Source organism: Amblyomma mixtum, chromosome 6 (assembly GCF_055824585.1).
Source record: "Amblyomma mixtum isolate Tamu chromosome 6, ASM5582458v1, whole genome shotgun sequence".
Classification (NCBI taxonomy): Eukaryota; Metazoa; Arthropoda; class Arachnida; order Ixodida; family Ixodidae; genus Amblyomma; species Amblyomma mixtum.
The window spans coordinates 32757863-32902041 of NC_143017.1; the positions used below are offsets into that span (position 1 = coordinate 32757863).

The 144179-nt window shown below is 47.3% G+C and overlaps 1 protein-coding gene across 1 annotated transcript; it reads left to right on the plus strand.

The window, feature by feature from the left end:
* The first annotated feature begins 18050 nt into the window (after nt 1-18050).
* Nucleotides 18051-107190, plus strand: LOC149338746 (uncharacterized). The gene is made up of 6 exons (XM_089550348.1): nt 18051-18387; nt 80902-80939; nt 89191-89467; nt 90802-91067; nt 101504-101694; nt 105172-107190. The coding sequence occupies exons 1-6, from the start codon at nt 18339-18341 to the stop codon at nt 105410-105412; spliced, it is 1062 nt and encodes a 353-aa protein (XP_089406474.1). The 5' UTR covers nt 18051-18338; the 3' UTR covers nt 105413-107190.
* The last annotated feature ends 36989 nt before the right edge of the window (nt 107191-144179 follow it).

The following is a 144179-nucleotide window of genomic DNA, read 5'->3' on the forward strand; positions in this document are numbered from 1 at the left end:
TCTGGCGACGTCAGTCGCATTCCGATGACGTCACTTCCGGTCTGGTTACTTACCTTTCCTCGAACCAATGATTTTTGTTAACTCTGGTGACGCCCCTGATGACATTACTACCCACCAGCCAATGAGGATTTTTACGCGAGAGCGTTATGGAGCCCGTACATATCGCAGAAAAGCCGGCGTTGTCCGTCGTCGACGTCGGCCTCGTTGGGCGTGGACGAAAAATCCACGTGCAAATACCCTGAGAAGCAACCTAGGTGGGCCTCTTCGGTCACGTGACCGTGAAGCGCCATCACAACCTGCCCACCGGATTGTTAGCAAATTGCCCACGGTGCCATGTGACAGTTAATTTAATTCTTAGTCGCGAAAGGTTGCTGAAGGAGAGCAACGTGGGGTCTCGCGCAGTTGGCGCGACGCTCTTCCGAATTTACCCCAGCTTACATCTAACCTTAGTTTGTAAAGAGCCGCACGCGACTTGCCGCTACCCGCCAGGCGCTGCCATACAAGCCCAATGAGGCTTCGGCAGGGTTGAATCTGTAAAGTGTCTTTTCAGTGCAGAATAAACTGACTGATTGACTGACTGACTGATTGATTACATGTGTTACTATAGCTTATACGTCTTACGTGCAACTGCACAAGATCGTACGTACGTACGGTGAGTGTACGTACGGTGACAAGATTCTTGGTGAGTGTTGGTGAACGTATGAGTGCATTCGTACTAATATACAAAGGCACACTGTAAGTTACACAAGGAAGTCACACATAGGAACTGAGCAAGCTGTATGTTAAAGAAAAATAATCTCACACAGCGAAACAGCTTTACAGGACCTTACTTTTCGCCTAAACGTAGAGCTAAAGCCTTGGTGCGATAAAATTGCGTGCTAAGTACGGATCGTCTACTTAGACTGCTGTTTGATGCATTTGCATCCCATTTAGAGATTCCCTTAATAATAACGTTGGGGCGGTCATTCCAGGTGGCCCGCCTGAGGTTTCCAGAAACCGTTGAAATCCCAATAGAGCCCCTCACGGTTCGGCAAAACGTGGAACACAGAGTTCTCGTGATACAAACAAACAAACAAACAAACAAACAAAAACGAAAGAAAGAAACTAACAAACAAAAACGAACGAAAGAAAGAAAGAAACAAACAAAATGTTCGAAGTCCCTCTCCTCGCGTGGGTTTCCCCCTTTCAATTTCGCTGTCCGCTGACCTTGCCTCTGAAATGCAGCCATTGCTGCCCCACCATCCTGACGCGCTGGAAATTTACGGCGCGCATTTCCTTTCACCGATTCATTAACACCTCGTTTTGGGCTAGTTGGTGCATACTTGCATTAGAGAAAAAAAAATTCAGGGGGCACTTTGAGTGTCTAAAGTGCGTAGAGGCGAAAGCGTTTTCCGCACCACTTTGACTGCTTCTGTGGCACTGGTGACGTCACCACTGGATGACGTTACACATAATTAATTACTGAGTAATGAAGGAATACTAATTAATGACTAATGACTGATTAATGACTAAATAAGAACTTACTGCTAATATTATTACGCTTAAGCCTCGCCTTTAGGAGTGAAACGTGACAGCACCGCGGCCAGGGAGTCCACGGAACGCCACCACCCGTTCGGCGCGATGCCTTGCCCTTCGAACGCAATGCTTTTTGAGGACAGGAAATGGCGCAGTAAGTCTCAGTCATCTCGGTGGACACCTGAACCGCACCGTATAGGAAGGCAGGAAGTGGGAGTGAAAGAAGAAAAAGGGGCCGTAATGAAGGAAATGAAAATTGTATTTGAGGAAATGAAATTACGCAGTAACCGTCGCATATCTCGACGGACAGCCGTCAAAATTCAGGGGGGCACTTTTTTGACCTAAAGTGTGGTCACTGATGTGTGGTTAAGATGTTAAGCTTCGCCTCTAAGAACGGAACGCGACAGCGTCTTGCAACGCTGCCAGGGGGTACATAGAACGCCATCGCCCGTTCGGTTCTACAGTTCGCTCGTCGGTAAATTGGTTTTTGAGGAAAGGAAATGTATCTGTCTCTCATACATCGGTGGACACCTGAACCTCGCCAGGAAGAAAGGGAGGAGGATGGGAGTGAGCGAAGACACCGCATTCCAAACCATCGCGCTGGCATGGCGGAGTCTGCATGCTCGTCTCGCACGCCGAAGACCGGGGTTCGATTCCCGATCTCGACCCATTTCCTACTCGGTTTTATTAATTTATATGGCCTGACTAGAAAAGTTAATTAAGCTAATTGGGTAATTAAGTAATTAAGCAAATAACTAAGCTCAGTTCCACTTGGAGCATCACTATACGATCCCCTCAATTGGTTTCATGGTTACTAGCCAAAGTACAGTTGGCCCCGTTTGAAATTCGCGCACTGTGACGTCACGACCGTTTCGACCAACTGAAAAGCGTGACATTTCTGTCGACAATTGCTGCTTACAACGATGAGACATTAAAGGCTTTCGCCTTAAAATAGCGCAAACCATGCACACCACGAGAAAGGAACAAGGACGAGAACAAGCGCTAACTCAAAACTGAAATTTTATTGAAGTCGGGAAGCACCTTACATGAGGTGAAGTTTCAATGGGAAAGAAGGGTGACAAGGATGAGAAGGTGAACAAACGCAACCATCTCGGAACGCAGAAACAGGCAGGCGGCCCAAAATCACACACACACACACACACACACACGCGCACGCGCACGCACACGCACACGCGCACGCACACGCGCAGGCACATGCGCATGCGCACGCGCACGCACGCGCACGCGCACGCGCACACACACACACACACACACACACACACGCTCGCACGCACGCACGCACGCACGCACGTGCACACACACACACACACACACACACAAACACACACACACACACACACGCGCGCGCGCACACACACACACAGAGACAAAACAGTTGCCTGATAGCAGAATCTAGAAAATTGTACTCGGAGGCAAAAAGCGATAAAAATGGAGTGCTAATACACCTACAGCCAAATTTCTTTATGTAGAAGGCCTCCAGACTAACACGTGCAGTTTTATCCGTGCTCTTGCCAAAAATATTTGTCTCCTTTAACCGAGCCTGGCAACCGTCGCAGCTCATTACGTGCGCAACCAAGTGTGCGTACTTATCTTTCATATCGGTTAAATTTCGAGCATGGTCAAACGCTCGTTGATGCATCGGCCCGTCTGGCCGACATAAAGTTTCCCACATGTTAAGGGGACAGCGTAAACCACTCCTACGGAACACTTCGTGAACGGAGTATCGTGCCTTATCTGGCAACCCCGCTTTCTTGAGCTGCAGATTCGGGGGCACAACTTTTCTAGCTTGTTAGGAGCCGAAAGGGCGACACTCACGCCATACCTGTTGGCCACTTTCGTCAAGTTGTGCAAGGTTTTTTGCACGTAAGGCACAACCAGTGGCTTCTGTGTCCTGTGACGATCCTCTCCTGTATTTCTTCGTGTTCCGTGCTTCAGTTTTTTCAAGGAGGGTCTCGCAAACAGCTACCAACACAGAGCAGGGGAACTCAGCCGCGGAAAGTCGGCTCATCTGATTCTGAAAGGTACCTTGCAACTGGTGCGGACACGATTTCGTGAGAGAAGACTCCAGGCAATGCGATGCAATCGCTCTTTTTACAGTCTTGGAGTGCATGGAATCGTAAGGCAAAAGAACTTTTTTTTGCACGCGGGTAATAATTCCAGCAAACCGAGTGCCCACGGTTGTTGGCGTGTTTGCAGTCGGGAGACTCACGGCAACCAGACATGCTGGCGAATTAGTTCCTTTGGAGCCCATGGCTGCGGCGGGATAGGGGAAGTGGCCGTGAGACGTTGCGAGTCAAGTCGGGGTGCGCCAGATGCAGGCTGGCCAAGCCTTACCCGACCAAGTTTATGAACCCGTTTTCTGTCGAGCATGCATTTCTATACTTTTCTCTTGAGGGATATTGGTAAACTGCCGTTCATACTCTGAGGCAACCTCTCATATAAGCTCTCCCCCCCCCCCCCCCCCCCATTCGTATTCTTCTAGTTATTTCCCTCTCATGATCCGAATCTGCAGTCACTACCTGCCCTAAGTAGACATATTCTCTTACTACTTCCAGCACCTCGCTACCAACTGTGATCTGCTGTTCCCTCTCGAGAGTGTTGAACATTACTTTGGTTTTCTTCATGTTAATTTTTAGAACCACAGAACTGTGAGCTGCTGTTCCCTTGCGAGACTGCTGACCATTAGTTTGACTTCCTGCATGTTAATTTTTAGTCCCACCTGTCTTTTAGCTCTGCCTGTCTATTTCATTAATCATGCTTTGCAGTTCATGTCCTGAGTGACTTAGCAAGGCAACGTCTTCAGCGAATCGGGAGATTACTTATGTATTCTTTATTACCTCTTATCTCGAACTGTTCCCAGTCGAGGCCTTTGCATATCATGTAAACATGCAGCGAGGGAGAGAGAGAGCTCTTTAATAAAAGACAGATATTTTAGCTACTCTACGTAGGGGAGGGATTAGGACAGTAAAGATGGAAGAAGGGTGGCAGGAAAGAGTGCGGTCATTGACGAGAGTTGCAACGTAAGAGTTCACTGCATGATGGCTTCTTTTGATGAGACCGAGTGAATAGCGTTGGAAAGATCATGTCTGCCTGCCTGAATCTCTTTCTTATCGCAATTTTATTGCTGACTTTGTTGAAGACTGTAGTGAGTTTGCAGGCGTTATAGATATCTTTCAGTATTTTTACATACGGCTCTTCTACACCCCTATTCCGTAATGCCCGGATGACTGCTGAGATTTCAACTGAGTTACATGCTTTCGCGTAATCTTAAAAAGATATACATAGGGATTGGTTATATTCGGCGTATTTCTCGGTCATTCGATCATTTGATTGATAGTATGAATGCGGTCAATTATCAAGTAGCATTTACGAAAGCCTGCTTGGTCATTTGGTTAATTGTAGTCTAAGGTGTGTCCTGAATTTTATTAACGATTATCTTGTAGGCAAAGGACAGTTAGCTGATCGGTCTGTAATTTTTCAATTCCTTGACGTCTCCTTTCTTATGAATTAAGATGAAGTTAGCTTTCTTCCAAGCTTGCGTTACATTCGTGGTCATAAGACATTGTATATGCAACGCGGCTGGTCTTCTGCGACAGACTGGCAATGCTTGCATCCTGGTCACTTTCATTCATCACATTCATACAATACGTTCATATTGTATTGTATGAATACAATACTGTATAACAATTGCTTTACTGAATTCGTATGAATACATTATGTTCATATTGCAAGTTCATTTAATACGAACATACAGAGTGGCATGCGCTTAGTGAAGCGAGCACGGTTCAAGCGCTGCGCCCCCTGTGCCTGGCTGCCTCGCCACTGTGTCGCCGCTGTGTCGCAACTTGCTGACAGGATACGTGCTTGCGGCCGAAATTCCCTGACACTTGTGACGACACGAAAGCCAGCAGACGAGACCAAGGTAAGGGGAGGTGGATTCGAGGAAGGGGAGGAAGAAAGGGCGAGGGTTGTCAGAGCGGAGGACATCTCAGTCATGAAACAAGATCGACGAGAATCCAGAACAACGTGCCACACGACGATGTGCTCCGGCCCCGTCCACATTCCAACGACGCGCATCGTAAAGAGATTACACACACATACTAAGCCAGAAGTTCCGGTTTTTCCGACGCGCGGCGGGCGACAGGGTCTCTGTCGGCTACTCCTCCGAGCGGAATGGATAAGCGAGCGCGTCCCACAGAGGATGTGCTCATTTGCATGCGGCCCGCTTCGCTCACGTGCGCCCAAGCTACGGTGGCCTCAGCGGCGAATGCCGTGCTGACTGACCGGCGCCGGTGAGGCTGGACGGGAATCGCGCTCGTGTTTGCGCCGCTCGTTGACGTCTTTACAGCAGTAGCGCAGACTACCAGCGATTTAGCCTTGGTGATCCGAACACAGAGATAGCATGCAGAGGCAATGGGGCTGCTGAAAACCCCGCTTGCAGGCTACTGCGTGCAACAATTTGGCCTTAACGATTTATTGGAGAGTAAAAGATTCTGTTTTCCAGTTCTGACTTTCCTTGTTGGGCAGCTGGAAGAAAAAAATAGTCGAAGGAAGGTTCCTGAAGCAGTAATCCTAGCCGATCGCGAGATTTTTGTATCCTTCAGCAGGACAATTAGACCAAGTGACCAACACAACACTGACTAACATTACAAATATCAAGGCCAGAAGATTGTTAATAGTATGTACGTAAAAAAAGGCTAACGTGCTTTTTTTTTTTAATGAAGACTTCTTCATATATTTCTGACATGCGGAGTGCAAGGCCTGCCCGAGAAATGCAGTGCGTTATCGTTAAGCATAAAGCAAGGTGAGCTAATTACAGGGTCTGCTTTCAATAATGGCAAACTCCTTCATTATTACAGACGGCAAATTGTCATTCCTGAGCGAAAGTCGCACTACCACAATGGCCAATGTGTGACGCAAGGCTTATGAACACCAAAGAAAGAAGGTTTAAGAAGTTTTATTTACATTAATACGTTCACGCGCCATTAAAATTTAGCTCTTAATCAATATTCGCCCCCGTTCATCTCTTTTGTGCTCGTCATATTGTGGCTGTATGTAGATTGTCCCCTGAAGCATTTGTGAGCGTAAACGAAGTGTAAACCAATATTGCTTTCTGTCTACTATGGCACGTCCTTTCCGTGTGCTTTATCCAGCATCCTATTACCATTCCGATAGCGCGTTATTTGCTAATCGCATTTGGCACCTTGTTATCACGACAAGTAGGACCCATCGCCTTCAGACTTTCGATTTCAGGTATGTTTGACTTGATGCTCACTGGCTAGTCTGACCATGACCGTATGTGAGCCACGAAACTTTCAGTACTAAACAACACAACTGGCGAAAGAAGGCACGTAAGGATGCAGGGAAAGAAAATACATGCCACAGGAAACGGAAGCTACTTAACATAAGCATAGAAACGGTTGAAATGCATCGGCATGCATGTGAGAAATGAGGCCAGATTTGAAACTTCGGCTTTGTGCTAACTGCCCCCAGAAAGACTGTTCAGTTTTGGGAAAGAGTTAGTCACAATCTCTCCAAAACCTTGCCGTTACGTGGCGGCCATATTGTTCCCATCTCTGAAGAGGAAGTCCCGCATGTTCTTACTTCTCCTTTCGCCTTAGAACCCGGCACTGAACTACCCGCATTCCCTCAAACTATTACTTACCCGGTGCATGAAATAACATTTCACCCTAGTGGCGCACAAAAACTAACTGATTAAGTTTACTACCTGAGCTGAGATAGGTGGCATTAGTTCAAAAGTATTGAAAAATTGCAGACATAAGACTAGTGTCATTTTATCGCACGTATTTCAGCCGTCGCTTTCGCATGCGTTGCTTCCACTAGAGTAGAGAATGAGCAAGCTATTCCAATAGCCAAGAAAATTTAACCTTTTCTTCCCAGGAACTAAGACCTCGTACCACGCACAAACTTCTGTTCAAAATTACTGCAACACCTAATTCATTCACACAACCAGAAATATCTTCTAGCCGTTGACTTGTTTCTTATAACGAGCACATTTTTTGTAAATGACTTTCATGTGACATTCGCGTTGTTTATTAACTACGCAAGGTGCAGCTTTGATACCGACACCCAGGCCGACGCTTTGTTTCCGGATTTAAAAAAGCATTCGATAAAGTGCTTCACAAACATCTACTTCTAAGACATCCCCCTTCTCCCTCAGCCATCCTGTTCTAGACGATTGGTCATATGTGTCACATGACTTTTTAGCCAACCGTCATGAGTTCATTCTCGCTAAGAATTCCTCCTGCCTCTCATCTCTCTGTATTTCAGGCACGCCACAGGGCGCAATTCTCGGTTCCTGTCAATTATCTATTTTTTTAGCGATCTTCCCTTTAACGAAGCCTCTGGTTATTTGCGGATAACTATAGGATCTGCTCCTCTCTTAAAAACATGACCGATGTTATTGCTCTTCTATCCATCCTTCATTACATTGAAACCTAGAGCAGAAAATGGGTAATGTCTTAACCCCCCCTCCAGTAGCACAAAGCGGGCTACGAAGAGGGGCCCCTTGTGAGGTCCAATGTGGGCAATACAGACGAGCCTGTGGGCTCAATACTTGTTCTGCAAAGGGGGCCCACGTAGGCCTCAAGTGGGCTGGCCACAAACATCCCTATCGTTCCGATTTGAGACTGATGTAAGCAGCCCAAGTGGGGCAGACCTCATTTAGCCTGCATTGCGGAATGCGGGCAGCCCACCCAGCGCCCCTAGTTGTCGTACTCTGGACTCACGTGGGCAGCAACTGAGGGCGTAAAATCGGTTAGCCCCTCCAATACCGCAATGAGACCGATGCCGGTTCTACACGGGCAAGACAATTCGGACTTACCCTCATTTTCCCCATAGGGGGCCGATGTGGATAGTCTGAGGGCAGCCCCAGATCCAGCTCCTCCTATCGGAACCTCAGGCGCGAAGATCAACATTAATTTTTGAAATTTGTATATACCAGACCGATGCAAGTCGCCCAAAATACAAAGGCATGCGGGAAATGCAGGAACACGTGCAAACTACATGTTTGGTATACTGCGTGGGGCTCACGCGTATATCTTTTGAAACGTAATGGTTTGGAGAGTGGCAGGTAGTTCACCGCAATCTAGTAAGCAGGCAGAGTCATTGATTTCATTTCATTTCATTTTATTCCCACTCTTGCCATACAAATTATCAAAACACTGACTGAACCCATAGCCAGAGGCCAGTGTGGGGTTCAGGATGTTCGGGTAATTTTTCACAGTTTACGTGAGTGCAAGAGTCATATTGCAAATAAAGGGAACCAGCGAAAAAAGACGCAACACAAGAACAAAGAAGGCACACACCACAACGCTGGACTTACAACTCTGAGTTGGACTGAGTTGTAAGTCCAGCGTTGTGGTGTGTGCCTTCTTTGTTCTTGTGTTGCGTCTTTTTTCGCTGGTTCCCTTTATTTGCAATATGAACCAACTAGCCCAGCAGTTTGCACTCCTGAGCAAGAGTCATAACCATGTAATTCTTGCAATCTATTAATGGCGCTCAGAAATTTTATACCCATAATTTATAAGAGCAAGTTGGAAGCATGCATAATACAAGTTAACGAAATGAAAGAAGGCATGGATGATAGCATGTAAGCGCGTCGATGTGTGTTGGCTTGCTATGACCAATGTAGAACCCACTGGGGCATTGCATCGACAGCTCCATTTGGACTTTCCTCTTTTTCTCCTTCACAGAGCCCGCATTTATATTTCATCAGCCATCAAATCCCCGACAAGACTTATGTAGGCAGCACGGGAGCGTGCGCCTTTTGCAGCCCCTCCCCGGCCCATATGTGACCTACTGCGGTTTTGTGTGGGCAGCCCCCCTATCGTGCTTGAGGGGGTTTTCTTTGGAGATAGATACATTTATTTTTGCATCTACCTTAAAGTAGTCGACCAGGGGCTGATGTGGACAGCAGGTGGGCACGCCCATTTTCCAGCCCCGCCACGGCCGATGCGGAACCCAGAGCAGTTTAGTGTGGGCAGCCCCATTGTCGCTTTCAGGATGCTTTTATCACATAGAACTTACATTTCTGCTGCATGTGCCCTGAAGTTCCCTACAAGGAACTGATTTGGCAGAATGCAGGAAAGTGGTCTGAGTTAGCCCTAGCAACTCCGGTATGGGAGCCATGTAAAATCAATAGGGGCAACCTCAATATAGGCTTGCCCGATTAATCCCCATCGGGCATCGACGTGGGCATTACGGGGGTTTCCTCAGCCCCACTTGCCCAAGTGAGACCAACAGGGGCCCCTAATCGTGTGCTACCTGGGTGGAGATTCCCAGGCGTTGAGAAAGTCGGACAATGTTTATGAACTTTCAGAATTTCATCCCAATTATAGCCCCCCGAATGCAGGTAGGTAAAAAACTGGAAACTTTATTGAGGATGAAATGACGGTCGATTTGTGTAGTTGGGGTAAATTCGAATTATGTGCTCTAGTAGTGTGTGGCCATTGTTCTGCATTTTTTATCTGAGTTTTGTTTTGTTATTGATGATATTGCTATGCGATTAATGTAGTATAGCAAGTGTATTGTGCAGCGGCCGTGGTGGCTCAGTGGTTATGGAGCTCGGCTGCTGACCCGAAATACGCTGGTTCGATCCTGGCCGCGGCCGTCGAATGTCGATGGAGGCGAAATTCCAGAGGCCGGTGTACTGCGCGATGTCAGTGCACGTTAAAGAACCCCGGGTGGTCGAAATTTCCGGAGCCCTTCACTACGGCGTCCCTCATAGCCCGAGTCGCTTAGGGACGTTACACTCCCCAAAAACCAAGTGTATTCTGAGTGTTGTGTGTGTTTGCATTGCACGGATGAAGCACTGTAGATACAGTGCTTATTGTAGTCGTTCTATGCAAGCATACCAGCCGCGGCTTCCGTTCTGCAGACAATCCGGCGTCGTCGGCGTTGACTCGTTGTCGGCGGCGTTGTGAACGGAAAAACAGGTGGCCCCACATTACCTTGTGAGGCCATCACAACCTTCCAGGTGGATATATACATGAATAAATGAATATGTGCTTATAAATGTCTGTATGCTTACTGTGGACTACTCTTATGGATGTATGCCTTTCTGAATTCTCTGCAAAAATTGCCCACTGCTCTGAGTGCAAGAGTGAAAATGGGGTGACACTTCGCTAGGCACCTTTGTTTGCCTTTCTCTCGCCTTCTCGGCAACCAAAATGTTGTTTGAAAGAAACTCTTGAATTGAATTGAATTATTTATCAGCACACCACCGCTCCGACTGCATCAACAATGACAAGACCGTATGCACACCTTAAGGGCATTAATCCTGTTACCTCCTTTTCCCTCTTTTTGCCTATGAGCATCCAATAAATGGAATGACTTTCCTGCTGCTTCTGTCATCGATCACAATTATGACTTTAAGCACGTCATCGAACTGCTCATTAAAAGCGCCAACCTGTCATGTAAAATTCCTTCAGAGAAGAATTTGAGGTATTGAAAATAAACAAAATAGTACCACACTTGTTTCTGAATGCTGACAGGGCTATCAATGTTCTAGACGTGCTTCCTGTATAGCATGCCATCTCTGCCGCCTCAGTTACCCCATTGGTTGCGCCAACAGCATTTTATGCGAACCACTGCGCACTATTCAAAATTTCAGTCTCTAACCCTAGCGGCAGTGAGTTCGCGCCCTACTAAGGGCCCATTGCTCATATGCAACTCGTGCTCCCATCGTTGGCCCTTTATGCAGTACCCAGTCTTTCCTACACGTAATGTTAGCGAGTATGAACTACAGGGGCGTCATACGTGACCCCTTCCTATGCACTCAGCAAAGCGGTTGCGATATTTTTGTGGTACAACTTACCCTATATCGAAGAATTGGAGCCACCTTAAAAAGTTAATGTTTGCTTGGTTACAGGGTGCTGACAAAGCAAAGGTAAAAGCGGCTTTCCGTCAAATGTTCCTAGCAGCATTAAATGAAATGAACTGCCTTGAGAATGCTATAGATACGCAGTGCCGCGGATTGCATTTGTTACGTGAAATAAGGCAGCATTATGATTCTTTAAGCGAATTAGGAGCATATACTTAGCGGAATTATGAATACCGGTTTCGGAACACGCAAAAGTACCGTTATGTATATTTGAGGATAAAGGAAAAGGAGAAAGAGAAGAAGCATTGTGTAAGGAGGCACATTTACTTACTGTTACCCTATGTGTCTTTTGTGTGAGTGGGCCATCGTATATGTGCATCACAGTACGCGTCCACAATTGCAGAATCATGTAAGATGTGTCACGTGGTCAGGTCCACCGGCACAGCAAGACGAGTGTGCATTGCTAATTGCTTCTTCGTGTCGCGAAAGCCAATGCCACTCGCTCGGTAAGATGACCACGCCAACTAATACGCTGTCTCTCTCTAGTACACGGCTCTTCTATAGGGAGACATCACGGAATGAGAACCTGCACGTCAGGTTTCGTTGCGACAATTCTGTTTTGTTATATTCCACGCTCTGACGAAAAAACAACAGCAAGAAAGAGAACGCGTTATATGGAATCGTTATTGTTCAAGCATGTTCATCCCCCGGTTATGGGAAACTTACGGTTCCCCGAACTGCATCGTACTGGCGGGCGTTAGCGTTGTTTACGTGCAGGCGAGGTTAGCTTTACAGTGGTTTTGTCGGCATCTTCTCCGCCTGTGCCACTTACTGGAATGAAAAGTTTTGTCTGCAACTCTTCCATCAGTTCATTGTCCTCTAAGACCTTCAAGAATGTTTTCTCCACTGCGCCCTGCTCGATTAGTGAACCCTTCGTTCTCAGATGCCTCAAAAGGAGATGTGATCCATTAGTGCAGAAATAAATAAATAAAGAACACCACACCGCCTTTGAGTATGAGTGAGTGAGGATTAAACTTTTATTGAAGGCGCCTTCAGTATGAAATGGTGCCAAAATGGCCCTGAGATTTTTCTAACTGATATAAAAACTAACACTGGTTAGAACTGAGCACTGAACATTTCAGTGCCAAATGGCCGTCATCAGAGGTGAACTGTTGCAGAGGACAGCATAAAGTAGGTATTGGTTTTGGTATGGGGGCTTAATGTACCCAAAAAACACATACGATATGAAAGAGACGCTGTAGTGGAGTACTCCGGAATAATTTAGAACAACATAAAATAACATGGATAGGGTGTGAGTAGAAGAATAATGAAATGGGGTGAAAACTTCAGGCACAAGTTCATAGAAAATTATGGTTGGTAAATAACGTCACTGTTCATAAACGAGACACAAAACATGCACTCGCCAGAAATGACAGCGAGACCATCATCAATATGAGGAAAATTTCTAGTAACGCTGGGAGTTGTACTGATACACTTGAAAAAGTCGAAGTCGTACGCGCAGGCATCCGCTTTGTAATTTGCTCGTGCGGGCAGGAAACCATTCTGGCGAAGCTGTGCTCATGGCACATAACATATGTGTGGTTGCACATGCATGCGTGCATTTAAAGACTGCGTTTCTCAATCACGAGCCCTTGTTTTGGTATTAAAAGCTATTTGCATAAAGCACCGCAGTTCTAGCTTAATAAGGCTTGCAGTGGTACTGTACTGATGATGCCAAAAATGAATTGCCCGTCTGTAATTTAGCAACCTTATCTGGCTTATCCCTGTGATATACTTGAATTCGTTAAAGCAAACCCGCTAAATTAATAGCTGGTTGCCCTAGTGAAAGGGCAAATAGTCCTTCGCTTCGCTTCAAATATAATCTCAAAATTCACCTTGTATACTCAAGAACAAAAGTGGTTAGATATTGTGCTGCATTTTCTCGACACCTGTAAGTGAATTAAACTACTCATAGAAATCGTGTCTACCAGCTAGTGCTCGCGCTTTCCTTGTCAATGCGTTATTTATGCCACTACATCAATAGAACTGCTACTGTTACGTATGCTGTTGCATTGTTCTGCTTTGTTTCTTATTATTTTAGACGGCGTTTTGAGCTGTGCACGGATTCCTGAACCAGTAAATTTTTGTTATGCATACCTAATGTTTGATAGTGCCTTTAGTCAAATAAAAGTAAAGACAGAAGCGCGTAACTGAAACCAACGTCCCCAAGAAACCAAGTTTTTGCGCAAGAAAGCGTTGCGCCATCTTGAAAGCAAAACTAACGCGTTTGACGTCTTCATCGAAAGCAGAGGCAAGCAGTCAGTGTCCTTTTTCTTGTCCCGCCTCGGAAACAAAGAGGCACCAATCCACAATTAAACAAAACCGGCCGAGACAAAAGCGCCACAAAATTATAGGATGCCAACACAGACCTCGGAATTGTTCTGTAAAAAGAGCAGCACTTGGTTTCGTCCTAAAACTATAAGAATTGTTTCTTAGCCAAGTGTGCTGAAAGAAAATGACGTTGTTGGTTTCAGTGCATCATCCTGCGAAGATACAGACTGAAAAAAAAACAGCTGTAAAAGGAAGGAGTGCCCAGAAGAACTTTCTTTATACTTTCTAGCACATCATTTCTTTTTTTGTTTTGAAGTCCGGCGGCTGAAGTTTTCCATCAAGGCAGAAAAAAGAGCGAAGGGAAAAGTAATAAACTGACAGGAATCGTCTCTCTGCTTGCGCTGGCCAGAGGAAGCGAGCAGGTTGGGACACCGGCAACGTCACTGCAGCTGCGAGTCAACAGGAGCGCTAGATGTGCTGAGCCGGCGTTTATCGCGTTGCCGAGGGACCCCCGTCGGTCGATAGGCGTTCCCATTCCGGCGCTGAATTTCGGGCGTCACTCATCCATTGCCGCGGCCTTTGCCACCGCCTTGCACGTACGACTCCAGGTGCCTTCACTCAAAACGGACCGATAAGGAACGGCCGTTCGGAGTGATGCCGATCGATGTCCGGACCTCGGACGCTATGCTTTTCTCGCTTCTTTTTTTACGTTCCCCGCTGTTACACTTTTTTTGTTTTGTTTTTTTTTGCGCGTCACTCCTTCAACTCGACGCTGACTGTCGGGAGAAGCGTGAGACGTTGGACACAGAGAAAGTAACGATTCGGCCATGGACGTCACGTTGGTCCAGTCCGACCTTCTATCTGAGGCCGCCCACCAGCTTTCCGTTCTTTTTGCAATCCCAACCTGCTATCTTCTGGGTGTCTGGTTTCTCCGAGGTCTCTAAGCGCGTCGCTTTCATTTATACTTACACTTCAGCAAGGGTTTGGCGTCATACGTCACTTGGAGTCGAACTTGGCTGTAAAGTAACGCGGGAAATTCTACCTAAGTTCGGGGCAGTTCTGATATTTCAATCCCAGGAGCACCCGACAGTTGAGCGGAACCTGATACGCACCACTTGACACTAATGCCCACCGAAGACGCGCCCCAACAGTCGATGAGAAAAGGGCTAACTTTTCAGAAGCCAAGGCTTCCTCTCAGTTAAGCGAGCGAGTGATTGGTCCAGGGACGGACTCTTCGTGTAATAGCACCGTGTTCTGCAAAAGGCGAAGTTACGATCACGGAGAGGTGACTACGGTAACTAAGGAATGTGTGCAGAACGGTTGCGTCGTCAGAAGCACGGTGTGTTGTCGCGTGCGATTACATCACGGAGATGTTGTTTGTGCCTGCCATCAATATAGTTGAAACGACAATTCTCATCTCTAACCAATGGTGGCTCAGCTGTTGCAAGCCGACGTTTTTTTTCCGGCATGGGCGAGTAAGTAATTTGGTTGGTTGGTTGGTTTGTTTATGGGGTTTAACGTCCCAAAGCGACTAAGGCTATGAGAGACGCCGTAGTGGAGGGCTCCGGAAATTTCGAACACCTGGGGTTCTTTAACGTGCACTGACAACGCACAGCACACGGGCCTCTAGAATTTCTCCTCCAAAGAAATTCAACCGCCGCGGCCGGGATCGAACCCGCTTCTTTCGGGTCAGCAGCCGAGCACCATAACTACTGAGCCACCACGGCGGCTGGTAAGTAATTTCCAAGTAATGAAAAAAGGAATGGTTGTGTATTACGGCTGAGCAAGTTGTGTTTCCCCAAAAATCCTCGAGCTGGGGCGCATCGAAGAATGAATTTTTTTATTGGTTAGGCTGCTGGACGTGAGATGTCTCGTAGCGCAAGGCAGGGAGAGGGGCGGACAGGTAACGGTGTTGTATGTATGACCGATAAAATTTGGACATGGGTGGGACACTGCGTACGTACGGCCTTAACGCCCCAGCAGGAAACTACTTGTACGGCTTCTGCAGTACAGGAAATGGAAGTTATACCCTTGAGCTGTCTAAACCTTTGTGCAGCAGAGTTGCTGGCACCATTTAGGCGAGAAGACGTAGAGCCCGAAGAAAAGTGAAACGAAAGAATAGAATAGCAACTTGGATTAGCTCGCACCTTGAGAGACCACGATTTGGGTGAGCTTCAAAATTATTTCGTGCTAAAAGATGTCACCCCCGCGCGACTACAATCAGCATAAAGCAATGGCTCCCCGCGCTCCTGAGACCATTATAAGAGCGACGCCGCGCTCTTGGATAAGCCCCATTTGCGCGAAAGCAGTCAGATTTTCGTGTTTACACGTGGCGATGAGAATAGAATGCCCTCCCCTATTCAGTAATTCGCACTATTGATTGTGATAAGTTTGTATCAGTAGTAAAATATGGTCTAACAGAGTAGGTGTGCAAGATTTATCTTTCATTGAGTTCGTATTGCATTCTTTGTATTCCTTTAGATTTTCCTTAAACCCTTGAATATGATGTATTACCTTGCTCGTTTCGAAGCTTTTGTATAATATTCCTAATGTTTTCATTTTTAATTTTTTTATCCTTTCATTGTGATGAACTCCTGCATGCTATTTAAATGACGTTATACTGCTACTGTATTTTGTTGATTGTTTTTCTTGCGTGACATCCACCCGTTATGCAATACCCGCATGGGCCTTGTGGTAATTAGTTGAAAAAGAACTTCGTAGAAACAGCTGGCAAGTTATCCTACCCGGTCATATCTTGTGTGTTCCAATAGTATGGTTTGACCAGTCTATTTTTGCTTTCAGTGTATTAGAAGTGGTCGAGAAGCATGTTGGAGATGACATCTATGATTGGCGGTAAAAAGTTCAAAGAAGCCCATGGCCAAGATTGCTACGGCATTTCAGTGAAGAAAGGCCTCCGCTTAGATTGTCAGCTTATCGTGAAAAGACAAGAAATGTTGGACTATTTCTGATTTTTTGGTCAGCGGCGACAGAACGCAAGCCTGCAAAATGTGTAGTGCTCATTTATGCCTCTGTCAATGTTCTTGAACAACCAACTTCTCCCTTTCCTAGTATGCTGGCGCTCTCAAGATGTAGCACAGAAAGCAGCGATTTGTATTGGACGCAATGAAAGTGCGTCTCAATTTGCGTAAACCAGCCGCGATCAAGTCCCACGAAGGTGGCTGAGAGAAATTCGATGGCTATTACACCGAGCTAGAGCAAAACACAGTGTTTACCGCCGTCAAAACCGCAACAATTTAAACATCGACAACCCCCTGCCTAACCATGCCTCTCGGCGGATTGCCGGTAAATCGGCGTGGAACGGTTGCGTTATTTGTGAAGCGTGTTTTGATTTCGCACGACGCACGAAGGCGAGCGCGACACTGCAGGAACGGTGGCACTGCGGGCTGGTCCTGGCGTCACGCTTCCGTTTGGATACAGGTTTTCACCTAAGCAGACTACACCCATGGACGACAGGGCGGACTAGAAGAGCGGCAGGCACACGACTGCAATAGCTGATGGAAGAAGGGGGACGAGTGCTTGCATCCTGTAGGCTTCCAGTATATCAACTTTCTTTGAACTGCAGAGTTCTTCCGGAATCATAGAACTCCAACGTCGTGGTCGTGTTTGCCAATCCTGGAAGCATTAGCGAGTAGCCACGTTCCTAGGACGGGGATAGGCGGAAACGTCCGCATGCTGGGGTTGGCGTTGAGCGGTAACTGGTCTCCTTCAGTTTCTTCGTAGTTTTCAACGGCAGTCCAGGGATCATCCCCACTCTGCTCCGAGTCCGTCGCTCACATGTCTGGTCAACCACCGCTCAGTTATCTGCATCGCGTGGCGCTGTCGCAGTTGAAACTCACGTCGTCTCTTCGCGCCAAGAAGACGGGGTAGCCGGGAGCGGCCAAACGCGCCTCTGGTAGGTCAGGGGAGAGGTCTGGCTGGTCGCGGCGGGTGCCATCCGCGCGAGTAGGGAGCCAGAGTGGTAACAGCAAGAAAACGCGTATCGGCGGCCCCGCTTACGTGCGGCGACTAACGTGCGCCGAGGGCCCTTCTCCAACCGAGGACTGCCGAAGCCGAGTTTCTTTTCCTCCGCGGCGGCCGCCAAAGTACGCTGGTGGGGGGCCCCCTTTCGTTTTACCGGTCCCACGGAAATGGGTCACATTCGGCTGGTCGCGCATGCGCGCACCGCTCCCGTCTGGCGGCCCAGAGTCGTCCCGCAGGGGGGGACGACACAGGAGCACTGCAACCCGCCCGGGCGAAAGCGAACGACGCCGTCATCTGGTCTCGGCGGTTCCGCGCAGCTTTCCTGGACGGGGCCGCGAGGAGTGCATGTCTCAGAACCTTTCCCTCCTCGGCCTCCACTCTCGCCTGGGCCGTTTTCTTTTTCGTTTGGACCGGCTGTGCGTGCGTGTGCGGCAGGCAGGCGAGGGGGAGGGCGGAGAGATTGAGAGTGCGATGCTCTGCGCGACTTGGCAGCAACTGCGATCTCGCCGAACCACCTGTAGCCAGCGAGCGCGTTGTTTGGCCGGCCAGCAGGACAGGCCGCCAGCAGTCAGTCGGCAATAGGGGGGTCCCATCTCGGGCCGCGTGCTGTGTGGTGGTGGATTGCTGCTCCTCGGCCGCTCTCGGGATGAATGTCTGGATAACCCTGCTCGCTCTGGTCGTCACCTTGCAGACCGGTGAGTAGCCGCCGCCTGTACACTCTTTTCCGCTGCACGTCTCGATCGAGGCACGAACGAGATCGAGGCACGTGGACACGAAATGTCCGCCGCAGGACCATATGGTGATCCCTCCCCGCCCGCTCCCCTCACACTCGCGAGGCGTCGCCCGCCGAGGAGGTTCGAATCTGTGTCGGCGGCTTTTGTTTTCTTTGCTTTGTGTGTTCCCCTCCTTGGCACCGTCTGGATTTTTCCCGAGCGGCGAGCCCCGCGGGGGGGCCTCCGACTGTTCTAGTTCTCTCGGGCTGCTTCCGAGATGATGTCATTTCCAGAAGGGAAGGCTTCAATGCATCGGCTCGGTCCGACCGCCGTTAACGATGCCCGGATATGTGTGAAAAACCTGCGAACACGCGGTTGTTTCTTCCCTCGTCGTGCGAAACCGCCAGGCGTTATGGTCCCTCCGTGTGCGCCCAAGGCGTCGGTGTTCCTTCGTGGTCCAGTTTCTTTCCATGAATAGCGGCAGCGACGATCAGTGAACGCCCAGAGTGCCTCGGGCGCACCGGCGGCTGCTGCGGGGAAGTGGACATCTTTTTTTCCGTTCATTAAAGGGCGTGAAGTGCTCGTTATCGCGTTCTTCTGGTTCTCGGGTCTCAGCTGCGTCATTTTCCTCCTGCATGAAGCGGACGCCTTGGATCGGGTTTCAGTCACTGTTCGGCTCCGCAAACTTCGAGGTTGCCCTCTGCGATTTATTGAGTGCAGCACATTGGCAGAGATTCCCAACACAGCACAGGGATGACAGTGTAACGGCGTAATGCAACGTTTAACGATATGTGTAGCTTTCTGAGCAGAATTTTCTTTTGAACTGAAGATTACTTGATACGGTATACGCTGCTTGCAACCATGTCTGCGGTTGTTCAAGAATAGAGAACTTGAGCGCATACTTTCCAGACACCCATCACGTTGTTTTAATGCTGAAGCAGGTCTCTGTTTAAGGCAGTGAAGAAGACTACTAAAACTGATGTGATTATGCGGCCGCTCGTCCGTGGTTCGCCGATTAAGCATTTGTTCAAGAGAGTTCTTTCAAACTGAGTAGGTTTCTCAACTCTGTTGATAAGAGAGCTCGACATCACCCAACGGGCCGGTTGTGGTCAACACGGCTTTCACAGAAATGCGGTAACGTCTCTCTTTCTGACTTAATTTCACAACACTGCCTTCCTTGCCTCACTGGTGAAGTGATTCTGATGGGGAGCCCACTGAAATATGTTCACTGAAGTGTCATTTTTTTTTCGGTTGGCTGTTTAGATTGAGGTATTACTAAAATATCGCGTTTCGGGTCGACTCTCGCCAGCAACGAGTCATATGCACTTCACTGACTGGACGGACGTAACGAGTATAGTCCCCTACAGCTGCCCCTTGCCGGACACGCCCGGTGGTCTCTCGCTGCGAGATGCCTCGACGAGCCTTGACGAGCCGTTACCGCGTCCTTGAACGAGCGAAAGGGGAGGTCCCCTCGATTCCGCGAGGAAAATGTGCCGTTACAGCTTCGGCCGTATAAGACAGCCGTGTGGTGGAAGGGGGGGGGTGCCTGATCGCCGGTTCAGAACGCCAAGGTTACCCAGAACCAGCGCTACCTGTTTGCACCTTGCACATCTTCAGCGCAAAGCCATCCGGTGCCGCGCTGTCCAGGACGCTCTGGCGCCTGTTTTTCGCGACGTTGGCTGCGCGACAGGAAGAAGAAAAAAAGAAAAACTGCCTGTGACTTTTCGTCTTTTTTTTTTCGTTATCTGGCTCCGAGCGTGTCCGTGTTGCCCGCACTACGCGCTTTCATAACGGTTCTTGCCTGGACAACTCGCCGCACTCGACCGGCACTTTTTTCTCCTCTTTTCAGTTTCTCTTTTTCTTTGGCTTTCTTGCTGGACTGCGTAAAGGTGACTCGCGCCAGATGTCTAATGACTCTGCTGGCCTTTCGACCGATGTGCGGCCTCTCTTACGACAACGGACAATTTTCGTACCTGGGGGGTTGCGTCAGTGTGGGTTGTGCCGCTGCCCGGAGGTGGTGGTCTTTGTTGTTGTTTATTCACGCAGTACCACTACCACACACATGCATTCTGGGCCTCTTAGGAACTTCGGTCTTATTCTATTTGGAAACTGCGCACTTGCATTTGTGCACGTTGTGATGCTCTTAACGAGAGAAAACGTGGAATGCCGGATAAATGAATGAGTGGCAAAAGTTATGTTTTTTAGTATCTGCGGATTGCTTGGGTTCAGGATTTTCTTATTCTATTTGCAAACTTCGCACTTGTATTCGTGCACGTTGTGATGGTTTTAACAAGAGAAGAAGTGGAACGCCGGATAACTGAATCAGTCACAAAAGTTTTGGCACGTTAATATCTGTGGATTGTTGGCTTCAGATAGAAAAACAGGCGTGTTGGAAAAGTATAAACAGTATGTTTCGTACAGATGCAACAAATAAAGCCGCCGCGGTGGGTCAGTGGTTATGGCGCTCGGCTGCTGACCCAAAAGACGCGGGTTCGATCCCGGCCGCAGCGCTCGAATTTGGATGGAGGCGAAGTGCTAGACGCGCGCATACTATGCAATGTCAGTGCCCGTTAAAGAACACCAGGTGCTGGAAATTATCCCGAGCCCTCCATTACGGCGTCTCTCATAGTATGAGTCGCTTTTGGATGTTAAACCCCATAAACCCACCTAAAAAACACAGACAAATAAGCTCTGTACGGAGTAGCTGTTGAAGAATGAAGTTCTGCGCTGGTCTGAATTTAGTGCCTGAGAGCGGTGACTAATGTTTGTCCATCGACTCAAGTAGTCGATGACCACCCAGGAAGGCGAACGCTTTTTAAAGCCTTTGTGAAGAAAAGAGGGGTGTTCCGAACAGGATGCGCTTAAAATGGTTATGAACCAAAAGAACATGGTGGATGTCATGGGGGTATGACGTGAAGTTGCCTAATATGCAGCGGTTACCTGACCCGTCACTAAGTGACGTTTGGCTGCTAGAAGGTGCCTATGCGCAGCTTGTGCATTTATTGTTGCCCAGTCGTGAGCGGAGCGAGACTGTAGGCGTAGTGCGAAGAGAGACTGTACTTTGCCTAAACACAGCCCTTCTGCTTGCTGACACATTTCGGCAATAAATCCTGGACAGAAAGGGCACCGTGAAATGGCATTTTGTTTTCGAAAGAAGCAGGAGCCCGTCGTCCTCGGTCATTTTTCTCCACGTAGGAACAATTGGTATCGAGTGCTTTTTTGCGAATCCATTCGTATTGGGCGATACCGGTCCTGACCTGATAACGATTTTCTCAGACAGGCCTTTTATCGATTACTTCGCGATATTTATTTACTTTTTTCCCCGTTTCATCATTCTATACAATGAATGAAGTGGGGTGAGGGCACTATAGAGTGATGAAACTGGTTGAAATGGTAAGCTGGGTAACAGGAAAATCAGTATAGCCACTGTACCTCGTCAACGCAATATTATTAACATTTCCTTAGCTTATACCACTGAGCACATCAGCTGGTTGACTTGAACTATGAAAGGAGCTTGGTGAAAACTACTGGGGCACGTGTCCCACGCAGACCGCTGACTGGAGCGCTAAAGTTCAATTTTATTCCGGCAAAGAAAGCCACCAAAAGCCTCTTTCTAGACGCAGATGCCTCGTGCGCATGCTCCTGAAGCATTCTTTTTTTACATGGCGTATGTTTTGGCGACTGTTGTGTGTGTTGTATGCATCGTTTATTAAGCTGGTTATATACCTTTCCTTTGTTTGCCGTATTTCACGCTGACTGCTGTGCGCGATTATTGCTGTGCTAAGCAGGATTATTTCGCTGTCTGGTTAATTGCAGGGCTTAATGGATTCATGTTTATTTATTTATTTATTTCAGGTTCCTTCATGGCCCTTGGAGGGCATTAGAGAAGGCAGTGAGCAGTTTACAAATACGTACAGAATATATACACAACGGGTTATTTAAAACAATAGCTAACGCGCGTATTTAGCAGCATCATTACACAAGATTTCGATGTTAAGAGAATACAAGTAAACAATATTGCAAAAAAGTATGAAACGCGAAAAAACTTTAGGTTTGATAAACAAAAGTATACAAAGTAGTGTTAAGGCATAAGGTCATTTAGAAATACTCATAACACAAGCTATAATACAAAGCAATGACAACACAGTTAGCAACAGTAAGCGGCAAAAATAACGAAAATGCATGTTTAAAATTGGCGAAATCGCTGTATACAGGATAGCAACGTGAAAATAAATAAAATGACCATTTTATCTAATCTACGACAAAATGATCCCGCAGCCGTTTTTTAAATTCTTCAATGTTGTTAGTAGTAAGTAAGGCTGCAGGTAGGTGGTTCCACTCCGATGAGGTCCTGGGAATGAAAGATGCCAAGCAAGCAGTAGTGCGGCAGAGTGGGATGCCGACCTTCTGCGGATGATCAACGCGTGATGAAATGTATGTAGGTGGAGTGAACAGTGCTCTTTTTAGGTATTCATTCGTGTGAAAAATTTTAAAGAAAAGGCTCAGTCGTGACACTTTTCTGCGCGTCTCAAGGGGTGGTAATGACAATGCATTTTTCATGAGTGTCACGCTATGTGAACGATTATAGTCTGAAAAAATAAAACGGGCTGCTCGATTTTGTACAGCTTCAAGAGCTGTTATCAATGATTTAGTTTGCGGGTCCCAAATTGAAGAAGCATATTCCACCTTAGAACGCACCAAAGATTTATAGAGTGTTAGTTTGACAGAAGAAGAAGCGAGAGAAAAATTTCTTTTTATGTATCCCAGCATGCGATTAGCGTTGGCGACAATGTGGCTGACATGATCATTCCAAGTGAGGTTTGGGGTTAGATACACACCAAGATATTTAAACGATGTAACTGGTGCTAAAGATGTATTGTTAATAGAATAGACTGGAGTATTAGCCATTTTACGACGTGAGAAGCGCATCACTTTGCATTTAGTTTCATTAAGGGTCATTCGCCATTTAGAGCACCAGATAGAGACTGCGTCCAGGTCAGTTTGTAGCAATTCAACGTCGTTAGAATTCTTAATCACATGGTAAACAGCACAGTCATCAGCAAAAAGTTTCATAGAACAGAAAAGGTTGGAAGGTAGATCGTTAATATAAACAAGAAAAAGTAAGGGACCGAGCACCGATCCCTGCGGCACACCAGATGTTACTGCAATTAACGAAGAGTTGTGATTGTTAGCGTGCACGAATTGTGATCGGTTCGTTAGAAAGGATTTAATCCACTCTAGTACGTTAGGGTCAATATTCAGTTTGCTGAGTTTATAAAGAAGCAAGCTATGGGATACTTTGTCGAATGCTTTACAAAAATCTAGAAAGATACAGTCGACTTCACAACCGCGGTCAAGAAAACATTGAATGTCATTAGTTAAAGTGAGAAGCTGTGTTTCGCAAGAAAAAAATTTACGAAAGCCATGTTGCATAGGGGTGAAAAATGAGTTGTTTTCAAGAAACTTTACCAAGTGAGAATATATGACATGCTCCATGATTTTGCAGCAAATGCTGGTTAACGATATTGGGCGGTAGTTAGCTGATGAGTGCTTGTCACCAGATTTGTGGAGTGGAACCACCTTAGCTATCTTCCAGTCTTCTGGTAACCTGCCGAGCTCAATCGACTGTTCGAATATTTTAGATAATATGATAGCGGTGTAAACTTTAGTGTTCTTCAATATTTTAGTGTTAATATTGTCAGGGCCACAAGATGAACTCAGTTTTAGGTTGTCAATGATATTAATGATACCAAAAGAATCAAACCTTAGCGGATCCATTGGAAACTCAATGTGATATTCATAATCAGGGAACGTTGCATTAGAAGTGCATGAAAAGGCTTTACCAAAAGTTTCATTTAGAATATTAGCACAATTAGTAGCTGGAACAGGATTTGATTGGGAGTCGTGAAGTGAAATGTCTGATTGGTCTTGCTTATTTATGATGCTCCAGAATTTTTTGGGATTGCTAGTCAACATTGAAGGCAATATCACATTAAAAAAGTTCTCTTTCGTTTCCTTCAATGTTATTTTGTAGCTTTTGCTAATTTCTTTTAGCTTCGACCAAAGCTCCGGTTTACCGGAGGACTTCGCTTTCCTAAAGATTCGTCTCTTCCTATTATCGATACGTTTTAATTGCCGGTTATACCACGGAGAATGAAGGTTCGTTGTGATGTTTATCTGTGGGATGTGTAAATCTATAAGTTCATGCAGTTTATCCCTAAACAAACACCAATTAATGTCGACTGAACGTTGATCGAAGTTTGTTAGAAAACTGTCGAGAAAATGCTCAAGGGCCTCATTTATAGCTGAGAAATTAGCCTTGCCGTAATTGTATATAACTTTCTTTTTACTTCGCATTTTGAATGACGGTAAGTTCAATTCGACTGCAAGTAGAGAATGGTCACTTATTCCTGGCAAGTAATTAATGTTGGAAACTAAATGTGGCGCATTTGTTAGCAATAGGTCCAATGTATTGGATGCGGAATCTGTCAGTCTTGTTGGCTGAGTAATTACCTGTGTTAAACAAAAGTCGGAGCAGACCGATATAAAATTTGATGATTCTGAAGTACTGGCTCTTGGGCTAAACGTGGTGCATGTCCAGTTAATATCAGGAAAGTTAAAATCGCCAAATAAAAGAATAGGAAGATTGGGAAATGTAGTGGTAATAATGTTTAGGGTGTCGTGAAGATCTTCGCAAAACCCGGAAGGACTCGACGGCGGTCGATAACAAGCACAAAATACTAGCTTTTGAAGACCAACTGTGATTTGAACACAAGTGAATTCGAGCGGAGTGGCAACATCGAACGGCATGTGTGTTATACTGTCTAAATTACATACACTTGTTTCAGTGCTTTTTATTCTGCTTATGTTGCTTGTGTCCATGGTAGAGAGAGGGTGTGGTAGACGTTCCTTGGCGATCGCAAAATGAACAAGGGAGGGGTAAACCTCAGGTTGCTTGAACCAACGTTTCGACAAGAGGACGTGTCTGCGTCTGGGCCAGTTGGGCTTGCGGTTAGTTTTATTTTATGCGTGGTTATCGCATTCGGTATTCCTACGGTTTTCGGTTTGCTTTTTCTCGTTGCGTTATTCCTTACCCATGTAGCGCTTGAGACGTATGGGTCAGTTTGTTGCCGGAAAATAAAGTTTGAAATTAGCGCTCCTTGCCATGTATACGTCTTCGCCTTTTCACCGCGTCCACTTCGAATTAAAGCATGCGATTCCCAATAACCTTAACTTCATGGTCGTTAGCTTGCTAACATTAAAGGCTAGTGCACTTTGGTGCCTAGTACTTCATATTTGTATTATTTGTAACTCGTATTTGCAGCTCATTTGCGAAACACGGCGATTGGTGCGTGTTGAAGCTTTGTTTGCACAGCGCATGCTTTAAGTCGTAAGTGATTTATTGAGGAGCAGGCAAAGTTGTTTGTACCGAATGAGCTTTTCAAGTGTTCGTTTTTGTAGCAGGTTTTAAAATATTTCCAGCTGAATGAACTTCACTTGTCTAAATTCTCACCAGAAAAATCTCTGCCCCGTAGAGGCGAGAGCGAGATGAGCAGCGCCATATAGATGAAAATTCTAAAGAAGCCGGGTGCAAGAAAACCCCCATGAATAGTAAAGAAACTAGAGGAAGCAGAAAGGCTTTACCTCAGCTTTATTACTTTTTTCCTTTTTTAAGGAAAACATTTTTTAAAGAAAATCTCTCTTTCTTTCTTTCTTTCTTTCTTTCTTTCTTTCTTTCTTTCTTTCTTTCTTTCTTTCTTTCTTTCTTTCTTTCTTTCTTTCTTTCTTTCTTTCATTCTTTCATTCTTTCTTTCTTTCCTTATTTCCTTCCTTCCTTTCTTTCTTTCTTTTTCCCTTTCTTCCTTTCCTTCTTTCTTCCTTTCTTTCTTTCTTTCTTTCTTTCTTCCTTTCTTTCCTTCTTACTTTCTTCCTTTCTTTCCTTCTTACTTTCTTTCTTTATTCCTTTCTGTCTTTCTTACTTTCTTTCTCTCTTTCTTTCTTCCTTTCTTTCTTTCTTTCTTCCTTTCTTCCTTTCTTGAAGCAAACATTTTCCAGTACCAACACGTTCCATGCGCACTCATAAGAAATTTTTGTGGCCTCCGGCATATCGTTATCCACAACTAGAGCCGGAGAAGCGTCTTCCAGCCGGGCACCAGCGCGCCGGCAGCCGTCGAAACGAGAAGGCCCGAAGGCCAGCGATGGCGGAATGGTCATGTGACCAATTATGGCGGCGCCCATGCTCCCGCGCTGTAAAGCGTCTATACTGCGAACTCTGGAAAGGCTTCAGTTCGCACTCTATTCAAGAGCGATGTTGTCGGGTTTGAAAATGAAGGCTCAGAAAAATTTCGACCACTTTTTGCTGCCCTCATGAGCAGCGAACGCCTACAGCGCACTCTTTCTTTTTTGGGTACTCGGCGTACTCCGTACTTGAGATTAAGTACAACGCTACGTCAGATTTGTTTATGTTAATTATATGCAACAGCAGTAGGAAGTGTTGTCTTGAGTTAAACCATTCAGCATTCAAGGATTTTACTTTTTTGACGCCGTACCTTGTTGGCAGATGATAGGGCCGTAGTGTAGTGCGGGGTCAAGAGATTCAGCCAGATAAAACGAGCGCAGAGTGATCAAAGCAGACTGGGAGTCGCTTAGAGCTTCAGAAATTTCTCCGGCAAGAAAGACCAGGAAGAGAGCTAACTGCAAGGCCCGAATAGTAAAGCCTGGCTAAGATTTGCGTGCTGCAGTACGGCCGCTACAACCACCGGCACTTGCGCCCGGAGGCGACTATACTACACAGCCTTTTCAACTATTTATTAGCTCTTGCGCTCACAGGAACAAAATCGCTCTCCAATGCGTGCCCTGCGCAATAAGAGTGAAAATACCCGACAGAATACCTTAGACAGCAATTCTGAAGGAAATAAAGTCGGCGGTTTGTGAGTTTCTAAGTCCTTATTTCTGTTCAGAGAAAAATTCTTTGAATTATTTATCTACGTAGGTCTATATTTCTCTTCAATTATTTCCCAAACGTGGCGACCACATTGATTACATTTATTCTTCCAAGCAGCAAAGTCTCGGGAGCTGCAATAAAAGAGTGGAAGTCCGCTGCCTTTATTTCGAATTAGTAGTGGTGACAGCCAGTCTAACGTGTTTTGGCGTCGAGGTTTTTAATGTGCTTTTACTGTGCGTGCATGCATCGGATTTAACACTCAGTGAGTGCGCATATTGCGCTCCTGGGCAAGTGTACTGCAGGAACTTATCCGTGCTTCCTCTCGCCAACACTTCCTCCTCCTGTTGCATCGTATATTACAGATTAACGTCAAGGGACCTAAGTAGCTCTAGGCTTTAAGCAGGAAAAAATGTACTTAAGGAAACACAGATTACCAAGAATTTATGCAATCACATCGTTTTTTCGCTCGAAATTCTGTACTGCGCTTTAAGTTTTTTTTTTTTGTATTTGCCGGCATATGTCAGCTGTCAGTATGCACCGTAATGAACATAATGAATACTGCTCTGCTTTCGTGTGTAAGAGAACTGTAGTTATCTGTACGCTAATGGTTCACCACGTTTATCCAGATCTAATGTAATTCTTTTAATGTGCTCACTCTATTCTTGCGGCTGAGCAAGAAAAAATAAGAGTGCCGCGTACTGTCCGATGTCAGTGTACGTTAAAACCCAAGGTGATCGAAATTTCCGGAGCCCTTCACTACGGCGTCCATCATAGCCTGAGTCACTTTGGGTCGTTAAGCCCAAGTGAACCAATGAGCCAAACGAAGAGAAAATAAGCATCTATGCTACCGAAAATAGGGAATTTTTTCAAGCTGAATATTAAAAAAAAAAATGTTTGCATCCATAGCCATGATCATCTGCGGCATAACAGCGATCTCTTCCTTAGTTGGTCTGTGCGATGCGGCCATAGTGAAAGGAATCACAGTTCATGCAGGTAAGAGCGGCCCGGCTATAACGATGGACAAAGGTTGTCACTGATAAGTGAAATTACATGCTCGCAATGACATATTAAAGCCGAATATTTATCGAAAAATATGCAGTGCGTACAGGCTGCCCATGTGTGTACGCGGTAGTTAAACCATAGAGCTGTAGATGTAATTGCACTGGAGGGATCATACTACAACATCTGCTCCTGCTTTGCAAATCTAACCGAGCAATGGGGTCTTCTTTTCAGCCATGCGCAGAGCTCTTGCGGGACTCTTACGAACCGAATTTTCTTGAAAAGTGAGGACAGGGTATCTCCTTGCCTTAAGCAGATCTAGAGCTTAAGGGCTATGAAGCCCTTACTGCACGGATGAGACGCAAAAACCGTTTATCGAAGAATGAGTAGCGAGAAGACAGAATATAAAGAAAGAGAGAAACAAGTGAAAACATAATAAAAAGCAGAAAGGAAGAAAGCTGTTCTAGAAAGTAGAAGAGGAAGATAAAGCAGAAAGGAAAGGAAAGAAGAGAAGATAAAATAGAAACAATGGATTTTGAGATTGTAAGAAGAAAACAGAAAGAGTAAAATGGTCGATAGAATAGCGCATAATTTGGACGGCGTGCGTGATCGCCTGCGCGCGTTTTGAGACGAGCCGAAGGTCGGGAAAGGGTATCGCAGCCGCGAATGAATACCATGAGTATTGCCCCCAATGGAGCCTCATCTTCGTCCCTGCTTTGTTCTTGTGCGCTCGGCTTGGGTGAGGGTGAGAGCTGGGGTAAATGGGAAGCGGTGGGGGATAGCAGGACTACGAGCTCACGTGTGTGTCAGCTCCCTAGGTCATTACATTACTACGCCCTCCCCGTACAGGCACCCACGCAGCTCTTTCCCTGCTCCCGGCATAGGCCGTCTGCGGCAGCAATCTCCGGGCCGCCGATATTACTTCGTCGGAAGGGAAGTCTTATGACCAAACTGTTTCAATTTTCCCCTCGAGCGAGTTTGCAAAGAGGTAATTATTGGGGAGGCCGTACTTAAGGCTTGCTGTTTCTCTTGCGTCGCCGTCTGGAGCTTTTCATTTGGCTCCACGTGTCCACTTCGTAAGCGGCCCGCGAGAAAGTAAACACTGCGGGAATTTGAAATAAAATGTCTAAAATGACCCGAGGTGGCGCTTTCCACGGCCCAACGAGCGCGGGATCTCTCTCTCTCTCTTTGAAGCTTTTCTAACACCATTATTACAGACCGGGAGAAAGGTCCTCGGGGGATCTTAGAGAGCTCTAGTTAATCATTGAACGCGCTAAGTAGTACGTTACTGCGGAGGTATATCAGCTACGACACGTTTCGCAGAATCCGTTATTTTGCTGCTTGACAGTTTTAAGTACGCCGGCCCGTTCTTCTGATGTAAGGGAAGTTTATACTTTCTCGAGGCTATGATGAAATTTATTCGGAGCAAGGCTCACACGAAGAAGTATGTGGTAATCGCCTGTGAAAAGAGTTCGGAAATTTTTAGACCAGCGCACATTTCAATGTATTACTTGAAATATTTGTACCCGACATCATACCTTCCGTCAGGAATTTGTTATGGCATGTAATCTGGGCTTTCGCAAGTTCGCTTAATTCGCTCGTTTCTAACCACTTCTCCTACCCCATTCAGGATAACTCACCAAAAACGTCTTCCGGTTGACCTTCCAGCCGTTCCTTTGCCTATTTCCTCACTCGAAGGAGAGACTTTAATTTTATTGCTCGTGCACAAAACTTTTTTTTTTTTGCAGAAATTGAACTCTTCAAGTAACTTGTGTAACTTGCTCACATTATACAGTAGTGCTGTTCAAGGCTTAAGCCAACTAACCCCTTCACAGAAGTTTCCTGCTACACTCTAAAAATAAAGTAGTAAACAGGCAGTAAGCACATCGTTTTATAAAAGGGTGTCCCCTAGAGAACATATAGCTTTCTTTTTACAACCAAATAGGCTCATTCGTGCTTCGAGTGTATAATATTTGAGCCGAAGCGAATGCGCCATGCGGACAATGAGAGTTTTCAGAACAGCTGGATTCTTCTTCGCGATGAGAGGCATTGCAAAAGTTTAAACACGGGCCTCTTACTGACATCTTTCCCGCTTAGATATGTTACCAGTGTACTTTCATGGGGACTGCCACCAATTTCCTGCGTCATGTTTTCGTACTGAGACTGATACTTTTCAATTCCAGTCGCAACGCTTTTTAGGCAACATTTTAAAAAGTTTGCACGAGAGAGGGAAGTGTTGTCAGCAGTTTTACCGCGGCGACGACGAGTGCACTTGTATTTCTGGCTTAGTTTTTCTTTATTTCATCTTTTGGTTCTTGATCGGCTTTTCTCAGGACAAAAACAATTACTTTTATAGTGAACATCACCGAAATGCATCAGTATTTGAAGCCATTTGCATGGTATTAAACTCCGCACACAGAGTGCAGGACTAAAACTGCTGGCGGCTTAGCATTGTCAAGCCCGAAATATTGTGCGAAAGCAGTTTAGTGCATGTGGACACCACTGCCACGTACCTAAAGGCGAGATTGACGTGTCCACAGACCTAGGGAGTCAGTTATGCGCCTTTCGTTTCCTTAAAATAAATGGAGTCTACAATGCTGTCTACGCCAACGCTAAAGAACCCAATGAATCAATCGCCGTATTGCTCCAGTACCGCGTTCCTGCCAAAACGTTGGACACGCAAACGCAAGCAGAGCACACCTGTCACTCCACCACGTATACCTCAAAGCGCGATTGAGGTGTCCACTGTCCCAATGAGCCAGTTACGCACGTTTCGTTTTCTTTTGTGACTTTCTGCGCACAGTTGGAAGGGGATGAAGACGACGACGTGCAATGCACAGAGCGAGTGTGTGGCATTTTAACAAGAGGCGTGATCGGTTGCGGCGATAGCATAGCGGTCTCGTGCTGTGGCCAGCGACCTGTTTCCGCCGCCGCCGCGGATTCGAAACACATTGAAGGCAATATTTATTATTGCGAAAGCAATACTACTTGCACTTTCACGCCTATGCCGTGCCGCGGCCGGTGGCCACCATCGTGCCGCGGCCGGTGACCACCATTGACCTTCATTTCACCTTGATTGCATTAGATTGGATTAGATTAGATTAGATTGGATTGGACTGGACTGGATTCGGTTGGATTAGATTATATTGGATTGGATTAGATTGAAATGGATTGGATTGCGTCGGTTTGGATTACATTACATTGAATTGGATTGGAGTGGATTGTGTTGGAGTGGATTGCATTGGAGTGGATTGTATTAGTTTGGACTAGATTACATTGGATTGGATTTGATTTGAGTGGATTGGATTGCAGTGGATTGCATTCGATAGCATTGCATTGGATTGGATTGGTTTGGATTGCATTGTATAGCATTACATTTAATTCGATTGGAGTGGACTGGATTGGATTGGGGTGGATTGGATGGGATGGGATTGGATTGGTTTGAATTGGATAGGATTGGATTGTATAACTGTCGTGTCCGGTCGCTGTGTTGAATGCAGCGAAAGACGCACACGGTACTTTAAGACTTCGTTTATTTAAAGCCGATGAGGGTGCGACCAGCGTCGACCGAGGCAGCAGCCGAACTGGCCGCCCGAAGAAAGGAGGGAGCTGAGAAGCGTCCACGGGAGGGAGTGGCTTCCCAGAACAGGAGGAGGGTGCGGGGGCGCACCGTGGGGGGGCATCCGGCGACAGCGTGCGACGAGGGGCAAGCGGTCGTTAGGAGGAGGATTGAGTGGTCGTTAGGAGGAGGATGCGACTGTCGTTAGGAGGGGAATGCGAGTGGTCGTTAGGAGGGGGCGCACACACACAAAAGCAATAAGGGGACACAACACTTCCTTCCCCCTTAGAAAGTTGCCTGGTATCGTGCAGGGGGTCGGCGCTCACGCGTGGAGGCGCGCTGGCTTTGTGCGCTCGGGGGAGAAACACTTGTAGGCTGGCTGTTGTTCGCTGTGTCTCCTAGGTCTGTCCTGGGCGAAGTCTCTTCTTCCTGGAAGAGGTGCCAGGCTATGTGGGAAGATGGTGCACGTGTTCTCTCCGCTGGCGGACAGCTCTCAGACGGCGTCGTAAATCTACGCAGCTGGTTGAGATGTCGGCGTGCTACTGTGCCATGTATGTTGACGAGCCAAGAGCGCAGGCCTATGCGTCTGACAATTGTAGCTTCCTCCCAGCGTGGCTTTTTCAGAAACTGTCGGGCGAGGACGCGCTGCCCCTCATTAAGCGTGCCGCAGCGCGGAATTGCTTTTTCTTCCCGGAACGTCTCTGCCTTTGGCTCGGGGAGGATGGCTGTGAGCTGGGTTCGCATTTCACGCTCGAACATCATTTTCGAGGGGGTCTCGCCTGTTGTGCTCTGAACCGTCGTGTGCTGCTTGAAGAGAAAGCGCGCAAGGCGGCGCTGCAGCGAGCCTGTCTGATCTCTTTCAAGGGCGCGTTTTAGCTCGGCTACGTAGCGCTCGGCTTGTCCGTTTGTCGCTGGGTGGTAGGGGGCCGATGTAACTGATGAGATCCCGTTGTCGCGATAAAACTTGAGGATCTCCGCAGACACAAACGGTGTTCCGTTGTCCGACACTACCTTGCGCGGCAGGCCGAACGTTGCAAATAGTGATCGGAGGTTGTCAATGACTGCTGCCGAAGTCGTCTGTCCCATTTGCCTTATCTCAAGCCACTTTGTGTAGGCGTCTACGACCACAAGGAAAGTGCAGCCCTCAATTGGTCCTGCAAAATCAATGTGCAGTGTGTGCCATGGTGTGTCTGGCTTTTCCCATTCTGGGACAGGAGCTTTCGGCGGGGCGCTCCGGCTGCTCTGGCAAGGCTTGCATTCTCGCACCACTGTTTCGATGTCGTTGTCAATGCCAGGCCACCACATGTAGCTTCTGGCACACTTTTTCATTGCAACGATGCCCCGATGTCCGGCGTGGATGAGAGACATAGCTTGTGCGCGTAGTTCTCTCGGCATCACAACTCGGGACCCAAATATGATGCAGCCGCGATGGGTGCTCAACTCTGTAGCTCGCCTGCGGTAAGCGTCGAAGTTGTCCCCTTTGAGTTTATGCATGTTGCCTTGTTGAACAGCTGTGTAAACTAGCCGGAGAGCTGCGCACTTCTGCGTAGATGCTGCAACTGTGCCTGCTGTAAGCGGAGGTTCTGGCAGTGCTTCGAACATCAGAACGTCTCCTGGTGGAAATGGTTCGTCAACAGTTGCGTCTAGTGGCAGACGGCTTAGCGCATCGGCGTTTTGATGTTTACCGCATATCATCACGCCTAGTGGAGAAAACCAGTTTCTCCCTAGAAGGCTTGATCCTGTGCCCTTCACAACAAGCAGAGGTAGCGTATGGGTCTGGCCGTTGTAGTTAACCTGCACGTTGGCAGAGCCCAATAGTGGCAGATTCTGTCCTGACCACGTTCGCAGGTGCGTGTCGTCTTGTTGCAGGGCGGGTGCGTCAGATGGCCATGAAGTTCGGAACGTGTCCTCACTGATCAGAGTACAGGCTGCGCCGGAGTCCACCTCGAACTTAATCAGCTGGTGATGTACGCTTACTTCTGTAAAAATCTTCGGTCGCGTGCCGAGATTCATGGTGTTCAGGTCGTACAACACAGATGGTGTTGCTGATGTTGTTCCATGGAGATCAGATAGCGGCGTATTCTCTGAGGCGTTGACGCTGTGATTAGGCTGGGAAGGTGACTTTATCTTGGCAAGTCTCCGTTTCGTAATGCATGCTCTTTCGATATGCCCTCGCTTGTGGCAAAAATTACACGTGGCTGACTGGAATCGACATCCCTGGGGGTTGTGTTGGTCGTCACACCGCCAGCAGCGTTGTGCCTTTTTGACCGATTTTACAACAACAGAAGGCTTGCGCACCTGGTTGCTTGTCTGGTGTACCGGCTCGGTGTTCCGGCGAATCCCTCTCTGCTGGTGACCGGCGCTCTCCGCTCGAACGGCGATGTCGTAAGCTTTGCTGAATGTGAGGTCCTTCTCAGCGAACAGGCGCTGCTGCAGTGACTCGTCACTCAGTCCGCACACAAATCTGTCGCGTAACATCACGTCCAAGGGAAGCATGGTGGTGTTAGCAGAAGAAGCTGCGTCTCCCTCCTGCCCGGTAGCTGTTGTCGACAGCGTTCCAAAATTGCAGTCGGCAGCGAGCTTCTTGAGCGCAGCTACGTAGGCGCTCACAGTTTCTGCTCCCAGTTGATCTCGTCGTTGGAAGCGAGCCCGGCTGTAGACCTCGGATGGCCTTGGGTCGTAGTGCTTTTGCAGCGCTTTTACGATGTCGTCGTAAGACACTGCCGCTGGTGTGCTTGGCTGAATAAGGGCGCAGACAGTATCGTAGGTCTGCTCCCCGCACAGCGTCAGCAGGTTGGCCCTCTTCAAGGCTGGGTCTGTGATGTTGTTAGCTTCAAAGTAGAACTGAAGGCGTCCAACCCACGATGACCACGATGAGCCGTTGAACTCTGGTATCTGATTGGGAAACCCTCGCGTAGCCATGGCTTGTCAATAGCGTTGCGTAGCGCGGGTCGAATCCACTTTCTCGTCGCCACTGTCGTGTCCGGTCGCTGTGTTGAATGCAGCGAAAGACGCACACGGTACTTTAAGACTTCGTTTATTTAAAGCCGATGAGGGTGCGACCAGCGTCGACCGAGGCAGCAGCCGAACTGGCCGCCCGAAGAAAGGAGGGAGCTGAGAAGCGTCCACGGGAGGGAGTGGCTTCCCAGAACAGGAGGAGGGTGCGGGGGCGCACCGTGGGGGGGCATCCGGCGACAGCGTGCGACGAGGGGCAAGCGGTCGTTAGGAGGAGGATTGAGTGGTCGTTAGGAGGAGGATGCGACTGTCGTTAGGAGGGGAATGCGAGTGGTCGTTAGGAGGGGGCGCACACACACAAAAGCAATAAGGGGACACAACAATAACCGATACATCACTACAAGTCTAACCACAAGCACCACCACCAGCTACACTACCATCTGTACCATGGCGTAGGTACGGATATTGCTTTCGCAATTACCGGGCTTAACCAAGCTAAGCCACCGCGATTTTTTTATTTCTGAAGGCATCTGAAGGGCTCCAGAAAAACAGATTTTTAAAGGACTGAAGTACCACTTTCGCACTAAAAGAAGTGTCCGAAGTCGCTCCATAATAGCCCGTTGAGAGAAAAAGAATGTCATTTAACTCCTAGCGTGTACGTCTCTCAACAAAGGGTATACCATTGAACTTCTAGACCTGATATCGACAACAGCCGGCCGTTACGCCATATGACCACAGCAACCAGCAACCAGCTTGTGAGAAATTTATGTCGCGAAAGGCAATGGATTTAGTGCTTTTGTCGGAACTAGACGTGTCAAGTTAGCCACTTGTGACGGAGAACGGTGCTTCGGGTGGCATTTATTCCCTGAGAAAGTGAATACTGAGCGCACGAATAAAACCGCAGGGGTCGTACTGAATGTGCACCCTTATGGTGCGCATTACTGGAGTTCAGGTAAGAGCTACTGACTTTCAACAACAAGAAAGAAGTGTTGGTGTACTGATTGCTCGAGGATAATTCTTTAAATACACTTTGTGCAAGCGAATCTGTAGTTTGATGGAAGTTTGTCATCGAGCATGGGTACTACACTAGCTTCGTCCATCCCATTAACCAGTATCGCCCATGTACTATTCTCTCGGTCGTTTTGTGCACTTCTCCCGCTTCTTCTTAGAGCAGCAGAGAACCAGAAGGAAGGCCCTAACTAAAGTAAACGTGGGTCGCACGCTGTAGATGGTAAAAAGGACGGGATCTTAGCCAGTCAAACGATATCCTACACTCGAACGGCCTTGCGGAGTGCGGTAATATTCGTTCTGTAACGTGGTTGTTGCGGTGGCCTTGAAAGTATCGTTGACACGTATTTGAAGGTTTAATGCAGAAGATGATTCGTTTGTTGTTGATGTCCTGTTGAAAGTAGCACTATGGAGGGTGAGGGCTTGCTTTTTTTAAATACACGCCTCAGTTGCGAGCCTTCATGCCTGTTTCAACTCCAAGATACCTCGGGTAACTGGAAGCATCGACAACTCTCACTTATTTTCACTAGTATCTAAGACTAATCGGAGTTCTGAAATTTTTGTCTTGTGACTTTAAATGAAAGCGGAATCATTTAAAGCTAGATCTCTGGAATGACTTCAAAAACGCGAGTAGAGGGGCGATTTCAATATGGGCAAAGATGAAATATGTTCTTTTTTTGCACGAAACTGCACAATGAATTTCAAAAAGTGCACAGAGCTGACAAGAGCACGCGGCCATTCGTTGTACCAAGAAAATGGCATAAAGTAAAAAAAGAAACAGTGAGACGGGCACCTTTCAGGATTCAGTACGGACAACCACCCTTTCGACTAGCGCCATGGTGAGCGTAAAAGGTTAGCTTTGGCACAAGTTCCACCTCTGTAGCTCAGCGGAATATTTAGTTACCAGCTTGCTTTTAGTTGTGCTCTCTGTGTAAACAGGTTTCTATTTTGCTTGTTTGCTTTATAGCTCAGAACGCAATGCAGGGTACCATCGCAACGGCAGGGGCTCATGCAGAGTAAGCAAATCTACGCTAGAGCCGAAGGCCATACGCAGACTCAACTATCAAAAACCTGCAGATGCGTGTTTGGGCATATTCGCATTTGCCTCCGCGGGCAATGCATCATCGGGATCAGAAATCGATTAATCTATATGACCCACAAGCAATGAGACCAAAGCATGTATGCAGGGATAGGGGATTCCGGATTAGAGTAGTTCGACTACTGTCTGAGGCTGAACGCTCGGAGATTTATGCCAAATAGTGCTGGAAACTCCGTCTGGATGGCTGACGGCCTTCGGTTACTGCGGCTAAGGTTTAACAGGGTGTCGCTGAACCTAATGAAATATCAGTGCAGTGTGAACAGTCTTTGCTGAACGAGTTTTGGGGGATAATTTGCTCATAAATCACTCTCAGTAAGCGAATATTCACTTCTGACTCGCCTTGCGGCGTTTCAATAGTCAAGCCACGATGGTTCTCTCTTAGAGCTGTATTCCAACCATCCTTCATTTTGGTTGATAGCGCGTTAAGAGTGATTAAACTGGGTTAAAGAAAAATAGTTAATCACCAACTTGTTCTGTTAGAAAATCTGCGACGTTTTTTGCGAACATGATCAGTGAAATATTAGTGTGAAAACGCCTCCATTATATTGCACTGAACATAACTTATGCCGATGATGTTTAAGCGATTTGAATGAGTAAACACTTGTATGCACTTGCAGCCTCAGATGGCCATAAACGAAACTCATTGAAATGCAATGCACCGATTTTCCTTGTTACGTGATGCGCACACGCGCGCAAATGGCACTTCAGGTACTTCTGGCAAGAAAATATACAATGAGTAGCAGATTATTTGCTGCCCAACAGAATGCAATCATTCTGTAGCTTTGTTAGTAGTCGCGCCATATCACCGACCCTCTCTCAGGTAAGGCGTCTAGTCATAGTTATCCATGCTGGTTCCTCTAACGAAGTAAATAACGCAACAAAGTAGCTTTAGCAACAAACTGCTGGTTTTTTGTGGTAGTGGCTGGTCCAGAAACCGTTGCGCTTAACGTCCCACTCGTTAGCCCACCCCACAACAACGCTACGACGTTTAGCTTAAATGCGCCTAACTGAACCGAAAGATATCGGGGAGAGCTGCTACCCAGGCTGGTGACGGGCTTCGGAAGCTGAACCTTTTCGGTCTTACCGGCACCTAGAGCATCCCTGTGTCTTATTCCCATCATGCTTCATGCGTTAGACTTGCGGACCAGCCAAATGTTTATGGTCTACAAGGTTCTTCGCTAAGAGAAGAACACATGCGCATCTATGGGGGTGTGGGCGATAGTGTCGATGTCAATAGCGAGCTTGCCCTGCGGACTGTCAAACGTGTCGTGTGAGAAGAAGGGGTCTAGTGGTAAGCTCTTCGGCGGAAAGACATCAAGTTTCGTGTTTGTTTTTTCTCGCTTTTATTTACCAAACCACCGACACAGACCTCACACAGAAGGTGACAGTAATGCAGTCAAGTAGAACATAACTACATGCTTTGAAAATGACATATTTCTATCATAAAATATAAAATAAATAGAAAAAAATTACAACCAAAAGTGCAAACATATTGGTTGTACGTTTTACGTAAGTTAGAGGAATATTGAAAGAAATAGATTTAGGTTCGTACAAAAAGTGAAACAAAAAGAACAACACCATGTGAGGAAACAAAAAAAAAGCATGGATGTGCAGTAAAATTCACGCGGTACATTTGAGTGGAATCAACCAAAAGAAGATTACAACCATCTTAGCGACTGAAGCTCTCCCGCGGTGCGATTAAAATAATTTTGGACTTAGTTAAGAATTCATTTTACGTTCACTGCGAATACAAGGTTGTGTCAAGCATTGCTTGAACGGAAGGAATGTTAGCTCGAAGGCAGGGTCAGAAAAGGCGAAGGTTGAAGAAGGCACAGAGGACGAATCTCAGGAATACCGAACACACCAGGATGTATTTCGAAGGCGAGTCACATGCACTCGGGCAGGTTCTTAGCACGTGTCGCGCGTGGCAGAACTAGACCACCTGTTTGTTCGACGCGGCATCAAAACTGCTATGTTCCTTGTGCGACACGGGTGGTTTATAAGATACCGCTGACATGCGAAAAAGTTTACATCGGTCAAACTGGCCGGTGTATAAATGAAAGGCTACGAGAGCACCATAACTCTCTGACTCCGGCTGACGGAGCAAACTTGCCTCGCCATTGCCGCGATTGCGGGTGCTACCCGTTGTTTTCCAATGTTACCTTTCTTGGTAGAGGCAAGGATAAGGTTGAGCGGGAAATCCTCGAAGCATTTCACATTAGCAATCATGGAGATAACTGTGTTAGCACGGCTTCTATCACGTTGATGCAGAAAGAATTAGGTTACTTGTCCCGTTGACACCGCAGTTTGACTATCTTAGGAGATCGCGTTTCTTGATTTTTTGGGCTGGTTTTGCGGTGCCGTTGAGTTGCGCATGCTCTGTTGGGTTTTCTTGGAGACTGGCTGTTTTTTCAATAAAGCACAGTTGATAGTAACCAGTCGTTGTGTGTGCCTCGTCTCTCCTTTGTCCCTGTCTTTTTGGCTGGTTTTTCTTAAGTATAATGTACCAACTAACCCAGATTTCAACTCTTCTGCAGGTTCTTAGCAGCATCGGGAGACAGCTTGGTGGCGGGCTGCACGAAGATTTGAAATTCCGGTTATCACATGAGCCCCAGATATATTTACAGCGTGTATTCCAGACTAGTTGGCAAGGCTGCCACCCGTGGTGATGTCGGTGTGAATACAGATTAAATGCTGATCTGAAGCAGTGAACAAGTTCCCGGTTTTACGACGCGGCTTCACGGTTGCAGGTTGCTTCAAATGATCCTGAAGGCCACAAAAATGCCCTAGTTTCTTTTTTTAACTTAGGAGGAGGGTATATTCCTGGCGAATCTGCCAGTTGCTTACTTTTGAGCAACTAATATCTAAACGCGGAAAGATGCTTGGAATGCAAACATGAACACGTTTTTGGCATTCGGAAACCATTGTTGCTACGCAGTTTTCAGCTTTGTCCGCGCTTAGGTGTGCGATCTCGGCAGAGTAATGAGAGAGGATCATCTGCCTAAGGCTGAATAAAGAAGTGCATAGTTATCTTGCTAATTAAATTATATATATTCAACACTGTTACAACGTTGACGGGTTTTAAGTGCATGGCTGCGCTGACATGAGTTTTATATCATAATTTGCGTCTAGGAGAATGTTCTTATTTATTTGATCATTAATTTATTTACTTATCTGTTGAGACGGCAATCCCTTTTACGAGATTTTTGAAAGGTTCTAGGAAGAAACGACGGAAACATAAATGAAAAAAATTACGCTTAAAATATTTAAGCAGAAACAAGCTCAAGGACTTGACTGAACGCGCTGTCAAAAGACGTTTGTTCAAAATGAGCTTCATCGAATGACAGGTCTGCAAAACCCCTCACCTGCCAAAGCAGCAATCTAAAGATTTTGGAAACTAAAGAAAAGTAACAGAGCTGGCCCAGACTCTCTAACGGGCAATCGGAAATGAAGATCGCTAGGCAGTTCGAAGTTTCACCGTCAACAAGAACTTTGCAAGCAAAACGCAGTTTACGAAATCCTCAAGTTTGTGTGTGTGCATGCCAGTCACGCAGTTAGTCCAGCGAAAGAAGTCGTTCCACAGAACAAAACAGTAAAGGAGAAAAAACAAGCGTTTCAGTTTGAACCCGAGGGCAAGTCCTGAAATCGTTAGCGGCTGCGTATAAATCACTGCACGACGAATCGACAAGCAGTCGATATCGGTGTAATTCAATGCTATCTAGCCTTTACTGCGCACACTAAGCGAGCCTCGGGTGCCGACTATGTTTAGTAACGCCCTGCTCAAACCGATGATTTCTGCAATGAGACGAGCCCCGGGTGCCGCCGGTGTTTAGTAGCGTCTTGCTCAAACCGATGATTTCTGCAATGTTGCGTGAAAACGGAACAAAATCGTGCTGCGTCGGGTAAACCGATCCCTAACGAGTCGGCAGCATCAGCTACTTCACACGCAGTGAGAGAACGACATTAATGAAATAACGCGCGAAATAAAGCTCCTGTCCCCGCAAAAGTGTCGTTGTGAGCAGCCAACGTACGGTTCGAAACAAAGCCGGAGGACCGAGCATGACGTATACGCAACACGATGCTTCGGCCGCTGAAACGCTTTGCGCCTTGTCGAGCGCCGGAATTGAAATCACAAACAAGGGAGACGGAGAGTGCAGAGCGACTGTGACGTCATTCGCGGGCTTCGACGGAAGCGCAGCACGCTAAGCAGTCGCTTAGGGCCTTTATGAAAGGGAAAGGAGACGAAAAAGTAAAAAGAAAGAAAAAGCGAGTTGAAAAGGGGAACGCGGGCGCTTGCTTCTAAGGCAATTAGACCATTAGCAGACGAAATAGCGGAGTGTCTTAACAGCGTTCGTCGCGCCTGTTTCCATCAGCGGATGGCTGCGCTCGGCAAGACGAGATTTCTTTCGCAAATAGCAGCGTGGTGGCGTCGCACTTGGCCAAATAGGGCGCGCCACTCTTCGACGGCGAGCACTGCGTTAGCCGGGGCACAGTTTGCCCCGCGAATTAGCCGGTCTCCCTCCTTTCGTCGCTTTGTTTGCGACATTCTCAGTCGTTCGCCGAGTTCGCCCCTTTCGGTTACTCTTTTTTTTCTTTCCTTCGCTCGTTCCACTTATGGTTCGTGTGCACTAGTTTCGGCCGGGACGTTCGGAATGTCGCTATGTTAAACAAGACCCGGCGCGTTCTAAAACTGGGAGGGTTAAGGATAGAGAGGCCTAGGAGTGCGATTACTAAGGTAAGAAAAGAAGAAAGTTGGCTCTGTTGCCAAGGTACGGAGGCGGTAGCTGCCGCTCTGTGGCCAGCCATACTTCGTGCTTTCTGAAATGCCTGTGCAGGCTTGTTTCATGCCTTTATTATTTTCTTGTTCTGTTCCAGTTAATACATTCGCCATTTTCATGCTAATCGCGTGCAGTCTGATCGGCAGGTAAGAGCGCATGGGTACTCCCCACTATTTCGCGATCAGTTTGCATCTTCTTCTCCACCTCGGGGGATTCCCCTAAACATTTCACCAACACTGTTCCAACTTCGAGTTATTGATCAATTCGCTCTCGCCCTACCATAAGGTTGCCGTCCCGGTTAGCTCAGCTAGCAGAGCGAGTGCTCCGTTGACGCGGCGGTCCCGTGTTCGAACCCCGGCCCAGGACGAATTTTTCTTTCACAACGAAGTTTCTGAGAAAGCTGTTTAGATTTCCTTTGTAGCCGTATGGCTGCGCTCGGGTGGACGTCAATGAGTAATTACTCCCTTGCCTCAAATCTTGTTCACCATGGGGTATTCTCTTAAACATTGGACAAGTGTGCATCAGCTTGTACTCTACGAAGAAGACGGAGATATTGCGGCAGGAGCAAAAAACAGTGCGTATTCGCTAGTACGGATGGCACTGCGCCGTGCTGCTCGGCATTTTTTCTCGGAAAAGTGAAGTACTGTGAATTTCTAACATAGGTGTCGCAACTGAGGACGGCATGCTACCAGTTAAAATTTGAACACCCGACGGACGACATTAGCTCTTGTTGTATGCAGGAGAGGGAAAGTTACAGGACATATGCTTAACCAATGCAACCATCTCCAGCGCATAGTGAAGGGAACCAGTACCCCTAGCCTCGATTGAACAGACTATAGATCATTCCTCTAATCTCCTCCAATCTATTTTCATAAGAGGAACCACTGCCAGGATGTAGTTAATTCCAACGCGTTATGGACACAGATGTCCGCAAAACATTGCAATTATGAGCAGCTAGGTTGTCGTAACTTTTAACAAAGTAGAAATAAATAAAACGAAAACAGAGGCTGGTGGGCGAAAACTAGAAAGTACCTTGGTCAGAGAGAGAGAAAGAAACTGGCTTAACAGTTTTGAGGAAGGCACGTTAGGATTTGCCTTCGTCAGTTTAGTATAAACTCTTTCTGTGGCCTGATAAAAGGGGCACGTTGCTAACCACCCATTTGCAGGCACGCAGTAGACTCGGCTGCCCTGTGAGTGTTGCAACGAAACTGCCACGCGCTAAGTGAACCTGCTCTTTATTATCCTTCACAGCTGTCTGAATAGACGGCTGCCATTCGACCTCTTACATTTACCTCTTACATGTCTACAGGAATCCTTCCGAACCCAGTTAGTTTTCTTCGTCGCAGCTGTCGTCAAGCATGTTCTACCGACACTTTCGCATAACTACAGGCAATTTAGTTTTAGGATGTAGGGTGTCGATTCAGTTTGGTGTGACAAAATAAGCGCTGCGGATGCAATTAAGGTCATTTTAGGTGACGCTGTGCCGAAACGCTTATAAGAGGAAACGGAGGCGACGGGCGCGCTTTTTTAGTCACTGTGGCGCAAGAACTGGTTCCACTCGCGGAATAACCGCGGAAACAGTGTGTGGGTAGCCACATCCTGGAAAAGCGGACTGACTGCCTCGAAAGTGATGCCCACTCGCTCCCCGAGCTTGTCTCCACAAATGAGCTTGCGAGCGACTCGCCGCGATGTCAGCGTCAGTCACGAGGCGGCTGGCGTTAGAAGAAGGTTAACCACGTGAAACGAGGCTCATTGGTATTCAGGCGCGCGCGACAAAACCGGTCGCCAACGCGGCTGATGCGATGCAGCGAGCGCTGACGTTCCTCCGAACCGATAAAGGTTTTTTTTTTTATCCCGCTTTATATTTAATTTATTCAATCATATGTGCGGTCTCCAGAGTTCACTGGAGTCAAGAACAAGAATCTCGGTATAACCCCCCGAACCGGCTTTCCAATGGAGGATTCTCAATGCAATGCCAGTGCATGCGATTGAAATAATCTTGAGGTGGAGACAAGCAGGAGGAATTTTATTCCCTGAAGCGGCCCTGGGCGAGCACTGATTCTTCTTACTTTATTTCTTGTTTTTCTTGAAGCTCTGTTCGCCGAAAGCTCGTTTATTGCAGTAGCCAGAACAAAAATTATGTAAAGAAAAGCGCGACTTGTATGAAAAACCTTGGAAAGGACATTCACACTACTTAGAAACACCCCACTTAAGAAAGCGCTAGTTCTAGTTCTTGCACTTGCCGAATATAGAGCCTAGCTAGAGGCTTTGGGAAAAACGATCGGCACTTTAGATTGCGGTTTAAATGCATTTTACATAACGCTGTCCACAGTGGGATTCACCTAAACGTGGCGCAGTAAGGCCAAAGTACGTAAGCGTTACTCCCTACTTTTCATTTGAAGATAAAAAAAAATTGGAACCGGATTTCTTCGTATGGGTTATAAATAACCGCAGCTGCAGTTACTGGACATTCTTACTTAGGGGAAACGAAATTAGTGCCACAGAACAAGCAACCAGACGGCCCTCAAGTAATGATAAATCGCCAGTAAACAGCATTCAAGGAAGCAGCTTTCAGATGTGAACGTGTCTACAGCATCTACCGTAACTTCATCGCGCCCACGTTGAAGCCGCTCTGAACCGTAACGGTTCAGTCTGGAATGTGGCGGAATCATGTTTCAAGGACGCCGTCATCCCGATTAACTACGAGCCTGACCTTGCCGCCCCGAGGCCAAGGACTTGGCTCGCCTGCGTGTTGTTTACGGAGCACGTCGGTGGATAAGGCTTTGAGTGGCTTGTTATATTCGAGCGCCTCGATACCCGGGTGCTACTCGTGCTACCGCCTTCCATAATTGCATTTCCTTCGGCCATTGCGGTCTTGGAAACTGGTAAAACGAGTGATTAAAGCATTGGGCAACATTTTAGCTTTAAGTTGATGCTTTTATGGCACCTTGGCCTCGTCTATTCTCGGCACGTGATCGCTGGAAAAAAAAGATGCTTGTAAACAAGCGTAGCGTATATAGCGGTCTGATCACCGCAGCGTGGGGCGGTGAAGAAGCGGCTGTCTGCTAGGGAAGCGGCGAAAAAGGCATCGATGGAGTAACTCTCAGAACGTCGGGGACACTTTTCAGCCTAAGGCTTTATGAAAACGAATTACTTCGCTGGCGACACTTCATGCTACAGAACAAATCGGACTATGGGCAGCAGTAAGCATCCGCCCGACAGTTAACATTTCGACATGAGGCACTGTCGTTTCGTGGGCTTATCTTTATCTTCACTACGAAGCCTGCAGTGTACTCTGAGTCGTACCTGTATTTCACTCTCCTTTACATCAGAAGCGACGCAAACGAATAAAGGTCGGATAGGAGAAAAAAGGATATGACTACCCTGAAATACTCTCCGAACAGCTGTAATACTACAGTGCGCATATAGCGCTCACCAGAACGAAATATTCCTGTGGCGTAGCGTTTTTCAATGTTTTAAACGGATAATGGGATTTTTTCTTTCCGCAGACATAAAAGACATGAACATGAACACCGCAGCTGAATGATGGTTGGCAGATTGAAACGCGCTGTATTTACTTGTGCCTCCTCAAGGGCGGTACTTGACTCACTCGTGGCTAGTAAACATCTGCTCGCTCACTCACTCGCTCGCTCGCTCGCTCGCTCGCTCACTCACTCACTCACTCACTCACTCACTCACTCACTCACTCACTCACTCACTCACTCACTCACTCACTCACTCACTCACTCACTCACTCGCTCGCTCGCTCGCTCGCTCGCTCACTCACTCACTCACTCACTCACTCACTCACTCACTCACTCACTCTCACTCACTCACTCACTCACTCACTCACTCACTCGCTCGCTCGCTCACTCACTCACTCACTCACTCTCACTCACTCACTCACTCACTCTCACTCACTCACTCACTCACTCACTCGCTCGCTCGCTCGCTCGCTCACTCACTCACTCACTCACTCTCACTCACTCACTCACTCACTCACTCACTCACTCACTCGCTCGCTCGCTCACTCACTCACTCACTCACTCACTCACTCACTCGCTCGCTCGCTCACTCACTCACTCACTCACTCACTCACTCACTCACTCACTCACTCTCACTCACTCACTCACTCTCACTCACTCCCTCACTCACTCACTCCCTCACTCACTCACTCACTCACTCACTCACTCGCTCGCTCGCTCACTCACTCACTCACTCACTCTCACTCACTCACTCACTCACCTGCATGCTGATGCAGGTGAGTGAGTGCATGCTGCATGCTCACCTGCATGGTTGAAGAGAATAACACGGGTTCAGGCTGTGCATAACCACTGAATTCCACATGCGTCGTATGCCAAAGATAAGAACATTCCAGCACGATGTGCGCGAAAAGGAGGAAAGTTTGCTGGTCAAATTGTGATTACAGAAGGAATACATAAATGAAACTTAAATACTAATAGCAACAACATAAAACGATCGAGGAACAAACGGAACGAGATGAACGAGGGGGCACTGAGGTCATGGTCTACGTCCGATTGTTTTCGCTTCCGTTGTTAAAATTTACTTCCCCTCATACCGTGCATTGTGCTGTGAGCCCAAAAATCTAATCAAGCACTTCTAGTCGACTCGGCTGCCACGATTTGCTGTATGGCACTAAATATCAAAAGTTTCCACTGGTATTTCGAATATATGGTGCAACGGGTGATTTCACACAAACACGTGAGAACTAGCCGGTGGGAGCGCAGGTCGCATTTAACATCGGATTTTGCAGCGTGTAGGAAGAGCAGGCTACCTTTGTTAAAATCTTCGCGTGCCATCCCACCGAACTCCTCAGTTTTCTCTCAATTACAAATTAAATTTATTCCTATTCAGCTACGCTGCGTACGGCACTGGCGGTTTTGAGATGTCACTAGTTGGTGATATCCACAAAAACCACGCATGGTATATTTGGTAAAGCCAAATAATCATGCACGATGTAGGGTTAGTTTAGGTTGTGGCGTGGGGCGTCTAATGGCGCTGCCATATTAGCTAGAAACACAATAACGCTGAACGAAAGTTAATTTTTGTCTGGCTTTCAGGAATACTTCCGGTCAAAGAGTCCCACGGATGGGAGCCCACCGCGGAGTCATAAATCGATGCGTTAGACATGTAGTCCTGGTGCAATTGGTGGGCAGACATCCTTACGGAAGAGCCGAATGTCAGGGGACTGAATCCCGAGCGCGAAGGCTCCGTTTCTATGGGGGCGAGGTGCAAAATGAATGTCAAGCTCTGGGATGTCAGAGCATGTTAAAGAACCCCCATATCTTTCTTCCTTTCTTCTTTCCCTCCATTCTTTATCCCTTTTCTTACGGTGCGGTTCGGGTGTCCGCCGAGATATGTGAGACCGTTACTGCGTCATTTCTTTTTTTCGAAACCAATTTTCAATTTTCCAAGTGGTTGAAACTAATCCGAATACTTCCGCTACGGTTTCCATTATAGCACATGCGCAGCTTCCGAACATTAAACACCATAAATTACTAACTAAATGCCTTTACGCTCTTAAAGAAATACTTGAATTGTACCTGAAGTTTACAAATCTGCTAATAATGCCAGCAGGGAGGAAAGGAGGGCCTTCTAAGGGGATCGTTGAAGTGGCACTGTACTTAATTAATTCTTAAGCTTTGGCCTTGCACTGAATGAAAAGTGTACAAAAAAAAAGTTCTTGCTTGAAGTTAGCGTAATCAGAAAGCTGAGAACGCAGGTTGGTGCGCCTGTTAGGTCGAAATTGTTTATAACTGCACTAAAAAAAAAGAGCTAAATAAGGTTTGGTTCATGGTTTATGGCATTTTAACGTCCCAAAGCAACTCTGGCTATGAGGGACGCAGGTCTGCGGAAATTTCGACCACCGGGGGTTCTTTAACGGGCACTGACATCGCACAGCACACGGGCCTCTGGAATTTTGCCTCCATCGAAATACGACCGCCGCAGCCGGCATCGAACCCGCGTCCTTCGGCTCAGGAGCCGAGCGCCATAACCACTGAACCACCACGGCAGCTAAAATAAAGAAGAGGAAATAATATGTACCTGAAAAAATCGTGACCGAGAGCAAGTCTAGTTACCTTCCTGTACGCGTGTCGAAGAAAAAGATAGGTAGACAAAAAAACGAATGGGCATTTTCAGTATGACACAATGTAAAAAAAAACGTGGTTTTTATGCTTAAACCACAAAATGGATGCGTTTTCTGCATTTTCGTGCGCCCTTCATGCCACAATGCTACTGCTGCTTTTCAAACAAGGCTGCACGTAATGCATATGAAAGACTTCAGCCCCGCCGCGGTGGCTCAGTGGTTACGGCGCTCGGCTGCTGAACCTAAAGACGCGGGTTCGATCCCGGCCGCGGCGGCCGAATAGACCTTTCCACAAATTCCGCCGCGCCACCAAGCGGCCGCGCAAAGCACTCTGGGAAAACGAAGCGCCGCGGCGCCCGCGGCGCCGCGCTCGCGTCTTTTCGTACCGTCTCTCCGACTGCGCCTGATCACCGGAAAGCCTTCCTCTGCCATCTCGTCGCCATCGCTGTTTCTTATACCTGTGCTACACGGGAACGTTCGAATGACATCTGAGTCGAATGACATTCGAAAACTGGAATGACATTCGGACTCGACGGACGCGCGCGGTGCTACACGAAACCTTCCAAGCGCATTAGAAAGCCTCAGCTCGTTTTCAGTGTACAACGATGACGACGGCGGTGGTCACACTGCTCCGACAACGACACTATCACGGTCAACAGCAGCATGTGATTATAGTGAAATATCTAGTTGACTATAATATCATTGCAGTGGGACATATTTTTCAGGCCAACGACACCGACGAATCCAATCGGCGGACGGTCAGCCTTGTCGGCGGCTGAGCGAAAGCACGGTGATGAGGCGGCGGTGCAAATATGTTCGCGCTTCTGAATGAGCGAAACGAACGGCCATATTTCACATGTGCACACCTGAACAGTCACCAGCGATAAGCGCTTGCCAAATTAATTTCAGTCGACGACGACTCCCTTCCCTTCCGCGACGACTAGGCCTAGCGGGTCCGTGGGATATTATCTGTGATTGCGGCGGTTGTGATGAGCGAATCACTAGCTTTAGCGAATGAAAATGGTCACCGAGTGTAGTTTTGGCAATAGTCACCTGAAATTAATTATTGCTTACATCGCTGGGCACGCATATGATGAACGTGAAACGCCGGTGTGACCCAGACTGCCGAGCCGTGCTTTACGGCCAGCAGCAGTCGTCGCCATCGCTAGCTTGTGGATGACAAGTTAGGCCGTTTCAGTTAAAGCGAACGGTCTCCAAACATACTTCTGGATAAAGTAGTTTAAAATAAAGTACTGGTCACGTCGGAGGAAGCCGGGACAAAAAACGAGGAGCGCCGGTCCTGCGCGATGTCAACAGCCCGCGGTTGTTAAGTGTTTCTCAGGCGTGCGATCGCACCATCGCTTCCCACACATTATCGCACTGCGTAAACAAGCACGGCTACAGCTGGTAAAAAAGAAAACAGGTTGATTAATAGAACGAAAGCGCCGATTGCGTTTTATGCCATAAAAACGAGTACTAACTGTTCGTACGCAGCGATGTAAACAACAGTATGAGTGCAGTCCTCATCGGCGCCCTCCTGGGGAAATTTCATGCTGACGCGGTAAATTTTCACTGCTGTAATATATAATCTTCAAGCACTCCCTTAGACAGAACACGAGCTATTTGCTAAACATGACACAGTTGGTTGACACAGTAAGCGTGACACAGTCGGATGTTGCGTTCCGCGGCCACGGATCACCAGCCGAGCACCAGCAGGCGCTCCAAATGCATGTATATACACAGAGCCCTCGTCGCTCATGTGCCCATGGTGGTGGTGAATAACTTTATTCATAAAAGCCCCCCCCCCAAAAAAAAAAAAAAAAAACGAAAATTATGCAGCAGCATTGCGGACGGCCTTCAGGCTGCCGGTTGTGGCGTCCTGGCCGTACCTAGTCGCGACGCGCTCTGGCCCGGTCACCAGCCGAAGTTGGAGATTCGCATGTGCCCATTGCTCTGCGTAATCACAGCAGGCGTCCGTTCCGCATACACTCGGTGTGGAAACATCGTGGAGAGACGATCCATGTATCCCTTGCGCCCGCTAGTGTTGAAATGCGTAGCATATATTTTGTGGTGTTTCGAATGCTTTCACAGGGTAAATCGCCCTTGTGAACCTTGCCGATTTATCCTGCGCACCCATTCTAGCTTCAGCTTCTTGTCCTTGGGGAATACGTGGTATGAAATGTTGATGTCCTTTCTCGTGTTGTTACTACAGCCGGGCACGCAGCACCTTTGACCGCCACCGCGATTATAATCTGCCGACATGTCGAATGTCTAAAAAAATCCCCACATAAATGCAGAAAGACTAAGAGACAACCACCACAGCACTGCGCTGCAACATTTACAACGCGCACGAGAAGACGCACAACGCCTGAACACGGCGGCACAACACAGCAACACGCTTGACAGCAGACGACGCGGGCGGCGACCGCTCCTTTCTCCCATCATGCTTTGCGCGGATCCGCTAGGGGATGGCGCGGCGCTGCAATTTGTGGAAAGGTCTATTTCGATGAAGGCGGAATTCTAGAGGCCCGTGTGCTGTGCGATGTCAGTGCACGTTAAAGAACCCCAGGTGGTCGAAATTTCCGGAGCCCTCCACTACGGGACGTTAAACCCCAATAAACCAATAAACCAAACCAAAGACTTCAGACTGTGCTTTGAGGCATTGCTTTGTCCACGGCGTTTTCGCAAAATCTGACTGCAGCGGAACATCTGCTATCGATTGAGCGCAATTGTCATTAGGCAAATTACATGACAGGCGCATAAAGAGGGATGTCCGAATATATTTCCCATTACCTTAACCTCCAACCAGTGTTGTGTTTCCTGAGGCCAACTGTGCTGACGAGCCAAGTCTATACGCGTTCATCCTGGACTCTTTCCAAAGGAAAGGAAAGCTCGGCAAATTCTATCTTACTGCCGATGCTGTTACGAAGGACTTGCGGTAGCTGGGGGAAACACTGCATGCCTCGTCCCGTTACGTGTCAGGCGGGGCAGAACAGCGAAGCTTCGGCAGCCGACTTCTCCGCTGGCCCAGATTCCACGCGTTCCCCAGGGACCGAGCCGCGACACGCTCGGTTCATGGCTCTCTCTACGCCACTTAGTGCGGTGACGGGAGGAGAGGGGGAGCGGGCGTTGCGCAGCACAGAGGCGCGTTTCCCCCCCGCTGACGCGAGATTGAAAGATCAGCGCCCCTCGGTGATCTGGAACGACCGAGACCGGTGTTTGTGTGGCACAGAGCAACACTTCACCCCCATCCCCCTCCCTTTCTTTCGCGTTCACTCGTCTCGTCCACGAACGAAAACAGAGGAAAGAGCATCTATTACTTTCGTTCTTGGGGTTGGTGAAATGAAAAAAAAAAGCACGAAAATGCTCTCTGATTCCTGCAGAGTGAAGTGGCAAAGATATCTCTATAAGGTCGCTTTTATTATCTGATGTACGTTAATGACTCTCGGCAATGAAGTTGACTACCCTCTGGCGATACCTTCGCCTATACCCTACATGTCTGAATCAGAAGACTTTAGCCCCAAGAGGCGGTGACAGCGCAAGAGTCGGAAGTTTACCGACGGTAAGGTCGTGTAAGGTCTGCCCGGAGTTGTGTGCCTACGAAGCCCGCGCAACCATGTCCCAATGGTAAAGGGTGCGTAAATACAGAACTTCAACCACACGAAAGGCGTGTTTGGCGTGAGTTTACCGTGGTTCAGTTGCGTCGTTTACCGAGCGGCAGTTCGTCTCACTTCGTCTTCCAAGCTCCTCGGAGAGTACCGAGATCGAACACGGAAGCGGTCGGTGGCGCCCATGCCACGGAGTAACTGCGGCGAACGTCGAGCCTTGCGCGGTCGGCGAAAGTGGGGAAATTGGGCAAGCCGCATCGGTAGCGGGCATCGCTTTCTAGCACCCGCCGTGCCGCAGCGGTTGTTGTTTTGGCGCGCCGACAAACCTGCCCAGCTTGAGAGAGAGAGTGCCCATAGTGAGAGAGAGAGAGTGAGCTGGTTGAAACCAGGCGGCCGCTGCGCTTATTCGCCTAATTGGCGAGTCGGTGTTTCGGCCGACGAGGAAGCAGTAATGCTCCTCGCCACCCCTAAGGCGCGCCCTCGAAACGCAAAGTCGGCGAAGGCCCATTATTTACGCGCGCGTAATCGCGCAGTGCGTCGGCCTTCGGCGAGCGCCCCCTTGTTTCTCCTCCGCGTCCTCTAAAGTTGCACCCCTCTAGAATCACTTCTTGATTAACGTGGCTCGTGAGGAGAACGTTACCGGCAGCCTGGTAACGTTTAGATACAAGTCATCTTGCAGTGATCAGTAGGTGAACCGAACGTGCATGATGCTTCTTTTTTGTTTTGATTTTGTTGATCTCTGTCCCTTGTAACAACGTTTCTTGCTGCGTTGAGGACGGCAAATTGCGACCAACGGCCCATCGACACTTAGAATAGCTGGGTCCAATCATTCTGAAAGTTATTCATGTGCGTGCAAATAGCACCCTCACGGCGCTAGAGAAGAACTGTAGCAGAGTGAAAAAGTGAGTCATTTGGTTCGACTTCATTGTGCTTTTTTTTTATGGCATACTGCAGGCCGTGAGGCCCAAGCAGGAGTGGATGCAGAACAGAACACAAATTGAGCAATAATAGCAAAGCGCAAGCAGAAAACGAGCAGCGCGAAATGACATGGAAGAGAAAAAGAAACTAACGAAACAAACTAGCAATGGTCACTTATCCGGTCAAGAGACCGTACACACGAAGCTGGTAAGGTGTTCCAGTCACTGATGGTTTGTGGAAAGAAAGAGTGCTGAAATAAGTTAGTCTTTGCAAAGTACGGGGTCAGAGAAAGGGGGTGGAAGTGTCGGGTTTGTCTGGTGTTCTGGTGATTAAGATACGGCGAAGAATTAACTCCAAGTTTATGGTTAAATAACGAAAATAAGAATTTCAACCGAAGAAACTTGCGCCGGGACTGAAGGGTTGGCATGGAATTCGACTGCATTAATGCAGAGACGGAAGCAGTTCTATTGCATTGCGAAAACATGAATCGCACAGCTTTCCTTTGGATCCGCTCAAGTGTTTTTATGTTAGTGAGAGTATATGGGTCCCATACAATGCACGCATATTCCAATTTAGTCCTTATAAAGGTTTCATATGCTAGTCTCTTAAGCTGAAGTGGTGGATCTTTTAGTTAGTTTTGGGGACAGTAGCAACAGGACCCGACGCACCAACGTCTTCTATGCACACCGGCTATGTCACACATAATTCCGCCTTAAAGCGCGAAGAAAAAGTGAAAGCTCAGCCGAAAAGCAAATTACTGCAAGAAATGTCTGGATGCCCATCCCGGCAGCACAAAGAGTACCCACTGCGCTCAGTGTTAAGCGTTTTATTCTCACGATGCCATCGTCACGAACTTCGTTAAGTTCTTCACCTACTCGCCTCCTCCTTTCTCAACGCTCCATCATAACCCATCGATCCGATCGTTAATGCTTAAGCTACGGGAGTGAGAAGTTTACAATCAACGGCTTTCTAAATGCATGATCAGTACCCTCGGCCACTGACCGAAGCAGATATTTCGTCACAATTAGGCCACAGTGAAACTCCTCGTTGGTGCCCTGTTGTAATCTCGAGTGTTCTTCGACTGCCCAGGCTACCTTGCGGACAGCGGACAGTGGGAAACGAGTTGCCGCTGTAGATATCGCATGAGAGCACACGAAAGCCTGCAAGAGCCATAACTGCCTTCGATCTAGTGCCTTCAACTGCTCGTAATGCAAGGAGAACTTCCCTTTACAGCACTAGCTGCAGAAATCACAAAAAGTGCCCCTGTACTCGGTTTCGCAAGAAGTTGGCACTGCTACGAAACTTGGCCCAAAGTCAAGGATCTATTATTGAAAACTTCTCTCGCGTTATAACTGCGTACGATCCATTTCTAGGCACAACCGCAATCATGCGTAGCTGCTATGGTGATTCTCACAGTGATTGTCATAACACCGTCAGGGAGCGCTAGTGTGTAGGAGAGGCTTAAGTATTCGGCTAGTAATTTGCTGAAGCAAGCTGTCAGCCGATACTTCGGTTGGTACAGTTTATTCAGTTACTGTCACTCCTTAAGTTATAACTAACTGTAAAGTGCAGTACGAGGCTCTAGGACGTTGCAATGAAATAGTAAAAGTTTTCCTGCAATGTGCTGACAGATAATGCAGTCATATCACCGCGATGTGTATGGGTTATTAGTGATTTACAAAATTAATGTAGCTCCTTTGCATTGAGCACACACCAACTTTTGATTACGCTGTATCACACCCTGCCTTCGTAGTCGTTAGCAAAGAGGGGCACAAGGACGGATATGCATGTTATTGTGAGTCTTCTAGAAAACGTACCGCTAACAAACGGCAAAAATCTGATGGCACAAAAATTTCTTGGAAGAAGAATTTTTAAACACGGTATGTCAGCGCACTAGACTCCCGATGGGAAGAAACCTTCCAAACCATAAGCTACACTAAATCACTATGAATGGTGTCAATAACCAACCAAACAAGCTAGAGCGCCTGTTCTTCAAGCAACCTAAGCGCTCCCGGTGGAGAACCACAAAGCGCTTAAGGGCTTGCATGCAATGGGAACACACAGCCAGCTAGTTTTATAAGCTCTCCGCGCCTCCTTCGTTATCTTTGTTGCTAGATGTGAATTTGTCCAGGTAAACTGGCCTCGGCCGACGTTTCGCCAAAAAATGTGATCATTCCAAAGGCCCATTTGTTCAGATGGCAGGTGACGTGATGTGCACAAGATGTGCACACTTCACGACTTACCCCACCGGTTGCATAATAACAAGCGCTTGCAGGCTAACCAGTGCTTCACCTGGATTTCCTTAATGAATGAAATGCTGTAGTGCCCTCTTTAATCCAATGTGTCCCTTCTCTTTGGTTTCGCTCGTAGTAGCTCCATTGCAGGCCCATGTATTTTTCGAGATATCGTTTACGCTTGAAAGTGTTTAGGTGCTCCTCTGCTATTAGGTCGAAGTCTGTACTGATTAAGTGGCCTAACATCAAAGCCGACGTATGTCACAGCGCTTGCTGCATGAAAAGAGTTGGCGCGTTTCATGAGGTTAGGTGACCGCACAGGTGCATTCGTGCTCAGAATCGGCGCTGGTGCATTTGTGCGCAAAATCAGCACAGGTGGATCTGTGCAAAGGATCACCAAAGGTGTCGAGAATAGACAGACTGACTGTTCCACAGGTATATACGTGCGTCTGCATCAGTGGATGGACGCAGAAATAAAAATTGGAAGGGACACTTAAGCTCCACTTTAAGGCTATGACGCGATAGCGAATGGGTTGATTGATACTCAAAGGCCATTCTCGACTTTAGATTCATAGATCCCGGGGAGTCCTCACACCCCTACTGGCGCAGTGGCGCAGCGGTTAAGTGATGCGCCACTGCCCTGTCATCCATGGCAGGTGCACCCAGCGATGGGCCTTGTGCGGTCCAGGTTGCTCTTCCCGAACGGACAGTCGTTAATTTAACTGCCACCTGCCACTGTGGTCAGTCTGTTCACGGTGGGCAGGTTGTGATGACGTCGAAAGGTCACGTGACCTAGGCAGCCCACCTGCCTCCTATAGGTTGCTCTCTGGGGACCACCTGCAAGAATCATGCTAGTGATTTTTCGCTCACAACGCCGACGCTAGATTTTTCTGCGTAGCGGGGTCTGTAAACGCTATAGCGTTGAAAATGAGCGGACACGAGAGACCTCGGGCTGTCAACCCAAAAAGTAACGTTAAATGCGTTCCATGCAATAAAAGCTGCTGTGACAAATTTCCTACTCTCTCGAGGCATGTATCGTGCCAAGGCCCTAGACTAGCGCCCCGATACATAGATGGCGCAGCCGACGAAGGTCATCGAAAAGCTTGGAAACTATCTTTCACAGGAAAAATCATTGCTACAGTAACAATGCTATGAAGCTTGTTTTTCTCATTGATGCATGTGGCGATGCATATTAACAGTGCGGTGCACGAGGTTCCGCTGAAGTCCAACAAATGCAACGGAAGCGACCTCACATGTGAATCTTCAGTATGAAATTCAGTCACTGAACAACTCCCAAGTAAACCGGGCACTTCCCCTCTCGTCTGAGCCTACCCCCTCGTTATTCGAACGGTAGTATGTAGTACAGTTCGTTTAAAGGTAGAAGAAAGAGGTAGCTTGGTTTAAGTCTCGTAGCAGTGACCAAGTACTTTTTTTGTGAAATTTTCGATTTGCTTTCGTAATAAGATTATTTATCCTCCACTAATCAAATACCCTTCTAGCCATAGTAAGATTCATGCCAAACATTCTCGGATAAAAATTTCGAAACTTAGAAAATTGTTAGATACTGTTATGGAAATATTGCGGATAATGGTCCATCCTTCTGATGCGAAGCAAAATAATTCTTTTAAAATGTTTCCATCGATCGCATCGAACAGTTAAGACAGCCACAAAAAACAAACGGAAAACGGCTTTGACGATACCAAAAACGTTAATAGAAAAAAAAATCATGACTGCCGTCGGGTGATCTGCGTATGTATTGATTGTTATAGTGAAATGTTACATTACAGGAAAAAATTGTATTCATAAAGGGTTACCCGCTCAAAAATGGTTTTGTCCAGAATTGTTGGGCATGTGGAGAGTCTTGCACCACGATGACGATTATATAGAGCTGTGTCATAACACACTTCCTTGCTCAAAGCTGCTCCATGCAACCCTCCGGTGACCTGCTGGGATCCACGTCTGTGCCGAACGCTTTCTGTGCCTAAGGCGCTCGGGGTCACTTCCGAGGTCGCCATGGCGTCACGCGAAGAGGAAACACTCCAGAGGCCATCAAGGAAAAGACGGTCCACCAGTTTCGTGCCATCGCCGTTTTGCTCTTTGCGCGGAAAATATCCGAAAGTGATTTAACGGGATGCCGAGTCAGCCCAAACTGCATAACAGTTATGTTCAGTAGTGATATTAAGTGAAAGTAATAACGGCGCTGGGAGAGCTATGTGTTGGCCGCCGTGAAGAATTCTTTGAACTCCTGGCTATAGCTCCTTCTTGTAACTCGCGAAAGAGGTCGAAGCATGGTTTGGAGGCAAAATGATAAAGGAACCTAAGCAAATCGAGGAAATAGCCAGTAACCGATGCCAAAAGAGCGTCTTTGAAAGCTATTTTATATTATGATGTTGGATTATGTACCATCGATGCGGAGGATACTAGAACGAATTCAGCGGCGTTTTGGCGAGACAAGCATTTACCTTATGTGCGAAGTCATGAGAAGTGCCTACAATAAAAGAATACGCAACAAAACTATTATGCGTGTATTACCTGCGCTGTACACCGCGAAACGGCAAGTTACCGCTGTGATCACTCTGCAGTACTTTTTTTTCTCCTTAGCGCTTTTGTTCAGGGACCTAACAATGTCGCACAGCTCAAGAGCCAGCTGTAAAGCTTTCCCCTTTTAAAATCCCGCCAAATGAAGCACCGAATCCCCATGAAAGTAACAGGCTGAAGTTCTTAGCGAATGTAATCGACGCTTCGTTATTTGGAAACAATCAGCAGGCTTTAAAAGGTGAAAATAATATATGGATGGTTGTAGCTTGTTTCAAAATGAACTGGCTTCGGAGCGTACAGTCTTTACGAACACATCTATCGTCCCATCTAGGTTCCTCTAATTCAAGCGACCACTCATATTTCCCAGGCCGTTGTGGGAGACATTTCGTTCCTGTCAAAAGCAGTCGTCTGCGAGTTTCTCAGTCAGCCCGCGCCATTCAAGGGCGGCGTCACCTTTCGTACCGTCTCGTCCCAAGCAGAACATCTAGGTCCCCCGCTCTGTTGACCTCCTCCTGCCTTCCTCCTTTTTGTTTTTCTTTGATCCGCTTTCTTCTCCACTCGCACCCCTCTTTCTTCAGGCGAGGGTAAAAAAGTAAACGTAAACAAGGGCGAACGAAGAACCTTGTCGTGTCAACTCAAGCGTGAGGACGAAGGAGCCTGCACGTCGTGGGCCGAACCTTCCAGGGGGATTAGCGGGAGCACCAAAGAGCCCGTTATTCATCCTTGTGCACGACGGTTAGTCCTTGATATTGCTCAGAGAATATCCGATGACGGTAAGCAGAAAGGAGGAAAAACTACAGATCTTGGAAGCTGTAGGAGTCTGGTCGTCCACCAGCGTTGCTAGAGAGTTTGGTATCGCGTGCAGATGGATAGCGTTCAAGCACTGTGCCAATATGTGCGTGCGTGCTATATAGGTGCTTAGTATAGGTATTTACCATCGTGCAATTAGGCCTCCAGCGCCTAATCCGATGAGGATAGCTCGGCATGAACCAGCTAGAAAGCTGCGACTAGCTAAATGCACAACATCTGCCGCAGCCTTCAGTAACCGGGCCACTGAGCACGGATGATAGATCTTTACCGGCTCTAACTATAACTACTTCTCAGTCTACTTCTCAGTTCATTCGCGACATATTTCAAAAGCAGCCAGCGCCGGGGTTGGTGAGATCCAGGTTACTCTTCCGTACGTACTTCTTTGTAACACTTGCATACTGCAAGGAATGCGACCCAGCAAGCCGGCAAGAATGAAGCGGACATTTGAAGGCAGAACATAACCAACAGTGTTTGCGTTGAATGAACTATCCTCCTTCCTAATTCACGTAAGCGGAAAGTGGCAGCACCCAGGGGCCTTTTTGCTTCCGACCTCTCAATATTCGTTCGCAGAAAACTCTGCCTAGCTACGCAGATAAAAATCTAGTCTGCTGCCCCCGCGCTAAGGTCAAGTGGTTTCAGAAGAACCTCGCCTTTGTATAAAAATAGCATTTAAGTTTCTTGGGCGTGTAGTAAACTTTGTGACAGAATAAGTAGTGCGTGCAGTTCGGCAAAACAGCCTATAGTTCAGCACAGTGCCGTTCTAAAGTGAAAGGTTAAAGGGAAATTGTAGTACCGAAAAACTAAGACTCGAAGTACAGTTTTAGTTTACTATATGGGAGCCGCAGGCGAAACTCCGCTAATGCGTTTAGACAGGGGGGTAGCATGTAGTTGCCGCGTGGATTGCAAGAGGAAAATGACGTCAAAAAGTGAAGGCATGGAGAAAATGTAGTACAAATTCACAGTGGAAGAAAGCAACTCACAAGCCCGACACCTCACTATGCGCATTCGTATAGCGTGCCCATTGCCTTTATCGTCGCTCCTCGCTAAGATAATCGAGGATGGCTTAAAGAAGTTAAGATCACCCAACTTTGAGAACCCAGGACGGCTAGCAGATGTCAGGGTGAGGTTGAATGGATCAACCCAATTCGTGGTAGAGCAATGTGTTTAAGGTATTCCCCCGGCGTGAAGAAGATTTCAGTTATGGCGCAGTTGCTCATGAGTATCCACCCGAGCATCCACCATCGAGGCGCATAAATTTTTTTTGCGTTTTTACCTGGTAACCGGTCGTGAGTAAGATCTAAACGAGGCTTTGGTACAGGATAGCAGCAACACGCACAAACGCCTTCTGCCCCCCCCCCCCACCCCCCCCCCCCCCCCAAAAAAAAAAAATTCAGCAACAAGTGCGCGGCCAGCAAGTTGAGCTGGCAACGCGTAGTTTCGCAACCATTCTGACATTTCCCGTGGTGGCTTTTCGAGGCAGTAAAGTGAGCACGAAGAGTGGTCGTTCCAGAGTGCAAACGCTTGTCAAAGTGGCGGCGCTTGTCGGCTGGCTACACCTCCTTGATAGCTTTTTTTTTTGCAACGTTACTTCTATAGCCAAGCGCCCTACCGATCTCTTCGTCGTCCTGAGCATGAAGTGACGTCATCGCATAGGAAATTCGCATAACGTATTGTGATTCGTCACAAGACCTTCTTAAAAGGGGAACATAATCATGTTACGCTGTGGTCATGTTCTTTAGTCACATGACCTATTAACTGCTAAGTGATTCACTAATGATCGAAGCTGTGCGATGTCAGTGCCTGTTAAAGAACCCCAGGTGGTCGAAATTTCCGGAGCCCTTTACTGCGGTGTCCCTCACAGCCTGAGTCGCTTTGGGACGTTAAACCCCCATAAACCATAAATAATTAATTATGGAAGCATCATGGGACCCATTTAACCCGTTACACAAGGATGACCGCCACAGCCTCCAAACCTATGACGGTAAATGTCGTGTCACATTAGATGAACGCCGTTTCAACATTTTTTATTTTTGTTTGTTGTGAAGGAAAGCTATGCGTGGTGACAGTTAAAGAAAGCAGAACAAGTACCAATCTTGACAACTGGTGCTCCGCTAGTAACGTTCCTCCCATTCCTCAGTAATTGGCGAAAATATGCTAATCAGTTTGGCACGTCTGTCCCGAAAGTTGATATACGGGCGCGCCTGGTACCAACGACGAAACAACACGCAATATGACTTTTTTTTTTTTCCGATTGCTCAAGACGAGTGTTAACAAGATGAAAGGACGAATTAACGGCGTTCTCATTTCTCCTCCTCGTTCGACGGAGAATCCGGAACGCATTGTTATAGTTCCACGGTGGGCTCGCATAAATCAAGCCGATTGTGAACGTTTCTCCGAAGACGCTGAACTTTAGCGGAATTTGTCTTTGTTAGCGCGGCCCGACTTCGAACTCCGTCGAAGCCTGGCAGCAGCGCTGACGCAGGCCGTCCTGTTTCGCCGAGATTGGGACTACCGAGCAAAAAAACAAAAATGCTCATTGCGTGCTAGGCGCTTCGTATCAGCTTCGCACTCCGTCATCGTAAAGCGATTTTCATCCCCACTTTTGAAAGACAACAAAGGACCCGGTTATTAATGTCAAGAGATTCCTATTTGCGATGAGATACTACTACGCATTGCGAACACATTTTGAGAAAGTAAAAACGCCAGGCCGAACGCAGTAAGCCAGTATCTTTCCGAGCCTGTGCGAATGAGTTATGCGTATGTGTGTTTGTGGCGCACGTATACGGCACAAAAGAAAGGGTGCAGATGTTCTCTTTTTTCAATTATATTATTTTATGAGCACTTGGCGAGCACTGGATAGCGGCGCGCTTCTTACTTTCGCATTTGTTCGAGCAATCCAATTTATGCAGACGCCATAGCCGTGTGCCAACGCAGATATATTTCACTTCGCAACTTAGCGGCTTTTTGGAATTGCGGGGTATTTTGTGTAAGGTCTGCCAGCCGTTTGCCGCAGAAAAAAAAAGGGTGGCAACAGCAGTTGAGAGGCAAGAAAGAGAAGAGAATGAAAACAGCTCTCGAACCGCGCGAGAAAAGACGAGACCATGAAGAGGCAGGCATAAAGAGAGAGGAGGAAGAAGAGAAGAGAGAATGAGGAGGAATAGGGCTAAATTCAATTGTGATTTTTCTTTTTATGTTATTCCCACTTTCAACTCGCGTTCTTGGCGTATGTAGGCCCGAAAGTGGGGAAACAGATAGTCGCACCCTTGTGCGCTGTTGCTGCTCGAACACATACAAGAGACGGGACCCTGGCCCGTACGAAGAGCAGCCGTGGCTTCTTCGATTTCTGTTCAGTTTAGTATTCTCTTTTTTTTTCATTTTGTAGCGCTCTCCGTCCGTCGAAGGGGCTGAAAGAGAATCTGAAAGGGCGCCAAACTTCTCTGCAGACTGATTTCACACTTTCTTGGCTTCAGTGTGTGCGGCGCTGGCTTTTCTGAAAGGCGGGAAGAGGATTCCCGGGGTCCGACCCGACTATCGCCGCCGCTCAGATCCTCGACCCTTCCCGGGAATCCCCTCTACCGTCGCCACCCGGTCTATATCTTCTCTTTCCTATTGCCGACTCTATGCCGAGCCGCTGAAAAAAAAAAATTACGGAGATAAAATTTGGTGGTGAAAAAAGATGGCACGGTGAACTTAACACGAAAGAGTTGGTGCTCGAGAGCACATGCGCACTGTACTGGTGATGCAACGTCGAAATAGCGTGGGCCCGTTCTTCTTCTGCCGGTTATCTTTTATATGCAGCGAGTATATAGAGTTTGCGAAGACACACAATGTGTAGTGTCTGTTGTGCCATTTTGCGACAACTGGAAATGATGCTGCTTCAGACTGTTCGCCTATCGCAGAGCTAGCTTTTCTGCTGCGTTCCATTTTGTGCGCATTATCGCCGAAAAATTCGCATAAGGTCATGTTGTCGTTTCTCGAAGGAATGAGGCGGTGCGCCCCATGAAGCGTACCGATCGAAAACCTCAGGACTGGGAAAAATGACCTCGGCCACGGTCGTTTGTTCGAAGTGTTTCGCTCGGGACCACTTCATCCTTTATCCTATGGACAAAAGTCTACTAAAAGTGTATGGCCATCAATCAATAGACTGTCCATTGCATTTATATTGACTATAGACTAGTCTATAGGATTTGTGTATAGAAAGTCCATTGAATTTATAGACAGTCTATGGACTGCGCAAAGAAATTTTTTAAGGGATCCTTTTTAGTAAGTGTAAACATGGACTGCATAACTATCCATTAAATGTCGCATGACTGTGCTATGATAGCAGTTTCCTTTTGTGGGAACGACGTATTCAACAACTGAACTTGCCCTCAAGCTTTCGGTGTTATCTCCAACTTTGCTTGCGTTGCTATAATTGATCCTTGCCTTGGACGAATGAGCCACAAGGCCAACGGTCAGTGTCCTCGTGTAGCCGACAGCGCCTGGCTCTGCATGGCCGCACGTCAAAGCGGCGGTATATCCAAAACAAGATTGACGGAACTACAGACAAGTAGGCGATGACCCAATTAAAGCGGTGGGCGTAAATAGTGGACTACTACAGGTGATGTTGTTGTTGTTAATCTCGTACAATGGCGCCTACCCACACAGGGGGATCGGCCAGGAAATGGGGTGCATAGACAGTTTTTGCGATGAATTTTTCCATGGATGTTTCCAGGCTTTATCTTCGTCTTGTCTTCGCAACCACCTTCCTCCACTTAGTCTTGAGCGCCGTCTTAAAAATTCGCGCTCTATCTAGTAGTGCCAGTAGGTGCAAGCAAGAAATGCTTTGCTGCGAAGGCTTCGCGCATTTTCGGACGTTTCACAGATGGCGCTAGCTGTACTCAAGTATGGGCCAGGTTTACAAGCTCTCAACATGCCCTGTTTTCCTCCGATTCTATTCTTCGAGCTAGGCAGTGCGTATGGCCCTCCTCGCTGCGTTCGCTGCTTGAGGAGCCTCCGGGATCAGCCCCTTTTCTTGGGTGCACAACGCCCTTGCCTTCCTTTGACCCTTTTCGTGCTTAGCGTGGCACCGGTGATGGTGAAAAACATTTATTGTCTATTAATTCTTTCTTTTACAGAGAGGTGATAGGAGTAGGGCCCTATTGGCCCCTCACCCTCACAATACTAGGTGGAGCCCCTATTTCAGGGCCCCATTGACAAGCAACGCCGCCCGCGTCCGTTCAACCAAGGCCTTTTGGGTCTTTAGGTCTTGACAGCCGAGCAGGGTCGCCTGCCAGTCCTCTCTGGTGGGGTTGGGGTTGAGGGTGATAGATGGGTTTGATTGACACGTCCAAACCATGTGGAAGGTGTCAGCCACCTCCCCACAGAACTGGCACGTGCCATCAAAGGATGCGTTGAAATGTTTAAGCACCGCCGGGCACAGTACAGTATTGGTGAGAATTTTGATTAGGAGGCGCTCGTCAGCGCGATCCAGTCCCTTACAAGGGGCCGGGTAGCGCCGGTGCTCCTCCTTGTAGTAATCGGTGATTTGTTTGAATGTAAGGGCCAGATTGCGTGATTGGGAATAGGCTTTCAAGGACAGGAAGATAGCCCCGGGAGAGGGTGCGCGGGCGGCCTGATCGGCCTGTTTGTTTCCCTGGAGTCCCTGGTGACCGGGCGCCGCGTCCAGTCACGTCTGCTTTTCATGCTGTACAGGGGTCTCTTCACCTTTCGCTGCTTTCACTGTTTTATACGCACCATAACGGCCGCCCACTCTCCTTCGGCCTTAGCGACGAGTTAGGCCGCCTTCTCGCATTCGTCTGCGACAACGTTTAGCCGCGTCTGGCTGCATAGGCGACCCTTTCTATCGTCTGACTCTACCGGCTCAGTTTTACGGCCTCGGTGGCAGCCTGAAGAATGGGCATTAGGAAGCGCAGAAAGAAACTATAAATTGTGACAGAGATGACGATTTGCAACTCACAGCACGCTATGCACCCTGGCAAAACCTCGGCCGAGGGTATGTGTCATTAACCATCAGGACATCGTCATCATCATCATCACGAGAGGATAAGCCAGTGGCCCCGTGGTCAGCTATCTTCCCACCGCCACTGACTCCAATCTCACTCGTCGCTTGTTAAGGCGAACGCCTTTAATGGTTCATACTGTCGTCCGTTAACAAAGCGTGTGACACGCGTTTAACTCGGGAACTGAACAAGTTGGAAGAAAACCAATGGTTGCTTCAGATAGAGAAGGAACAAATGAAGGTATAAGCCATGTTTGCGGACTGCAGATTGATTAGTTGATTAATTATAGGCGAAAATGTCGAAATTGAGTCAAAATAGCGCGAAATCGATATAGACTCGGGAACGGTGTGACGTCACATCCACCGGGAGTCGTCACGGCCTAGTGTCCTCGGCTTTCGCCTCTCAACACTTTATTTGCCGAAGTGTCCTCGCAATTTTTGCTTACTGTTCTGACGAAAAGTGCGGAATGTTTCGGATGGCTTCGCCTTCATGTTCTTCATCACGTTCGGCTTCATGCTGGTCTCCAGGATCGGATGATGTTCGTCTGAGTTTGCCGAGAATGGGGCTGAAAGCGTTTCAGCGCATAAAATGGGCCCGCAAAAGCCCATTTTGGCGAGTCGCAGTGCCAACTGTTGTGAACTTCAGACTCACTTGCCGCAACACGCGCAACATGCGTACGTGGCAACATGCGTCACATTAGAACGCAGTAAGCTGAAACTGTCACGCCTCAGAATGTGAATGCGCAGTTGCGCTGGATCGCAATTTTGGCGGATGAAGGTTCTGATTCATGAGCCTCTTTGGAGTACATTCTTCAACTAATCGGCTGCGTTTAAATTTTGATCGCGATAACACAGGACGTATTGGCAAGAATTAGGTGTGTGTATGCAGTTTATTACATTAAAGCGCAGTCGTTGACAGCGTTGCTTATACCTAAATGTTTTCTTTTAATATTGCCATCCCGTACAGGCTCTTCTAAATGAATTTTCGAAATCGTATCCTAGAACAGTGCGCAAACATCACAGTAGAGTAAGATAAAAAAAGAATACTTCTGCACTCTTATATCGTCCCTACTTTCTACAGCCAATGCGAGGAAAAAGTAATATTGAAATCAACTAGAAATAAATTAACTGGGGAAGCCGGCAGTGAAGAAGAAAGTGCAAAGAAGCTGGGTCTTCTTTAAATAAGACGTTTGTGCGTAATGATTGTTCGTGAGCGGCAAGGTACCTGCGTTTCGTCTGGATTTTTATGACTAGGAGGAGGCGACAGTGTGCGCTGAAAAAATAAAAACAAAGACACTTCTAATGTGCAGACTAGTTGATAATTGCAGTTCACGATTTATGTATGATTTAGATTTGATAATTTTGGCCCTTGAATGGTTGTGTGAGATTTACTATTTTTTCCCCTGTCGTTTCATGTTCCTGCATTCCTGTTCGCACGCTTACAATTATTCTTTGGAGTCACATGACATTTTGACACATTCAGCAGCTGCGAATTTGTTATAATGGCTGTATTTGCTTTTATGCGTGGCTGTTAAGCTAGGCAACTTGATGCAGACTGCAGACCGGAAAAGTATATCGGGAAATTATTACACTATGGAAGTCTAGAAGTGAGGTATGTGTAGTGGAAGCATTTAGGAATTTTACGGCAGCAGCGAACTTCTAAAAGAGACTCAGAACCAAACAAACCAAAGAAAACTGTTTTAGAGAAGAAAACTCACAAAGGACAGTTCGCATAAGCTATACTGAAACTTCAAACTCCTCAAAGCATGAATTTTCAACTGTCTTGACCACCCTCTTGGTTGAAAACATTGAGAAATTATGTAGTTCCCCTTCTGATCGCCTTTTTTAGCAATGTACCGCACTTGTTAAAAGCACGGGCGCATCACACCCAACTTCTGCGCAGGTTAAAGGATTGCAGGGTGCTATAGTTCATTCAGAGCCTTCGCCTCGGCATGTTTGAAAGCTCTTAGTGCTGTTTTGTAACGAAAACTACATTGGCCATGAGCTTGCGATTTCGCTGCTGTGGCGGTGCTCCGAGGAGGCACAGAGACCGACCTCGAGCCGTTGCCTAGCAGCCGCCGCAGCTGGTGGACGCCGCGAGCTCACCACGCCATCTGGCATGACGTCACACCGTGCGCCTCACCGCGGAGTCGCCGTTGCGGCTTTGTATGACGTCACACCGCTTGCCTCGTCATTGCGCTCGCTTTCGCTACGTATATCCTGGGAAAGCCGAGCTAAGCCACTGCGAATTTTTTTGCGTAAAAATCAATCAATCAATCAATCAATCAATCAATCAATCAATCAACGATCGATCAATGATCAATCAATCAATCAATCGGTTGGTCGGTCGGCTAGCCGTGTGTTCCGACACATCGTTTCTTGTGTGCTTCGCAACGTTTATACGAAAACCAAAACCAGGCAGCGTCTGGATAATGGTCCTGCGGCTCTCTTATTTAAATGTAGCGCCATTCATACTTCTTTCCAAGCTTGGAATAGAGTACCGTCGGTCGGGGCTGAGCGCCGGTTTTTTTTTTTCTCCAGTGGCTGCTGGGTCAAGTTTCCTGAGCAAAACTCGGGAGTTCAGTAGCTGATTTTTTTTTTATATCAGTATCAAACTAAAAACGCACTAGACGTCTACCCTGGTGGTGATGCGAATTCTGTTAACAGATACGATGGTATAAAATGTTCATGCCACTCGGAGTATTCGGTCAATGTGAGTAGGTGGATTGGATATCTGCCATGTTTATGGAGCCGCCATACAGAGGAATTCTGGTAAACTGCATGTTTACTGGGAAATTGTTTATTTACGCATTTTTTCGCATATCGTAAAACTGCACCATAAGAATAATATATCCGCAGATCCCTTTTCGGGACGCTTCTATTTTCCTGCTATTTACCACCCAAAACGCAACCCATTGGATTTCTATGACAGCCTCAACTACTCGGTTCGAGCACAGGACAAACATTGAAAGCGATATTTTGCTAAGCACAAGGGGACTGGATCATTTCCATCAATATGTTGATAATATTATCCTATAATATTTCCCAGTTCCCTCATCATAAGGCGTCATGTCCAGGAAAGCTGCACTTGATTCGTTAGAAATTTGGAACAGCCATGTGATGATACCAGTTGTGGAGCATGGAAGTTATGGCTGTACAGTAAGCGTGGATCACGACTGTACTCGGCATGGTAGGAGTTGTCCATGGTTGCTCCCCGTTAGTGACAAGGCAGGCGTCCGGCGATCCAGGCGCAGCAAGAGAAGCGGGTGAGGGTAGAAGGAGAGGGTATGGTTGGATGGATTAAATTGTCCCCAAAGGGTGCCATAATATGCTCGTGACGTCACAGCGTCTTAACCAATGAACGTACTGCGTTGAGCCTGCTTTCTCTCTCTCCCTCTCCCGTTTTCTCCTCGCACTCCTTTGTGTTACACCAACGCCGCAGAGCCGGAAAACATACCTTTAACAGTTGTCGCTGTAAAATGGTCCTTTCAAGTACCAAAATGTCCAAGCACGCTTGCAGAGACAAAGAGACGTAGAGAGCGAGAATTGTTTCTTTGCGAGGAAAGGTTGCAGGAAGGTAGGCTTGAGTCGCGATTCTCTGACCTTCTAGTAGTCAGTGATGAAGGTGTAGGGGACAATATGGGTGATGATGGGGTCAGAAGTGCGAATATATGCAAGCATATTGCCGGTTTTGCATCTTAAAAAGCGAAAAAACAACCAAACTAAGGGCAGAGGTTTGCAAACATGCAGCCAAGTCCCCCAGCTCTGGGTGTGCGGTTAGGGGCCTGGTGTCAAGACGGCCCACGTAAGAAGCTCAGCAGCTTGCGGCAGCGCCCGAAAGCCAGTTTATAATTATGGCTGAGGCCCTCAGGGAATTTAATCATCCTGAAAAGACTGCCGGCGAATAGTATGCTGAAATTTAGTTACAAAAAGAGAACCCTAAACCAAAACCCACTTCAAGCGGCGCCTCCCCCCTCCTTTAAAAACACAAGAAAAATTTTATAAAGAAACAAAATGGGGTGAAAGGAAGCAAAGCTAAAATTCCCTTATCGGCGCACCACAATATGCCTTCCAAAGAGGCCCGCGTTTGCACAGAAGTACAGTATTTAGGAGTCCTGAACATGCAGGAGTTGGCGACTTTGGTCTGAGATGCATAGTCCTTGTTGCATGAAGAGTCTGCAAGTGAGTAAACATCCGTACAGGTCTTTCCTGGTTTCCACAGAACAAAACAGTAGAGGCGAGCCGAGGCGGCAGTATGGGGGTGCGTCAACTGCAATACGCCGAGCTGCACATTTTGTATCCATGAGCAACCTGGGTTCACGGCGACGATGTTCTCGGAAGTGCCTCGATGAAGAATGAAAGGCCTTCCTTTTTGTTTCTTCCCCGCGGGGCACTCGAGGGATCCTCGGCTTGCCGCTTCGCAAACCGAGGGATCGAACGCAGTCGGGCAACTCGCGCAATTTGCGGGGCCGCCGATGAAAGCCGCCCGGCGGGATTCCGCTTTGAAGCTGCCTCCCTGTTTACCACGGAGAAAGGATGCGGGCGGCGGCGGAGCCCTTCTGTTTCAGCTGAACCCCGTCGTGCTTCCGGTGGTGGAGTGCTGCGGCGAAGCGAGCTAAAAGCTTTGTCGTCTCCCGTGTGGCGCGGTAGCTCTGTCGCTGTCTATCCGATCTTCTTTCTAAAGTGCCCGAGTGAGTTCGGCGACGCTAGAAGGATGAGAACCGTGATTCCGGTTAGGAGCTAGTGTTTGGTTACATACCGTTGCTCGGCACCGCCAGAATCCTTGTTTTGATACTTTTGACCTTTATGGTTGTAGGCTTCCGTTTTTGTGTGTGTCTGTGTTTCCTTCGGTGCTATCGGTTTACATCTTTATTCGTCGATGTATTGTTTGCGTGTCACGCCAACACTATACTCGTATCAGGCAATCCGTAGTGTAGCGCTCCGGTATAATTTCGATCACTCTGTGTTCTTATAGGCGAAAAAAAATTCTTGCTACAGAGGCGTTTTTGTATTATTTCTATATCGAAATGTGGCCCTTCGAATTACAGTAGGGGTTTTATAAGAAGCTTTCTGCTATGTTATTGGGCTATGTAGGTAGTGTAAGCAGAGTTAAAAATTGAAGAAATACGTACAGTGCAATCCGCCAAAGTATTCTTGTGGAAACAGCGTAGCTTGGAGGAAAAAACAGCGTTTAGATAACATGACACGCCGGATACTTGCAAAACTCACCCAATGCTCTTCCCCTTATGCAGCGAATATCAGCGCTAGCTGGTTGTGCGAAATGCTTAACCGATTGTATTCGTTGCAGAAAGATGAAAACAGGAGAGACTAGTTCGTGGTGGGTTCTTGTTCTTGAAACTCAGCAATATTAAGACGACTAGCACCAAGAAGGGATGCACACCTTGTGTGCAGATGCACACAGATGAAACAGATGCACACCTTGTGTGCATCTGTTTCTAGGTCCTCGTTATTTTCGTGGTGTTAAGACTCAATAATTGTTGGATCCCCTTCCCCGGGTCTGCATAGAGGCCATCTCACCCGCCTCACCTCTGAGCCGCACTATGCGGGAGCGTACTTCCACGTCTTGATGAGCCTCGTGTTTGAGGTAGTCGCCGCGCTTTTGTCTTGCATGTTTTTAATGCTGCAAAGCAAGAAAGCGGGAACGGATATTCATCACGCTACAGGTTGCAGACACAGCACGTCTCATAGCTTGGTGCGTATCGCCTACGCGCCGCGTCCCGAGCACATGTTTCTTCACGAGCACGACGCCGTTCCATCTAGCACATGGCACTGCCCTCACTGCGACTGACCTGCTATGTCGGTGCACCCGACATCTGCGTTCACTTCGATTGAACTTACGAGTCGGCATGTCGCAGCCTGTCTGTGATTGGCCATCGACACATTTGGAGTGCGTGTGCTACGCCATGACATCTCGCCCTGTTGCTCCGCATGCCATGCTCGCCTTCGGAACTCCTCCGTCTCCTCCTTTTCTCCTGCTTCACTCATGGGATGGTAGTCACGTGATCGGAGACACACCATGGAAGACGCGGGCACCTCGAGACTGAGGAAACACCCTTTTAAAACGTAATGCAGCCATTTAGACGATAGCACGTAGTACACTAATACATGACTGCATTTACTGTCTATACCGGAACGGTGACTCAGCGGCTGTAGCGTTTGCCTCCCGACCCTAACGCCGCGGGAGCGAGTCCCTGCCGTGGCCGCCGCATTTCAACGGAGGCGAAGTACAAAAATTACGGAGGGCAGTTATGACTGCTTACGTGGTTTGAATACGAAAGCATTGCCTCATCGTGAGCTCTGAAGCGAGGTTGCCCTGTTGAAAAATTGCCGAAGACACTTTGGAAATTCTAAAGTGTGCTTGGCAAAGCCTTGTGGTCAACCCACTGCATATTCGCTCCTTTTTCTTCTGGCATTTGATGCTAGGGGAATCCGGCGTCCGCTGCCGCTTCCCCGAACCGCTTGACGCGGATCACTGGGCAGCTTCGGAGCAATGCATCTCACTCACTCGACTGCAACGAGACGTCTGGCGAAGGAGCGGTGGTGTAGCTGCCACCGCCGACGCGCGCGCGCACGTTCTACCGCTACTGTGTGACGTCACGGTTGCTATGCACAGCTGCGCCCCCCACCGGCGCGCCGGTTGCTAAGGGGGGGAGCAGGTTGCGCCGCTGCACGGAGGAGAGGCCACAGTTGGCACGATTCCAGCGAACGGATGGATGCGACCGCGAGCATGAGCCATTAAAGGCTTTCGCCTTAAAATGTGTAGGCTATAGGTTTGAATCGGTCAGCAAATGTTGTTATGGCACATTTGATTTGGCTTTATAGGATTAGTGTCCCAAAGCGACTCAGGTTATGACGGACGCCTAGTGGAGGGCTGATGGTAATTTCGACCACTTTGGGTTGACAAAGTACACTGACATCGCAGTGTACACGATCTTCTAGCATTTCGCCTCCATCAAAATGCAACCGCTGCGGATGGGATCGAACTCGCGACTTTCTCATACAGTGTGATATCAGTTCACGATAACGAATCACAGGTGGCCAAAATTATCCTGAGCGCTACACTACGGCGTTCCTGATAGTCTATAGTCGCATTGGGACGTTAATCCTATAAAGCCAAACCAAATGTTTGGTTTATTGGTTTATTGAGGTTTAACGTTCCAAAGCGACTCAGGCTATGAGATACGCCGTAGTGAAGGGCTTCGGAATACACCAAGATGCTGACGTGCATTATGATTACGAACGAAAAGATGAAATCAAAGACTGAAAGCTCCGCTCTCTTTGTAGTTGTGAAGGTGCTAAACTACAAATACTCACGATGTACAACCTGTCATCCTAGCCTCTTATGTCACTGGCGCCTGCGAAATTAACGAGGCACGTATCTGAATAGCGGTATCTGCATGAATTAAGACACATTTATTTCGGTGCAGCTTCTTAGAACCATATATAAACCAAAGCCGAGTGATACAGGGAGGTAGAATGAACTGAAATAAGGAAGAAAAAGAAAACACAGACGACAAAAGTCCACTGAAACCTACAAGGGAGGCCCAATGAATACCACATTATCAAAGCGTCACGGACGAGGGAAAGACGAAGAACACGGCTCGTCTGTGCGCGGACAAGGTCAACGCCTCTGGGAACACGCTGTATTGGCTGTGCTGCAGCAGCCGTTGACGAAGAGCCAGGCGTCCTCCGACCAGTGGTGTAACAGCTCGTCTCGCGAATGACACCGCGGGATGCGGGCGAGCCTTTCGGAGCACAAAAGTGGGCGAGAACCGAGAGGAGGCAGGGAGCTGGAAATGGGCTGCCAAAAAAGACGCAGGAGGGTAAGAAAAGGGGTTCCCGGTGCCCGCCCGTCCGTCCCGTGGCGATTCTCCAATCGATGCCGTGATCAAGACGCCAACGGTGGCGACGCGCGATGCGTCCCTCCTTCGCCTTCCTCTGCGTCCTGCTTCCCATCCCCTCTTTGAGCCAAGCCGTCGTGGCAAGACACGCGGGAAGCCCGCTGCGTTGCGTTATCCCCGGCCGCCTGGCTATGAGCGGCCGGCGGGTGTTGACTTAATCACAGAGGAGGCAAGGGGGAGTTGGGGAGCCCGTCGGGCTCCATCGTCCCTGCGTGTGAATGCTTTGCACCTCCTTCGGTTAGGCCTAGCTGGCGGCCACAAAGTCGCGGCTGAGGTGACTGGCTCAATGCGGTCGAGGACGAGGCGACAGCGGGCGCGGCCCGTCGCGCGCGTGAATGCATGAAAGCAGCTACACGGCGCAAGGACAGTCAATACGATGTCTCGTCTCTCCGAGCAGCCGATGCAATGCTGGGGAGAGAAGCGCAGGAGACACTCAAGAGCGCGGAGTAAGATGTAGCGAGCAAGTCCGCGCGTGTGGCGACATCTGGCGACGCGTTTACAGCGATGCGGTACACTGCAGGGCTCCAACTACGGCGCTCCTCTGTTGCGTGCAGTGCACGAAAGGTGTGAGACATGCACATATGCGTTGTCTTCCTTTCCAGAGTAGGTCGGGATACGAGGAGCCCCGTACTCATAAATGCAGGCACGCCTTTACCTCATATTTTCTAGAAAAAGAAATGAAAGGGGTAAAAACGCGCTTCGAGGACATTAGGAAGTTCTTGATTTACTCTATAAACTTTTCAGGAGCTGAAATATGCAACGCCGATCGTTCAGAAAAGTGCCGGAGAGTTACACATGTATCCGAAGGAAGTTCAGACACCATCTGGCACTTTGTCAGGTTTTTCATTCCATTGAGCTTCCATTCAGCCACTTCTTAACTTGTACTGCATTAGGTGCCTATATTTTTCACATCTGAAGCTGGTTTAGAGTACTGCATTCCAAGCTATGTGTTCCCCTCACTAACATCACTGCAAAAAAAAAAAATAATAAGACGTCGATGGCTCAGATGCAGACTCCTTATCTTTGTATTGAGTGTCTAATGTGTTCTTTGCCTTCTTATGGTTGGGATGTTTCCTATTGAGCGACGGGCTCCTACGCTACGATGTACATAAATCTGGCAGCGGATCTGATGCCGCTGTATCGGCGTGCTTTGTCGTAGTCGCTTCTGAAGGACCGTTCTTGACGTTACGCGATCGATCGATTGATTGAACTGGTCGAAAGAGAAGAAAGGAAGAAGGAAAACTGAAGGCCGACCGATTGTTTCGAAGATACGATCTTATGCTGCACTTGCCTCTCCACCTTCCCAGCATTCTCGCTGCGTTGTTCACGGACCGAAGCTGAGATGTTTTCATCTGATTCAAGTATGTCTAGGCGGAACTCTTATTCCTTCAGGTTTCTTCGAGGTCGCTGATAGAATCAGTGCTGCTTTTCTTGATCGAAAGGAAACTAGAGCCAGATCGCTGTAATAACATGGAATGTCTGTTTGACTCTTGCGCTGGCTCATACGGCGTGGAAGAAGGAAAATGTTTTTATCTCTTTGCAATTTCGCAGTTCCTGCTGGATCAAAATACAATCACGCGCAGATTTTATGCTCTCAACCACGTTGTATTTGCACAGCACTCTTCCTTGTTACTAAGTAGCGCTACCCTGCTTCACTACTTCCGCGTTCGTGTTTACACGGGGTCAACTTTCTAACCCAAACTTGCAGCGCGCCTGTTCGTCTTCCTTGCCAAAACACGCCTGCATGTTATGGTCTGGTTTTCGCGACTGCGTAGCGCACATGAGAGACGAGGGATAAGAGCACAAAATGCAAACAAGGTCGCCCCTAAAAAAGAGTCTTCAAAGTGTGTAGGCATCTGTAACGCAGAATCGGTGACCAGTGCGCAGTTGGAGTTAAAGGTGTTTGCTGTGCACTGCGCTGGATAGAGTGTATCTTGCTTGAAAAAGGAGCAACAATACTATATCTGCCCGCTGTACAAAGCCAATAGAACGATGTTCGAAAGGGTACATATTGAGATGGGCTTGTATAGGGTCGGCCAGAAGCTCCTAGGCCACAAGGGTCTGCTTTCGAGCGCTTTAGTCGGGCGGTTTCGGCACGCCCAATAACAGAAGAGTCATTCTCACTTTGGGAAAAATGATACCTTTATTGCAATCATAAGTGGCAGGATATGCCCCTGAAAGGCAGGTACTGTGGCCTGCGATGCGAATGTTTGACCAATCATGCACATGGCGTCTAAACATAAATAGCAGCTGTTGTGATACAGCTACTGCGAGCATTCACAGACAGAGAGCTCAACAGAGCTATCCAGAAAAGTCAGATTTAAAGGTCGAAAATGACCGCCTAATTATTACGGATGTTGACCGCGACTTCTTACGCGTCAAAGCTGACCTTAGGCCACGAGGCATACGCAGGTGGGGGCCTACAGGTAAACTCTGGCCAACTTGATATCTTTAATGCATTGAAAATCTCTGTACGCGAGCGTTTCCAGCTTCCAGTTCCATCAAAATGCGGTTGTCATGCTCATGGGCACGAACACGGGACCTCGTCTGAAAATTTATTCATAGTCAGATGGGGTGATGTCGTTGGGACATCTTTTTTTTTTCTCGTTACAACATTGGAGAGCTTGGCTTTCTACATATAATTTTGTTCTCTGCTGTGTTGCAGCATCTTTATGACGCTAGTTGAAAGCGTTTTATCATTGGCGGTTGACAGGTTCTATACTAATAGTTTCATTTTTGATTCTTAGCTCTCTTACTCGAAAATGGTGCGGGGCAAGGAAGCGTAGCGCTCATTTAACACACAAACTACGGGTGTTCATGACACAATAGCGGAAATGGTAGAGAATACAGCGAGGGTACCTCAGCAACCCTTTCTGTACCACTTCAGCAATTATGCGAGGAAACAACGAAAGCCGACACAAGTTTGAGTCCTAATGCTCAACGTTCTTGAATACGAATATTAGAAAACTGCAGTATAGTTGTACAGAAATAATGAAGGCAATGGTCCATTTCTCTGCTATTTTGCAAAAAAGTTTCTTTGATAATTTTTCCGTCGCTCGCATCGAGCAGTTAAGACTGCCATAGAAAGCCAAGGGGGGACGCTTTTGACGATAGCAAAAGCATTAATAACAAAAAATCCTAGCCTGCGGAGGGAGATGTGCGGATATATTTATTACTAGAGTAAAATCGTACACTACATAAAAAATTACGCTCATAAACTCTTTCTCGTTCAAAAATGCCGTTGTCGAGAATTGTTGGGTAGGTAGAGTGACCAATGATGAACAGTGTGAACAGTCTGAACAGGACGGTGAGTGCTCAGTGGAGAGAGAAAAAAAACTATTTATGTTGAAGTCTCCAGCAATGTTACAGGCCAGCTTTTCTGAGAAGGGCGATGATGATGATGATGATGATGAGGAGGAGGAGGCTAAGCAATTGTACGGGGTGTGGCGCCAGCCAGCCTTGCGCCCTGTAGCCGTGGCGTTTGAAATTAAAGAAAGAACACACCAAAAGACAAAAACAAAGCAAAAAAATATTAAGCAGGGAGATGCCAAGGACATGTAGGAGTAAGCGACTTCGATCCTGGCCTTTAGTGTTCATATTCAAGAGTCGTGCTTTACATCACCAACTGGCGCCATCTGTCGTGCGCCAGCGGCGAGGACTGCGTAACTCAGTGCGTATATTTTCACTGGCAATTCTTCGAATCTACAGAATTCAGTGAGGTGCTGCGGGAACATGTTGAATGTGATGGGCAACTCTTGCATGTCGTTACTTCCTGCAATGACACCAACGGGCTACGCCAGTCGAAGAAATACCCGCGTTAATTTTGAATGCTCAGAGCCATGTGTGCCTCAGCACTTTCCTCTGCTTCCTTTCCTGTGAACTCTAACGCTCTTTGAAGTGCCATTGAATTTCAGTGCGAACTTGATGCTCCCTCTCATGTTGCTGATACGTTTACAAACCGAGAGTAGACAGCGTGGTGCATAGGCGCGTTTTCTATTGCCATTGCCAAGCACGGCCGCTTCGCAGAATAAGAAGAGCGCATCGCCACGCACGCCCGCGCACGAAACTGAAGCAAAAACATAAACGGCGATATGGAACCAAAGAGGAGTCGGCGTGCGGCGCAGCCGAGCGTTTAGGAGGAGCCAACAGGTGCGGGGGAGTGGGCGTCACGCTCTAGAAAGGGACCGCCAACACGCACGCACACAGAGCGACGACGGCGTTTTCAGGGGCGCGCGTTGAAGGGGGCAGAACGGTCGCGTGACTCACCAAGCGTGTCGCGCAGCGCGGCATCTCTGTCACGCTGAGCCTACCGAGGAGGTTCGCGCATTTCTGTACGCCCACGAACGCCGACGCTGCTCTTGGGGCAGAAGAGGGGGTGGGGATGGGGAAGGGGTAGGTAGACAGGTTGGCGTTTAGTCTGGGGTTCTTGCATTCATCTACGTATCTTCAACGACGTGTTCAGGGAGCAATAGGTGTTGAGAACTAAAGTAACACCTACAGTGGTTGCTGCTTCAGTCGCTAGAGGAGATAGTGCAACGCACAGAAAAGTTATCTGGCCCTCTTCAACATTCCCGCCGCGGTGGCTCAGTGGTTAAGGTGCTCGTCTAGCGAGCCTGAGTGCCCGGGTTCGAACCCGACCGCGGCGGCCCCATTTCGATAGAGGCGAACCGCGGTGGCTCGTATACCGAGCCGGAATACCCGGGTTCGAACCCAACCGCGGCGGCTGCGTCTCGATGGAGACGAAACGCAAGAGGCGGCCGGGTGCTGTGCGATGCCAGTGCACGTTAAAGATCCCCAGGTGGTCGAAATTATTCCGGAGACCTTCACTACGGTACCTCTTTCTTCTTTCACTCCAACTTTCCTTCCTTCCCTTACGGCGCGGTTCAGGTGTCCGCCGAGATATGTGAGAGGGATACTGCGCCATTTCCTTTCCTCAAAAACCAATTTACCAAACGCAAAAAGGTGCCCGTGTGCTGTGCGATGCCAGTGCATGTTAAAGATCCTCAGGTGGTCGAATTTATTCCGCAGACCTCCACTACGGAACCTCTTCCTTCCTTTTTTCTTTCACTCCCTCCTTTATCCCATCCCTCACAGCGCGGTTCAGGTGTCCACCAAGATCTGAGACAGATACTGAGCCGTTTCTTTTCCTCAAAAATAAATTTATCTGTTTTATTTCGGTTGACTGGTGACGCAACACAACCAGAAATTGACGTTTTGAAATAAAAAAAAACCTGAAAACTGCTCTCGTACCGGAGAAGTTCAATGAATTTCGAAGGCATTGACGAAACAAATTCTGAAACCTTAACATGACAATAGTAAGAAAAACGGTTTGTGATGTTCATTCGGCAACTCTAAACTATAGAGAAAGGAAAATTTTTGGACAGTGGAACTTCTGATAATTTGTTTTGTTTTCATATTTTTTAAGACTTTTGCCGGCGTCCTCTGCTCGAACAAAAAACGCGGAGCCATTACTTTGATGCGGGCTAAAAAATCTCCTCTGCTAATCGTATTTCGTATTCATCGCCGTCTTTCCCAAGGCCTGGCCGTTAGTGACTGGGTGGTCAGGAGGCGTGAGCACTCACTCACTCACTCACTCACTCACTCACTCACTCACTCACTCACTCACTCACTCACTCACTCACTCACTCACTCACTCACTCACTCACTCACTCACTCAATCAATCACTCAATCAATCAATCAATCAATCAATCAATCAATCAATCAATCAATCAATCAATCAATCAATCACAAGGCCTGCTCGTTAGTGACTGGGCGGTCAGGAGGCGTGAGCACTCTCACCCACTGATCTCAACCAATCAATCAGATCCGGCGGTCGACTTTCTGGCCGTTGATCAGAGACGTTGCTCTTAACATATCATCATCATCATCATCATCAGCCTGACTACGCCCACTGCAGGGCAGAGGCCTCTCCCATGTCTCTCCAATTAACCCTGTCCTTTGTCAGCTGCGGCCAACGTATTCCCGCAAATTTCTTAATCCCATCCGCACACCTAGCTTTCCGTCGCCCCGTTCTACAGTTGACTTCTCTTAGAACCCACTAAGTTACTCTTAAGGAACAGCGCTTATCTTGCCTTCGCATTAGATGCCCTGCCCAAGCCCATTTCTTCGTCTTGATTCTGACTACAATGTCATTAACCCGCGTCTGTTCCCTCCCCCACTCTGCCCGCTTTCGGTCTCTTAACGTTACGCCTATTATTTTCCTTTTCATAGCTCGCTGCGTTGTGCTTAATTTAAGGTGAACCCTTTTCGTTAGCTTCCATGATTATAGCTGACAAATTATATTTCCTTACATATGAATATGTTTCACAGATTATAGGTGAACGTTACGGTTGATGGCAGGTCGTTGCCTAACGCAAATTTTCGGTGCATGTGCCGTCGCTGTTTCATTCAGTCCAAACTAAAGAGATACTTTGCAGGCACAAATAGCTTAACCCATGCCTGACCACGCGTCCCTGCGGACCCCTTGGTGAGGGAGAGAGATACCAGCGTGGGCGTGCTTTGCGTTCGCAAAGCAATGATATCCCGAAGAGTGGCGGCACGTAGACCGATGTATGTGGAGTGAAATGTGGACTAAACTCATGGATTACGCAAAAAGGAGATCACGCTTTTGACAGGGATATGACTTCTCTGTTGTGGTGACCAAGATCTGTCCATGCGCTGCTGAAAAACAAAGAACAAAAACAGAGTCGGTTAGAATGCTCAGGAAGGACAAAAGATAGCGTATCGTATTTCACGTTTTGATCATTTCTTTTGGGATAAAGTTAAATAGAGTGAGTGGATTGTTTCCTGCTGTTTAGGTCTGTTGACGAGAACGGGACAAGCTGAAATGCGTTGAATGAGGACAAAGTTTTCCAACAATCTTTTTTTTTTAATTATACAGAGGGATGCAAAAAGACGAACAACACTCGATATTAGAGTAAAAAAGGCTGATCATGAGCATTTTGGTTCGAACTCTGCACATTCCAGGAATGTGCAGTTCGATAACCGTCCTTGTCTGACAGCGGCGCTCATAAATTGTGTTTTGGATGTCTTGCGAATTTCCCGATTTATATTAGTTTTGTTTTGTTTTTAGTTTTCTCCTTTTTAGGCGGAATGAATATTAAGGTCAGAAACGCAGTCAAGTAGCGCGAAGCAATAATGTGCAGCAGAAGCCGTTTTGGCACGTACACCAGTTTCACTTTTTTTTTTAATGTTAGCGCTGTGCCGGTGCTGCAGTTTAGACGTATGAAATAGTCTATGCCGGTTGCATACTTACTCAGTCCTGTCTCCAGTGTCTGCGATCCTTGCTCGTCCGTCCACTCAGTTGCGTAGGTGCGCAGCTGTGTAAAGATCGATCCTCTGTACCAGTGTCCTTACCCAGCGTACAGGTGCAGTTGTGCGGATGCTCAACATCACGAAATTAGCGAGCGTCCTAAAATTTTCTAGCGAAGTAATACAAGGGCTTGAGCGAAAGCCTGCCTCGCAAATATCTGAGCTCACCTGGACAAAACAGGAGCCCCATGCATTTACAAGCGCAACTGACAGCCTGAATGATTAGATGGGCCTCTATGAGAAATCTGTTAATGTAAGGTGACGAAAAGGTGTACCCTGCATAAAGGTATAGAAACTTCATGCAGAATAGTCAGCAAAGCTAATTCAAAGCCGCTGCGGTAGCTCAGTGGTTATAGAGCCCGGCTGCTGACCCGAAAGACATGGGTTCGATCCCGGTCGTGGCGGTCGAATTTCGATGGAGGCGAAATTCTATAGGCCCGTGTACTGTGCGATGTTAGTGGACGCTAAAGAACCCCAGGTGTCGAAATTGCCAGAGACCTTCACTACGGCGTTCCTCCTAGCCTGAGTCGCTTTGGAACGTTAAACCCCCATAAATCCATAAACCCATAAAGCTAAATCACTGCAATCTGTGCCCAGCAGCTTATAAGAAGTATGATCACATAGCAGAAGGCAATGCTAGTATGGTCTAGACGTGGCTACCAAGTGGTCCACACCGAGAAGACGCGGTCGCCACCTTTTCCTCGTCTCCTCAACACGTGGTGATCGGCTCTTCTCCGGCTGGTAAAAATGGCCGCCGTACCTGGCAGAATCTGCGTTTAGTTCTGGCGAAGAGAAACCTTTCAGGCGGGTGTATCGCTTCGCGACATCAGTTCTGCAAAGACGAAACGTCCGAAATCGTTGAAGTAACTGTTCATTTTGTAGATAGAACCACCGCAGCGGTGGCCTCGTGGTTTGAGCATCCACCTCGCATACGGAAGGTGCAGGGTTCGATCTCCAGTGCTGCCAGGTGTTACAATATGTACAAGTTTTCCCCTGGCCAGGGGATCAGCTTCTTTCGGGTGAACTGCTCTAAAAATGGGCATTTGACTCCCACCTTATAAAGACCAAGATACCTCGTCCTATGGCGCTTTCTGGCAGCAAAGCTGCCCTTGAGCGTTAAGAATGCATCATTTCGCTGAAAATCTACGAATGAAGCTTGTCAGCTCGGTAGAATTTATCGTAAAAGGAGCATTTCTTTTGTGCACATGCGTGTTGCTTGTATTTCGCTATAGTGAACTCAAGCTTGTCTTTCGCTATAGTGAGCGCTATAGTGAACGCAAAAATGCGGAGTCTGTTCTGCGACCGCATTCGAGATGTTTGAAGAGAGGAACCTATTTTCTGGCATTTTTGTGATTTTGTCCGAAAATTAATACAGTCATTGCTGCCCCAGTTAGACGAAATATTTGTAATGAGACATCTCCTAGTGATATGCGTACCGAATTTTGAATAATAGCGAATTTTTACATAATAGGTTTACCGCTCTCTACCAATAAGGTGGTTGTGGAATGCACGGGGTCCACTTACCGGCTGAGTTTCACAGAGTACGCTAGTTTATGTGCCGCAATTCCAAAACAACTTTTACTGTCTGCGTAATTGCTTGCGTGCACAGGACAAAGAATTCCCCGTTTTGACGTAAAATTCCTCTAACGTTAATTAATGACGAACATCTTCTCCCTTTCAGGAATTCCACAGAATGCCTCCGGAGCACAACACAAGTTGGTGAGTTCCAACATCCTTTACTTCGTAAAATAACTGAATGCTCTTGCAACAATGCCCACTGAAAAGTAAGCAAGAAATAGTCGGACGGAAGAATGACTCTAAAAGCTTAGTATAGCTTTTTGCATGCCCGACTTTTGTGCCATCAGTTGACATTCACACGATGTAACTCTTCAGGTTTCATACCGCAGACCAGAGATGTTGTTAGAGAAATTTGCCATTGTGAACTTTAGGAAAAAAATGGCGGAGGCTTAGCTTTGGTTAAGCCTAGTAGGTTGCGAAAGCAAAAGCGCAGCGCCTCCAACAGAAAGAACGCCGTGCGCCGCGTCTACAGGTTACGCGTGGCTACCGGCCGCCGCTGCGCGACGACTCGACTTGGTAGCCCTTCTCTCACCCTGGTATAAAGTCATGCTATGACGTCACTAGGCATGACATGATGTCAGAGGTCATTCTAAATGTCACGCGTGGCTACCGGCCGCCGCTGCGCGACGACTCGACTTGGTAGCCCATCTCTCACCCTGGTATGACTTCAGAGGTCATTCTAAAAGTCAAACGTGGCTACCGGCCGCCGCTACGCGAAAGGCCGTTCATGAGCGTAGTATTGCTTTCGGAATAAAAGTGGGTGGCTGCTCCGATGGCTAGCTCCCGACATAACTGGAGCTGGAGTGAACCAGGCTTTCCATCGAAGGCCACGGGGCAAGTCCTACAGAAGAATTTTGTCTAATGCAGGATCTATTGCGTATATAGCTTTTCAGGAATGATGGGCTGCATTCATTTCGAATTAAGTATGACCCGTACCATGCTGAGGTCCACGTTCCTCTGTGTATTATAATCATACTGTAAACTGCCAGTGCACTTTCATTGATGTGTTTGCACACAACAGGGTGCTTCATGCGCACTCTTACATATATAGCGTACATAAGCACAATGCGTTGAAATGCATTGTGATTTTAACAGGTAATATGTACTTGACATGCCAGTAGAATGTTATTTCTTCAGGTCTTAGATCATATCAGCAATCTTCTTGAGGTGCTAATTGCCAGGTACTTATGTGCTGGAGCTTTTCTGGCGTATGCTTCAAAGGCATCTGAAAAGCATAACCCGCAAAGAGAGATTGAATCGTAATATGTTTGATTTGACATTATCATGAACAATGCGAGCGCCATGGGCAGATTTAAACATAAAAGTCTTGAAAACAAATGTCCACAAACTATGAACACTATTTCACAATTGCCTAGAATCTACTTACCTCAATAAGACCACAAAAAATTAGGTGGGTGTTGTGCATTTCGCTCGAATAAGTGAATAAAGGCAAACTCATGATGTAGCGCCACATGCATGGACACGACTTGGACGATATAGCTAACCTTTAACTTTGCTTACATAGCAAGGCTATAGCTGTATACTCAAAATCAAATCCTCTTCATCTCACAAAAGAAGTTTTTTTATGAATGCCAAAAATAAACCCAAAATAGTTCATAAAACATCAGCCAATGTGATCCCAGCAAGTATACTTACATTAGGAAACTGGACTCATCCGCTTCAATAATGGTATTGATGAAAACTTATTTGCTCTTAACCGACGTAAGAAGACAGAAAGTTGAAGAGATACAAAAAGAAAGAAAAACGGCGCCATTCCCTCGCGTAGCAAAACCAACACATCAACCGCACAGTTTTCTACGTCTTAGACCCATGAGCAGTGACAGATATATCGTTATATCGTCGTGCCCTTCCACGTTGCATGGTTCACTGGTAAGAAGTTACGGGGCGCGGATCTCCACACTGAACCCCACACAGCCAGGGAACCTCACACAGCCAGCACACAACCACTAGCTTCCGTGAATCACAAGAATACGCGATCGGCGTAGCAGCTTTCAGTCGTATTATCCCACCTGAGGCTGCGACTGCGGCCCATTTTTTTTTTTTTTTTGCGAAAAAGTCGTTCGCGCGACTGTGTCTTGCATGAATAAACTTTGCTAGATTTTACTTCTTGCCGCCGTCTCAGAAATTAAATTTACGCTAGACATTAGCGTCGTCGATAGTTTTTTACTTTGGTGTGCTTACTCGATGTTTTCTCAAGATATGTTCAAGCAGAGAAATATTCCACGCTAAGCTTTGTTGTTTAAATTCAAACATTCATAAGTTCAGGCAGCACAAAAGCAACTAAACTATAGAACGAGTAGTAACTCGGCCAAAATAAATCGATATCGACCGTAACATTTTGGTATCGGTGAAAAGTTTAGGTTAACTGTTTAACTTTGAAACTAGGGATAGTGGTTTGTAAGGAATATGCGATCGCAGATGGGAAAATAAAGAAAAGAAAACAACAACAGCGAGGCAGAATAACATGACAAATACCGCTTGTCGATGTGACGCAACTTTGCTTGGCCACGTCGGAACGATCGAGTTCCACTGATCGATCTGCTCGCTAGTTCCGCTGGTCGTTTCGGAGAAACTCGCCTTAGGGGGCAGTGCTCTATAGATTTCCCGAGTAGAGGCGAACTTCGCTGGAACGGCAAGACTGTGATGCCCTGAAATAAAAAAGTGCCTGTATTTACTCAATATGCCTATTTTTAGAGTGGTTTCAGATGTCAGTGTATAACCTGGAGCGTTTATTTACATTTGTGACATGGCGTCGTCGACTAACTTTGCTTGCAGCCACGATCAATTCGCTAAGCGACTGGATTAGGTCAAACAGAAACAAGAGCAGTGATGCCGAAACATGTAGCTTTTATCAAAAAACTATACCGCAAGGGACTCTTTTCATATCGTGTAGAGGGGTTGTTGAAACAGCCAGCGCCCATAGAACTGCTAAGCTTCGGAGAGGTGACAGCGAGAGCGGCTTTCAATTTCAAGAGAGTGTGAATGTTGGAGGTGCGAAGTGGGCAACACTGGCTGGCCTAGAAATCAGCTCGCTCGTTTGTGCATTTTCGAAAATAGCTCTGTCGCCTCTGTGAGTTGCTTGTTGGAATGATATTTCCTGAACCGCGTTTGCAAATACTCGAAAATTACAAGCCTGAGCCAATTTGTACCAAATTGTCTGAAATAAAAAAGAAAGAAAGAAAGGAAGAAAGAAAGAAAGAAAGAGAGAAAGAAAGGAAGAAAGGAAGAGAGAAAGAAAGAAAGAAAGAAAGAGAGAAAGAAAGAAAGAAAGAAAGAGAGAAAGAAAGAAAGAAAGAAAGAAAGGAAGAAAGAAAGAAAGAAAGAAAGAAAGAAAGGAAGAAAGAAAGAAAGAAAGAAAGAAAGAAAGAAAGAAAGAAAGAAAGAAAGAAAGAAAGAAAGAAAGAAAGAAAGAAAGAAAGAAAGAAAGAAAGAAATCCACGCTGCACCGCACGAGTTCTTCGGACGAGTGGGTAAGCATATTACGTGGGCATACCTTGTTGATGAAATGCTTGTTGTAGTTGGCCATAATGTCCTGCGAAATGGTGGTTATCTCACGAGTTAACATCAGGTTACGATTAGTGCCTATTATCTCAAAGCGCTGCTAGAAGAGGAAATGCAGCAGGAGGATGCCTTAACCACTTGAGCATTACAACTGAGCATTACAAGCCTGTTCTGCTGGCGATTCTGTCACCCTGGCATGAATTCGAGACGTCACTTCTAATCCACCAGTGGAATTCTTCATAACACAAGGCAACCCCTCGTTTAGAAACAGAAACCCTTGCGAGCTTCTCTCTTCGTGCCTGGCATTTTATCAGTATCTGGAATCTAATCACCATAGCATCTGTTTTCCTAGACAAAGGATGCAGCTAGGCGATACATTTTTTTGGCACGTTCTTTTTATCGCTCAAACGACTAAGATACAAAATAGAAAAAGAATGCAGAAACGCACGTATACAAGAAGAAATGGTTATAAAACGTTATTATTCGCTGAAATACGGACAAGATGCGAAATTTAAGGGGCTCCATTTGGAGCATCGGCGAATGTCAGCTTCGTTTGCCTGCGACGATATTGGCTTTAGAACCCGGGACTCCAATGAGTGCCGCTCAAAAGCGGCTGCAACTAGGCTCACATGCTTGTAAGATACATAGAGAGACGAAAGTGCTCTTCCTATGGATGCGAACATAAGAAGCAACCCGCCTGCAGCACGCTTGCGTGGATGCCATGGCACCCAGTTTTGTGTGTGCGTAACGCGAGGGAGATGTCGACCGCAGGAAGGCTGCGTTGGAAGAGTTTGCGTTAAGTAGATGTTCGCTGTACGGCCTCGTTCGTCAAACTTGACGCTTCCGGTAGTGTGTACGAGGGAGGCTGGATGAGGAGGATCAGGTTTCCGAGTCGTGGGTGCTCTCGGCTCGTTGCCTGATAAGGGCCACTGCAGGTGCTTTTATTTACTTTCAAAAGTTCGTCTCTATCAACCACGCTGCAGCATGAAATTAAGGATGAAGGAAATTCAAATGACTAAAGTTCTGATACAGGCTGTTTCACCGAAGGTGAGCGATAATTTTTAGAAATAGGCTTTTCCAGGTGCAAATATGGCGTCTGCTGCCTAATAATACCAGTGCTGACGACATCAAAAGACAGATAACGCCTGTGATTTTACTAGTTTACAGGAGTTACCAGTTTTCTAATGTCCAGTGGTTAACTAAATTTTATTATTTAACTTTTTAGCATTTGCATTTGCTCGCATGATTGCAACCTGAGAAATGTGGCTGGCCGTTAGTAGAAGCCATACCACTTTTCAAAAATCCGAAACCGCAGTTACCTTCGGCGCTGTAGCTGAATAATTTCGTCCTTCGCGTGCGCGCTTGAAGCATCGCGAGTCTTTGGCGCGCGCACTGCAACTTCCGCTGGTTCGCGTCACTACCAAATCGCACATTCACGTGACGCATGGAGCAGCAAACAGCGGCGAGCCTCACGAGGAAGGTCACGTGGCACGGGTGCCATGGAGTGACATGAACTGGTGGGCATTAGAATGTGCATGCATATTTAGTCAGAGCTGCCGTTTCGTTGAAGGCATGTTGTGGGGATATAAATGGATGCAAAAAAAGAAAACATTGCTGGATGAAGATGCTCTGTCGCTGCTATAATGCGTCGCCAAGACAAAGGTTAACGGAGCCATTCAGCACTTATTCGAGCTCAACTTAGCGAGTGCTTAACGTAGTGCGCGCGTATTTATAAATGCGTCCAATTGTTTTTAACAAATCAAGGAAGCGAACAGTCATTGAAACCAAGAAGAGCAAAAGGGAATCTTTATTGTGTCGGAATTGTGGGGTTCATCAATCGGAATTTAGCAGTGCAATAATTTTTGACGTTGTACTTTTGAGTGCATTTACGTCGCGTGCTTCTTAACGTTGAGTGTGTTCACTAGTGCTATCCTGGACAAAAGTGGCGTACGTGGAACCACCTCCTGTAATACCGCGAGTGCCATGTCCATCGTTACAGTTGCACAGGGCGCTGGCTAACGATCTTAATATTAGGCTGCATGTAACGCAAGTCCAGTTGAAGTTAGAAGGGGAGAAAGCTGCCGCTGTAGCTCAGCTGGAAGTGCACCGCACGAGACACGTCTAGGCCGTGGGTATGAATCTCACCGACAACGTTGTTTTCTTCTACATTCTACAAAATTATTGTATACGTAAGCAATTACGCGACTAATTTAACGTCCCTCATAGCCTGAGTCACTTTGGGACGTTAAAAATTATAAACAAAATGAAACGAAACAACTTCTCATCTAATCAACGCCAGACTAAAAAAAAAGTTACATTTCCCGACGCTTTGCTTGGTTTCAATGAGAGTTGACTTCTTTTTTATGTTATTCTGGGGATCCCGTCATAACTTACCCTTGTCCGCTAGAGGAGATGTGGGAAAATCAGGTTTTTTTTTCCAGAAAATTCTTTTCTTGGACCGCACTGTTACTGTAATCAATGGTAGACCTGCTCGGTTTATGATAAAGCGAATGAGATTGTTTGACACGTGCTCATGCTATGTGCGCGGTGAGAAAGGGTGCGCTATGAACAAGCATTTGCATGCGCACTTTTCTTGCCCGTAGTATTAGTTTCATGCAGTATTAATTTTAGTAATTATGACCTTATGATTGGCCTTAGTTTTAACGCTCGCCGGTCTATTGCGCACCCAATCTCCTATAGGCTGGCCCAAAGCGTCAGAGAACCAACTCAGGCTGCAAAGTTCCTTCTCTTCAAAGAAGCCGTCCGTGAGCTCGCCAGCACAGAGCGGGCAATCGCCGCGTTCTGTTGGGTCAATATTTTCTCTCTCAAGCTAAAACCGCCAATGGTATTCCCCTTTTCTCGCATTTCCTGCTGCTCCGGAATCGTTAGGTTTTAGAGAGCGCACCCAGTCATCACGGTTGGCTGCGGCAGAGGCCCTTTGAACAAACAAATAAAGCATATTGAAGGCGATGGGCGAATAATACGCGTGCATGGAAAGAAAACGAAGTTTCAAGCCCGCAGAATGAGCTCGAGCTGCGCGTTACTGAAAACTAGCAACGTCAACATGCCATCTCCCTTGAAGCCAAAGGGCTTTAACCCGGGCCGCGGAGGCGGTGCTAAAAGGAAAGTGGGCGGAAGGTTGGAGGTGGGGGAAGGGAGGAGGAAACTTCGTTGAAGATGGTCAAAGGTTAGCAAAGTGAAAAGAGGGGGCTCAGACTATTGCTCCGGGCAAACACAAGCGCCCTCGGCCGATCAGTGTTTGTACCGCGAAACGCGAAAGATCAAAGGCTGCTGCAGATGGGATCGTCGCCAGGTGCCGCTTTGACCGGTGCGGTCCTCGTCCCTCGTTGTATGTGGGCGAACGCAGGCAAATTTCGGGAAGGGGACGGCAGAGAACGGAACAGGAAGGTTAAGTACACCCCTCTATTGACACTCGAAGTTTTGCTTAAGTAAACGAAGAGGTTGCGAAGGAGGCGCTAGAGCGTGTTGATTTACTCAGACGCGGAAGTTGTTTAACTTTGAAGACGATCGAGCATGGTGTCGCGTTATTTCGACCTTAAGGCAGCGGGTGCCCAGAGGCATCCAGTAAGGTTGGGAATTTAAACCGCCTCCTTTCTGAGTTTGCTCGGGAAGGAGGCAAGGAAAAGTTTGAGGTGATCAGTTCACTAGGAGCGAAACGAGTGAGCGTACGGTTTGTACGCGGGGGGGGGGGGGGGGGGGGAGGGGGGGGGGGGGGAGGGGGGGGGTCGGCTTGATGCTTTTAGCCGAACAAAATGCGAGCCTTTGTCGGTTACCGTCCTTAGAGTTCGCAAAAAAACACGTGCTACGCGTTCTGTTTTATCGGCCACTATTAGCGTTACACGGACTATGATCGTGCTACATCTTCGGACATGGAGTGTAACATCGTTTCCAAAAGTAACCAATCAACGCGGTTTGTTTTTTAGGTTTGTAACAAAGTACTTACGACATGTATTAAAATATAGGTCTGTGTAAGGTAAGGAGAACAGTTGTATTCATTTTTCGAGACCTTTTGGTTTTTAGGGGTCCCGTGCTCCTATCCTGTGTACCTCAGCTGACATAGAGGATGATTCCGCTTTTCGTGGCGCTCTAACCACGTCGGTCCCGGTTCAACAACAAAGAGATGACCCCGTGCTGCAACCCTTCATAGAGTTCCTTGCAGGCCGTGCATGGAACACGGAACATAGAACAAGTAGGGGGACACCACCAGCGTTGGTTGTATCATCCTTCTTGTTCTACACACTGTTCCTCTTCTGTTCGAGTTACTATGTAGGCTGGTACATTGAAACCGCTTGACAAAACCGCGTCATTTAACAAGTGAAACCCATTAAACATTGTTCCTTTCAAACCACATATAGATTGCTTTAAATTTTCTTTCTTCCCTCTAACTGTTGAAATTTGGAATGGATTGGACGGCTTACTTCGCTTATTGCCAATTGGAGAGTTCGTTGTTCAGTTGCCTGGCAATTTGATCTGTTGATCTGTTTTTAATACTTCTATATTATCTATTTCTATGCTGCCCATGTTATTTGTTTTTACTAATGTATGTACCCACTCCTGCTATTTCTCTCCTCCGAGACAGCAGAATTTCTAAATAAAAATAAAAAAACTTGACTAGTGAATATGAACATGAATGTGACCAGTATGCTGTTCCTCTTCTGCAGAAACCGTGTGCAGGCATTTTCCACACGTGACTCCATTTACTATTCTATTGGGTAACCTGTGGCAAATTTCGGCAAATTTCCCCATCCAGCGAATGAAACTCCCCCATAACAATGAGCGAAGGAAATATTTTGTTCAACTGTCCTCATCGTGCCGGTGGGGTACAAAGGAGAACCGCGATGTGGTGCAGGCACGGCGGCAAGCGGTGAGACAACCGCGGCCGGGCTTCCGCCTGGTGCGGGCCCGCGTGAGGTCGACCACGTCGACCACTGCTGCCCCCGACGACTACTACTACTACGAGGTGCCCGAGGAGAACCACACGCAGCCGCCTCCGCGCCCTCCGCCCAGGGGCCGAGGCCGAGTGGTGGGCCGCTTCAGGGGCCGAGCCCCACCCAAGCCGGCGCCGAGCCCCATACCACCGCCGCCCTCGTATGAAGAGGAACTGGCCCACTACGGATACAGCTTCGGTGAGCCTTCTTCTGGCCTAATGGGGTAGCAAGTGTTATAAGAAAGAGTTGGATGATGATGATGATCCTAGGTTTTTTGGCGCAAAGGCATCTAAGGCCAAGAGTGCCAGACACAAGGTTTATTGGTCGGCTCAGACTAAAATCAACCCCTGTTGTATAGTGCCTAAAAGTAGTGAGCATGTGCATGATTATAGCGCGTCAAGAGGATGTATAAGTCAGGTGGAGTGGCCTGAAGGGGTGAATAGCGCCTAAAAATACTGAAACAGCAAGACAGCTGGAGCAGCTAGACTCGCGCTGTGTGTCATAAGGGGGTGAAATAAAATGGCGCTGGGATATTGGCGTAAGGACGGGACTGTCGTCCATCCCTCCTGAGCGAGAAGTTTTGCTCTTAACGAACACCGCGTTTCAACTGTCTTTTTTTTTTCCGGAAATCGGCATCACAAAATGTTTTCCGTGCATGCATTGTACGGATGACAGAATTCGGTATCTATCGGATCACCTTTGAATTAAGGTGACTTATTTAGAATTCTCGATGCGATTTTCTGAAAGCTGACAGAGAAGTGTCCGGGTTAGACGAACCATTTAGATCCTACTAAGCGCTCCTTTCCCACCATGTGAAGGGCGCAAAACCTTCCACTGGTTTTCCCGTGATTCAGGCTTGTGTTGGGTTTCTTTAAGTCCGAAAGCACGGCGCGTCACTCAGGGCCCCACGCTATACCGGACTTACTGAGCTTCATTTCCTGGTCGCCTCTGAACGTGTGTTGAAGTAGTCGATGCACTGCGAGAGCGGCTTGGAAGCTATGAGCCGAAGCATTTCTACAAGGGCAAAAAAATAAGACACTCCTTTTAAGCAAAGACCACGGCCGCGCGGCAAGAAATGTCAGAATTGTTTCGTTCACTTTCTTTCAGTGCCTGTGAAATTTTGTTGACTCGCATACACGATTTAGTGCTAGGGGCTCAAAGCTCAGGTCAGCCAGGAGGGCTTGGTGACATTACGTTTGTTTTATGCTTCTTCCTTTAATGCATGTGAAAGGAGCTGCTGGAACCCTTTTGCCGTAGTCGGCCAGTGACATCATCTATGCATTGGAGCTAGTAAGGGTAGAAACACGCAGAATAATGACATAGCTGCGCAAGCTGTCAAGAATTGCAATTTACGCTGCCACACTGTCTACACTGAGCAGAAAAAGAACGTTTGCCTGTAAACATAGAAACAGTTATTTAAAAGCAGCACAGTAAACTACAGCGCTTCTTTTAGCTGGTTAGTCGATCAAATGACGTAATAGTTTCTCAGAGTTCAGGTACACGTGCACTGAGATTCTTGCTTGGCATCGCAGGGCCGCCCAAGCAGACTTCTTCGACGACGACTACGACGACGACGACGCCCGCGCCGACGGACCCGCCCAAGACGCTGTCGCCCAACTATAGGGAACGCGCCGACGGCCGCATCATCGACTTCCGCGCCGACCCGAACTTCCCGCGAGAGCTGAAGAACGCCGACCTGACCGACTACCCGTTCTACGAGAACGTGCCCGAGGACATCAACTTCGACTGCAACAAGTGGCACGACGGCTTCTACGCCAGCATACCGCACAAGTGCCAGGTGAGCAGTGCTGAGGCTCAGCCACGTCCTTGTGTGACTGTCTTGGGTTAGATGAATGAATGAATGAATGAATGAATGAATGAATGAATGAATGAATGAACGAAACAATGAATGAAACAATGAATGAATGAATGAATGAATGAATGAATGAATGAATGAATGAATGAATGAATGAATGAATGAATGAAGTTGTGTGCGTAAACCCAATTGCCCATTTGCAGAAAACCACGAAAGTACGTGGGCCTGGGAATGAGCAGTGCATAATAAATCTCTGAGGCTGACGAACGTGCATCAAGGCTCCGTGCTTAAATATAGACAACCGGTATGTTGAAAGCCTAAGAAAACCTATACTCGGCGGCGAAACAGGCGGCCAGCTGAGTTCCGGTATGTTTGGTGCTTCACGGCTGTGTACTTGGCGTGCCCGCATGGTTTCATTTTTGAGGCGCCTCGATTTGCAAGTGCGAAGCAGCAGAGGGAGTCTAGGTTCCCCTCTGAGTGGTCCTCGGACGAAGTTCATGTAGCGGCACGCACCTGCGAGGAGGAAAACCTGTGGATATCTAATGTTGCACGGCCCCCGCATTAGCAAAGACATCTTTCGGTATGTCTGCTTCGTGAAGTATCAGAACGCTGGGCCGCATAACCAGTCCTACGGGGACTGTTATTCCAGAATTTAAATATATCCGTACGTACCAGTGTTTACTCATCAGTCGTGAGTGTGGCTCGGCGCTGTCAGCTACCGCACCTGTAGCTCGGTTTGCTGCCGACGCTGCCGACTCCTAGGCGCTCAGACTATGCTGCCAGACCCACCACCTCAGACCTCAAATGTATCGCACGCTGTGTGGGGTTGAAGTCGCGGACGTGCAGGCTGCAGTTCTTTCAGAGAACTTCGTAGTCGGGATCGGGAACGGAAACCGTAGTAACGCTGGTGCAAACGTTAAACGAAGCGACGGTAGCGACGACTGATAGAGGCCTTCAAAGTCCGGCCGGTGTTAGTTTCAATATCGGCTGCTCGCGGCCAGTAATCAAGGCGTCCACGTTTACGTCAGTATACACCACTTCCGGGTATTTCGTCATCAAAGTGACCTGAGTTTGAATCCTTTCTTTTTATTTCGCGCACTTGCCATAAAGGTTAGTTTGGTTTGGTTTACGGGGATTAATGAGACTTAAATGAAGACTTATACATATATGTTTATAGACTCCTGTCTATAATGTCTGTAGACATTCTATTGAAAAGATTACAGGCAATATAAATCCTATCGACAGTCTATAGACAGTCTACAGATTTATGGCCACACACTTTAAGCAGCCTTTTTTCTATAGACAGTCTAGAGACGACGGATCGACAGAAGGAAATATCTATAAGGCAATGGAGTCTATAAGAAGTCGAGAGACAGTCTATAGAACATTTATATGAAAGATTATGTGACGCCCTTCAAGGATCGGCAATACAAGAATCCCAGAGTAGAAAGACTACGAGAGCGACTTTAGAGTTTATTCAATTTACGTAACTCACACGCAAGCAACTGGCAAATTTAAGGGCAGCTCTTCGGCATTCACTTAACTGTGGAGCGTTGCCTCCCCTCCTTTACACAAAGAAAACAAGCTGCAGAAAAGCAGCGACCACTGAATTCTTCGATACAGTAGAAAGCTTCCCCGAACCTTTTTAATCTTCAGAGTTCCGCAATCATGTTTTCGTGAGCATGTATCGATATTTCAGTGGTTGCACTCCTTGAACAGACTTTGTCGTAGAAGCATTGTTTTGTCAAGATTAGTTCATTTGTAGATAACGGGGCCATTAATCTTGAACATTTTTTGTGCATCGTATTAAAAGAAAATAATTGATCCATTGTACAAGGAAGTAACGCTGTAACGAACTTAAAATTCTTGGAAAGCCTTGTTCACATAAATACCAAGGAAATTCATGAAACTGCAATTGTAGTACGGAAGCGCTTTGGTCGATGCAGAGGGTGCGGAAGCCGGAGGCCTTGGAGATTTTTTTGTTAGAATTGCCTTTGCATCACGGTCCATAATTTCCTCCCTCCTTTACCTGCAATTTTTGTTTGCGGTAAACGATGTAACTCAGTATTAGTGACGCATTATAAAAAGCACTTCACTGTAATACCTTTTAGCAATTAAAAACTACGCACCCCGGCAACCATCTTTACACCCACTGCCCTTTATTTAGATTTTTTTTTTTGCATCGTGCCTTTTTTAAAATCGAATACAGGTCCTCTCAACGGTGCTTCTCAGATTGGTTCTATCTTGTAACGTACGCAGTTATTCCTTTTTCGCAAGAGTAGCCGATTAACTGCCGCATTTTGCATACTGCTGCTCAAGAACATGTTTTGCTCATTTTCTGGGCAGAATGGAAAGTTTAGGTTCTGAAAAAAGCGCGAAACTTTCGTTCGGTTGAGCTGGCTCGGACATTATTCATTAAAATCAGCCGGTACGGCCTGTCACTTTGAGCATACTCAAAGGCTATTTGCGGTGAAATCGGCCGCTGTCTATATATAACAGCGCTAATTTTTTGTAAGGCTGGTCACGCTAGAAGTGCCTTAGATTGCGTAGACGCCTTTAGAATACCGTATGCCATCTTACCGCTACCGGAGTACAGGGAGCCCGCGCGACGTCAGTGCGCATGCGCCGAATGCCTTTACGGCGAACTGGTGGTGCGCGCTGGTGGTGGACGGGCTACCCGGTATTCCGGTAAAGGGGACGGTAACACCGGACATGGTATGGTAATGGAGTGTAGTAAACGCTGTATGTTTTGCGTTTCTCGCCGCTTCTGGGGTGGTGCTCGAATAGACAGTGAGTTTTTGATGTCACGCCCACATACACCGGCGTATGCACAAGAGGGCTGTAAACATTAAAGAAATTCGAGATTGTTGCAAACTCACTGTTTCTTACATAGCTCCTCTCGTTCATTATTAAAAGGCGTAACAAGGGGCTGAGCAGTAACATTCATTAAATTATAAAGAAAAGGCAAAACGTTTGCCTAAGCTGGTAATGCCTGAAAGACATTACAGAGAGTTGAGTTGGGCGTTTTTAGCTCTACTGTTTCTGGGCGTCCAGGCATTAGTGCATCTGTTCTGAGTGATGGAGCTCAAGCACGCGAGTGGAAATAACGTCACAGAACCTCCACAGCTCCTTACTTTGTATGATTTCTTTCGACAGTTTGCGCATTGCTATGACTTCTTACCGTGCATAATTTATGTGATCATAATTTTATCAACTAGTACTCTCTTTTGGGTGGTGAGTCAGGGCGAATTTTTTCATTGGGTTTTTGCAGGCCACTTTCTACGAAAAACAATGTATCGGAATATTATGGTTACAGGGAAGAATATCTTATCTTTAAACGATCGCGAAGGATCTCAATAGACAGGCATAAATGGCTAATTCACATCTCCGTCATCGTCAGGAACTGTTTCACATTTAAGGCATAATAAACACCGAAAGAAGCGACCAAAAAATGGGTTACCGATTCCAGTGACAAAGTTCTGGCTAGGTGAGCAGCGTGCACAGCTTCCAACTTAATAATACATGTTTTCCCGACATCGCATTGTTCAAATGTTCCGCCTGTGGGACGGTTAAGTTAACCACCACTTTAATGCCCAGCTTAACGAACACAATGTAGCTTACGGTATTTGCCCTCCTTTTAACGGATTGAAACTTTAACGAAGTAAACACCCAAAAAGCGGCGTTCTCGAGTGCTCAAATCGAGTTAAGGCCGTCGGCCAATGTGGAAGTCAAACAGAGACTTCGTCGGCCCAATGCAGGGAAGAGCCAGCTTCAAGCTGAGTCTCAGTCCGGATTTTCGAGCCGCGCTTCTCTCTTTCTTGCCGCAACCATCGCGCTCTTAGTTGGCTTCCAAAGGTGGAAATCGAAGAGAGCCACACATCTGGATGCTGACCTGCTGCTCAAGAAGTCTACCCTCGTCGCTGCAATCCGAGCGAGCGTTGAACTCCGTTGTATGCCACCGTTTCATCTTACTCTTGCAAGGCAGTCGCCCTCGGACATGTTCTTACCGATCGGTTTGATTAGATGACGCACGCGGAGCAAAGAACAACAGTTCGTGACTCGCACTAACTGCTGAAAACGCTGATCATGAGTCAGTCACAGGCAGCAGGCACAGCCTTCGTCGAAACTTTCCAGGTCACAGGGTTCGGATTTCAGCCGTGCAATGGACAACTTATGGCATCACTGAAGCTGTAAGTCATTGTAAGCTGAAGAGAACCACTGTCACACATTTCAAGTCCTTTTGTTATCAAATCACTGCCCTAAGCGCTGAAGTGTACGCCTCAAACGAAAACAATGAGGTCCAAAGACTTTTGAGCTGTGCTGTATTCGCTCCCTGTCGGACAAGTGGAAGGGAGAGCGCACTACACTTATGTGGCCAGTAAGCTGCCATGTGTTTGATCACAAGGGACAAAAGAAAATACATACGTACCGGTACGCGTTAGGAGCTCTTAGAGTTTCAAGGTGCGCTGAAGAGGAATCTGAACTCGTATTTTTACCGCAGAAACTCGATCTACACGTCCCGAGCGAAACTTCAAATTATTGCCTGCGCAGCCGATTTCTCTAAATTAAACTGGATTAACATCGGGCTCCCGCTTTTTTCTTTTTAATTCCGCGCAAACAGTGGGAGGAGTCGACCAACCTTTCACCCAGTCCCGTGGCGGCTTGCCGCTTTGCCATCGGCGGAGTGATACGTAGTGAACGGCGAAAGCAAAGAGTCTACGCGTATTTTTATTTGCGCGGGCCTAATTTGCAGCTATGTAGTCTCTAACTAGACTTATTTATTCATGGAAACCTAAAAGAAACAAAATAAAAGTGAAGGCAAAGCCGCCACGCGACTGCTTGAAAAGCCCTCCATGCGTTGGTCGACTCCTCCCTCCATATACGAGGAATTACAAAAAATATTGCGCCTCTCCCGTAACCGAGAGTAGAGTAAGCATGAAATGTTTACGGGCCTAACACAGGCTCTATTGCTCGGCTTAAGCAGCTGTGATGGTGGCGGCATTGAAATCCAGGACGATGCAGAAGCGTACGCGGGCACGACGAGACGCAGGCCTGACAAGAATGTACAGGGTGGTCCACTGTAAGTGCGAACACAGCTCCACGTGGCCGCGCTCCGCGGAGCGCCAGCGGATCCGGCGCGTTCGCGCATCGAAGCAAAGCCGCGCAGGCGCACAGGGGCCCGGGGCAGGAGCTTCGTGTCGTCTGCTACAGCGCTGCGCCTGCGCGCACCTCAAGCGAGGTGCTACAGCGCTGCGCCTGCGCGCACCTCAAGCGAGGTGCAAGCGAGGTGCGCGCCAGCGCGGTAGCAGACGACACGAAGCTCCTCCCCCGGGCCCCTGTGCGCCTGCGCGGCTTTGCTTCGATGCGCGAAGCCCCTAAGAGATCACGTATGACAACGAAGTGTATCGTGGCATTTATGTGCTTTTCGCACGCGTTATTAGAAATCGGAAATTATAATTCCGTGCAATCAAATGCACAGCTCGAGTGATATCTTGATGAACATTGAGAAGACACTTGCAGCAGTTATTTTTTGTGACTCGTTTGGAGAGCAACCGGCGCTTGTATGCCGGTTCCGTAGGAGGGCTTAGAGAGTCTCGTTTAAACTCGTGAAGTCTCGCACGGTGCCCGGATGTTCTCGTTTCAGAGCCCGGATGAGTGGATTTCAGTGCCCGGATGTTGGCTCTTGATCTCGGCGTAACGTCACCACACTACCGACAACGGGAGCTAAAAGCATTTCATGCTTAAAAAAGGCCGGAGCCGGACGTTAACCTGATAAAATTAGGGAAATCGGCCGCGCAGGGCAATAAATCGAAGTTTCTAAGAATGCTGGGAACGTGTAGATCATGTTTCCGCGGCAGAAAGACGAGTTCAGATTCCTCTTCAGTGCACCTTTAATCGTTCAGAGCATGGCCGTATCTCTAAGGTCGGGGAGTGGGTGTTCCGAAGGCGAAATGGCTTCTCCTCCTCTTCGTTCCCTTTCATATTTCCGCAGACGCTTACAGTCTGACTACGTCCCTAAGTCAATAATTCTCAGCTCATTACAGTGCTTCAGGAACCCACGCCGCTCCTCAGGAATTAGGCGGGTGGTGCTTCCCACCGCATGTCTTGTCTCGCTCGGTGCAAAGCTTGCTACCAGCCATTATGTCGCCGCCGCTGAGAGATTGTCGTAGACTCCACAGTTTAGTGGGACGAGCAGCATACCAACGCACAGTTCAATGGAATATATTTCTCTTAATTCATTGAAAAAGGCGAACGAGCATACCTTTGTCGAAGGTGTCGACGTCTAAGTGCTTCTGCTCCCCTCCCACGCTCCGAATCAAATCAAATTTATTTCAACATCACAACGTACATTGCAACGCTGCGGGTGTAGACAAAAAGCTTTCAGGAGGCTTGACGAGACCTACACCCTACTAACAAGCATTTGGCAGAAACAGCTATGGTGATCACTGTATTAGGAATGAGCACAAAACAACAGAAAAAATTTGGAACAACACAAAAAGAAACAAAAGAAAAAACGAATGACGTACAATCTTCTTTCAGAGTGAGGAGATACATTCCGAGTTAAGAGCAGTTGGCAAACAGTATATTAACATTTGACGCCCGTAATTTGTTCGGGTGCGAGGAAGTGCCCTTTTTATGGCGCTCGTTAAATATTTAGGCGAGCGCTTCTGGTGGACGCGTGTTTGTCGTCGTCGTCAAAAAGCGTCCGTGAGGCCGAGGGTGACCCCTAGGGGAAGAGCAGGGAGGTAGGGAGCAGGCGGGGTTGTTGGGCGGCGGAGTGCCACTTCACAGGGGGCCTGAAAGGTGCGTGGTATACTGTATACTGCATATACCAACTGGAGCATGGTAGGTGTAGCTTGGCGCACGCTATAAGAACCGACACTGCGGAAGTGGGAGTGTGCTTCGCGGGCCTTCGGCGGCTCTGCAATCGCTTGTAAGTTGGAGTTGTCGGCGGCAGCCCATATCACCGTGTTCTACAGCAATTCCATTTCCTCATCATTCGCAAGCCACGACATCGGCTGGCGTGGAAGCCACGGAGATGTGAAGGTTGCGTTTGTGTTCGCCACAGTTTGAGGCTAGATAACAGACACCACAGACGTAATTATTAGGCTGGGAACGTTTGGGAACGGTAGCCTTCCAAATCCGGTAGCGGTGGTGGTGGTGAAAAACATTTATGGGAAATTAAGTTCTTTACAGAAAGGTGATTGGGGTAGGACCCTATTGGCCCTTTCTCCTTACAATACTGGGTGGAGCCCCTATTCCGGTGCCCCATTGGCAAGCAGCGCCGCCCGCGTCCGTTGAACCAAAGCCTTTTGGCTCTTTAGGTCTTGACAGCCGAGCAGGGCCGCCTCCCAGTCCTCTATGGTGGGGTTAGGGTTGGGGGGGATAGATGGGTTTGATTGACACGCCCAAACCATGTGGAAGGTGTCAGCCACCTCCCCACAGAACTGGCACGCGCCATCAAATGATGTATTGAAATGTTTAAGCACCGCCGGGCACAGCACAGTGTTAGTAAGAATTTTGATGAGGAGGCGCTCGTCAGCGCGATCCAGACCCTTACAAGGGGCCGGGTAGCGCCGGTGCTCCTACTTGTAGTAATCGGTGATTTGTTTGAATGTAAGGGCCAGATTGTCTGATTGGGAGTACCCTTCCAAGGACAGGGAGATAGCCCGGGGAGAGAGTGCGCGAGCGGCCTGATCGGCCTGTTCGTTTCCCTGGAGTCCCTGGTGACCGGGGGCCCAAATCAGGTTGCGTGGAGTTGGATCTTCGCATCGACAGCTATATTCCAGTATGCGCCAGGCAAGCGGGGGAGAGAAGGACTGAGTACTCTGAGCATTTTTCCACTGACTGCTCAGGCCACCGGTTTGGATGGGTCCGAATCTCGCTTCCGTCGAACCGCACGTCATGTGCTATGCGAGACGCTTGTAAGCGCCACTTGCGTTTTCTCTGGAGTGTGAAAACATTCCTGCAATCTTCCCTTCCACACCAGCTATTATAATTTTCTCTCCAGACATACTCTGGGCAATTGTCTTTACTGCACGAATGAAGAATATAAGATAAGCGCAGCTGGAATGCTACCTGTTTCGTTTACACAACTAAAGACACAGAAAGGATGCATTCAACTCGGCGCGCACGCGGGCTCTGCACGAGGAACGAAGGAAGCGCCATTGGTGGCAACGGATGAAAGAAGTGGAAGGAAGCGGCTGACACTGCATTAAGACGAGGGAATAGCGGGCGCCTGGTTTCCCTGCCGCAATCACGGGAGTGACTGGCCTCTTCTGGAGTGGCCGAACCATTTCGACGAGCGGTTGAAAAAAGGAGAGGACTTTCTGCGAAGAGAAAATGCGAGAAGGAGAGAACGTGGAGTCACGGTCGGAAATTGAGGGGAATAAAGAGGCTTGGAAGAATCACATTCTCCTTTCCTTAGCTCGCCACCTGCCGCCCCCTTCAGCTGCACAAAGCGCAGACGACGGTGCCACCTCGTCTTGCAGCGTTCCGTCTTCGAGTTCTTCTCCTTGCGACACTAATAGGATTGAGAAAATACTAATGTAATTGCGAAGCGCCGCCCGCGAGGGCATCCGGTTCGCTTTCTGGTTTTGTGGTGCGATTCCAGTTCTGGCCACACTTTGCTAGTGTAAGCGGCTCGTTCCCTTATTTCTCGTCGGCAATGGAAAGCTTTCGCTTGAAAACGTCCCGAGCTCGCGAACTGCATAGAATGCAAGGGGAACCAGAAGAAATAAAACCGCGAAAAACGCGTGGCGAAATGGCAGTTGCTTTACTCCACACGCCAAAGTGGTTTGGCGTCGCGAGAACGTTTCTTTGCGCTTTAAGAGGCTCTTTCGCGAAGAAGCTTTTAGGTGGCGCGCCAAGTTGACGAAAGGCTGTACTCGAAACCAAGCCTATGGTGCAACGCTGTTGCGATGCCAGGGGTGAGGAAAAAAAAAAGGTAGCTTGCATCGACTTGGAGAAGGAACCTCAGCAATGCCTTAGCGTATTTACGTTTTCTTGTCAAGGCTCTTTCTTACGGACTAAGCGGTCGCTTCTGGCCTTTAGCTGGGGTTAATAGCAACCGCTACGTCAGTGGCACTCAGTGTTGGGGACTTCGTGCATTACACGTTACGAGCTAAATTGGAAAAGCTAAGAGTGAAAAATTTTGCTGTTCACATATTCTGTTCGCAATATTTTTGCCTCTCACATATATAGAAAACATAAGCAACATTCCAACGCCATAAAACGACTGCGCATAATCTTTGTTCGGGCCCCCGAAACAGACGAACTTTAATACGTCCCCAGTGTCACTTTCAAGCGGAAGGCAAACGGGTTCTGTCTGTGCCGTGGAATGACGTGGGATTCAGTCCTCCTAGCGGAATAAGTTTTTTTCTAGTCTGACTGGCTGTTTATTTAGTTTATTGGCAGTAGTATGGACGGATACAGAAGTCTGTAAATATCACAAGTGCTACATCACTGCAGACCTGTCGCCACTCGGAGGTAAAATGTCAATATGTTGACGTACAATGCGAACATGTATAAAAACGTTTTGTAGCGAGAGCTACAGCGGCCGCATTCTCGTCGTTTCCCTGTGGCCGGTGGCCACACCGCGAGCTGAGCCGTTGCCTAGCAACCGCCGCAGCTGGCAGCACCGCTCGCCGGGCCATCTGGCGTGTCGTCAGAGGAGAAGCCATTGAAACCGCGCTGCAACAACAGAGGAGGAGCCGGCGTTGCATCTTATACATAGTAGGGGCGGCTCGATGGGATTCGCAGGCACATATGGAAAGTGATTCGGAAAGACTGAAAGAAGCCAGGCTGGAAACCTCCATCGTGCTTTAAGCTGCGTGGCGTAGCGAGAAATGTGCGCTGTATGTATTCGCATTGACAACGTTGTGGCAGAAACGTGGCACTGAAGCCATAAGCCGTCGGCGTTCACTGTGTTCATTGGCGTTGGCATCTAAACTTTTTTTACACTGCGATGATTTTAAGGAAAGGAAGTGCGCATAACTGGCTTCTTGGGTCAGAGGACGCCTGAACCGCGTTTATGGGCATGTGGGTGATATGAGAGAGATCTAGATGTGGGCTGCATGCATTCGCGCTGCCAACGTTGTGGCAAACAGGCGGCACTGCTGCAGTTGGCCGCAGCGTTTATTGGGTGAGCAAACTCTCTCGATCAACTATTAACTGTCACATGGCAGCGTGGCAGGGTGGGTGCGCTGCCCATCCAGTGTCTGGAACGAACTCAACGTTACAGACGCCAAGCCGCTTATAGGTGCCCAATGCGCCATAGCTTTCGCTCTCTGACCAGGTTCAAGAGTAGTTGTAGCGCAGCTAATTTTAGCACGAGAAATAGTTATTAACAAGTAAATGGATGGCACCCCGCCCCTCCTGTATACTTCGCCGCCTAAGCTGTCCACTTTCTTGCGCAGCTCTTCCACTACTGCTACGGTGGGCTCCGCTACGACTTCCTGTGTCCCAACTACACGTTGTACGACCAGACCACCTTCACGTGCCGCTTCATCAACACGGTGGAGTGCGAAAAGTCGGAGAAACACTACGACCGCAACGAGGCGCTCTACAAGGAGACCACCACGGTGCCGCCCTCTACGGTGCCTCCCAGGTATGGACGACGACAAACACCTTCTCGCGGCTACTGAGGGATGCTGCAGGGAGAGCGCTCAAAAAGTACAGCCCTTCTTGGGTTAATGTTCACGATGTCAGAAAGATACTGCAAAAGCAAGCTTGTTTTCGCTAAAATTTTTATTCATATTTGATTTCTCCCCGTCTGAATCATCATCATCATCGGCCTGACTACGCCCACTGCAGGGCAAAGGCCTCTCCCATGTCTCTCCAATTAACCCTGTCCTTCGCCAGCCGCGGCCACCGTATTCCCGCAGATTTCTTAATCTCATCCGCCCACCTAACTTTTTGCTGCCCCCTGCTACGTTTGCCTTCCCTTGGAATCCACTCCGTTACCCTTAAGGACCAGTGGTTATCTTGCCTTCGCATTACATGCCCTGCCCATGCAATGTAATGTAATGGATAGGTGGAACAAATATCTGTACTAGTAAAGACAGAAATTACTGATTTCGGTTTTACTTGGTTAAGATAAATGCAAGTTAGTTGCTCTAGGACGTGCAATCTTGTTTAGCTTTGTCTATATTTGTTTGCCCACTTTCGCGCATCACTTCGCCTTGGCTCCCCCTACATTCCTATATAAGCGCAATTCACCGTTCCCTACGTTCATCGATTCCTGGGAGTCCTCATACTGCACCTGGCGCAGTGGTGCAGCGATTAAGCAATGCGCCACTACCCCGGAAAGTGTCTGCTTCAAACACAGCCACTGGGGATGTAGTGAGGCCCAGTTCGCTCTTGCCGATCAACACCTCGCGACCAGTCATTAATTTAACTGGCACCTGTCGTAGTGGCGGTGGCAGGGTGCCACCTACCATGGCAGGTAGGTTGAGGTAACGTGACCTATGTGGCAGGTGGGCGACCTGCTTGCTCCTTAGGTTCAACCGCGAGGCGTTTAGGACTAGTGCACTAAGACAGCACAAATACACTCTTCATGCAACGCAAAGTGATTTTAAATTACAAGGAGTCGCAACCTCTGCCGACTGTCGGCCAAGATTGTGAACTGTATACCATATTGCGTATTTTTGATTGTGCAGTATTGTATGTCCCTGCGTTAATAAAACGTCACAGCCATTTAGAGGCTGCATTTCTCCTCAGTTTGCCTTTTTTGTTGCCAACATTGAGCTATATGTACACAAGCAGTGAAGGAAAAGCGGCACGCAGGTGACAGAGGAGGAGGGAGGTAGAAATGAATTCCTTGGGGCCATTCTGTGTAATCGGAAATGATCCCCATGTCATGCATGGTTATCATCATTATGACCATCAGCCCTTATTACGTGCAATACAGAACAAAGGTATCCACCACTGATCTCGAATTAGCTTTTTACTACGTTAACCGCGTCAACTTTACATTATTAATTTTTTTTTGTTTATCTACACCAACCCGCCGGCCTATACCCTCCCCAGCTATCTTACCCTTCATTTAAATTAGCCTCGGTTTTCACCAGACCCTGCTGGTTTTCTCTTCGCAATTCTTGCAGGCGTAAGTCTATTTCATACTCTTAATTTCGGCTAAGATATCGATAAATTGACTTCTCTAATCCATGCATTCTCTCTCTCTCTCTCAACGTCAACGCTGTCGTTTTCTCTTTGATATCTCTGCGCTGTCCTCAATTTAATTTCTACCATTTTGATCAGCCTACTGGTTTAAGCCCCACAAATCACCACTAAGAAATCATAATTTATATAATTTCTTTTTGAGTGATATCGGTAACTTTCTATGCATAACTAACTGCTCGTCAACAGCGCCAACAAAGACGAGACTTCAGGCCACCCAAAATTCAGCATAAATTTCTGTACCTAACTTGAGAACGCTTTGCAAATGTGCTTCATGGTAATCCTATTCTTCTCAATATGTATTTCTGATGTTCTAGATCCATCTGACACATCGTGACCTAGAAGACATACCCTCTGACTACTTCCGGCAGCTCACTACCAATCAGAAATTGCAGTTTTCTTTCCTTGCTGTTCATCATCTCTTTATTCCTCTTTATGGTAATTTCTAAGCCTGCCTTGGTACTCACACATTTAGGATGTGCTGGAATTTGTTACCCCTAGTACTCAGCAATGGACTGTCACCAACAAATCACAGGTTACTAATGTATTCTCATTAAATCTTAAATCTAGATCATGGGACGCACTCTCCGTATAAAGTTTGTAAATATGCACTGATACTCTTTTTCATTGGCTTTGTATTCCAAGTGTTCTTGCGTATATTTCCTAGCCCATTTGTGTAGGCTTGCTCCATGTCCTGTTTAAGCAGTGCCTGCTTCACTGCTGATCTTTCAACTGAATCAAATTCTTTGGCGCAGTGAGTGATTATGATACGCGGTGATTTGCTACATCCAGCTCAATTTCCTACGACCCGAATGATGGCATGAATTATATATGGACACTGGTGAAATGCGGAACGGAATGAAAGTAGATCAGTGGAAACCCAAGCGATACTTCCCTTCTGGCTTTGTTTCTTATATGACGCCATCTGTACCGCTGCGCCACCCTTAAAAGACCAGAAGACTGCATCTCAAAGGCTTGAGCGTCTATGAATGACAACTTACGTTTCATTTCAATTTTCTTTCTTTCTTTTCCTATGCTGAGCGAACTGTCGTACATAAGGCTCAAGGACGTTAGAAAACATTCGACGAAGCTGCATTTGTTCTCAGGGGCTTTCTGCAAATTTAATATAGAAATCGTTCTTGTGACGCTGCAAGCGACGTGTGGTCATTGTCCGTATACGCTTTTAGCTAGTGTTTAGAAACGGTACATGCTGACACACTCCCCTCAATGATGAAACTTGACCGTTGGTTGCCACCATTTTCTTCAAGGACTGTAGTCCCACAGTAGTTCCATAAATGATTAGGATACTCCAGCCTTCAGAGAACATTATCCTTGTTTTAGGACTGGCCTTCACAGCGGTTTTTTATGGCGTGCAGTGATGAAATTTCCTACGATTTTTCTCTCTCTCGGCAGCCACACCTCGTTGACAAGAGTTTACGGGAAGTGCAGTCGGTAAGAAAATTGGCCGCAGCGCTGCGTCGCGACTAGGCCACCTGGCATTCATACCAGCGGAGAGAGAGTGCTCGTCTCCTGGCACTTTCACATAGCATTTCAGCTAGCTGGCTTACCAGATTACGTCCAAACACTTTTCCCGCACAGCAGTATCTCGTTAACTTTTGCTACTGCTACTAACAGTATCTCAATACAATGTAATTTACGAACGCTTTCCACAGGTGTTGTCCTTCTATAAAGCCGTCTTGACATGCACAGGGCGGACCAAACCGGTTTGAAATAAAAAGCCCAGTGAAATTTCGCCAACGCCTTTCGCAAGCGAAACAGCAATCTTCATAGAAAACGTTTTGACTATTGTTTGCATTTAGTGTGTGTCATAATCTTAGAAGAGAGCAATATATCCCTTGTTGTTTGCATTAAGCGAATTTTCTAACACGGTCGTTTGTACCTTCAGGCCTCCGCCACCGCCGCGCAAGAAGCCCTCTCCGTCCAAGAAGAAGACCTCGACGACAAGCACGACCACCACGGAAGCCCCGGAAGAATATGACGAGTACGAGTACGAAGATGAGGAGACCACCACGACGGCGACGACAACGACGACGACGACGACTGCTAGGCCTAAGCGGCGAAGACTCAGGCCCCGTCTCAGGCTCTCCGGGAGCAGGGGCCCCCAGGGCGCCGCCTCGAAGAAGTAGGCTTCGAGTGCGGCACGGCGCCATTTTCGTCTTCGAGAGTATCGTCATCCAAGAATCGCTGCTGCCGTCTGGCGCAGCTGCGAAAGCTGTGCAATGCCTTACGCTGCCTGGCGAGCACCTGTGCCGACGATGACGAGCACATGACGTCATGCTTAGGTTTCCTCTTCGTACTCGGCTTCAAATTCGGGAGCGTGACGTAGGAAGTGGTGCTCCTTTTTTCTAGCGTCCTTCTTATGTCCTCTCCAGAGACTTGAGTTTGAAGTTGAGTGGTTAAGCTCGTCAGTGTTTCGCTGCATCGCGTCAGAAAAGTTCATTCTCGCCCAGTAGCGGTGACTTAAGCAATATAACTGCAGATCAAACAATCTTTTAATTAGCTAGATTTGCAGATATCTGGGCTGCCGCGACTGATATCTGTAGAGTGCATTATCTCATGTACACAGCGGTCCAGAGACGTCTGGCATCGGCGAAGAACAGTGCAACTATTTTTTAGTTTCTGGCTTGCATCGCAAAAGAAGCCTATCATTGGGTGCACTTCGACCTTTTTCTCTAGAGGAAACAAGCCCACCAAGCAGTCTCTATTTTACAGTCAACAAAACGCTGGCATTCTTGCATTTCAACTAACGCAAGCCAAGAATCAGCAGCATACAAACTTAACTGGCTTGCCATCTTCATAGAGAACTCACTAATAAAAGCTTCTTCTGGCATAAAACATTGGCCTGGGAGAGTAAGGGACTGAAAGTTTTTAACCAAGCGCGTCTGCGTACTGCAAGCGTGTGTCACGTGAGTGAAGGTAGTGATTTCACCGACGTCAGACAAACTTGAATATGTTCAAGCTTCCCACATCGGTGTTCTTTGGAGTTAAGCACCACACTATACAGCAGCTGAATCATCGCAGCTGCACTCCACGAGGCACGCTATATTAGTAGCACAGAAGGTGAAGCAGGGAACGTGAAAATCTGTACTTCGTGTGTTTGTCTCATTAAAGCGCGTGTTTAGGGGACAGAGAACTCTTCATACTGTCGCACGTTATGAAGCAGGAAGAGAGTTGTCTGCAAAACATTTCTTTAGCAAAAACTTTATTCTCTCCGCCCCAGCTGCCTAATCGCGGCAAAACTCGTGTTCTACAATATTGATAAACTCTTTATGTAAACGCTGAGGATATGAATAATATGCGCAGGATGACGAAAGTGAAAGCTGGAATTCAAAATGATGAAAAATAGGCGCAACTTAAGAAACAAGACACAACTGGACAAAACGCCACACACCACAACCGTCTACTTGTCTCCTAAGAAATACATTTTGACCATGATAAACCATGTGACTCCTTTATTAGCCCTATTAAAAGAGAGAACGCTTGTTGCTACGGCCGAAGTGGCTCAACTTCTGTGCAAACTGGTGTGCGAGTTTACTCATCTATTGTACAAGCTCAAAAAAATGCGCGGAGTAAGTTTTGTTGTTCTCTGTGCGTGTTATTTGCGAAAGAGGCCGACACGTAAGATGGAGTGATCAAGAAGACTACGCGGTTTGCGCGTAAATGCGTCGATTTTCGGCTGTACATTCGCAATACCTGTCGCATGTAAGGACACCGCTGTGTCTACGTAGTAGTTAGGGTATATTTTTCTGCCTACGCAGATAATGTGTTGGACAGCGGCTGTACTTCCCAAACCGAGCATGTTCGAGTTGTATTCAGGAGTAATGGCCTGCTGGTACACGTGGACAAAATGGCGGTTGTACGCATGCACATTGTACGTGGAGAGGAGAGCCGTTCATAGCGTGGGGAAAAGGCGAGTGTGACGGAGGAGGGGGGGCGGGGGCGGGTGTGACGTACGTTGATATCCCAAGGCAAGGTAATAATGGGGCTAATGCTAATGATAATAACTAGACAATAACTAGACATAAAATCGGAAAGTATTCAAAAACATTTAGGCTGTATGAACAGTCATTTAAAACAATCAAACCAACAACCAGATGTTCATGTACCGGCGCTTAACAAAACACAAATTACGAAAGAGATAAGGCTAGCCCGTTTATGGCGGCAGAGGTACTTTAAGCTTACGTAACAATGAATGATTAGAGCCTAGTCAAAGGCACAGTTTTACATAAGGGGTTTAAAAGCGATGGCATTTAGATTTGGCTGAGCATTGTCAGCTTCGCAGTTACAAGTGCGCCCATTTTACGAATGCTTGTCTTTGCGTGAATGCAAGCCGGAAAAATAAGTGAAACTTAAGCGTTCCTTAGAACAAAAAAGTTGTTTTGATCCGCTTAAACAATCCTCCGAGGCCAGAAGAGTGAGCATCTAGCTGCTGCAATAAAACCTTTCAAAACTTTTGCACGCAACATTGGAGTGGTGAACAAGCACAATTTAGCGCATTATCTTTCCCTGAGGCGTAGTTTCAGTGTTATTTAGAGTATTTTTTAAGCCTCAAAACTTTGGAAATTAATGGAGAACTCCTTCCGTCGTCATACGAGAAGCCGCGAGATTTTTACATTGAAAAGAGTCGGTTCTTGTGAATCGTTCAAATGCCGGCGTCCAACATTGTGAGTTCATGTTTTGTTGAAGCTGCGTGTACGTGAAAGGAATACTTCTAGTTGTCATTATTCTTCTTTTTTTGTTTGTCGCCCGAGTGATGCTAGTGTATTTCGCAGAACACCACACCGGTAGTGAAAGCTTCGCTTGTGGTTTTTTGTGGAACAAATGTAATAAAAGATGTTTGTTTGCTTGTTCTTTTACAAAAGATGCTTTCTTCGTTTTTTTAGTCAGCATTAACCAGAGTCCACGCAGGAAAACTGACTGCCTCAGGACGAACCTCCCATGATCGCGATTTTGGTAGTATACATTTATACGAGCTTCCTTCACTTGCATTTATGTCGTACCATATGAATAGTTTTTCACAGGCAGGTGCGCGCTGAATATTATTATTTGTAATTATTTTTACAAATACAGTTGTCCGTGGAACCGATGCAGGGGTTGCACGTGACACGTAAGGAATGACATGTTCATTTGCAATTACACAAAAAATATATCTTTCACCTTCACCTATACAGTCACATTTTCTGCAACGCAATGTTTTATTTTGGGGATGCCGCACCCAACAATTCTGGACAAAGGCACTTTTCAGCAGGCAACCTCTTATGGCTCAATAAAACTTGTTGCGGGGCTATTTGGTGACACATAAGTGAATAAAAAGGTAGCGCAAAAAAAAAGAGGGCCACAGGAGGAAGACGCCACAAACACGAACGCTTTCGTGTTTGTGGTGTCTTCCTCCTGCGGTCGTCTTTTTTTCGCGCTACCTTTTTATTCATTTATTAACCATTTATGAATACAACTTTTTCATATAATGTAATATTTCGCTATAACAGCCACTATACCTGCAGGTCACCCGACGGCAGTCTTGTAGTCTTTTATCCGGTCAACGTTCTTGCATTTCATCACAAGCGTTCCCCACTGGTTTTCTGGGGCAGTCTTAACTGTTCAATGCTATCGATGGAAACTCATTAAAGGAAAGATTTCGCTACATATCAGAACAACAGACCATTACCTTAAATATTTACATTCGCGCAATGTAAATCATAAGTAAACAGTATTTACAAATAGTGCCTTACAATTTTCCAATTTTAAAAATTTTTGTCGAAGAATGCTAGAAATTGTGTTAATAAATATTCGCTTTGAGATGAGTTAAATCACAAAGAAAGAAAAAAGAAGAGATTGCTACATTTCTGGTGATCACCTCAGGCGAGACACAATCATTAAGCGGAAAGGCGTAGGTATGGCATTGACAAAGCATTCTAGTGTGAAGTGGAAATAGCTTTTCTAAATGTTGTTAACGCAATGGATTGCAAGAGAGATGCAACTAAATCATTGCATTCTGCTATCGTTCTCGGAAAATAAGGATATCTCTATTCTGTCACAGTAAGTGTACTTTTATCTGCATAGAAAACTTTGAGCACAGGTATTGTGCACTTTCTAGAGAACTGCTTTGCTGTACACAAGTCAAAAGTTGCCGACCTAGCGACACGATCATGAGGAAACGAAATGGCGCAGTAACCGTGTCACTACCGAGTCGACACAACAAATCCATCGTGAGGAAGGTATGAAGGTGAAAGTGAAAGAAAAAGGAGAGAAAGAAGTACAGTAGTGGAGGTTTCTGGAATAATTCTACCATCTGGGGATCTTTAACGTGCACTCACATGGGACATCCCTGGTAGTCCTCACGATACTCCTGGCGCAGTGTTGCAGCGGTTAGGCGATCCGCCACATCACTGCGATGGCAAGTACTCCCACCAATGGGGACCCGAGCAATCTCTTTCATAAATCGATAATTTCACTTCCACCTTCCATTTTCAGCAGTTTGCTCACAATCCGGTGGAGAAGTTTCGACGACGCCACAAGGTAATTACGTCTTCGGTTGCTTCTCTGGGAATTTTCCTTGCATTTCTTGTTAACCGCCAAAGACTACGACGAAGCCGGATGTTCAGCGACACGACCTCCTTAATGCCATCACGTTGAAAGCTAGGCGACAGCATTTTAGATGTGTGGTGGTAATGCCCGCATCTTTTATTGCGTATAGGAAACGAAGAAAGCTACGATCTAATACTCCTTGCTCACAAGAAGTAGTTTCTATGAGGGTCCGACCGGTCGTGCAAAATTAAGAGCTTCCAGCAGCATCCTACTAAAGGCTCATTCCCAGAAGAAGGTGTGACGCACCTGTGCGACTTAGAGGCCAACGCAACAAATAGCTCGTTTTTCTACGTGGCTAAAAATTTTTTTCTTCATCAAAGTTGGAAACTGAATTCGCTAGTTTCTAAGGTATTTCGAGTGTTTGTTATATTCATTTTCGAGACGCATGTGGCTCTTCTTTCTTATATTTATTGCTTGCTATAAAAGATTTTGTCCCAAAGAAGCTTAACAGTATCGCGCTCTGATACAATAGCGATCGTGTTGGGAATCGGTGTCCACGTTTACAGCTCATTATATACTTGTATGGTCAGCTACACTCACAACTTGCTTAGCTTTCAGCTGCACAGGACACGCGCATGACAGCCAGCCCACGGATATTTATTCAACAAAGTTTGAGTCAAACAATCATGGATTCGGTACTTGTTTGAAAGCACCAGTTAGTAATACCCCTCTATCATTTCTGTTGTTCGACTCTTTGGCTCATTATGATGTTAATGTGTAATAACTCACAGCACCACCGGCAAAGCTTGATATGTGCTGAAAACATCTGGCACAGGGGAGCGAGGAAAAACCAGCATCATCATCACCAGCTTGACTAGGTCTACTGGAGGGCAAAGGCCTCTCCAATGTCTTTCCTGTTCTGTGCAATCTGCCACCCAACTGAGATCTACGAACTACCTGATCTCATACAACCACTTGAATTTCTTTCGCCGCCTGCTATGTTTGCCTTCTCTTGAAATCCAGTCCGTTACCATTAACGACCGTCAGTTATCTTCCCTTCGAATTACATGCCCTACCCAAGCCCATTTCTTCTTTTCGATTATGACTAGAAAGTTACTGACACGAATTTTTTTCCATACCCACTCTGCTCCCTTCCAGTCTTAACATTACACCTATCAGTGTAGCTCGCTGCGTTGTCTTCAATTAAATTTCTACCCTTATCGTCAGCCTCCACGTTTCTGCCCCATAAGTGAGTATCGGTAAGATACAGCTGTTATATTCTTTTCTCTTGAGAGATATTGGTAAACTGCCATTCATGATCTGAGAGTACCTACCAAATGGGCTCCACTTCATCAGTTTTTCCTTAATTATTACGCTCTCATGATCCGCATCTGATGTCACTACCGGCCTTAAGTATCGGCGTTCCCTTACCCCTTCCAACGCTTCGCTGTCAATCATAAACAGCTGTTTCCTTCCTAGACTGCTGTACATTACTTTTTTAATGTTAATTTTTGAGCCCATCTTTTGCTTTTCTTGTCTAGGTCCTCGATCATGCTTTGCAGTTTGTTCCCTTACTAGTGAAGTAAGTCAATGTCATCAGCGAATGCGAGATTACTAAGGTATTTCTAAGGTACTACTACTAAGTACTACTTAGTAGTACTACTACTTAGTACTGCTAAGGTGCTAAAGTATCCTCAAATCTTCCGCACGTGGTTCTCTGAATACCGCCTGTGAACACGAGCTTAAACGCGCCGGAAGTATTTTTCCTTGCGCGAAGGCTTTCCTGTCGGCATTTTATCACATTTTCAGTCAAGGAATACGGTCGCTGTGCAGCGGTTATAGATATTTTCCACGACCTTCACATAAGACTCTTCTATAAGCTCTTTATGAAATGCCAGCGTGACTGCTGATGTCTCCACTGAGCGAAATGCTTCCCCAAAGCCTGTGAAGGCTATATATAGAGGTTGGTTATGGTATGCGCATGTTTCTGTCACCTGATTGATGTTATGATTATGGTCAACTGTCGAATAGCCTCTCCGAAAAGCCAGCCTAGTTGTTGTCTCCTGAACTCTAAGCCTGGCATAATTTGATTAGCGATTACCTAGTGAATACCTTGTAAACAACGGACAGTAAGCTAACCGGCCCGCAATTTTTCACGTCCTCGAAATACATGCGCGGGAGATCACACTTGCCTCATGAAACTCCGGCCAGTTTTCGAACCCACCTCTACAATCCCTGGACCGTGACCTCAGGCTCGGGCTTCCGCCCGGCCCACCAGGAGATGAGGCAACTTTGCTTTGTCGCGTGTTGCTTAATGTCGCATTCACGAACCACTACTCAGTTGCTGTCGACATGGCTGGTTAGCCTGCATGTGCTCTCTCCAGGTGTTAAGAGATCACAGCACACAGTCATTGTGTACGCCCTGCTAACACTGCCGAAATGGAGTCACTCTGCCGCGCGCTCGAACATGCTGATCCACGCCCGCTGACGGAGTTGAAGACACTCGGACAGTGGCCATGGCGATTGTAGGCGGTGAAGGCCTGCCAGGCACTGCTCAGATTCCTGAGAGCGTCGGACCTGCACGATCGATTGTGACTTTACTGCACGCTTTTCGCTTACCGGTTTCCTACTTGCTATTTCCTATTACTCCCTTTTTTGCTCCACTTTTATATTCCCTCATGCCTTTCGTCTAGTCTAGAGTAGGGAATCAGTTTATTCTCCCGGTTAACCTTGTCGCTATCTTTGCTTCTCCTCCCTTGCCATCCCCCTTCTTATCAATTGAAATGAAAATAGCATTCTTCTAAAATTCTGGTGAACTCAGGGTGTAGAGGAACTGCGTGTACAGGATGGAAAGTCTTTCTAGCACAACGCCCTCACCGGCCTTCAACAAGTCCGCACTTACCTGATCCTCAGCAGTCTCTTCCACGCTTTGGATTGCATTTAAAGCTTTCTTTAATCCCTCTTTTGTCATCGACGGGATTACCAATTCTTCCACAACACTGGCTTCATCATCAGCATCTCTGACTATTTCGGCTACTCTATATATCTGTGTAGAATTCTTCGGCTATTTTAACTACCTTCATTTTCCGTATTGGTAATGCCGCTGCCCTCCCTGTCTTTGAGGGCATAAGTCTGATTCTTTGGAGTGAATAATTTCCTCATTGCGCTTTTAGGCTGCCTTCCTTGTTTAGAGGCTGCTTGATTATATCCACTTTGCATTGTCTTATCTCGTTTCATTCGTGCTCACTGATTAAGTTCAACTGTTCTGCCAGTCCTGTCCTACCTATGGCGTCAGAGGCTTTCATGCATTGGCAGGTCTTAATGAGGTCTTTCTTCGAGAGAGCTTGCCAGTATCCTGTATAGATACTCTACTCTATACTTGTAATGCGCACTTCCTAATGATATTTGTGAGATGTTCATTAATTACCTTACCATTAAGGTAGTCGTCCTCCTTTAAAACGGAAGATCTGCTCCTGCAAGGTCCTGAATTCTTCCACTTCTAATGCTGCCACTAAGTCGTTGATGGGCTTCTTCCTTTTTTCTCTTCTGCGTTCCTTGTTCAAATCTTGGCTAATCTCAGAGCTCAGCATCCTACGCTGAAAACATTATAACTTGTCAAGCACCTCCATATCCTGCACTATGCCAAGACGCGCGCGAAATATGCAGTCGATTTCATTTTAGTACCGACAATCAGGCTCCTCGAATTGCACTTGAGCCTCTCCTATTTATGTAATAAGGTATTCACGAACCATAAAATATTTTGTACTGCGAACTCTACTAATAAATCCAGCCTCTATGACTTGTCGACGCAGCAGGTTTTAGGGAGGTTTAGCAAACCCCACCTTGATGTCCGGTCTTTGAGACCACAGGTCATAGCTCCTCTCACCTACGTAGATGTGCGGCTTATTCGCTCATTTTGTCAGCAGCAAAATACAAATTTCCTATGCGAATGATATGACGGGCCTAGATTAAACTACTGAATATGTGTTGCGTGCTCCTAGGGGAGACTGAGCCGACGCAGTGGCTGAGTGGTTATGGTGCTCGGCTGCTAGCCTGAGAGACGCGGGCTCAGTACCGTCTGCGGATGTCTAATTAGGACGGAGCGAAATGATAGTGGCCCGTGTACAGTGAGGTGCCAGTGCATGGTAAAGAACCCCAAGGGGGTCAAAGCTATTCGGAGTCCTCAACTGCGGCGTTTATCATAGCCTGGGTCTCTTTGGGACGCTGCACCCAATAAGTCAACAAATCTAGGGCAGATCATTGCATTTTCTTCACAGTTGTAGCTATAACTGCAAGTTGTAGCTATATGAGCGCCGTGGCTTGGGCTTCATTGTTTCACGTGAATGTTTGTTTTGTACTGCTGTTCGCTCAAGTATAAAATATTCATTTAATATTTTATTTATTTATTTATTTATTTATTTATTTATTTATTTATTTATTTTTTATTCTTAAGAGGTCCCCAAGGGACATCATATGAGTGGTGGGTTCACAAAATGGTATTTTTTAAAGGTATAGATGATGTGCGACAGCAGATTGGAAGTGATCGCGGTTGACCATGGTCGCCACTTCGGATGGAAGGTCATTCCAGTCCCTAACTGTTCTAAGGAAAAAGACTACTGATATGTTACAGTGCGAGATTGGTCGGATTGGCGGGTTCGCATTCGGCTCGTTTTTTTTCGTAATGACTAGTATTAGATTCGGTGCCAAAGCTGTACTTTTTATATGGAATTCGGCTTCAAAACGTACTGTTCGCACTCTCAAAATATTATTTAAAAAAATTACCAAATATGATCGAAGAATGGCGAAAAAATCGATTCGAAGAGTTGGAGAAAATACTTCGAGCTTGTTGAAAAAGAACAAGATGCAGCTCGTTTATGGAACCAGAACTGCAAACTGTATAACCAGCGGCCGCCGCAAAAGAGGTTTATGCTCGGCTGTAAAAATTTTGTTGCTTGGGAAAGGAGATTTAGCAAGGCGCTTGAGGAGAGAAAATTAAAGTTACACGTGTAGATACGAAGGTCATGGAAAGATTACTAATCTTCCCATTGCAGCAGTCCACATACGTCTGCCGGACGCTCGCTCGGATGCGATCGAATCAGTGTTTTCTTGAAAAATGTCTTTGAAACGTGTTCGTTGCCCTAGCTTTCCGTAAGTACTCCCGTGACCAACGGGTATTGTGCTGCGGTGGTCTTTACGTTCATCTCTGTCGCTCCATTATGGTTGATCCATCAACCGCTCTGTTTGGAAATATTGACAAGTAAGAGAGAAAGGATTCTGCTGTTGAGCAGTACTTATCGTCGAAGATATGCCACGCCTGAACAACGTAGTAAACGCTGAACCTCGCAAGGTAAACTTAGTGCCTGCGCACCACTGCGTTACACAGGAATAATTTTTTTCCATTTAAGGTAGGACATGCCGAATTGCCGATATATCATCTACGAAGAATTCGGCAAAAATGTACGGCCCTAATATACTTATTGAAGAGAGGGGATGACTATTAACGCCACAAAATATCAGATGAATGATTATATGCCAATGCCCGAATGGAGCTTTTGTGAATACGGAGTGTATTAGTCATGTCATGGGTAACAATGCCTGCAAAAAAAAAAAGACGTCTCGTGCATTCAAGGAGTGCTCTTTGTTCGATGCAGCGCTCAAAACCAGCCGCCGCTCTGGAATCACGCCCCGACTCCGACCGCACTCTGCGACGGGCTTTGTTCTTTCCTTCTGGGGCGCACAATGGCGTGAAAATGGAGACAGGAGCGAAAAGCGAGTAAGAGAAACCCCTCCCGGCCACGCGCCACACGGAGGAGCCGAGTCGGAATCAAAGCCAGATTTTCTCCTCAAGCCGCTGTTTCTTGGCGTTTCACTTCGTTTCCCAGAATGCGAGAGTGGAGGGGGGTACTTCGGCTTGAAAACGATTGCCGACGGCAGCCATTTTATTCAGATCAGACCATCCCTCCTTGTTCGTTCTTTCGACGAAAACGGCACCTACTTTTTTTTTTCGTCTCTCTTGGTCTCCCTCTCTCTTTCTCAAGCCGTCTTGCTCTCTGACTCGCTCCTAAGATTAAATGCGAGACGAAAAGATGGAGATGGTACTCAAAGTCAACGCTCAGCCAGAGCAGTCGCTGATTCCAGGAAGTAGTAGAGCTAGCAGGCCGAAGAGGTTGTGCACTTTTCCGTCACATCGGGCCGAACTGATGCCACATCCTTCCGACAAAAAGATACATGTCACCATGGCGAGGTCAGGCTGTGAATTCCGGGAAACGTGCAGACCTTAAGTTTTACGTATATGGGCATGGCGGCGGCACCAGCGTACGAATAGGGAGCGTGAAGGGAGGAAAGGTAGAGAGGGAGGCGACGGTAAATGCATAACTGTTAAGCCTATTAAATACAGGTTGAGCTGAAGTGGTACGGTTCAGTTCAAGACTGGCAGCAACTCGTGCTGCCAGTCTTGAAGAGGTTTCTATTTTTATCCCGCAACGCTAGACAGCTGAGGCTAGAATCATTCCGGAGGATGCTGTTCCACTAAGCTTAGGCGGCGAACAGAACTGCTAAATTTCAAACATGTTTCCGTGCATGGCTCCTGCCTGACTGCGATGGCGCTGCAATAGCGCACCGCGCCGACCATACTTTTTAAATACACCTCAGAACTGCTCACTGAAAGGCTCGCCCAGCGTGCGTAGGGGATGGTACATTGAGTCTTCCTGGTGACCCCTTAGCAGCCGCCTCTTACGCATATTCTTTCATTTGCCTGTCCGATATCCTCTGCATTTTTTAGCTGCAAGAAAAAAAAACGGCGTTGAAAGAAGCAGAAAAAACAAAAGAGTCGGCTAGTCAGCGCACCCATGAACGCCAGCAAAACAAAAGAGATCCAATCCGGTTTTGTTCTCAAGCCTCTTAGGTGGCCCAAAACGTTTCCACTGGAATGCCGCCGGGATCCACGATTTTCTTCGTCGTAGTTCGTTTTTCCTCCTGCAGTCGTTTAAGACGATAAGCCTGCGCGAACTTTAAAGCAGCACGCCGACATTGCTCAAGTTCTTTCCTTCTGTCCATTCGTTTAAAAGGGCTCGCGATAGTATTTAGGATATTTACCTCTGTGTTCATTCTTTAAAAAAAAAGATAGATTTCTCGAGGTTTTCCAGAGCTTTGGTGCCAAGAACGAAAAGAAAACGCCTTATACATTGGTCTAATAATTGCCATGAGCGTTGGCCATGACCGTTTCGCTTGAAGTTTCCGGCAAAATGTCACACAGCCACAGTGGAACGAGCGAATGTTTTGCCTTTAAAGCGCCACTCTTACCGCGATAGAGTTAAGTGTCCCGGTCGGCAGAAAACGCGGCGGCGTCGTCGACACCGCTAGCGTGTGTGAAAAATCCCCAGAGAAATCATCAGACGTCACCTTGTTCCGTCATGACAACCTGTTAAGCCAATTGTGAACAAATTGCCCAACGTGGCAGGTGGCATTTAAATTTATGATTGCTAGAAAGAGGTTGTTCGGGAAGAGGAACCCGGGTCGCACAAACTGTATACTAGTGGCGTGTTTGAAAGAGCCACTGGCCTGGGCAGTGGAGAATCGCTGAACCACCGCACCACTGTGTCAGGAGTGGTATGAGGACTTCCAGCGATCTACGAATGTTAAGCAGAGTATGACCGATTCCGCATATACGCGCATTAGCTCATTAACGATATCACCTCATGCCCTTAAGGCGGAGCTGAAGTATCCCCTCCAGTGGTCCTTCGTTCATATCCCCCGTCCATGTTACACCCGGACAAGATATGCTGTCCTCTGTAGGTAACCGCGAACGCCTGTAAAAATGGGAAGCTCTACAGGGGACAACCGGGTCACAATTGGCGCTAAAAATAGTTAAACGCTATGAAGGTGTTGATGGCGACCGAGATCTGCACGGGCTTTCTGGATACTTTGCAAGGCTGCGCTCCACATCAGGAAACAGTGAAAAGGTGGGTATCGGCGTCGAAAAGAAAGGACCACGGTCAATCATCAATGCACGTCGTTCTGATAGTTACGATGGCGTCAGGCACGATGGAAGACGCGTCTGCAACGCCTTTACGCAAGACCATCCAGTGGCCTTGCAATAAATGGGAAAGAACGTGAGACTGACACCTTAACGTCGGTATCTCGCTATACACAGTGAGTCACACTTGAAAAAAAGTTTCCGCATGGTGGGAGCGGGCGCCGCAAAACCTAGCAGTCGAAGAGGAAGAGGAAAACAAAGCTTTATCATTGAAGTTGTCATCTGAACAGCCTCTCCGCCAACCAGGAGATCAGTCGATGTCCCAAGACAAAATGGGGGGGGGGGGGGGGCACAGTTTGCTCTGAAAAATGAAAAAAAGAATCAACGGTCAACACAGCGAAAGTGTTGCAGGAATCCACAAATGTTCCGACAGCCGAGACGTACTATCGGGACAAAAGTGGTATACTCCACACGGCGGGAGCCGCAGCAGCGGAAAACTGCGGCATTTTGGCGAGCTAAAGCGCGAAACATTGAAACGAGCCAAGCGACATGCCTGCTCATAATAAAGGTCACGCATTGGCTGTCTCGATTCCAGATGCCGCCTGTAGATGGCACAGCAACGCAGGTTTGCTTTTCTCCGGCTCCCACCGCGTGGAGCATACCACTTTTGTCCCCGATGGTACATCTTCATAGATTTTAAAGAAAAAGCGTATTGTGGATTGCCTCAGAAAAAAATTGGAGAGGACACTTACGCTCCGCCTTAAATGTATGACGGGACGCGTACTACCAAAACATATCTCAGACGCTCACCGCTGTGGTAATGCTTGGTTTGGTTTGGTTTATGGGGTTTAACGTCCCAAAGCGACTAAGGCTATGAGAGACGCCGTAGTGGAGGGCTCCGGAACCACTGACCATAACCATAACCATAACCATAACCACCATAACCACTGAGCCAGCGCGGCGGCGGTAATACTTCTATAACAGGTAAAGGCAGGCTAGTTGTCGGTTCGTACTTGCACGCATCTTGTAACCGCCCTAACGACCAGGGAACAAGAATCATCTTCGTCCCTCATCGTTCCCGCGGTTACAAGTTGCATTCAGGTAATTGGAGTGCCAGTGGTAGCTGAACTGGTAGCCAAGTGCCGTTTCCAGAGGGAATGTTTAGCAACCGTGGCTAGGGTTGTGCAATGCGTGTTGCATTTATGCCGCTATTACGCGCAGTGGACGTCGTCATGAATATGAATGCTTTCCGCACAGAGTGTGGGAGCAGCCGGATAATGTTACGAGCCGGCTCGGGGGAGGGGAGGGGGGTGCTGTGCGTTGTGCGTGCGTCCGTTCGTCCCGTACGGTCATACACTGTCGCTTGTCCGCGCGTGATTTGCGCCATCGTCAATATGCAGTCACCACTTCGTGTGTTTGGAGTGCATCGTGCCGTGCATGTGACGAAACTCGTGACGTCGCTCGTGACGTTCCTTTCGTGACGTTCATATTTTTCGTGACGCAGCAGATAAATAAAGCATGGCCTAAACAGCTATCACTGGAACAGAAAAAGACGCTCCCCAGAGTCGTTCGTAAAGACGGCTGCGAGCAGTGTTGGTATCAACCGTTTACAGCGCGCAGTTCTTCCGTTTGAGACCAGATGGCGCCACAGGTGCGCTCAGAACATTGCGCCATTATGGGCCTCATAAGTCGCCGTCGTTACCGGCGTGTATGCCTCGACGCAGCAGTGGAAATGTGCGGGTGGCTGCTGAATGTGCTCTTCCTTCAAAGATGTGAAAATGCAGAGAAAATGCGTGCTGTGCTGTGCATTGCAAGAATTGCGACAGAGAGTTAAAGGTGCAGGACGCGATCATTTGCAAGCTTCATAAAACCGAACTGCACAAGGACGCACTACCCCTGTTCGTTCGCCATCCACCCTTTCCGAACGGGCGAACGCACCAAACATGTTCTCCAACGCTAGACAGCCAAAAAGAAAGTTTTCGTTTTGGCTTATTGGAGTTTAACGTCCCGAAGCGACTCAGGCTATGAGGGACGCCGTAGTGAAGGACTCCGGAATAATTTCGACCACCTGGGGTTCTTTAACGTGCACTGACATCACACAGTATACAGGCTTCTAAAATTTAGCCTCCGTCGAAATTCGGCCGCCGCGGTCGGGATGGAATCCGCGTCTTTGGGGCCAGCAGCCGAGCGCCGTAACCAGTGAGCCACCGCGGCGGGGCACAAAGTTTTCTATGTTGGAATATCTGCGAGGGTAAGTGTTGTGTGCGCGCGAAACCAAGCACGCGTTTTGTTATTGCGTACTGCCTGCGCATGCTCCCTGCCCGGCTATCTCTTATCGGGTAGCCCGTGCTGGCTGTAAAAGACCGCTCGCACGGGCCCACCGCGCTCAGTATGTAACCTGTTGGCTTCCTGCCAAGTAGCAGGAACAAACGTTCTTTCGATGCTACGTCTACGCCGCCCAATTCTTGGATGCCAAGCATGACAGTAAGTGCACAATATAGCCGCATGAACACGCGGTTCCGCCACCGAAACCGTCACTTCGTGCTTTCATTTACTGTGAAGTGTGCTGAGACCCCATTGCTCATGAGTTAAGGTGTGCGGCCATTCATAAAAGGAGCACCCGAGGTCGGGTTACGAATGAAAAAAAAAACACCTACGCTCCTGCATACCGCTACTACATATTGTGTAGTGCATAGCAGTGCGAGCGGAGAACGCTTACCGTCAGTACGTGTATTACTCGCGGTCTTGGTGCTACTGTTAAACTTCGCTTCGAGTAGTGCGGTTTTCGTGGACCACAATCGGAATAAAGCATTTGCGTTACGGCTGTTCTGCTCGGTGGTTGTCACTTCCTCGCAGTCCATGCGAGACAGTCACAACGAGTGACTCCGGATGATTACTTGCAACCACGAGACCTCAAGCATTTTCATGCCCGCATATTGAGCATGGAGCAAACCATAATTTTATGTGAGGCTGACAAAATTGCGAAATTCGTGTGGTATTTGCCATGCGCGCGTTATAACAATTATATCGCGGAATCCTTGGAAACGATTGCATGCCAGCTTGTGAAGGCTGCTTGATGCATGGTACTGCTTACATGATTACGTACCGGGCCGCCGCGGTGGCTCAGTGGCTATGGTGCTCGGCTGCTGTCCCGAAAGACGCGGGTTCGATCCCGACCGCGGCGGTTGAATTTCTTTGGAGGAGAAATTCGAGGCCCGTGTACTGTGCGATGTCAGTGCACGTTAAAGAACCCCAGGTGGTCGAAATTTCCGGAGCCCTCCACTACGGCGTCTCTCATAGCCTTAGTCGCTTTGGGACGTTAAACCCCATAAAACCAAAACCAAACCATGATTACGTACCATTTGTGTGTCTTATTTTTCTCGCCTTTCTGTGTTTAGCAAACCAGCCGCAAGAGCATTAAACCTTGCCGTTTTAGATAATAACAATATAAAACATTAAGCAAAGCGGATGCAAAGACGAGGAATCAGGCGATCCACCCGTTGCCTCGAACAGGCGGAGAGCTCAGCGGCTCTCCGCGGCATGGAGTCTGGTCACGTTTTCACGCCTAAATTTATCAAATGAGGGCTCTCACGTCGTCTTCCCACTCATTTACAAACGTATCAGCCGAAACACTGCCTGTCGGAATCGAACCATCAGACGCAGCAGCCGTCGCGAAGAGGCGCGCGCCGAGCGGTCAGGAGGCACGTAATGGCGGCGGGCTCACGTTATCAAAGATGGCAGCCCCCATGATACAGCGCTGTAAAGCGCCTATACGAGGCTGGTACGAGTGTTCACTTTCGTTCTTGACGCATCCGATGGAGGTGAAATGCAAAAATGCCCCTATGTTGTGCATTGCCACCGCACTTAAAAGAGCCACGGGTGGATGAAATTGGTGCGGAGCTTTAGCGATTTAGCGTAGCGAAGGCGTTAATGTAAGCGTATACCGGCTTACCGGACCGGCTGCGCGCGCGCAGTATCATGGGTGTGGTCAGGCGCGGCCATTGGGCGTACGCAGCCGGCGTCCGGTCAGCCGGTATACCTCTACGCTAGTACGTCTCCGCTACGTTAAATATATCTATAGATCACCATACAGCGCGTGGGCGTTAAGCACCATATTATACCATAGCACGCCTTGCCATACCATACCATACCATACCATACCATACCATACCATACTATACCATACCATACCATACCATACCATACCATACCATACCATACCATACCATACTATACAATGCGATACCATACCGTACCATACAACACCGTGTACAAGCCGCCGCGGTGGCTCAGTGGTTATGGCACTTGGCTGCTGACCCGAAAGACGCGGGTTCGATCTCGGCCACGGCAGTCGAATTTCGATGGCGGCGAAATTCTAGAGGCCCGTGTACTGTGTGAAGTCAGTGAACGTTAAAGAACCACAGCTGGCCGAAATTTCCGTAGCCTTTCACTACTCCGTCCCTCATAGCCTGAGTCGCTTTGAGGCGTTAAACTCCCATAAAACCATACCATACCATATCATAGCATGCCATGCCATGATGTGCGGTTCCATTCCATACCATACAATAGTATGCCATGCCATGCCATACGATACCATAGCTTACCATATCAGATGATTGGCCCGACAGGAACAGACAAGACCAGACAACAAACAACAGGACAAGACCAGACCTCACCAGGCCATACCGATGGTGACCACACGCCAGTTCTTCCAGTTTGCATCAATAAAACTAGATTTGTGAGGAAAACAGCTAACGTAAAAGAGAGCAAAAAGCGGAGACCAAGGACCGTCGTCCTCGAGCCGTCAGCCATAGGCTGTCACTGCGTAACGGCCTCCTGAGAGACGGTGTGTTGTCGTCGATTTTAGGGCATCAAATATTGATTACGCCTAAGAACAGTTGGAGACACGGAAGAACATCGGCCCTGCGAACAAGAAAGCGTCGCGAATAAAATGAATGGGCAATAGTGCCCTTCACATTGCCTCTTTCCAAGGAGGAACCCAGTCAGGGAGTGCATGTCCTCGTGTTAGGAGATAAAAATGGCCAGAGAAACAAGACGAGGAAACAAGTGGGGCGCCCGAAGAAGCAGTACCGTGGGGCGTGCCGACCGTGACGCCCCCGAACATGTCGACTCCTTGGCACTTGTCCGGAGGAGGGACGACCCATACGTGCTCCCGGAGACTCGAGGGAGTCCTGCCTCGTATAAAAGCGGTTCTCGAAGACGAGCTGTGGTGTTGTAGTTCTGCAGATAAAAGAAGAAGAAAAAAAAGAGGAATCGGAAGGTTTTGTTCCACCTTTTTCTTTTTCTCCACTAGTGCTAGTCTCTCTGTGACAAGCGGCTCAAAGCGCCGTCGCGTCAGCTGGCTCGCTCCCCCTTCACATCGGCTCTTTTGTCTTCGAACTGGCTCGCGGACGCTGTTCGCACACTGCATCTCGTCTAACGAATTGCGTGCAGCCTTGCAAGGGATTGAAGAAGAAGTGCTCGCACCCAACTGGACATGCTTATCGCGTAGTTGGCCAGAGCCATTATCGCTTCGCATTCGAGGCACATGGCCACTTCCGAGCCGTAGAACCTTAGAATGCACCAAAGCGGGCGCTCAGGTCGCCCAAGTTATAGAAAGGAAATAGGACGATGGTAAAGAAAGACATACTGACCGGTGCTCAGGATAAGGGTGCTAGCAGTTTGACGTCATGCATCTAGTTCATTCAGGCTTGCCAGCTACATCACGTGCTGATTGTCAGTTTCTCAAAGTAGCAATGGAATTTGAAGATAGCAGAGCACAACTAACAATAATAGAAAAAAGAGGAAAAGAGCTAGAGGCAAACCGCTGTAATGTTCATGGAGTTAAGAAACTCATTTTGGGTGTTTATGCTATCATGAAAAAACATTATCTGGAAGAAACTAAAATTGCTCCGCGCTCGGATTTGTTTTCGGTCCGCACTGGTCGGGCAAGATACTTCGCTGCACCGAACAAGGCTGACGAGGCAGGAGTCCCGGCTCCTTAAACGGGCCGATTCTCGGCCGACCCCCCTCCTCTCTCTATTATTCCTCTTTCTCGCCTTCCCCCTCTCCTCTCGGCATCGATTGTTTCACGCTAGACGGGCGTTTGTAACTACCTTCGGGTGTGAGAGCCCTTACGCAGCACACAGGTAAGGACAACGGCTCGGCGCAGTGCTGTGGGGAGCCCGAAAGGAGGGACGAGGTTGGGAGATAGGTGAGGAGAAACAACAGAGGCTGCCGCGTTTCTTCTTTTCTCATCTATCTCTTCCTTTTCCCTTTGTCCTTATATTTCGGCAGTCCCCTAGCCCGTTAACAACCTCGGAAAAAGGCGGATGGCGGAGGAGGAGGTGTGGGTCGACTGCGGGGTAGATGGGCGGCTTTGACAGGCCACCCCGCGGAGCCCGTTAGTCCCGGTTCTCTGGGCCCTGAGCTGGAAAAAATGGAAACGACCCCCTAAGCGCCGCAGTAATGCAGCGGGACACGCAGGCCGCCGCACCGCCCTTCTTCTCCTTCGGGGAGAAGATTGAAGGCCGCCGCCTCGCCAGAGGCTCAGCGGGCGAAGGAGGAGGAAGGCCGGCCGCCGTCCCAGTTAGGTGCCGGCCCAGGGATGTTCCTTCTATCGAAATTCGATAATGAATTCTCTTGCCGGGGCACGCGGAAGCGCCGTAGCCGCCACTCGCGGAGCGCTCTGGCTCAAGCTCTTTAGCGGCTCGCTCGAACGCCTCCCCTGCTGGCGACAAGTCGCCTTCTTGAGGCTACTCCATGTGCTTCCTTCTCATCTGTTTTTCCTCCAACCATTACCCGTTAGTGACTCTTTTTTTCACGGCCAACTTCAAGGGTACCTTTTTCGTAAAGGCCCAGTGCCATCCCCTGCGCACGGAAATGTCATGAGTCCTTCGTGCAAGCGCTGCGTTGAAGCCGGTGGCATCCGCGCCGATCGGGAGGTCTTTCCGCCACTGGTACATAGGCGACGATGCGGCAGAAATTTTATTGCCAACGCGTAGGGCACTATATAACCTTCACTCCTCTCGCTTCCCTAAGCCCTTCTCCCCCAGCGTCACCGTCTGTGCACGTCGGCGATCTTTCTTTCTGCCGGCGGGCGTCCTCGTCGTCGCCAGGGAAGAAGAATCATGGAGCGCCGCTCCAGTGCCGATCTCGCCGGCGTCGGTCCTTTTCACAGAGATGCGGACGCGTGAATGAGAAATGGCGTCGCCGTTCGTCGGCGGCGCGGAAGAAGAGGGCGACGACGCGGAGATGAGTCTCTACCGTCATTAAATGGGAGCGAGTCGCCTAAGCATAGGCTCAAATGCACCCCGTCCACTTTCCATCGACTGCGCTTCTGCTCGAAGCGCGTTCTTCCGCGCCTGGCCTCCTCGTCTTCGATGTTTGATGGGCTCCTCTTTCCTCTTTTTATTTGACTTTGGCCGTCGCTAACGGCTTTTCATAAACACAGTTTAGGGTCCGACAACTTTCCAAGACGGTTAAATTTGCCGTGAAGAGCACCCGCCGTTTGCCACCCTCCTCTCGTCGTCTCGCCCTTTTGTTTGTATGTTCAGAAAAGCGTCAAACAGTGACGTCTAGCATGCAGCACATCCGTTTACAACGGCCTCAAGTGTTTTAGAAAACTGGAAAACGCGATCATGTTTCACAGTGGGAAGTGGTATGAGGAAAGTGTCGTTTTCGATCTGGAACAAGTCCAGACTCTAGAGACCAAGAAGCGCAAGAAGCATGTCTGCCCGTTCAGGAGCGAAACTTGACCGCCGTTCCAGACCAGGCCGCTTGGAGAGAGAGCCCTACTTTGAGTAGCACGCAATACGGGGAGACAGTCATGAATCAGATAGCCCGTGTTAAAGCCGTAGGTCGATGAGGATAATTTGATTCGCAGTGTACGAGGCGGATGCCAGATTGTCGCCGAGCATTTGCGGCATAAAGATTCACTAATTGTAAAAGAAGAAAGAAGAAACGAGAAAATGAAGTCAATGAGCATTGTAATTTTCTTCAGCTACGCCACGTGCACTTGTTAAGATAAGGCACAGAACTGCCGCTGAATATGTGCATGCGCAAAAATTGTGCGTGACAAAGGATATAACGCGACGTAGAAAATTGCAGGACTAGGTCGCACAGCCAGAGCTCTTTCTCGTGTCACGTAGATGGAAGAAGACGAATTGATTTTCCCGTATAAAGTCCCAGAATAGGCTTAAGAACACAAATTAAGTTGGGACAACGTTGGTTTTGCTGAGAACACTCGGCGTCCGCGATGTTTTTCTTAACGCTGCTGGCGGACGCTAGAACGAGTTATAAAACAGCCCATTAATGCAAGTTTATAGTGCAAGAAAGAAAAACAATCGTGACGTGGTGGACACTTCCGACCCCCTCAAGTTATACTTGTGGGGATCCGCGTCCACAAGAGAATATGGATGACTTGTACTCTTTGCTTTTCTAGATACTCGTATCTTGTCGCGAGCTTACCAAGACTGGGCGCCGCTCAAGCGTCTCGCCATCGTCCCATCGAAATAATCTGAACGCCTTACCTGTCAGTTGGTCTCTCCGTTGCGTGACACCGCGGAACGACACTCGTCTTGTGACGTCATTGACGCGGACAGCGCCGCCTGGAGGAGATTCATCGCCAAGGGCGCATATAAAGCCATTCTCCGATTTCGCGCTTCTGGGATTCGCGGCCTTGTAGCGCGTACAAGTGTGTGAACAACACTATTGTCACGTTGTAGTGAGGGCAGTCCAGCAGTCAGGAATACAACAACAAGGCTTGCAAACGAAGCTCTTCATTTGGGCTGACTTGCGCCCGCGAAATCACTGAATCACTCGGCGGCGGCGTAAGCAACAAACGTGCTCGTCAGTCGTCGAACTACGAATGCCCGCTGCTCGCGGCATCGTTCAGTTTAAAGACGGCGAGGAAACTTCGAGACAACAGGTCGAGATCGTCTAGAGTAATCTGGAAACACGTAGATGCAGCTCTTCATGGCTGTGATCAATCGAGATTAGTCCGGTCGCTTCTCGCGTCACAAACCAAAATGATAACACCCCTTTCGTGCAGCCTTGCGCGAACGAAAGGACATTGCAATGATACGTGGCGGTATCGTTTTAGACCATGGGCGAGACTAGTCCGTGAACTTTGCCCAAGACCAACTTCATTCGTGCTTTCTACGTGTCTGACACTACTTTTGCTTTGTACGGGTGATGTCGAAGCAAACCCCGGACGAAAGGTTGATGATATGCTCGCACTGTTAAAAGAATGCCATGCTAAAACGCCAGAAACGCTAGAATAAATCTAACAGGATCAGGACCATGTTGCTGCAGTAGAAAAAAGTATGTCCGCTGTACTTGATATGAAGAAAAACTTCTACACCGTGTCGTCTTCTGTAGAAGACGCCAAGAGAAATATGCGTAAAAAAAACGATGAACTGACAGATGTAGTCGAAGATAAGAGCAACCGAATGAGAAGGAACAACTTGGTTATAAAATGACTCACTGAAAAAGAACACGAAAGTTATGTAGAAACAAAAAGATAGTTAAGGACTGTATTAGCGAGAATCTTAAGATACTATGCGGTGACATCGAAAGTGCCCATCGCCTTGAACATCCAGATTCTGATAAAGCTCGGGCAATTATAGTTAACTTTCTGAACTTTAAATCTAAAAACTCAAAGCAATTCAAAGACTCTTCCCTGAAGGTTCTTCATGCACGGAAAAAGCTTCCCGATTTTGCCGAAGCGAATATTAGAGAAAACGAGTGTTATTCTGGAAGATTTGGCAAGCTTCACATGAAAAATGCTATTTACCGATATGATTCGGCAGCAGATAGTGTGAAAAAACTTCCTTAACTGATGATAAAACTGATGATACAAATACGTAACCTGCAGCTCGATCAGTATACTACGCAGTGGATGAACGCATTTCTAACAAACCGCTTTCAGTCAGTTAAGTTAGGGAGCTTCTTATCAAGACGTACAGGTGTTACTTCAGGAGTATCTCAGTGTTCGGTGCTGGGTCCACTGCTTTTCATAATATATATTAATGACATCACGTCGAACGTAACATCAACAATACGATTATTTGCAAATGACTGTGTAATTTACCGCGTAATATCTAGTCCATGCGACATTATTTCACTCCAGACTGAGCTAACTCATTGGTGTGGCAAGTGGCAAATGGTAATTAACGGAGATAAAACAAAACATCTCGTTTACTTCCGTTACTAACCGCAGTCCAAATGCCTGCACAGTTAATAATACAGTCATTGAAACGGCATCGTCGGTAAAATACCTCGGTGTAAATTTTAACTCTAATTTATCCTGGAGCACTCATATATAACCGATCACTACCATAGCCTTGAAAAAACAACTTCTTAAACGACGACTGCCCCGGGACAACCAGGACAAAAAACTACACGCATTCAACTGGCTAATCAGGCCTGCGATAGAATACGCATGAGTCAGTTGGAATCCTCTTTATGCCTATCTTATTAACATGTTCGAGTCTACACAAAACAAAGCTGCTCGATTGATCCTTTCCCAGTGCTCTCGGCATCAAAGCGTAACAGCGCTGAAAATATCGCTCCATCTCTCGCCACTGATCATGCGCACAAAAATCAGCCACTTATCTTTTTTCCATACGCTCTACCACAGCAACACATAATTTGCAAGTTCACATCTTCTCCCGGCACCGCGCTCATCGGCTCGTGTAGATCATAACAGTTTAATCAGTTTCAGTTTAATCAGTTTATTTAAACATCCTACGATGCTTAGGGGCACGGACAAAAAGCCCTAAATGGGCTTGACAAGGTCCACGCCTCATACAAGGCATACAGTGGAACGCATCCGATACATAACAGAAATACACCAGCAGAAACGCAGCTGCTCATGAACAGAAAACTATATAAAGGGACAAAAGCGTGATGCTAATAACAATGACAACCTTTAGGTTATGAAACATGACAGATATGATGAACGAAAAATGCAAAGCACTGGGAAACACAGCTGAATGAGTACAGATAACGTAGAAAAAGAAACTAACAATATTGCTGTATGTAGTTGTTCTAAAATATATTATGCAAATCCCTGAAAGATTTGTCAGTGACGTCTGTGCCATCTTCTCCGGAAAATTTGTTAAGGAGCGATGGCAAGCAAAACTTCAGCATTTGTTTTCCGTAATTGGTGCGGCAAACGTCAACTTTCCATCTCTCTGGTTTTCGCGTACAATACACAGGGTCATTCACTGAGAGCCTGGCTAGTTCAGCTAATGAATTATTGTGTTTGATTTTTTCTGATTTGTAATAGCGGATCAGTCTATAGGGGTATAGACACTGTATGCGGATGATGTTAAACGTATTCAACAATTCGGCTGTGTGTGAATAAGGAGGCACTTTTCCAATTTTGCGGATTGCACTTTTCTGTATAAGTGAAAGTTTATTAATATTTCCGAGTGTAGTAGTTGCCCAGACAAGCGCGCCATAATTCATGACTGAGGAAAACAGGGAATTGTAAAGCAATATATTAATGGAAGTTGGAAACAGTGAACAGTGGCGGCGTAAATAGCCAGTCGTGCGCGATAGTTTGTTTACAAGGTAGGTAACGTGGTCGTCCCATGACATATTCTCATAGAAAATTACTTCAAAGTTTTAAATTGCGAAACTACTTCGATTTGGCTGTTATTGATCATAAGGGACGGAGGATGAAAAAACTTATGACGTGGATGGAAGATAACTGCTTTGGTTTTATCAACGTTAATTTTTAGCTGGTTTGCAGTTGCCCAAGTGTTTATGAGCGCCAATGTCCTGTTTGCTCTTTCGGCTAAAGTGAGGCTTGATTGTCCGGAGAGAAACACACTTGTGTCGTCGGCGTATATAATATTGTCACGGTGGTAATCAGCGGCTGAGGGTCAACAGCGGCGTAGCCCAGCAGACTTATCAATGTTAACAATATCATTGACGTAAATTAAAAACAGGAATGGCCCTAAAATGCTCCCCTGAAGAACGCCTGAAACTACTGATTTCACAGTTGAGCAATGCCTGTTTATATCAACGAACTCTGTACGGTGTTGTAAATATGACGATAACAAAGAGAGGACTTTGCCGCGAAAGCCATAGTGGTCCAATTCTTGAAGGAGGAATCTCTGGTTGATAAGATCAAAGGCTTTGGTTTGGTTTGGTTTATGGGGTTTAACGTCCCAAAGCGACTAAGGCTGTGAGAGACGCCGTAGTGAAGGGCTCCGGAATTTTCGACCACCTGGGGTTCTTTAACGTGCACTGACATCGCACAGTACACGGGCCTCTAGAATTTCTCCTCCAAAGAAATTCTAGCCGCCGCGGCCGGGATCGAACCCGCGTCTTTTGGGTCAGCAGCCGAGCACCATAGCCGCTGAGCCACCGCGGCGGCGCCAAAGGCTTTCGTGAGTCTAAAAAAATGCGAAACACCACGTTTTTATTTTCAAAATTTTGTAATCTCAGCTCCTTTTGAGCAAGCAGAGCTAACTCGGTTGATTTGTTTTTTTGAAAACCATACTGTGCTGGAGTTATGATGTTATGCTTATCGGAGAAAGCTTTTAAGCGTTGAAGAATGATTTTTTCGAAACCTTTGGACAAGACGGGGAAAATAGAAATGGGACGATAATTTGATAAATTATCTCTGTTGCCTTTTTTAGAGATTATGATAACTCTGGCAGATTGCATATTGCGCGGGAACACGCCTGACGATAAGCAAACATTAAATACATGTGACAGACAGGGTGCAATTACTTCAGTAGCGTATTTGATTGGTGTTATTTGAAGGCCTAGTGCATCTTCCGATTTACTGTTGCTGAGGGACACAAATGCTGCAATAACTTCATCCTTAGAGACGGGTTTTAAGAACATAGTGTGATCATTTCCTCGCTCCATGTAACATAAGTTATTCTTCATATTTGTATTTTGTGCCGTGGCCACGGAAAGGAAATAATCGTTAAATGCATTGGCTAGCTCAACCCCACTTAATTTTATGTTATCTATCGTTACCTTTGAAACTGTTTTGGGAGACTGCCCGGTCAGAAAATTCAGGACCTTCCACACAACCGCCGATCGCCCAGTCGATGCACTGAAAAGATTTGTGTGGTAACTCCTTTTGGCTGCACGTAATTCTTTGTTAACGAAATTTCGGCATTCTTTATAATTCTTCAATATTTCAAGATCTCTAGTGCGCAAAAACGTAGCGAACAGTTTGTCCCGTTTTTTAATAATCTTAAGTATATCGGTTTTGACCCATGGTTTACGAACTTTTTTAGGCCTTACCATAACGAGTGGAAATGAGTTGTGGTAGACATCGATAATTTTTTTCATTAATTTATTGTGTGCGTTTCAGGGTCAGTCGACGCAAGCACGTCAGCCCAATTTAAGCCAGCTAAATGATCGCGAAATGACGACAGCTTTTCTGGGTTTATAGCACGGTAATAGATAGATTGTTTTAAGTGTTTGTTACTGTTAACGGTATGCTCAATGGACATGAAAATTGGAAGGTGATCACTTACCGCGTAATTAATAACGCCACATTTCAGACGGGGTATATCAAAATTCGTGATGAAGAGGTCTAATAGAGTCTGAGAAGTAAGTGTAATTCTTGTGGGTGACTCTATAACATTCCAGCATAGGTGGAAATTCAAGAGTGTTTTCAAACTTTCCTTTACACTGTTATCAGCAAGCCAATTTATGTTAAAGTCCCCACCTAGTATCACATGGTATTTGTTATTGTTAAGAAACTCCAAAAGAGAATCCAAGAAAGAAAAAAACCGGCATGTATCTCCAGAGGGTGGACGATAACAGACGCAGAAAATGTTTGAATTTGATCTGAGCACCAGTGTTTCGTAATCTGGTGTGACAGCACAGAAGTCTGGAAGCAGTTCACAGTCAGTGTTATTTGAAGTTAGAGCACAAACACCGCCCCCTCGAGGGTCAGTACGGTTCATAAAATATCAGACACGTACAAGCGCTAAAAAAACACGGACAGAGAAGAGACTTGGACAACACGAGCGCCAACCAGTCATAAAATATGACTGGTATTCGGGCATTCGAAACACATCATGCTCAGTGTCGAACCATGTTGCAGAGAACATTATTACATCAAATTGTATTACAACCTCGTGAAAGAAACATTCTAGATCAGGGTATTTATTTCTACCGGATTGCAAATTGAAATGAATGCAGTTTAAACGCCCCTGAGAACGGTTGTTGGCATACATGCTCAGTTCAGATATATCTAGGTAATTCACATCAGAGAAAGCCATGACGAAAATAGCAATAGAAAAAAGGAACACAGTGGAGAATTCGATCGGGCATAAGGCAGTTCTTTGCAGTAAAGCGTATTTTGATCGACGCATACACCGATAGCTACAAAAGTTTAAGCAACTCAGCGGCCGGTAAGCACGCGTGGGTAACACTTGTCAGCTTATACCAAGACGCAGCAAAGGGGCATGTACTTTCGCTATCAGCTGCAGTGATAGTCTGCCAAGATACATTTTGAAAGCCCGTGATCGCTATCAGCTTGAAACCAAGTGTCAATTCTGCAGTAGCACTTTGCAGAATTTTAGGGCTGTTTTTTTTTGTTTTGAACACTGGAGACGACCCATTATTCTCAAGCAATTTACAGAAGAAATGGCAAACTGTGTGCCTCTACTTGATCTTGTTAAGGTCACTTTAATTCTTAATGATTGTTGTTTGCGAGCCATCCGACTGCTTTGCATATATCTTACCCCCTCGGTTCAAGACGAACTTCCACCCAGTGGCCTTTTTCTCGGCAACAGTCAAACTCAGAAGGCGGTCATCGTTAACGAAGACTGATGACGTTGATGGTTTTCCAAAGTTTTGGTTGTTTAGTCGCAGTTTCCTTGCATTTTCGATCAGGGCATCTCTTTTTTGGTGTTTACTGAACTGCACAATGATGTTATCGGGCTTGGATTTCGAGGGAACGCGGTGGCACGCCTCAATTTCCTCGGCAGCGACCGGTACACCGGTTAGCTTTCCCAGTTGGCAAACAATGTCAGCCACATTTTCATCAGGGCTTTCTTCAATTCCTTTGATCTCTATATTTCTGTTGCGTGCATACTGCTCCGAGAGGAGAAGGCGGGACTCGGCGTCGGCGAGGCGGTTTTGGGTGGCCTGTAGTTCAGCATGCAATGCACTGTTTTCTTCTTTTAGGGCGTCATTATCGGCCTTCATAACGGCATAGTTTTCATAACGGCAAGATGGTTAAACCCATTATCGCCCGGACAGAACGATAGAGATACTCATCTTTGGTCCTGATTATTGAGGAGTGGAATTCGCTTCCTTCTAGCATTTGCGGACATCGCTGAATTAACATCATTTCAAACAGCTCTTTTGTCATATTTCGAAACATCTAACATATAATGATGTGCTTTTTTATCGCTGTGTGGTTCACTATTTTTTTTCCCGTTTGCTTGAGTGTGTGTGTGTCGGCTGTTACGTTCCGAAAAATGTTAGATGTCATGCTTTGTAACTTCCGAAGGTGTGATTTTTGTTGTTTTGTTTTGTGGGATTTGCTATATGTGCGTTTTTTCAAACGCCCGTTTCCACCCATTTTTTACTTTTGCTCTTATTAATTTTTTCATGGCTTCTTAACTTGTTTATTTATGTGTTCAGCCCTTTACATTTTCTGTTGTGTACTTGTGAAGTTTTCTTTGATGATTCCACCCCCCTCCCCCCTATGTAATGCCCGCTTGGACCTTTAGGGTATTATAAATATAAAATTATCTGTGCCGCTCCAAGCCAGCAAACATGATGGAAACAGTGGACGTGCGCGACAAACTTCCTGCGACTTACCAATAAACTAACCTAGAAATCTACCTACGGCTTTATTCCTGTAGAATGCTTCTTCTTCTTTCCGTCGCTTTCTTATTTGTTTTCACAAATAAGCAGCCTGTCATGCCATGTCTTTCTTTGTATTCGTCTAAATATGCAGCGTTGTTTAATTTCCAGAAAGAGAAATTTCTTATTTGTGCTTCATGATGCTTTGAATTAAAAGGGCACCGTTGGCTCTTCGGCGGTGATGAAACAAGCCAACCTGTTGTGGTCGGCTCAGGCAGTGCTATCCACTGCAGCTGCCTTTGGAAGCGCAGCAGCTTTGTCATCTGGATGTCTGCCATTCCAAAAGACAAAGTGACGTGCCTAAGAGGACAGCCACATCTAGGAACCTTGATGCACTTCTGCCTAGAGAGGTCACGGACACCGGAGCCAATACCTAGAAGTTCGCATTATCATTTCATGTTCAGAGTATGGGCCCACTAAACACTTTGCTGAGTATCACGCCAGTCGGAATTCACCATGTCCACTCTCGTGCTTCATTAAACGGGGGTTAAGTAATCGGCATCCACTGCTAACTTGCAGTCTGCAATTAGGCCTGCTTCAGAAGATTCATCATCGCGGAAATGTGCTGCATGACCGTCCTCTGCTACGTATAAACTGCCGTTGAGTAGGCTGCCTTTCATCGCAAGTTGAATGGAGGGTTGCCACTTTAAACATGCGGTTCTGCCTTCCATCTCAAAAGCCCTTGTATCCGACTAATGCCTGTAACTATGCCATGCCATTAGAATTTGCAGGAGCACAACGTCTCACTGTGCTTTGCCGAGGCACCCACACAGACGTGCACTAAGCTATGTTTTTGAAGTCTGCGGATTGCTTGGGCTCTCAAGATGCTCCCTGAAAGAGCTGACCACACCAATTCAAAGCAAGCTGCCTTTGTTGCGGCGGGTCATGGGAGACATGTCATTTCAAGATGATAAAGGCATCGCTCGAAGACGCCGCTGGGCTTACCTTAGGTCTTAAAGAAATGAGTCTGCTACTGCTGGCACCTCCGCATGATTCAAAGCCTCCTACTACACTATCACCGCGCTGCGATTTATAGAGGAGAATATTATGATTGTCATAATGTGTATCAATTTTTCCTCCCGCATTTAGGTTTTCTGCAGTGCTATACAAATTATAATAAAATGCAACATTGAAAACAGTATTGCCTACACGTATTCCCAAAGCATAGTCAAAACGCTACGCTCCAAGAATGTACTAATCGTTATGAGAACAAGTCATCCTGAATACAGCAACAGCTACGACAGAAGAGCATATAACTTTTGCGACTGGGGGACCGTGCAGCGGACGGTATGAAAAGTGCCGTCAGTGAAACGAGTAACATAGGTGGCTCGTGCTTTGTGCCTTGGATTTGTACCCACACAACATGTGGAAGAGCGTCGAATGTGTGTCGGTATCAGAGATGGTATCAGATGTGTAAGAGAAGTGGGGTCTGAATATATGGACATTCCTATAGAACTGCCTCTCCGCCACGAATTCGGGAGTTGCTGGGTTCGATCCCTGCTGCCGCCGGGTACCTGTTTTCTAATCGATACAAGATTTCCCCTGGCCTGGTGCTAGTCTTTTCTGGGGTGAAATGCTTGCGAAAAGAGTCTTGGACCAAACCGTTTTATTGACTGGCCAGTGATTCGTTCAACCGTCAACCAACCCTAAATCCGCCTCTTGGGGTAGAAGCCCCACGAGGCCCTTTTTTGTAAATCTGTAGAACTGCTCTGATATTTAGACCACACTCTCCTCTTCCTTGTCAAAAAAAGCTTCATAGCTCTTTATTAAGGCGAAAGCCTTTAATGCCTCATCGTTGTAAGCAGCAGTTGTCGACAGGAAATGTCACGCTTCTCAATTGGTCGAAACGGCCGTGACGTCACAGTGCGCGAATTTCAAACGGGGCCAATTGTACTTTGCCTAGTAACCATGCAACCAATTGAAGGGATCGTATAGTGATGCTCCAAGTAAGTGGGACTGAGCTTAGTTAATTGCTTACTTAACCAATTAGCCTAATTAATCTTTCTAGTCAGACCAGATAAACAAATAAAAACGATTAGGAAATTGGTCGAGCTCGGGAATCGAACCCCGGTCTTCGGCGTGCGAGACGAGCATGCTATCCACTCCGCCATGTCAGCTCGATGGTTTGGAATGAACTAAGGCGCGTCTAGTGAATACGGTGTCTTCGCTCACTCTCATCCTCCTCCCTTCCCTTCCGGCGAGGTTTAGGTGTCCACCGAGATATGAGACAGATACATTTCCTTTCCTCAAAAACCAATTTACCGACGAGCGAGGCGTATAACCGAATGCGCGTTGGCGTTCTATGGACTCCCTGGCAGCGTTGCAAGACGCTGTCGCGTTCCACTCTTAGAGGCGAAGCTTAACATCTTAACCACACATCAGTGACCACACTTAAGGTAAAAAAAGTGCCCCCTTGAATTTTGACGAGTGTCCACCGAGATATGTGAGACAATTCTTTCCTCAAATACAATTTTCATTTCCTTCATTACGGGCCCTCTTTGTCTTCTTTCACTCCCACTTCCTCCCCTCCTCTACGGTGCGGTTCAGGTGTCCACCGAGATGACACAATTTCTGCGCCATTTCCTTGCCTCAAAAAGCGTTGCGTTCAAAGGGCAAGGCATCGCGCCGAACAGGTGGTGGCGTTCCTGCCAGCGCTACATGCTGTCGCGCTCCACACCTATAAAGCGAAGCTTAAGCGTCATTAATTAGCACTTAATTAGTATTCAGGCATTAATCAGTAATTAACCATTAATTACTGATTTGTCATCACAGTAATTAGTACTCAATTATATGTGACGCCACCAGTTCCACTGCAGCAGTCAAAGTGGTTCGGAAAACGCTTTCGCCTCTACCCACTTTAGACAGCCAAAGTGCCCCCTGAATTTTTTCTTAGGCATATTGGCTTTATCTAAAGAATGATTGCATGCACGGTGTATCGCCGATGGCTGAAGACCTCTCAGAAACTTGAATATAGAGCACGTAAAGACAGTAGCCACGAAGCAAAAACATTTCAGTGTTACCAACAGTTTCAGCCACCAAAACAAAGAACCCACGCGTTTTCTCTCTCATTGTATGCCTTCGTGATTACAGTCGATAGCTGCGTTAAAGCGTTTATGCTTTCTAGCTGCTACTTCGCATTTAACGGGAAGCCGTGATGCGCCGTGTTACAGCTGTATAGGCTTCATAACACCGTACACGCTTTTGCGCTGAAGGCATTGCTTCCCGCATGAGTGCTCAGGAATTTTTCAAGTTCAAAGCAGTGGGCTGTGTTCTTGCGCCACCTGGCATACAAAACCTCACAAGTATTCGATCACTGTAACATACCTTCTTCGAATGATGGCACAGGATGGTACGAGAATGAGTCCCGGTAAAATTAGTGCGCCTTGACAAGCAAAATTGAAAGGATGGAATAAAGACCAAGACTTACCGGTGGCTCCGAGCAACCACAAGAACATCAACCAACCAATGACGAGATTAACCACGGCGAGACAGCGCTGCCCATGTCTCATTCTCTGTAGAATAATGATAATTATGAATTTTTACGCTTAAAGGGCATCTGTGGGCAAAGAGAACCGTGGCACAATGTGTTTTCGTCTACTCAAGGTGGGGTAATCGACCCGTTTCTTATGAAATTCACTCTAAAGAGGCGCAGCACCGGCTAGGGGAAAGCCTTTACCCATAGTATCACCAGTGGGCACCCGGTGGCGCAGTGGGGATCGAACCCTGCACCTCTCGCATGCGAGGCGAATGCTCGAACCTCTAGGCCACCGCTGCGGTCCGGGTGGAACCATCCTGGAGTGATAAAAATCCTCCGAAGACGCATTTGTAATAGTGGGCTACGCAAGAAAACACGATAAAATAATTTGCCAAAGGAGGAAGGATTCAGTGATGCATCGCAAAATTCACAGAAGGCGCAATAGAGGCACGCCCCTCGGCTCATTTAACACTTATTATGATGATCCAAGCGCTCTTGTCCGCACTCTCCAGCCGGTGTTTATCTCGTGGTCTGTTCATATTTTCGTTGGTGCACGGATCTAAGGGTGATCTTCGCCCATTCTTACGCGTTTCAGATTACCTCGGCGATGACTGCACGTGCACCGTTAAAGACACCTGAAGAAAACTGAGTTAAGCTAAACCTGCATTAGGACACGTTACCTTCATAAAAATCACGATTAATCTCATTTTCCAGCGTCTATATATGGCGATTGCTTTGCAGCTCTGAACAAGTGCAGTTGAACAACTGCTTTCTGATGATCCCAAAAAAGCCAGATGATCAGAGGATCTCAGGGCGATCCTTCCGACGCTGCCTCCACAATGCCGACGTTCATTCCATGAGGAGCGCAGGCCTACATAAGATTGGCCGAAGGAGACGAACTGTAATTATGACAAGGAAAGGTCCCATACTGTTATCAATGCATCTGCTGTTTCGCCTACCCTTTCACCTCAAGGATGTCGCCTCAGCCCCTTAGCTCCTCCTGCACCGGGTATTTCATTGCTTTTCAAGTCACCGTCTTCACTTGCAGGGGGACGAATCCTGATGACCCCCTACCACCTTGCCTACTGCTATGACTACCCTTATGCCACCCCTCCCCATTCCTGTGCGGCCTCTTTCTGAGGTCAGCACTGAGCTGGCTGCGAAAGAGGTAAGGGCCACTTCAACTGATCCCACCCCTTCAAAGACGCCACAGTCGAAATATCAGCTCCTGGAACTTAACCGCCCCTTCTGAGTGTACATTATGCCAACTTTGCTATGCGACATAACGTCAGTTCCTTCAAGATCGGTGTAGCAGGTCACTGATCGTGCACTGGGCATCTCAGGGTGCCACGATTTTATCTAATATTGTCCCTCCAATTCCGTCACTGTGCAAGTAGCGTCACTTGGCGACGCTGAAAAGGTGTGTCATATCACCAAATTATTTATCAGCGAGTCACAGTAAGTACCTGTGTAGGCCTATCTAACCTCTAGACTCGACTTGAAACGATGTGTCGTTTATGACCTGGAACCTATTGTGCCTTCGAAGGAAGTGATGGCAGGTCTCTTCTCCGACACACGCACGCAGTGCTTAATGCCCGCCGCCTAGGCAACCGAGGCACATTTCTTCTCTTGCTAGTGGGTCCGTTGGAACTGCTTATTGGATTCTTCCACAACGGACGAATCCTTCCTCCGAAGCCTTTCCGTCTTGCACCAGTCTCCTGTTATCAGTCCCTGCGATAAGGTCAAATCACAAAGTGGTGCCCTGCATCACAAGACACTGAGCCCAAACCACCAGCAGACGGTCTTCCCTCCTTCAGGTGTCCGTTTTTTAAGACAAACGACCAAGACATTGCTATTTCCAGGTGCCCCCGAAAGAAACGCCGTCCGGTGGCATCTCCTACTAAAAGCTGTAGTCAAGATCACTATCGATTTTCCTGCTCTGTCGAAAGACACAGATGAGGATGATACTGAAATCCCGCTAGCTCTCTTTGCCTTCACTTCTTGTATCGGCCCTTCTTATGCCTCTGTTTCGAAACCAAGTGTCCGTACCTATCGTCAAAAAGAAGATGAATTTCCTCCGATAATCTTCTCTCTTCTTGACGAGATCTCTGCCATCGGTCACTACAGCATCCGCATCGATCGCCTCGTGAACCTAATTGTCAAGTGCTTCCTTTATCTAATGTGCACAGTCGTTCAGACTCGAAATATGAAGCATCCGAGCAATCTGCAGTAACGTCTTCAACGCCATCCGTGATTATCCTGTTGAAGCAACCGCCCCAGACGATTGCATCTGTTCTGCAAGCGAATGGCCGCTAACACTACTTCCAATGTTGTACATTTTGGAACTCTCGGAATCTTACTAATAAGCTCCCTGCATAGAAACTGCGTATTCAAGAAGACAAAGTCTCCGCCTGAGCTTTCCTTCTACAGGAGCATAACGCCAGCCTTCCCCTCTCAGGTTGCTCTGCATGCCAATTCCCTTCGAAACTCGACCGCTGCAGTGGTCTTGCTCCTGGAAAAGTAGCTATATTTTTTTGTTGCTTCACACCACATTCTCCCCTCGACCTATCTCGTTGGTGCAATACCCGTCAAGAAGTAATCGCCATTCTTACTAAGCTGCAACACACTCCAGTTCTACCGGTCTGATTTTCTGGTCGGCCTCTAATATCTGTACTGAACTTTGGATGGCTCACACATCTGCGCGCCTCTTACCCTGGTCTCTCCAACTAGTTAGAGGAGATTTTAATGTGCCACACAAAGTCTGCGGATACACTCATGACTCTAAAAGGGGGCATCAATTTACGACAAGTTTTCCGACCAATCGCTTGCACTTCCCAACAATTCCCCCAATTATAACCGCCCACGTGCTCCTCCATCCACTCCTGACCTTACGTGATGGCTTGGTTCCGGCAATCCTGGCTGGTGTTGCGAAGCAGACACCTGGGGCAGTGATCACTCCCCCATTTTAATTTATTTGGCTCAGGTACATTGAGTAAAATTCGCCGCAAGATTCATGGCAATTCTTCAGACAGCTTCCGCATGGATTCGTGCTTGTCCTAACACAGAACTCGGTTTCTTCCACTCTCAAAGAAGACCAACCAAATCCTGTCCTTCACCACCTTAATCTGTGGGCACGGCGCAAGCAGCTGGACGTATAGGTCACTCAGCATCCATCAGATCAGAGTGCGCGAACGAAACTTCATAGCAGCCGCCGTGGTGGCTCAGTGGTTATGGCGCTCTATTGCTGACCCGAAAGACACGGGTTCGATCTCGGCTGCGGTGGTTGAATTTCGATGAAGGCGAAATTCAAGTGGCCCGTGTACTGTGCGATTTCAGTGCTCGGTAAAGAACCACAGGTGATCAAAATCTCCGGAGCCCTTCACTGCGGAGTTTCTCATAGCTTGAGTGGCTAGAACCAAACAAAACTTCATAGCGTAACCGCTAAAGCCTGTCGGTATTTTAAACACCTTCGGCACAAGCGCTGGGCACTGTGGTGTTCTCACCTCAGTACTCCTGCCAGCAACCGGCACGTATGACGTGTATTTCATTCCATGTAACGCAAGCCATCCGTCAAAGACTACGCCGAGAGTATTGGCCTTGCCCTTCGTCTTTCGCCAGATGACTTTCCTTCGCAAGCGGCCCTTCGCTTATTTCCGAATTGTGATTGTTCACATGCAGCTGTTACAGTCAGTGCCAAACATGAGGCAGAATATACGATCACATGCCCGTTCGTCATACATATAGCATAGTGCTGAGCTTGTAGGTGACATTGCAGACACCCGCCGTAACACTGCAGCTCGCCATGATGGTGTACCTTATGCCTTATACCGGAATCTAGATGGTGAAGCATTGGCTTCACTTCTCAGAATTTTCAACGAAGTCTGGACGCCCAGTGAACTTACATCTAATTGGAAACATTCAGGGGTAGTATCGATACCAAAGTCTGGCAAATCGACCATAACTCATGGTGCACTACAAGCGATTTCTCTTGTCCCAACTATTTGTAAGCTGTATGAAACATAGTTAGCCACTAGACTCTCCGGGTGGCTCGACCATGATCAAAAATATTTTACTTCCCATATTGGTTTCCGGCCAGGATATGGATCCGAGAATGGTCTTAACCACTTTACCAATGGCGTAATACGTCGCTCACCTCAAAGCTACCTCGTTCGCACAGTCCTCGCAATATACATGGTCTGTTCTGAAAGTAGTACGACTCATTTTTTTAAACAAACTTTATTCAAGAAAATAGTACAAACGATTACAATTTTTCCGCACCTACACACTGCTGCCAATGAGTTTTACAGTTTTCGTACGCCTCCAGGAACGCCTGGACCGGAATGCTGTTTAGCTCTCTCGTCACGGCCTGTTGAACCACCTCTACCGATCCGTGATGTTTCCCCTCGAGCGTCGATTTTATTCTCGGGAATAGAAAAAAGTCTAACGGGGCCAAGTCGAGGCTGTAGGGGTGCTGAGGCAGCGTTGCCGCCTTGTGCTGGGCAAAAAATCGGGGTCCTCATTCAGATGATGAAGAAGATCCTACCGGTTGGCCTTTTCCTCCTCTGACAACACTCCCGGCACCAACTTCGAGCACGCTTTCCTCATGGAAGTTTTCTGTCACGATCTGAAAAATTTGGGTTTGAGGAATGCTCAAGTCATCAGCAATCATTCTGATACTCATTCTACGATCACTGTTAAGTAAATGTTTCACTCGCTACACAATCATTTTCGTTGAGCAAGGTGTGTTGCTGGGCGAGTTGGTTGGGGTGCATCAGCGCAGTTGTGTGTCCTTCTTGTTCTGGTCCTTTGTCTGCAAGCGCTGTTTTTTCTCAAGATACATTTTGGTTGGTCTTGCTGGTCGAAGGGCGTCTGGAGCGGTCGTCTTCCTCCACTCTTTCCTTACCTTCTCGGAAAAGCTTGTGCCACTCAAAAAACACCCGATCTACCCATGGAAGTGTCACCGTAGGCCTCCTTAATCATGTTGTGAGTGTCTTTGCCCGTTTACGAAGATTTACTCAAAATTTGATCGCGTATCGCTGATCCAGTAAACGCTCGACGATTCTGCGTGACGAGACGTTTCGACAGGGGTTCACAGTACAAGCGACCTCCTCTCTTCAACGGCCGAGAGCCGACTGCCGATTTTCCCCGGCATTCCCAATATCCCCCTTCAACGATCCTGCACGCGCAGACCGCCTCTCGTCCGCCCGTTCGCCCAGGAAAAAATCAGTCCTACTACTTTCAGAACAGACCCTGTATATCACGAAGACCTATGACAACGTCTTCCACACAGTCAGCTTCAACACTATGTTATCACTTCGCATGCCCTTGCAGCTTTCTCGAGCAATTGATGCTTTCCTTTCACAACGGACATTTGCTACCCGCATTAATGGTACACCCATAGGACGCTTCATTTCTACGTAATCGTGGAGCACCGAAGTGCTCAATTTTAGCCCAAACTCTCTTTAACACCCCATTCATTCCTCTTGTACAATATCTCTCTACCCTTACTAATGTTCAAGTTGTAGCACATGATATCGGATGATATCACTCTCTTGTCGACAAACCACTCGGCTCCGGTGCCGCAAGACTCCGGTGCCGCAAAATGCCCTCAATCGTCTTTACAAATTTCTTGCCGACACTGGCCTCTCCATCAACCTTTCCAACTCCAGCTATGTTCATGTGGGCAATAAAGCTGGCAGTCGTATTTTCAAGCCACTCCTTTCGTACTCACTATTGACAATGCACCACTTCCAATACCACTTTTGTTTTTGCGTGCACGTCCATGCTTCAGGAAAAGGCACAACTTGGTTGTCACTTATGCACAAGAGTGCTATAAACACACTTGTCCTTATCCGTAGCATACCTAATCGTTATCGAGGTGCCCGCTCAGATACAGCTCGCCGACGTGTTCGTGCTGCCTTGCAACCTCGGCTCTTATGCCAGGGCCAGTTTCAACAACTTACAAAACGACAATGGTCCACAATTGAAGCACTCAACCACTCAGCCATGCATGTCATTGATGGTCCACATTGAGCAACTCCTATTTGTGTACTCCGGAAATATGCGCAGCTCAACACAGTGGCAGAATTAATTACCCAGCGACAAAGCAATAGAGCACGGAAAGTTTACCTTCGTCCTATGTTCGAGCCTCAACTACCTCTATGGGACTACTGTCGCATTACTTCAAACAAGCCTGCTCATCATAAGACGTCGGAGTTCTCTCCGCCGTTACCACCAACTTTTTCTACGCAACATGATAAATATATATTTTACACAGATGTCGCCATAACCCTAGGGGGATGAACTGTTTTTGCAAGCCCAACACACCTTCACCTCAACAGCCGCCAAACCTACTGTACTGACACTTCATCTGTTGCCTTCGAACTGCAGGCGATTTTAAATGCCATAACATCCTTACCTGCCGACCCTTCGTACAACCAGGGGCACATATTGACTCACTTCAAGAAGCTCTGAAGCACCCAAACAAAGTCGGTGCTACCATTCGGGTTTCCCAGCCCACACATGCTGCTTGTTAATCCTACCCGGTGGCTATACTCATCGACTGGGTTCGAGCTAGCACAGATGTCCGACACATCGCAGCTGACATATTTTCTCGTGCAGCAGAGCTGCCACAAACTTGTCCTGCCTCTTCGCCACCAGATACACATCTGACGCATCTAACATCTTCAGCCTCCCTCAGGCAGCGTACACGTGCTCTGATTCCCCCGTGTACCTGCCCTCTTCCCCCAACGTACCACCGGTGGAGAAGGTCTCTGTGAGGCGACTGTGGGCTGGAGTGGCCCTTACGCCTGCACTTCACCACTAGTGGCGAAGTAAAGAGATTCCTGCACCGGAAAAATGCCCTCACTGTGCACCACGCACCACCTGCTGTGGACATGCCCAGGGACTTCGCTGCTGCCCGCTCGTGTTCTTCCAGAGACAGGCCTCTCTTCTAGTAATGACTCGAATTTAAATTTGTAGTGGACGAAAAGCATTTACGCTCGAAGTTCCTGCGACTTTTTACTCATAACCGGACTGCGGGCCTTTCTTTTCA

Coding starts and splice junctions, on each gene's coding strand:
- LOC149338746 (XM_089550348.1), top strand. CDS start 18,339: ATGAATGTCTGGATAACCCTGCTCGCTCTGGTCGTCACCTTGCAGACC. Junction 18,388..80,901: donor GGTCGTCACCTTGCAGACCG/GTGAGTAGCCGC, acceptor TCTCCCTTTCAG/GAATTCCACAGAATGCCTCC. Junction 101,695..105,171: donor CCCTCTACGGTGCCTCCCAG/GTATGGACGACG, acceptor TTGTACCTTCAG/GCCTCCGCCACCGCCGCGCA.